Raw genomic sequence first — 129,615 nt, 5'->3', positions numbered from 1 at the left:
TTTCCCGTAGCTCGCGTCGCCATTGGCCGCCGGCGCGGCGCCGCCCGCTGCCATTGGCCGGTGCCGCCCCGCCTCCCCCGGCGGGCTGGCGGGCGGGCGGGGGCGCGAACGTGCGGCGCGGGCCGTTCCCGCGGGCGGGGGGCGCGCGCGGCGCCTCGTGGTGAACTGCACGTAGCCAGGGCGGGCAGGGCACGCGCCGTTCCCGCCAGCGCCGGGGGGGGGCGGGGAGGGGGCACGTCAGGAACGTGAGGGGCGGGAGGGGAGAGAGGGGAGATCATGGGGGACAGATCATGGGGGACAGATTATGGGGGACAGATTATGGGGGAGATGAGGGCTGTCCATCTTTGTGAGGGGAGATCATGGAGGAGGAGATGAGGGGTGTCCGTGAGGGTAGATCATGGAGGACATGAGGAGTGTCCATGTTTGTGAGGGGAGGTCATGGTGGAGGAGATGAGGGGTGTCCATGTTTGTGTGGGGAGACCATGGAGGAGAGATCAGGGATGTCCATATTTGTCAGGGGAGACCATGGAGGAAATGAAGGGTGTCCATGTTTGTGAGGGGACACCATGGAGGAGATGAGGGGTGTCCATGTTTGTGAGGAGCAGCTATGAGGGGAGATCATGGAAATGAGGGGTGTCCATGAGGGGAGATCATGGAGGACATGAGGGGTGTCCATGTTTGTGAGGGGGGATCATGGAGGAGAGATCAGGAGTGTCCATGTTTGTGAGGGGAAGTCATGGAGGAGATGAGGGGTGTCCATGAGGGGACATCATGGGGCAGGATAAGGGGTGTCCATGTTTGTGAGGGGTGGTGTCCATGGAGGAGATGAGAGGTGTCCATGAGGGGAGACCATGGAGGAAATGAGGGGTGTCCATGTTTGTGAGGGGAAGTCATGGAGGAGATGAGGGGTGTCCATGAGGGGAGATCATGGAGGACATGAGGGGTGTCCACATTTGTGAGGGGGGATCATGGAGGAGAGATGAGGGGTGTCCATGTTTGTGAAGGGACATTGTGGGGGTGTCCATGTTTGTGAGGGGAGATCATGAGGAAGATGAAAGAAGATCATTGTGGACATGAGGCGCCTCCGTGGTTGTGAGGGGCAGCCATGAGGGAGGATCATGGGTGAGATGAGGGAGATCATGGAGGAAGATGAGGGGCGGCCATGGGGGGAGATCATGGAGGAAGATGAGGGGCGGCCATGAGGAAAGATCATGGAGGGAGATGAGGGGCGGCCATGAGGAGAGATCATGGAGGAAGATGAGGGGCGGCCATGAGGAAAGATCATGGAAGGAGATGAGGGGCGGCCATGAGGGGAGATCATGGAGGAAGATGGGGCGGCCATGAGGGGAGATCATGGAAGAAGGTGAGGGGCGGCCATGAGGGGAGATCATGGAGGAAGATGAGGGGCGGCCATGGGGGGAGATCATGGAGGGAGATGAGGGGCAGTCATGAGGGGAGATCATGGAAGGAGATGAGGGGCGGCCATGAGGGGAGATCATGGAGGAAGATGGGGCGGCCATGAGGGGAGATCATGGAGGAAGGTGAGGGGCGGCCGTGGGGGGAGATCATGGAGGGAGATGAGGGGCGGCCATGAGGGGAGATCATGGAGGGAGATGAGGGGCGGCCATGGGACCTGAGGGGCAGCCCTGAAGGGAGATCTTAGAGGAAGGTGAGGAGCAGCCCATCCTCCTATTTTGGAATATTTTTCCTCAGGTGTGGCAGCAGAACCAGCTGCCTCCCAAGGTGAGATCCCAAGGCAATGGATTTCACAGGCCCCTCCTCTGCATACATAATAACTCACTTTTCATTTTAATTTTCATTTCAGCTGACTGAGAAACCCAAGCCTGAGAAGCCTGGGAGGAAATTTAAGAGCATTTCTGGAAATAGAAGATTTTGGCTCCTGCTCGGATGCATTGGAGAAAGTATTTGGTTTTAGAAATTAAAAAATACAGATATTTTGTTGGGACATCCCATCGAGTTCCATGTTTTATATCACTGCTGGGTGAAAACCCTTTCCTGTCCCAGCATTTTACTTCAGACAACGGTAGTAAAACCCCACCTGGGTTGTGTAAATTCCTTGGTGGTAAAAATAAACATTTTTAGAGGCTGGCACAAGCCCAGTGTTTGTACAGCAGCTCTGCCTTAACACGCTATAAAGGGACAAACACCAAAATTAGGGATTTTTGTCATGGCGACAAAAAGATGAAGGGTTTGAAGGGAGGGGAAAAGCAATGGCCCAAAGTGAAATAAACCCCAAAAGCAGAAAAATAAATAGAGAAGGGTGATGGGGAGCCCAAATCCTTGGGATGGGATAAAGGGGGAGCCCAAATCCCTTTGGGAATGGGGTCAAGGGGGAGCCCAAATCCCTTTGGGAATGGGGTAAAAGGGGGAGCCCAAATCCTTGGGAATGGGGTCAAGGGGGAGCCCAAATCCTTGGGAATGGGGTAAAAGGGGGAGCACAAATCCTTGGGAATGGGGTCAAGGGGGAGCCCAAATCCTTGGGAATGGGGTAAAAGGGGGAGCACAAATCCTTGGGAATGGGGTCAAGGGGGAGCCCAAATCCCTTGGGAATGGGGTAAAGGGAGAGCCCAAATCCTTGGGAATGGGGTCAAGGGGGAGCCCAAATCCTTGGGAAAGGGGTGCAGGAAGATCCCATTTCCTTGGGAATGGGATCATGGTGAAGATCCCAAATCCTTGGAAATCAGGTGCAGGAAGATCCCATTTCCTTGGGAAAGGGGTGACAGGGACCCCAATCCCTTGGGAATGGGGTAAAGGGGGAGCCCCATTCCTTGGGAATGGGATCACAGGGACCCCAATCCTGTGGGAAGGGGGTGCAGGAAGATCCCAGTTCCTTGGAAAGGGGTGTGGAGGGGAGTCCCAACCCCACACAGGCAAAAAAGCTTGGAGGGCCCAAACTTAAACCATCGCTAAACCCGAGCTTTTTAAAGCTCAAACCAACCCAGGAAGCAACAAAAAAGCGAGCAGGGAGCCCTGGGTGTAAACAACAGAGCCCAAAGAGCAGAGCCCAAAGAGTGGAGCCCAAACAGCGGAGCCCAAACAGCGGAGCTCAAACAGCGGAGCCCAAACAGCAGAGCTCAAATAGCGGAGCTCAAACAGCGGAGCCCAAACAGCGGAGCCCAAACAGCGGAGCTCAAACAGCGGAGCCCAAACAGCGGAGCTCAAACAGCGGAGCTCAAACAGCGGAGCCCAAACAGCGGAGCTCAAACAGCGGAGCCCAAACAGCGGAGCTCAAACAGCGGAGCTCAAACAGCGGAGCCCAAACAGCGGAGCTCAAACAGCGGAGCCCAAACAGCGGAGCCCAAACAGCGGAGCCCAAACAGCAGAGCTCAAATAGCGGAGGCCAAGCAGCGGAGCTCAAACAGCAGAGCCCAAACAGCGGAGCTCAAACAGCAGAGCTCAAACAGCGGAGCTCAAACAGCGGAGCTCAAACAGCAGAGCCCACAGGCTGCGGGGCCTCATCCCCCGGGCCGGCTGGGTGGGGAGAACCGGGAGAGAAATGGGGGAGAGCAGGGGGAGAGTGAGGGGGGAATGAGGGGGGGAATGGGAAGAGAAGCAAGGGGGGAACGAAGGGAGAACAAGGGGAGAGCAGGGGGAGAATGAGGGGAGAGTGAGGGGGAGAACTGGGAGGAGAAACGGGGAGAACTAGGGGGAGAATGAGGGGAGAGTGAGGGGGAGAACTGGGAGGAGAAACGGGGAGAACTAGGGGGAGAGTGAGGGGAAAGTGAGGGGGGAACATGGGGAGAATGAGGGGGGGAACGTGGGGAGAGTGAGGGGAGAACCGGGAGAAGCAGGGGGAGAGAATGAAGGGAGAGGGGGAAAAGAGGGAAGAGTGAGGGTGGAGCAAGGGGACAACGAGAGGGAGAATGAGGGGGGAATGAGAAGGGAATGAGGGGAGAGTGAGAGGAGAATGGGGGGAGAACGAGGGGAGAGTGAGGAGAGACCAGAGGGAGAACAAGGGGAGAGTGAGGGAGGAAGGGGAGGAATGAGGGGAGAGCAGGGGGACAGTGCAGGGGACAGCAGGGGAGAACGAGTGGGAGAACAGGAGAGAGGAGGGAGAGAAGGGAGAACGAGGGGGAGAACCAGGGAGAGAGGCTGGGGGAGAACGAGGGGAGAGTGAGGGGAGAATGAGGGGAGAGTGAGGGGAGAGTGAGGGGAGAACAAGGGGGAGAACCGGGAGGAGAAACGGGGAGAACCAAGGGAGAGTGAGGGGAGAGCAGGGGGAGAACGAGGGGAGAGAGAAGGGGGGGAAGGAGGGGAGAGCGAGGGAAGAGAGGCTGGGGGAGAACGAGGGGAGAGAGCGGGGGGAACGAGGGGAGAACGGGGGGGGGAGAACCAAGGGAGAGTGAGGGGAGAGTGAGGGAGGAACGAGGGAAGAGAAGCAGGGGGAGAACGAGGAGAGTGAGGAGAGGGCAGAACGAGGGCCCGCAGCCCCTCCCGGCTCCCCCTCCTCGCCCCGCGGCCATCCCGGGCCGGGCCGGCGGAGCCCGGCGGGGCCGGGGCCGGGCCGGGGCCGGCGGGGGCGTTGCACGGAGAGGCAGCGGCGGAGCCAATGCGCAGGAAGGGGCCGAGCATGTGGGGAGAGGTTGTTTACACCAGCCCGGCCCCGGGAGCTTTAACCCGGCCGGCGGCTCGGCGAGGCTCGGAGCGGGGCGCGGTGAGTGGCGGCGGGCTCGGCTTCCTCCCCTCATTCTCCTTCTTCTTCCTCCTCCTTCCCTTCCTGGCTGAGCGGGGAAGGGGGGGGGGGGGAAAGGAAAAAAAAAATTAGGGGAAAAAAAAATAATTAAAAAAAAAAAAACCCCGCGCGCGGGAGCGGCGGTTCCCGCCCGGCCGCGGCTCCGCCCCCGCCCCGCCCGGCCCGGCGCGGCTGCAGCCCGGGGCCGGCAACCGGGAGCGTTTCAAAACAGCCGCAGGTGAGCGGGGACCGAGCCGGGCCGGGCCGGGCCGGGGTGGGGTGGGGTGGGGGGCAGCCGGTTCTGCCGAGCCGGTCCTGCCGGTCCCGGTGAGCGCAGCGCCTTCCCCGGGTCCTGCTCGGGGCATCCTCGGGGGGCCTGCCCAGTGTCCATGTACCCCCCCCCCCCCTCCCGCCGGCATTCTCTGCCCGGTGTCCATGTACCCCCCCGGCATTCCTATCCCGGTGTCCGTGTCCCCCCCCGGCATTCCCTGCCCGGTGTCCATGTAACCCCCCCCGGCATTCCCTGCCCGGTGTCCATGTAACCCCCCCCGGCATTCCCTGCCCGGTGTCCGTGTCCCGCCCATCTCGGGGCATTCCCTGCCCGGTGTCCGTGTCCCCCCCCGGCATTCCCTGCCCGGTGTCCGTGTCCCCCGTCCTCCCTCCCGGCACTCCCTGCCTGCTGTCTGTCCCCTCCCGTCCCGCTGTTTGTCACCGAGTCCCGCTGTCTGTCTGTCCCCCCCCCCGTCCCGCTGTCTGTCCCCCCCACGTCCCGCTGTCCGTCCCCCCAGTCCCGCTGTCCGTCTGTCCCCCCCCCAATCCCGGTCCTCTCCTCGCTGTCCGTATTCCCTCCTCCCGTCCCATCCCAGCCCGGTCCCGGTCCGGCTCCGTGTCCCTCCCTCCGTCCGTCCGTCCGTCCGTCCGTGTCCCCCGCCCCGCGCACGTGCCCTGCCCGGTGCCGCCCTCCCTCCGCGCCAGGCCCGGGCGCTCTCCCGCTCCTCCTCCTCCTCTTCCTCCTCCTCCTCCTCTTCCTCCTCCTCCTCCTTTGCCGCCTTCCCCACGTGCCCCGCGGTCGGGAATACGCGCAATCCATGGAGCCGGGAATTCATGGAGCCAGGAACCCGGGAATTCACGGATCCAGGAATTCATGGATCCAGAAATCCAGGAATTCGGGAATGCACGGATCCACGAGTCCATGGATCCAGGAATTCATGGATCCAGGAATTCAGGAATTCACGGATCCAGGAATGCGCGCATCCACGAATCCATGGATCCAGGAATCTGGGAATCCACGGATCCAGGAATTCAGGAATCCATGGATCCAGGAATTCAGGAATTCACGGATCCAGGGATTCAGGAATCCACGGATCCAGGAATCCACAGATCCAGGAATCTGTGGGTCCAGAAATTCATGGATCCAGGAATTCAGGAATTCACGGATCCAAGAATTCAGGAATCCACTGATCCAGGAATTCAGGAATCCAGGGATCCAGGAATTCATGGATCCAGAAATCCAGGAATTCGGGAATGCACGGATCCACGAGTCCATGGATCCAGGAATCCAGGAATTCACGGATCCAGGAATTTATGGATCCAGGAATTCAGGAATTCACGGATCCAGGAATGCACGCATCCACGAATCCATGGATCCAGGAATCCGGGAATCCACGGATCCAGGAATTCAGGAATCCATGGATCCAGGAATTCACGGATCCAGGGATTCAGGAATCCACGGATCCAGGAATCCACAGATCCAGGAATCTGTGGGTCCAGAAATTCATGGATCCAGGAATTCAGGAATTCAGGAATCCACAGATCCAGGAATTCAGGAATCCAGGGATCCAGGAATTCATGGATCCAGAAATCCAGGAATTCGGGAATTCACGGATCCATGAGTCCATGGATCCAGGAATCCAGGAATTCATGAATCCAGGAATTTATGGATCCAGGAATTCACGGATCCAGGAATGCACGCATCCACGAATCCATGGATCCAGGAATCCGGGAATCCACGGATCCAGGAATTCAGGAATCCCTGGATCCAGGAATTCAGGAATTCACGGATCCAGGGATTCCGGAATCCACGGATCCAGGAATTCACAGATCCAAGAGTTCAGGAATCCACGGATCCAGGAATCCAGGAATCCACGGATCCAGGAATTCAGGAATTCACAGATCCAGGGATTCGGGAATCCACGGATCCAGGAATTCACGGATCCAGGAATCCACGGATCCAGGAATTCACGGATCCAGGGATTCACAGATCCAGGAATTCAGGAATCCACGGATCCAGGAATCCGGGAATCCACGGATCCAGGAATTCACGGATCCAGGAATCCAAGAATTCACGGATCCAGGAATTCAGGGATCCAGGAATTCAGGGATCCAGGAATTCAGGAATCCGGGGATCCAGGAATTCAGGGATCCATCCCGCCCTGACTCCGAGCTCTCTCTCCCTCTCCTTCCTCCGCCCTCGCCGGCTCCTCCTCCTCCTCCTCCAAAAAAAAAATCCCAGATTTTCTTCCCCCGACCTGGAATAATTTCACTCAGGGAGGGCAAAATCCAGGAGGAAACTTTCGGGATCTCCCGTTCCGGGAGCTTTGACTCGCGGGGAGTTCGGGTCGCTTTTGGGGTCTTTGAATTTTTGATTTAAAAAACCCCAAATTCCGCAAACCGGCGGAGCCCCCGCTCCCCGCTCACGTGTGTGGCTGGGGCCGGAGCGGGGAATTTTTTTGGGATTTTTTTAGGATATTTTGGGAAGCGTGAGAGGCAAAGTGGGTTTGTCCTCCTGCTCTGGGGTCTGTCACAGCCTGGAGTTTGTGGTTGTGCGGAGTGAGGCTGAAAAAAAGGAGAAAAACCGGGATTTTGGTATTTCCCAGAGTGGGATCGGTGCCAAAAAATTGGGTTTTATTCCCAAAATCCACCAGGACGTTCCCTCTCTCCATTCCTCATTTTCCAAACTCGCCTTTCCCAAACCTCCACGAGGTGCTGCCCTTTTTCTTTTCTTTTTTTTCGGTCCCAACCCCGCTCCCGGAATAATTTGGGATCCGATGGATTGGGAACAGCCGGGACGGGGCTCCGGGATTTTTGGGATATCGGGCGGGGATTTCTCGGCACGGCCATGCCGGGGATGGGATCCGGCCTCCAAAAATCCGCTGGAAACTCCGGGAATTTCCCTCGGGCCGGGGTTTTCCTTTTTTTCCTCCTTTCAAACCCTCTGGAATCTCCGGGAATTTGGCTCGGGGCAGGGTTTTCCTTTTTTCCTTTCTTTTTTCCTTTTTTTTCCCTTCTTTTTTCCCTTCTTTTTTTTCCTTTTTTCCTTTTTTCCTTTTTTTTCCTTTTTTTCCTTTTTTTTCCTTTTTCCCCGTTCCCCCCTTTTTTCCTTTTTTTCCTTTCCCCCTTTTTCCCCTTTTTTCCCCCCTTTTTCCCCTTTTTTCCTTTTTTTCCTTTTTTCTTTTTTTCCTTTTTTTCCCTTTTTCCCCTTTCCCCCCTTTTTTCCTTTTTTCCTTTTTTTCCTTTTTTTCCTTTTTTCCCTTTTTTTTCCTTGTTTCCTTGTTTTTTTCCTTTTCCTCCCTTTTCCCCCTTTTTTCCTTTTTCCCTTTTTTCCCTTTTTTCCTTTTTTCCTTTTTTCTTTTTTCTTTTTTTCCTTTTTTCCCTTTTTCCTCTTTTTCCCCCTTTTTCTCCTTTTTTCCCTTTTTTCCTTTTTTTTTTCCTTTTTTTCCTCCCCTCCAGCTGCCGGGGCCAGAGGGGGAAGGAAAGAGGGGAGGAGGGAAAATGAAATCCCAAAGTTTGGATCCCAAATCCTGGAATTCCCCAGTTTGGATCCCACATCCTGGGATATCCCAGAGTTTCTGTGCCCAGTGACAGCTCTGGATGCCACCCCCGTGTCCGTCTGTCTGTCCACACGTCCCCAGTGCCACCCCCGTGTCTGTCTGTCTGTCCCCACATCCCCAGTGCCAGCTCCGGGTGCCATCCCCATGTCCGTCTGTCTGTCCCCAGTGCCACCCCCGTGTCCGTCTGTCTGTCCCCACGTCCCCAATGCCATCCCCATGTCCATCTGTCTGTCCCCAATGCCACCTCAAAGTCTGTCCGTCTGTCCCCACGTCCCCAGTGCCACCCCGTGTGTGTCAGTCTGTCCCCCTGTCCCTGGTGCCAGCTCCGGGTGCCACCCCCATGTCTGTCTGTCTGTCCCCAGTGCCACCCCCGTGTCCGTCTGTCTGTCCCCACGCCCCCAATGCCACCCCCATGTCCATCTGTCTGTCCCCAATGCCACTCTTGTGTCTGTCTGTACCGCCCCTGTCCCCAATGCCCCCCCATGTCCGTCTGTTTGTCCCCACGCCCCCAATGGCCCCCCCATGTCCGTCTGTCCCCACGTCCCCAGTGCCGCCCCCGTGTCCGTCCGTCTGTCCCCCCGTCCGTCCGTCCGTCTGTCCCCCCCACCCGGTGCCAGCCGCGGGTGCCGCCCTCGCAGCGCGCGTGTGTCCGTCCGTCCGTCGGCAGGTCCGTCCGCCCGCCCGCCCGTCCCCGGCCATGGCCCCGGTGCTGCCGCGCCGCCTGGGGAAGCGCTCCCTGCTGGGCGCCCGCCTTCCGGAACCTTCCGCGCTCCCGCCCGGCTCCCCCGGAATCCCCGACCCCGGAATCCCCCGGCCCGGATCCCCCGACCCCGGATCCCTGCGGGGGCAGCCACAGGTACCCTCGGGGAGACAAAATCCCATTGGGGATTTCCCCCAAAATCCCATTGGGGATTTCCCCCAAAATCCCATTGGGGATTTCCCCCAAAATCCCAATGGGGATTTCCCCCTAAAATCCCAGGGATTTCCCCCCAAAATCCCATTGGGGATTTTCCCCCAAAATCCCATTGGGGATTTCCCCCAAATCCGCGGGGATCTGCGGCTCTCGGGGGTTTTTGGTGGAATCCTCAAATCCATTTCTTTCCAAGGAATCCCAAATTCCAGGGAAAAGCGGGGGTTCGGGGGTTTTTGTCCGGGAAAAGGGTCCAAAGTGTGCGCTCGGGGCTGCGCCGCCACTGAGGGTGGTTTGGGAGCATCCAGGGGAATTCCCTGCCGGGAGGTGCTGCCGGGTTTGCATCCCAATCCCAAAGGAATCGAATCCCCCACATTCCAATCCCAAGGGAATCGAATCCCCCACATCCCAATCCCAAAGGAGTTAAAATTCCCACATCCCAATCCCAAAGGAATCAAATCCCCCACATCCCAATCCCAAAGGAATTAAAGTTCCCACATCCCAATCCCAAGTAATTCAGTCTCCCATTTCCAAAGGAATTCAGTCTCCTCCATTTCGACCCCAAAGGAATTCAAGCTCCCAATTCCAATCCCAAGGGAATGGAATCCCCCACGGTCTGATCCCAAAGGAATTAAAGTTCCCAATCCCAAAGGAACCAAATCCCCCAACTCCAGTCCCGAGGGAATTCAATCTCCCACATTCCAATCCTGAGAGAATTCAGTCTCCCAGTTTCAATCCCAAGGGAATTCAGTCTCCCAGTTCCAATCCCAAGGGAATCAGATTTCCCACATTCCAATCCCAAGGGAATCAAATCTCCCAATTCCAATCCCAAAGGAATCAAATCCTCCACATTCCAATCCCGGAGGAATTAAAGTTCCCACATTCCAATCCCAAGGGAATTCAGCCTCCCAATCCTGAGGGAATCAAATCCCCCACATTCCAATCCCAAGGAAATTCTGTCTCCCAATCCCAATCCCAAAGGAATTAAAGTTCCCACATTCCAATCCCAAGGGAATTCGATCTCCCAATCCCAATGGAGTTCAGTCTTCCAATCCCAAGGGAATCAAATCCCCCACGTTCCAATCCCGAAGAAATTCAATCTCCCAGTTCCAATCCCAAAGGAATTTAATCTGCTACATTTCAATCCCAAGGGAACCCAGTCTCCCAATTACAATCCCAAGGGAATAAAATCCCCCAATCCCAAAGGAATCAAATCCCCCACGTTTCAATCCCAAAGGTAATAAAGTTCCCACATTCCAATCCCGAGGGAATTCGATCTCCCAGTTCCAAGGGATTTCAGTCTCCCAGTCCTGAGGGAATGAAATCCCCCACGTTCCAATCCCATGGGAATTCAATCTCCCAATCCCGATGCAATTAAAGTTCCCACATTCCAGTCCCAAGGGAATTCAATCCCCCAGTCCCAATCCTAAGGGAATCAAATCCCCCGCATTCCAGTCCCAAAGGAATTCAAGATCCCAACCCTGGGGAAATTCGATCTCCCAGATCCAATCCCAAAGGAATTAAAGTTCCCACATTTCAACCCCGAGGGAATTGAATCTCCCAGTTCCAAGGGAACTCAATCTCCCAGTCCTGAGGGAATGAAATCCCCCACATTCCAATCCCAAAAGAATTCAGCCTCCCAATCCCAATCCCAAAGGAATCAAAGTTCCCACATTTCAACTCCGAGGGAGTTTGGTCTCCCAATTCCAATCCCGAAGAAATCAAATCTCCCAATCCCAAGGGAATTCAATCTGCCAGTTTCAATCCCGAGGGAATCAAATCCCCCACATTCCAATCCCAAAGGAATCCAATCCCCCAATCCCAGTCCCAAAGGAATTAGAGTCCTCACATTCCAATCCCAAAGGAATCAAACCTCCCACGTTCCAGTTGCAAAGGGAATTCAGTCTCCCAATCCCAAAGGAATTAGAGTCGCCACATCCCAATCCCAAGGGAATCCAATCCCCCAATTCCAATCCCAAAGGAATTCAAAGTTCCCACATTCCAACCCCGAGGGAATCAAATCTCCCAATCCCAATCCCAAAGGAATTCAAAGTTCCCACATTCCAATCCCGAGGGAATCAAACCTCCCAATCCCAAGGGAATTCAATCTCCCAGTTCCAATCCCAAGGGAATTCAGTCTCCCATTCCCAAACGAGAATCAGTGGGTTCCGGAAAAATTCACGGACGCGCCCCAAAAATCTGTGAATTTGCCATTCCAGTTGGATCCCGGGGCTGGGAATTGCTGGAGTTCCTGGGATTGTCCAACTTGGGAATCGCTGAGGGCGGAAACCCCTGGATCTGGGATTTCTGGGGGCGTGGGCAGAGCAGATTTTTTTGGGATCGCCCCGGTAGTGTGAAAGCCCAGCCCCGCAGGGCAGGAGGATCCCTGATCCCCGAGGAGGATCCCAAAGCCATCCCGGCCCTTTTCCAGGTGCTCCTGAGCCCCCTGGATGAGCAGATCCCGGCGTTCCCGGCGCGCTGGAGGGAGCGGGAGCCGCCCCAGGCCCCGGCCCCGCCCGGCTCCGGCGTTCCCGAGAGATCCAGGTCCTGCAGCATCGACGTTCCCAAAAGGTCCGTGCCTGTTCCCGGTCCCGGATCCTGGGATCCCCCCCAGTCTGGGTCACAAATCCTGGGATATCCCAGAGTTCCTGCGTCTGGGATTCCCCAGTATGGATCCCAAATCCTGGAATTCCCCAATTTGGATCCCAAATCCTGAGATATCCCAAAGTTTCTGTGCCTGAGAGTCCCCAGTTTGGGTCCCAAATCCTGGAATTCCCCAATTTGGATCCCAGATCCTGAGATATCCCAGAGTTTCTGCGTCTGGGATTCCCCAGTTTGGATCCCAAGTCCTGGAATTTCCCAATTTGGATCCCAAATCCTGGGATATCCCAGAGTTTCTGTGCCTGGGATTCCAAATTTAGATCCCGGATCCTGAGATATCCCTGCTTTGGATCCCAGATCCTGGAATTCCACAATCTGGATCCCAAATCCTGGGATATCCCAGAGTTTCTCCACCTGTGATTCCCAATTTGGATCCCAGGTCCTGAGACGTCCCTGTTTGGATCCCAAACCCTGGGATGCTCAAATTTGGATCCCAAATCCCGCAGTTCCCCAATTTGGATCCCAGATCCTGAGATTGCCCGGTTTGAATCCCAAACCCTGGGATTTCTCCATGTGGATCCCAAATCCTGGGATCCTCCAGTTTGGATCCCAAATTCTGGGATATCCCAAAGTTTCTGTGCCTGGAATTCCCCAGTTTGAATCCCAAATCCTGCAATTCCCCAATCTGGATCCCAAATCCAGGATTTCCTCAATTTGGATCCCAAATCCTGGGATTCTCCAGTTTGGATCTCAAATCTTGAGATTCCCTGATTTGAATCCCAAATCCTGAGATGTCCCAATTCGGATCCCAAATCCTGATATTCCCTGTTTGCATCCCAAATCCCGGGAGTGCCCAGTTTGAACCCCAAATCTTGAGATTCCCCAGTTTGGATCCCAAATCCTGGAATTCTCCAGTTTGGATCCCAAATCCTGGGATGTCCCAGAGTTTCTGTGGCTGGAATTCCCCAGTTTGGGTCCCAAATCCTGGGATATCCCAAAGTTTCTGTGCCTGGGATTCCAAATTTAGATCCCAGATCCTGAGATATCCCTGATTTGGATCCCAAATCCTGGAATTTCCCTATTTGGATCCCAGATCCTGGGATTCCCCAATTTTGATCACTGATCCTGGGATTCTCCAGTTTGGGTCCCAAATCCTGGGATATCCCAGAGTTTCTGTGCCTGAGAGTCCCCAGTTTGGATCCCAAATCCTGGAATTCTCCAGTTTGGATCCCAAATCCTGAAATTCCCCAATCTGGATCCCAGATCCTGGGATATCCCAGAGTTTCTCCACCTGTGATTCCCAATCTGGATCCCAGATCCCAAGATTTCCCAGTTTGGATCTCCCAAAACCTGGGATTCTCCAGTTTGGGTCCCAAATCCTGGAATTCCCCAGTTTGGATCCCAAATCTGGGATCCCCAATTTGAATCCTAAATTCTGGAGTTCCCCAATTTGGATCCCAAATCCTGAGATTCCCCATTTTGGATCCCAAATCCTGGAATTCCCCAATGTGCATCCAAAATCCTGGGATTGCTCAGTTTGAATCCCAGATCCTGGAATTCCCCAGTTGAGATCCGAAATCCTGGGATATCCCAGACTTTCTCCACCTGTGATTCCCCAGTTTGGATCCCAGATCCTGAGATGCCCAATTTGAATCCCAAATCCTGGGATATCCCAGATATCCATGTGAGATTCCCTGGATTGGATCCCAAATCCTGGAATTCCCCAGTTGAGATCCCAAATCCTGGGATATCCCAGACTTTCTCCACCTGTGATTCCCCAGTTTGGATCCCAAATCCTGGCATTCCCCAATTTCAATCTCAAATTCTGGGATATCCCCAGAGTTTCTGTGCTTGGGATTGCCCCGTTTGGATCCCAAATCCTGGCATTCCCCAATTTCAGTCTCAAATCCTGGGATTCCCCCTTTGAACCCCAAATCCTGCGATTCCCGATTTCAATCCAAAATCCCAGAATTCCCCAATTTCCGTCCCCAATCCCTGATCACCTCATGGACGGCTCCCCTTCCTGGGGCTCCCCTTCCTTCGGCCTCTTCCCCTCAGCAATTCCAGGATTTTCCCTTCCTTTTCCCACCCTCCTTCCCGGCGTGCGTTTTGGGGGGGACATTTTGGCTCTCCGGGGGTCGTTCCCGAGGTTTTTCCCGATGTTTTTCCGGGACCAGGAGGCCGGAGGCGGCCGTGGAGATGGACGAGATGGTGGCGGCGCTGGTGCTGACCAGCCTGTCCTGCAGCCCCGCCCTGCAGCCCCGCAGCCCCCGTGAGTCACTCCCCGAAATTCCCAAAAAATCCCATCCCGGAACGGCCCGGGAATGCCGGGGATCGGGGGGTGGGAGGCGCCGGGGCTGTGGGATATGGGAACGGCACGGGGCGGGGAAATGGGAGTGGGATTTGGGATTCTGCTGGGAGCGGGGAGGGAATTTGTTCCCAAAATCCAACCTGGAAAAAAAATATTTGGGAGAAATCCCAATTCCTCCTGTCTGGGAATTGCAGATCCGTGTCCCCAAGTGCCACTTCCACAGGGGATTGGGAATTCCTCTGGGAATGGGGATTCCAAACCTCCCTGGGAAAACTTTTCTGTAAAGGAATTCCCAAAATCCAGCCTGAACTTCTCCTGGAAGAGCTTCTGGCTGTTCCCCAGGAGAAATCCCAGTGCCAGGGAATTCCAGATCCCTGTCCCCAGGTGCCACCTCCGCAGGGATTGGGAATTCCTCAGGAGTGGGGCAAAAATTATTCCCGAAATCCAGCCTGGAACAATCTGGGACAAATCCCAATCCCCCCTGGCTGCGCCCTGATCCCAGGGAATTCCAGAGGGGACAAAGCTGGGGGGTGACACAGGGGGGACAAAGCTGGGGGTGACACAGGGGGGACAAAGCTGGGGGGTGACACAGGGGGGACAAAGCTGGGGGGTGACACAGAGGGGACAAAGCTGGGGGTGGCACAGAGGGGACGAACCTGGGGGTGGCACCGAGGGGGGACAAAGCTGGGGGTGACACAGGGGGGACAAAGCTGGGGGTGGCACCGAGGGGGACAAAGCTGGGGGTGACACAGGGGGGACAAACCCGGGGGTGACACAGGGGGGACAAACCTGGGGGTGGCACCGAGGGGACAAAGCTGGGGGTGACACAGGGGGGACAAACCCGGGGGTGACACAGGGGGGACAAACCTGGGGGTGGCACCAAGGGGACAAAGCTGGGGGTGACACAGAGTGACAAACCTGGAGGTGGCACCGAGGGGACAAAGCTGGGGGGTGACACAGAGGGGACAAAGCTGGGGGTGGCACCGAGGGGACAAAGCTGGGGGTGGCACCAAGGGGACAAAGTTCTGGGCGGAGCTGGGTTCCGGAAGAAGGACGTTGTCCCTGAGGTGACTGGCACTGTGTCCCCAAGGTGACAATGGCACCGTGTCCCTGAGGTGACAGTGGCACTGTGTCCCCAAGGTGACAATGGCACCGTGTCCCTGAGGTGACAGTGGCACTGTGTCCCCAAGAGGTGACAATGGCGCCGTGTCCCTGAGGTGACAGTGGCACTGTGCCCCCAAGGTGACAATGGCGCCGTGTCCCTGAGGTGACAGTGGCAGTGTCCCCTTAAGGCTTTGGCTGTCCCCAGGAGGTGACAATGTCACCATGTCCCTGAGGTGACAGTGGCACCGTGTCCCCAAGAGGTGACAATGGCGCCATGTCCTTGAGGTGACAGTGGCAGTGTCCCCCCAGGGGTTTGGCTGTCCCCAGGAGGTGACAATGGCGCCGTGTCCCTGAGGTGACAGTGGCACTGTGTCCCCAGGAGGTGACAATGGCACCGTGTCCCTGAGGTGACAGTGGCAGTGTCCCCCCAGGGGTTTGGCTGTCCCCAGGAGGTGACAATGGCGCCGTGTCCCCTCTGGAGTTCTGCTGTCCCTCTGTCCCCGAGGTGACAGTGGCCCTGTATCCCTGCAGGGTCTTAGCGGCCCAGTGTCCCCTCAGGGGTTCAGATGTCCCCATGTCCCCTCAGTGACAATGGCACCGTGTCCCCATGGGAGTTCAGCTGTCCCTGAGGTGACAGAGGCAGTGTCCCCTCAGGGACTCGGTTGTCCCCAGGGTGACAATGGCACCGTGTCCCCTCTCTCAGCCTCGCAGGTGGCCGGTGACCCCTGGAGGGACAGCGGGGACATCTCGGACAGCAGCAGCAGCACCAGCGGCCACTGGAGCAGCGCTGGCAGTGCCACCGCGTCCCCTCCCCGCTGTCCCAGCAGTGTCACCCCCTCCCCTCCTTACTACCCTGATGCTGCCACCCTGTCCCCTCCTCACCATGGTGGCAGTGCCACCGCGTCCCCTCTCCACTGTGGTGGCAGTGTCACCGCGTCCCCTCCGTACTACCCTGGCAGTGCCACTGTGTCCCCTCCTCATTGTCCCGATGCTGCCACCATGTCTCCTCCTCACTGTCCCAGTGGTGACACCATGTCCCCTCCTCATTGTCCTGGCAGTGCCACCGCGTCCCCTCCTCATTGTCCCGGCAGTGCCACCGTGTCCCCTTTTTACTACCCTGGCAGTGCCACCATGTCCCCCCCTCACTGTCCCAGCAGTGCCACCGTGTCCCCTCCTCACTCCACTGGCAGTGCCACCGTGTCCCCTCCCCACGGCCCTGGCAGTGCCACCATCACATCCCCATCTCACTGTGCTGGCGCTGTCACCGTGTCCCCTCCCCACCGCGCTGGCACTGCCACCACGTCCCCTCCTCATTGTCCCAGCAGTGTCACCGTGTCCCCTTTTTACTACCCTGGCACTGCCACCACGTCCCCTCCTCATTGTCCCAGCAGTGCCACCGTGTCCCCTCCCCACTGCGCTGGCACTGTCCCCGTGTCCCCTCCCCGCCACGCTGGCGCTGTCCCCATGTCCCCTCCGAGCGATGGCGGCTGCGACACCGACCCCGAGCCCTCGGTGCCGGACGAGCGCGCGCCGCGACGGAGGAAGGTGGGTGCCGGCGTCACGGTGTCCCCGGGCGGGGTGACGGTGTCCCCATGCCGTGTGACGTTGCTGTTGTCCCCAGGGCCCGTGGCGGGTGCTGTTCCAGTGCCTGTGGCCCGGCTGTGGCCGCGTGCTGCGCTCCGGGGTCGGCATCCGGCGCCACGTGCGCTCCCAGCACCTGCGGTGAGGCACCGGCGGCGTCCCGGGATCCACAACATTCCCGACATTCCCACAATCCCCAACATTCCCAGTATTCCCACAATTCCCACAATTCCCCATCCCAGAATTCCCAACATCCCCACAATTCCCAGTCCCACAATTCCCAACATTCCCACAATTCCCCATCCCAGAACTCCCAACATTCCCACAATTCCCCATCCCAGAATTTCCAACATTCCTACAATTCCCCGTCCCAGAATTCCCTACGTCCCCACAATTCCCCATCCCAGAATTCCCACAATTCCCACAATTCCCCATCCCAGAACTCCCAACATTCCCACAATTCCCCATCCCAGAATTCCCAACATTCCCACAATTCCCACAATTCCCCATCCCAGAATTCCCAACATTCCCACAATTCCCCGTCCCAGAATTCCATACGTCCCCACAATTCCCCATCCCAGAATTCCTGACATTCCCAACATTCCCAACATCCCCACAATTCCCCGTCCCAAAGATGCTCCCACAGATAATTCCCCAAATCCGTGGGATTTGTCCCTCTGGAATTCCCAGTTCCTGCGGGAAATGGGCACTTCCCTGTCACTGATGCCATCACCTCTCTCTTGTCATCTGTGTCCTTTGTTGTCACCCGTGTCCCTCTGTGGTTGTTCCCCATGTCCCTGTGTCCCTGTGTTGTTGTCACCCGTGTCCCTCTGTTGCTGTTACCTGTGTCCCTGTGTTGTCACCGGTGTCTCTTTGTCACCCACGTCCCTCTGTTGTTGTCACCATGTCCCTTTGCTGTCACCTCTGTCCCTGTATTGTCACCCGTGTCCCTCTGTTGTCATCTCCCATGTCCCTGTGTCTCTGTGTTGCTGTCCCCATGTCCTTCTGTTGCTGTCCCCATGTCCCCATGTCCTTCTGTTGCTGTCCCCGTGTCCCTTTGTCCCTGTGTTGGTGTCCCCGTGTCCCTCTGTTGCTGTCCCCATGTCCTTCTGTTGCTGTCCCCGTGTCCCTGTGTCCCTGTGTTGCTGTCCCCATGTCCCTGTGTCCCTCTGTTGCTGTCCCCATGTCCTTCTGTGGCTGTCCCCGTGTCCCTGTGTCCCTGTGTTGGTGTCCCTGTGTCCCTCTGTTGCTATCCTCATGTCCTTCTATTGCTGTCCCCATGTCCCCGTGTCCCTATGTTGGTGTCCCCGTGTCCCGGTGTCCCTCTGTTGTTGTCCCCGTGTTGTCCCCGTGTTGTCCCCTGTCCCCAGCAGGGCTGGCTCGGAGCGTGAGGAGGATTTCTATTTCACGGAGCTGCGCCTGCCCGAGGAGGAGCCACCGCCCCCGGAGCTGCCACCGCCCGCTGTCCCCAGCGTTGTCCCCGGTGCTGTCCCCACGGCTGTCCCCACGGCTGTCCCCGGGGCTGTCCCCGGGGCTGTCCCCGGGGCTGTCCCCAGCGCCAGCGGGGCCGTGTCCTGCTGTGTCCCCGTGCTCACCCAGCCCGGCCCCGGCCAGCCCGGCCTGAGCCACTCGGCCCCGCCCGGCTCCTTCTGGCACATCCAGGCCGACCACGCCTACCAGGTGACAGCACGGGGACACCTGGGGACAGCGCTGGGACATGGGGGGATACGGCTGGGGACAGCGCTGGGACATTGGGGGATATGGCTGGGGACAGCGCTGGGACATTGGGGGATACAGCTGGGGACAGCGCTGGGACATGGGGGGATATGGCTGGGGACAGTGCTGGGACATGAGGGGATATGGCTGGGGACAGCGCTGGGACATTGGGGGATATGGCTGGGGACAGCGCTGGGACATTGGGAGATACGGCTGGGGACAGGGCTGGGACATTGGGGGATACAGCTGGGGACAGTGCTGGGACATGAGGGGATATGGCTGGGGACAGGGCTGGGACATTGGGGGATATGGCTGGGGACAGGGCTGGGACATTGGGGGATACAGCTGGGGACAGTGCTGGGACATGAGGGGATATGGCTGGGGACAGGGCTGGGACATTGGGGGATATGGCTGGGGACAGGGCTGGGACATTGGGGGATATGGCTGGGGACAGGGCTGGGACATTGGGGACATTCCTGGAGACAGGGCTGGGGACAGAGCTGAGGATAGAGCCAGGGATTGAGCTGGGACATGGCTGGGGACAGAGCTGGGGACAGCATGGAGACATGGCTGGGGATAGAGCTGGGACATGGCTGGGGACACCCATGGGGACAGAGCTGGGGACAGCATGGGGACATGGCTGGGGATTGAGCTGGGACATGGCTGGGGACATCCATGGGGTCATCTGTGGGGACATGGCTGGGGACAGAGCTGGGACACAGCTGGGGATGTCCATGGGGACACGGCTGGGGACAGAGCTGGGGACATCTGTGGGGACATCACAGGAACGTCCATGGGGACGTGGCTGGGGTCAGAGCTGGGGACATCCATGGGGACATCACAGGAACGTCCGTGGGGACATGGCTGGGGATAGAGATGGGGACATGGCTGGGGATGTCCCTGGGGACATTCCAGGATTTGTGTCCCTGTCCCTGTCCCCAGCTCAGGGATTTCCATCCCTGCCCCCTGGTGTCCCAAACTCAGGGATTTGCGTCCCTGTCCCTGTCCCTGTCCCTGTCCCTAACTCAAGGAATGGGGGATTCCTGGGAATGGGGGATTCCCACAGGAATGGGGGATTCCTACAGTAACTGGGGGATTCCTACAGTAACTGGGGATTCTCAGGGAAGGGGGGATTCCTGTGGGGGATTTCCAGGGAATGGGGAATTCCCGAAGGTATGGGGGGATTCCTGGGAATGGGGCATTTCCATGGAATGGGGGATTCCTGGGAATGGGGCATTTCCATGGAATGGGGGGTTCCAATGGAATGGGAGATTCCCATGAGGGATTTGCATGGAATGGGGCATTTCCAGGGAATGGGGGAATTCCCATGGAAATGGGGGATTCCCAGGGAATGGAGGATTTCTAGGGAATGGGAGATTCCCACAGGAATGGGAGATTCCCACAGGAATGGGGCATTCCCAGAGCTGAGCCTGTCCCCGTTCCTGCCCCCAGGCTCTGCCCTCCATCCAGATCCCGGTGTCCCCCCACATCTTCACCAGCATCAGCTGGGCCACTGCCACCTGCCCCCTGCCACCGGTGAGTGCCACCTCCCTGAGTGCCACCTCCCTGAGTGCCACCTGCCCCTCCCTCAGTGCCACCTGCCCCCTGCCACCGGTGAGTGCCACCTCCCTCTCCCTGAGTGCCACCTCCCTGAGTGCCACCTCCCTGAGTGCCACCTCCCTGAGTGCCACCTCCCTCTCCCTGAGTGCCACCTGCCCCCTGCCACCGGTGAGTGCCACCTCCCTCTCCCTGAGTGCCACCTCCCTGAGTGCCACCTCCCTCTCCCTGAGTGCCACCTGCCCCCTGCCACCGGTGAGTGCCACCTCCCTCAGTGCCACCTCCCTGAGTGCCACCTCCCTCTCCCTGAGTGCCACCTGCCCCCTGCCACCGGTGAGTGCCACCTCCCTCAGTGCCACCTCCCTGAGTGCCACCTCCCTCTCCCTGAGTGCCACCTGCCCCTCCCTGAGTGCCACCTCCCTCAGTGCCACCTCCCTCAGTAACACCTCCCTCAGTGCCACCTGCCCCTCCCTCAGTGCCACCTCCCTGAGTGCCACCTCCCTGAGTGCCACTGTCCCTGTCACCAGTGAGTGCCACCTCCCCCCTGTCCTCCTTGTCACCGGTGAGTGCCACCTGTGCCAGCTCTGCCCTGCATAAGCCAGTGCCTCCTTTTTCCTCTTTTTCCCTCCTTTTCCTCTCCTTTTCCCTCCTTTCCCCTTCTTTTTCCTCTCCTTTTCTCCTTTTTCCCTCAATTCCCCCCTTTTCCCCTCTTTCTTCCCTTCCTCTTTTCCTTTTCTTCCTCCCTTTTTCCATCCCCTCCCCCCCTTTTTCTTGTTTTCTCAATCCTTTTTCCCTTCCTTTTCCCCTCCTTTCCTCTCCTTTTTTTCCTCTGTTTTTCCCTCATTTTCTCTTCATTTTCCCCTTTTCCGCCTTTTTTCTCTCCCTTTTTCCATCCCTTTCCCCTTTTTTCCTTCTTTTCTCTGTTCTTTTTCCCTTTTTTCCTCATTTTCTCCTCAATTTCCCCTATTTTTTCTCCTCCTTCTTTCCCTTCTTTCTCCCTCATTTTTCCATCCCTTCTACCCTTTTTTCCTTGTTTCTCAGTCCTTTTTCCTTGCTTTTTTCCTCATTTTTCCCTTTTTTCCTCCTTTTCCCCCTCCCTTCCTCCTCTTTTTTTTTCCCTCAATTTCCCTCCTTTTTTCCACCCCTTCCCCTGTTTCTTCCTAGTTTTCTCAGTCCTATTTCCCTCTTTTTTTCCTTCCTTCTTCCTCTCCTTTTCCCTCTCCTTTTCCCTTATTTTTTCCTCTTTTTTCCATCCCTTCCCCCATTTTTTCTTAGTTTTCTCCGTCCTTTTTCCTTCATATTTCCTCTCCTTTTCCCTTCCTTTTCCCCTCTCTTTTCCTTCCCTTTTCCCTCATTTTTTTCCTTTTCCCCTCCTTTTTTCCTTCCTTTTTCCTCTCCTTTTCCTTTCACTTTTCCTTCCCTTTTCCCTCATTTTTCCCTTTTTTCCTTCTTTTTCCTCCTTTTTCCTCCCTTCCCGCTCTTTTTTTCCCGCCCTTTTTCCCCCCCCTTCCCCCCCTTTCCAGCCAAGCACCCTTTTGCATACACCCCTCAAAACCCCTCACCTCGACCTTTTTTCCCCTTTTAATCCCCTTTTAATCCCCTTTTCCCCCTTTTTATCCCTTTTCCCCCCTTTTTCTCCCCTTTTTTGCCCTTTTTGCCCCTTTCCCCCCCTCAGGCTCGAAGCCGCTCCCTCAGCCTCAGCGACCCTCAGCCCCCTCAGCCGCCGCCATTGCTGCAGCCCCAGCTCCCCGTGGCCTCCCCGCCCCGCGCCTCCCTCGCCACCAGGTAAGACCCCAAAAAACCCCCAAATCCCCCAAAATCCTTCAACCCACCGGCAAGAAAACCCCCAAAATTTCCCCTTTTCCCAGAAAAATCCGCAGCGAAGCCAAGAAATGCCGCAAGGTTTACGGCATCGAGCACCGGGAGCAGTGGTGCACGGCGTGCCGCTGGAAAAAGGCCTGCCAGCGCTTCCTGGACTGAATTCCCACCTGCATTCCCCTTTGCCCACCTGGAATTCCCTCAGGAACTTGGGAATTTCCTCAGGAATCTGAGAGTTCCCTCAGAAATCTGGGAATTCCCTCAGGAATTTGGGAATCTCCCCATTGCTGCAAGCGGGGACTGAATTTCGCTGCCATATTCCCCTTTTCTCGCCTGAATTCCCTCAGGAACTTGGGAATTCCCTCAGAAATTTGGGAGTTCCCTCAGAAATCGGAGAATTTCCTCATGGATTTGGGAATTTCCTCAGAAATTTGGGAATTTTCACGTTGTTGCGAGCGGGGACTGAATTTCGCTGCCATATTCCCCTTTTCCCACCTGTAATTCCCTCAGAAACCCAGGAATTCCTTCAGGAGTTTGGGAATTTCGTCAGGAAATTTGGGAATCCCCTCAGAAAATCTGGAAATTCCCTCAGAAATTTGGGAGTTCCCTCAGAAATCGGAGAATTTCCTCATGGATTTGGGAATTTCCTCAGAAATTTGGGAATTTTCACGTTGTTGCGAGCGGGGACTGAATTTTGCTGCCATATTCCCCTTTCCCCACCTCTAATTCCCTCAGAAATCCAGGAATTCCTTCAGGAGTTTGGGAATTTCATCAGGAAATTTGGGAATCCCCTCAGAAAATCTGGAAATTCGCTCAGAAATTTGGGAGTTCCCTCAGAAATCAAGAAAATCTCCTCAGAAATCCAGGAATCCCTCATTGTTGCAAGCAGGGACTGAATTCCGCCCCCATATTCCCCTTTTCCCACCTGGAATTTCCTCAGAAATCCAGAACTTCCCTCAGAAATCCAGGAATTCCTTCAGGAATTTGGGAATTTCGTCAGGAAATTTGGAATCCCCTCAGAAAATCTGGGAATTCCCTCAGAAATTTGGGAGTTCCCTCAGAAATCCAGAAATTCCCTCAGAAATTTCAGGAATCCCTCATTGCTGCAAGCGGGGACTGAATTCCACCCCCATATTCCCCTTTTCTCACCTGAATTCCCTCAGGAACTTGGGAATTCCCTCAGAAATTTGGGAGTTCCCTCAGAAATCGGAGAATTTCCTCATGAATTTGGGAATTTCCTCGGAAATTTGGGAATTTTCACATTGTTGCGAGCGGGGACTGAATTTCGCTGCCATATTCCCCTTTCCCCACCTCTAATTCCCTCAGAAATCCAGGAATTCCTTCAGGAATTTGGGAATTTCCTGAAGAAATTTGGGAATCCTCTAAGAAAATCTGGAAATTCCCTCAGAAATTTGGGAGTTCCCTCAAAAATCCAGAAATTCCCTCAGAAATTTCAGGAATCCCTCATTGTTGCAAGCAGGGACTGAATTCCACCCCCATATTCCCCTTTTCCCACTTGGAATTCCTTCAGAAATTTGGGAATTTCCTCAGAAATTTGAGACTTCTCTCAGAAATCTGGGAATTCCCTCAGGAATTTGGGAATCTCCCCATTGCTGCAAGCAGGGACTGAATTTCGCTGCCATATTCCCCTTTCCCCACCTGGAATTCCCTCAGGAACTTGGGAATTCCCTCAGGAATTTGGGAAGTCCTTCAGAAATCCAGGAATCCCTCATTGCTGCAAGCAGGGACTGAATTTTGCCCCCATATTCCCCTTTTCCCACCTGAATTCCCTCAGAAATCCAAGAATTCCCTCAGGAATTAGGGAATTTCCTCAGGAATTTGGGAATCTCTCATTGCTGCAAGCAGGGACTGAATTTCGCCTCCATATTTCCCTTTTCCCACCTGGAATTCCCTCAGAAATCTGAAAATTCCCTCAGAAATCCAGGAATTCCCTCAGAAATCCAGGAATTTCCTCATTGCTACGAGTGGGGACTGAATTTTGCCACTAGATTCTCCTTTTCACACCTGAATTCCTTCAGGAATTTGGGAATTCCCTCAGAGAAATGGAAATTTCCCTCAGAAATTTGGGAATTCCTTCAGAAATCAAGAAAATCTCTCAGAAATCCAGGAATCCCTCATTGCTGCAAGCAGGGACTGAATTCCAACCCCACATTCCCCTTTTCCCACCCAAATTCCCTCAGAAATCCAAAAATTCCCTCAGGAATTTGGGAATTTTCTCAGAAGTCTGGGAATTACCTCACAAATCCAGGAATTTCCTCAGAAATCTGGGAATTCCCTCAGAAATCCAGAAATTCCTTCAGAAATCCAGGAATCCCTCATTGCTGCAAGCAGGGACTGAATTCCACCCCCATATTTCCCCTTTTCCCACCTGGAATTCCCTCAGAAATCCAAGAATCCCCTCAGAAATTCTGGGAATTCTCTTGGAAATTTGGAGATCCCTCAGAAATCCAGGAATTCCCTCAGGAATCCAGAAATCCCCTCGGAAATCCAGGAATCCCTCATTGCTGCAAGCAGGGACTGAATTCCACCCCCATATTCCCCTTTTCCCACCTGGAATTCCCTCAGGAACTTGGGAATTCCCTCAGAAATTCTGGGAGTTCCCTCAGAAAATCTGCGTATTTCCTCAGGAATCTGGGGAATTCCCTCAGGAAAATCTGGAAATTCCCGCAGAATTTCCCTCAGGAATCTGGGAATTCCCTCAGGAAATCTGGGAATTCCCTCAGAAATCTGGGAATTCCCTCAGAAATCTCCCCCTCAATTCCCACTCATTCCCGAGGAGTTCTCCCTCCCTTTCCCACCTGCTCTCCTCAGTCTTCCAAACATTATTTTTATGGATAAAAACCAAACAAAATCCAATTTAAAAACCGAGGTAAGAGGTGTCCATTTTTTACAGCAGCCAGAGAAGTGCTGGGATCTATTTTTAAGGAAATAAAGGAATTTTCTCTGACCCCTCCTGGCTCTGGGGCTCATTCTGGGCGGGTGGGGACGGGAGGGGCTCTGGGTGCCCTGGTTCCTTTTTGGCCTCGTTTTCCCTTCCTTTTTTCCTCCTTTTCCCCCTCCTTTTTCCTTCTTTTTTTTTCTTTTTTTTTTCTTATTTTTCTTTTTTTTTCCTTATTTTTCCTTTTTTTCCTTCTTTTTTTCCTTCTTTTTTTCTCCTTTTTTCCTTCTTTTTTTCTCCTTTTCTCCCTCATCTTTCTTCTTTTTTTCCCACCTTTCCCCTCCTTTTTTCTGTCCCTTATTCTTTCTTTTTTCCTTCCTTTCCCCCTCCCTTTTCCCTCTTTTTTTCCCTTCTTTTTCCCTTCTTTTCCCTCCTTATTTTTCTCCTTTTTTCCTTCCTTTCCCCCTTTGCTTCCTTCCCTCCTTTTTTCCCTCTTTTTTCCTTCTTTTCCCCTTTTTTCCCCACCTTTCCCCTCCTTTTTTTCTGTCCTTTTTCCTTCTTTTTTCCTTCCTTTCCCCCTCCTTTTTCCCTCTTTTTTTCCCTCCTTTTTCCCTTTTTTTTTCTCCTTTTCCCTCCTTATTTTTCTCCTTTTCTTCCTTTCCCCTCATTTTTCCTTCCTTTTCCTCCTTATTTTTTTCTTCCTTCCCCCCTTTTTCCCCTCTTTTTTCCTTCTTTTTCCCCTTTTCCCCCCACCTTTTTCCTCCTTCTTCCCTCTTTTTTTCCTTCCTTTCCCCCTCTTTTTTCTCTTCTTTCTCCCTCATTTTTAAATTTTTTTCTCCTTTTTCCCTCTTTTTTCTCCCTCATCTTTCTTCCTTTTTTCCACCTTTCCCCTCCTTTTTTTCTGTCCCTTATTCTTTCTTTTTTCCTTCCTTTCCCCCTCCCTTTTCCCTCTTTTTTTCCCTTCTTTTTCCCTCCTTTTCCCTCCTTATTTTTCTCCTTTTTTCCTTCCTTTCCCCTCCCTTTTCCTTCCTTTTTCCCTTTTCTTCCTTCCCCCCTTTTTCCCTCTTTTTTCCTTCTTTTTCCCTCTTTTCTCCCCACCTTTTTCCTCCTTCTTCCCTCTTTTTTTCCTTCCTTTCCTCCTTTTTTTTCTCTTCTTTCTCCCTCATTTTTAATATTTTTTCTCCTTTTTTCCTCTTTTTTCTCCCTCATCTTTCTTCTTTTTTCCCACCTTTCCCCTCCTCTGTCCCTTTTTCCTTCTTTTTTCCTTCCTTTCCCCCTCCTTTTTCCCTCTTTTTTTCCCTTCTTTTTCCCTCCTTTTCCCTCCTTATTTTTCTCCTTTTTTCCTTCCTTTCCCCTCATTTTTCCTTCCTTTTCCTCCTTATTTTTTTCTTCCTTTCCCCCCTTTTTCCTTCTTTTTCCCTCTTTTCTCCCCACCTTTTTCCTCCTCCTTCCCTCTTTTTTCCTTCCTTTCCCCCCTCTTTTTTCTCTTCTTTCTCCCTCATTTTTAATTTTTTTTCTCCTTTTTTCCTCTTTTTCTCCTTTTTCCCCTCCTTTTTTCTCCTTCCTTTTTTTCCTACTTTTTTCCTTATCATTTCCTCCTTTTCCCCATTTTCCTCCTTTTTTCCCTTCCCTTTCCCTTCCTTTTCCCTTCTTTCCCCCTTTTCCCCTCTTTTTTCCTTCCTGTTTTCCTCCTTTTTCTTTCTCCTTTTCCCTCCTTGTTTCCTCATTTTCCCTCCTTTTTTCCTTCCTTATTTCCTCATTTTTTCCTTGTTTTCCTCCCTTTTTTCTCTTCCCTCATTTCCCCTCCTAATTTCCTCCTTTCTTCATCTTTTTTCCTCCTTTTTCCTAAGAACTTTCTCCTTTTCTCCTCTTTTTTCCTTCCTTTTCCCCCAATTTTCCTCCTTCTTTCATCCTTTTTTCCTCTCTCCTTTCCCCCTCCCTTTTCCCTCCTAATCCCCCGGCTTTTCCTCCCTCCTTTCCCCCTTTTTTTCTTCATTTCCCCCTATTTTTTCCCTCCTTTTCCCTTCCCTTTCCCCCTCTTTTCCCTCCCTTCTTTCCCTCCGTACTTTTCCCTTCCCTTTCCCCCCCTTCTTTTTCCCATATTTTTCCTTTTTTATCTGCCTGTTTCCCCTCCTTTTCCCTCATTTTCTCCCTCCTTTCCTCATTTTTTCCTCTTTTCCCTTCCTTTCCCCTTCTTTTCCCTCCCTTTTCTCCTGTTTTCCCCTCCTTTTCCCCTCATTTTCTCTTTCTGTTTTCCCCTTGTTTCCTCTTCTTTTCCCCTCCCTTTCCCCCTTTTTTCCCTTTTTTCCCCCCTCTTTTCCTCCCTCTTTTCCCCCCTTTTTCCCTCTTTTCCCCCTCCCTTTTCCCCCCTCTTTTCCCCCTCCCTTTTCCCCCCTCTTTTCCCCCCTCTTTTCCCTCTTTTCCCCTCCCTTTCCCCCCTTTTTTCCCTCTCTTCCCCTCCTTTTCCCTCCCTTTTCTCCTCCTGTTTTCCCCTCCTTTCTTTCTTCCTCCTTTCCCCCCCTTTCCCCCCCCTTTCCCCCTTTTTCCTCCCCCTTTTCCCCCCCTTTTTTCCCTCATTTTCCCCCCATTTTTCCCCTTTTTCCCCCCTTTGGGAATTCCGCTGTCACCGCCAGGCTGCAGCGCCCGCCCGCTGCTGCCACCGCCGCTCCGTCCGTCCGTCTGTCCGTCCGTCTGTCCCTCCCTCCCTCCCTCCCTCCCTCCGCCCCTTCCCGCCCTTTCCCCAAAAAAAAAACCCCAAATCCACCCAATCCTAACCGGGAATCCCACAATTATTGGGGTCGGGAGGGAACTGAATTCCCCAAATCCGCCCCAAATCCGAGGCCGTTCCCGCTCATCCCATGGGAAAATCCCGACCCGGCTCCTGGCAGGGAATTCCAGGGAGGAAAATTCCCGGTTTTTTTCCAGGCTCAGCTCCTCCAGCTCCGGGGCCTTTCCCGGGTTTCCATCCTGGAGAATTCCATGGGATTTGGGGGACAAAAATCCGGGATTTTCCATTCTGGAGAATTCCATGGGATTTGGGGGACAAAAATCCGGGATTTGGCCTTGGAAATGTCGCATTGCTGAGCTCATCCTGTGGGTCTGAGCTGTCCTGATCCCTCTGGAATTCCCAAATCCCACAGACCCAACCTATCCCAATCCCTCTGGAATTCCCAAATCCCATGGATCCAACACATCCTGATCCCTCTGGAATTCCCAAATCCCATGGATTAGACCTGTCCCAATCCCTCTGGAATTCCCAAATCCCTTGGATCCAACCCGTCCCGATCCCTCAAAATTCCCAAATCCCACCAGAATTCCCAAATCCCACAGATCCAACCCGTCCTGATCCCTCTGGAATTCCCAAATCCCATGGATCCAACCTGTCCCGATCCCTCTAAAATTCCCAAATCCCATGGTTCCAACCTGTCCCAATCCCCCTGAAGATCCCAAATCCATGGATCCAACCGATCCAATCCCAATCCCATAGATCCAACCTGTCCCAATCCCTCCGAAATTCCCAAATCCCACAGATCCAACCTGTCCCAATTCCTCTGGAATTCCCAAATCCCACAAATCCAACCTCTCCCGATCCCTCTGAAATTCCCAAATCCCACAGATCCGACCTGAGCTCATCCCATGGATCCGAGTGGTTCTGATAGCACAGATCCAACCTGTCCCAATCCCTCCGAAATTCCCAAATCCCACGGATCCAACCCATCCCAATCCCTCCAGAATTCCCAAATCCCATGGATCCAGCCTGTCCCAATCCTATGGATCTGACCTGTCCTGATCCCACAGATCTGACATGTCCTGGTCCCTCCGGAATTCCCAAATCCCATGGGGTCAAGAAGGAACTAACCTGGGTCTAACCTGTCCCAATTCCATGGATCCGACCTGTCCCAATCCCTCTGGAATTCCCAAATCCATGGATCCGACCTGTCCCAAATCCCACAGATCCAACCTGTCCCGATCCCTCCTAAATTCCCAAATCCCCTGGATCTGACCCGTCCCAATCCCTCTGGAGATCCCAAATCCCATGGATCCAATCTGAGCTCATTGACCTGTCCCAAACCCCTTGGGAATTCCCAAATCCCACAGATCTGACCTGTCCCAATCCCTCTGAAATTCCCAAATCCCACAAATCCAACCTGTTCTGCTCCCTCTGGAATTCCCAAATCCCCCAGATCCAACCTGAGCTCATCCCATGGATCCGAGTGGTTCTGATCCCACAGATCCAACCTGTCCCAATCCCTCTGAAATTCCCAAATCCCACGGATCTGACCTGTCCCAATCCCCCCGAAGATCCCAAATCCCATGGATCCAACCAATCCAATCCCAATCCCACAGATCCAACCTGTCCCAATCCCTCTGGAATGCCCAGATCCCACAGATCCAACCTGTCCCGATCCCTCCTAAATTCCCAAATCCCACAGATCCAACCTTCCCCAATCCCCCTGAAGATCCCAAATCCCACAGATCCAACCTGAGCTCATCCCATGGATCCAACCAATCCAATCCCAATCCCAATCCCAATCCCAATCCCATTCCCACAAATCCAACCTGTCCCAATCCCCCCGAAGATCCCAAATCCCATGGATCCAACCAATCCAATCCCAATCCCACAGATCCAACCTGTCCTGATCCCTCTGGAATTCCCAAATCCCCTGGATCTGACCTATCCCAATCCCTCTGAAATTCCCAAATCCCACGGATCCAACCTGTCCCAATCCCTCTGGAATTCCCAAATCCCACAGATCCAACCTGTCCCAATCCCCCTGAAGATCCCAAATCCCGTGGATCCAACCAATCCAATCCCAATCCCACAAATCCAATGCGTCCCAATCCCTCTGAAGATCCCATATCCATGGATCAAACCTGTCCCAATCCCACAGATCCAAACTGTCCCAATCCCTTGGGAATTCCCAAATCCCGCAGATCCAACCTGGGCTCATCCCATGGATCTGAGTGGTTCTGATCCCACAGATCCAACCTGTCCCAAATCACTCCGGAATTCCCAAATCCCGCAGATCCAACCTGTCCCAAATCCCTCTGGAATTCCCAAATCCCACAGATCCAACCTGTCCCAATCCCCCTGAAGATCCCAAATCCCATGGATCCAACCAATCCAATCCCAATCCCAAATCCCACAAATCCAACGTGTCCCAATCCCTCTGAAATTCCCAAATCCCACAAATTGGCCCCGTCCCGATGCCTCAGAATTCCCAAATCCGCAGATTTCCCCCGGCACGAGTGGCAATCAGCTCATAGAAACCATAAATGGATTTATTTTGGATTTTTTTGCTCTGTACAACTTTAATGAGAAATCTCAGAAACAACAAAAAAATCAAAATTTCGGGCTCATCCTGGAATTTCCCTTTTTTTTTTTTTTTTTTTACATTTTCCCATCGGAATTATCAAAATATTCTCATTTTTTTGGGATTTTGGGGGGATTTTTGGGGGATTTCTTTGGGGTTTTTTGTGATTTTTTTTTTTTGGAATCGGCTCGGGAACGGCTCCGAGGGTTTGGAATTTTTATTTTTGGTTTCAAAAAATTCAAGTGGAATGAAAAGAAATGAAAATTTCCAGAATTTTGGGGGAAAATTTGGGAAATTTGATTTTTTTTGGCCTTTTTTGGGCAAAATCTCCACTTTTTTTGGGTGAAAATTCAATTTTTGGGAGGGAAAAATTCCTCTTTTTTTAGGTGAAAATTTAATTTTTCATTGGCAAAAATTCCTATTTTTTTCCAAAAAATCCTCTTTTTGGCCAAAAATTCCTCTTTTTTTTGGCAAAAATGAATTTTTTGAAGGGGGGCAAAATTTCCTATTTTCTTTACAAAATTCAAATTTTCATTGGCAAAAATTCCTCCTTTTTTGGGCAAAAATTCTCTTTTTTTGGCAAAAATTCAAATTTTTTGGCATAAAATTCCTTTCTCTGGGCAAAAATTCAAAATATTTTTGCAAAAGTTCTTTTTTTTCTGACAAAAATTCCTTTATTTCCACAAAAGTTCCATTTTTTTGGAGCAAAAATTCAATTTTTTTTTTGTAGCGAAAATTAAATATTTTTGGCAAAATTTTCTCCTTTTTAGGCAAGAATTCAAATATTTTTTACAAAAATTCCACATTTTTCTGCCAAAAATTCGATTTTTTGGGCCAAAAATTCCTTTTTTTTTCAGCAAAAATTCCTGGGCTTTTTATGCAGAAATTCCCCTTTTCTGGGTAAAATTTCAATTTGGGGGGAGGCAAAAATTCAAATTTTGTCTGCAAAAATTCCTAATTTTTTTCGGTCAAAAATCCAATTTTCCTGGGGCAAACATTCAAAATTTTTCCACAAAATCCCAATTTTTTTTTGTCCAAAAACCTTATTTTTCGGGGGAAAAAATTCAAATTTTCCCCACAAAAATCCCAATTTTGGGGGGCAAAATTCCCGTTTTTCCCCTCGCGTTCGGCCTCGGTTCCGCGCGGATCCTCCCGCCCTCACCGCGGCCTCGGGAACTCTCGGGAACTCTCGGAAACCTTCGGGAACTCTCGGGGGAGCCCTCGGAAACCCTCGGGAACTCTCGGGGGAGCCCTCGGAAACCCTCGGGAACCATCGGGGGAGCCCTCGGAAACCTTCGGGAACTCTCGGGGGAGCCCTCGGAAACCCTCGGGAACCATCGGGGGAGCCCTCGGAAACCCTCGGGAACGCTCGGGAGCCGACGGGAACCATCGGGGGAGCCCTCGGAAACCGTCGGAAGAGCCCTCAGGGGCCGGCGGGAACCGGCGGGGGAACCCTTGGGAACCGTCAGGAACCGGCGGGGGAGCCCTCGGGAACCGGCGGGAGCCCTCAGGAGCCCTCGGGAACCGGCGGGACGGGATCTGGCGGAAACTGGCGGGGGAGCGCTCGGGAACCGGCGGGGGAGCCCTCGGGGACCGTCGGAAACCGTCGGGAGAGCCCTCGGGGACCGTCGGAAACCGTCGGAAGAGCCCTCAGGAGCCCTCGGGAATCGGTGAGGGAGCCCTCGGGAACCGTCAGGAACCGGCGGGGGAGGGCTCGGTAATCGGCGGGAGCCCTCGGGAACCGTCGGGGGAGCGCTCGTTAACCGGAGGGTAAGCCCTCGGGAACCGGTGGGGGAGCCCTCAGGAACCGGTGGGGGAGCCCTCGGGAACCGTCAGGGGAGTGTTCGGAAACCGTCGAGAGCCCTCGGGAACCGTGGGGATGTGGCGGGAACCGGCGGGGGAGCCCTCGGCAGCCGGCAGAAACTGTCTGGGGAGCCCTCGGGAAACGTCGGGAGAGCCCGGGAAACGTCAGGAGAGCCCTCGGGTGCGCTCGGGAACCGTCGGGGGAGCCCTCGGGAACCCTCGGGAGCCTTCGGGAGCCGTCGGGGGAGCCCTCGGGAGCCTTCGGGAACCCTCGGGAGCCTTCGGGAGCGCTCGGGAGCCGTCGGCTCGGGGCAGGCGGAGCTTTGGCGGCCTCGGGGCTCCGGAGCCGAAGCGCTTCGGGTCCCGCCGGGAGCTCGCGCGGCCGGGCCCGAGCCGGGGTTGGGTTAATTGGGCCTCGGCCGGGCCGGGAGGCGGTGCCGGAACGCTACAGAAAATATAAAATAACGGGGGGAAAAGAAAGGGGAAAAGGAAAAAAAAATATAAAATGAAATAGGGAAAAGGAAGGGGAAAATAAAATAAAATTAAAAAAAGGAGATAAGGGGAAATGGGGAAAAGGAAGGGGGAAAGAAAACAAAATGAAATTAAATAGAGGAAAGAAAGGGGGAAAATACAAGATAAAATGGGGAAAAGGAAGAGGAAAATTAAAATAAAATGAAATAAAATGAAATAAAATAAAATAAGGAAAAGGAAGGGAAAATAAAAAAGGGCGGAGTGAAATGGGAGAAAGAGAGGGGGAAAATAAAAAAAATAAAATGGGGAAAAGGAAGGGGAAAAAATACAAAATAAAATGTGGAAAAGATAGGGGGAAAATTATTAAAAAATAAAATTTAATAGGGAAAAGAAAGAGGGGAAAATACAAAATAAAATGAAGAAGTGAAAAGGAAAAAATAGGAAATGAAATGGGGGAAAGGAAGGGGAAAAGAATAAAAACCACCAAAATAAAATGGGGAAAAGGAAAGGAAAATAAAATGAGATTAAATAGAGGAAAGAAAGGGGGAAAAGGAAAATAAAGAGAAAAAAGTTTAAAGAGTGGGGGAAAAGGGAAATAAAGGGAAAATGTAAAAAGCGGGGAAAAAAGAGAAAAAAATAATTTGAAAAGTGGTGGAAAATGGGAAATAAAGAGGGGGAAAAGGGGAAAAATAGAGGAAAAATTAAAAGGGGGAAAAAAGGGAAAAAAGAGAAAAAAATTTTAAAAGTTGGGAATAAAAGAGGGAAAAGAGAAAAAAAATGTAAAAAATGGGGGGGAAATGGTAAAAAAAGAAGGAAAGGCCAAAGCAGCTGAGCCAAGAGCAGGGGAGGGGAATTTTGGAATTTCAGAATTTTTGAATTTTAGAATTTTGGAATTCCTCTCCCGGAATTTTGGGAGATTCCAGCCAGGGAGGGGTAAAATAGGAAAAAAATTTAATTTAAAAAAGTGGAAAAATGTGAAAATTCTCCCAAATTTGGGATTTTTTTGGGAATTGCAGCATGGGACTGGAGAGTTCTGGGCAGGAATTGGTTAATTTGAAATGGGGTTCTACTTGGATTTATTTTAATTTTTTAAAAATTCATTTTGTTTAATTTATTTTTATTTATATTTCTTTATATTTTTATTTAATTTTAATTTAATTTCATTTTTCTTCATTTTATTTTTCTTGGGTTTTTTTATTTCTTTAATTTTTATAAATTTATTTTAATTTTTTCTAGATATTTCTTTTTATTTAATTGAATTTAATTCAAATTTTATTCACCTTTAAAATTTATTTTAAATGCTTTTCTTCCATTTACTTTAAATATTTAAACTCATTTTTTAAACTTCTTTTAAATAATTTTGACCAATCTTTTATTTATTTTAAATAATTCCATTTCATTGTTTATTGCTTTTAAATATTTTTAAAATTTTTTAAATTTTTATCTCTTTATCTCTTCAGAATATTTTTGAAATCTCTTTTTTATTCCTTTTTGAAAATATTTTTGAAATTTGTCCTTTATTTCTTCACAATATCTTTGAAATTTATCCTCTATTTCTTTTAAAGTTTTTTGAAACTTTTGATTTCTTTTAAATATTTTCCATTTATCCTGAAATGATTTGATTGTCACGTCTTGAAATTTGAAATTTTCTTCTTTATTTAACATTATTTCAAAATTCTATTTCAAATCTCCATGGAATTTTAAAATTTTAAATTAAATTACATTTTTTAATTTTTCAATTTCATTTACAAAAAAAAACTCCTTTTTTTTTTAACATTTCCCGTATTTATTTGGATTTTTGATTATTTTTTCCCAATTTTTTATTGGGGGGAACCGACCCCTGCCGGACCTGGAGCAGCAGCCCCGGCAGGGGACACCGAGGGGGACACCGAGGGTGACACTGAGGGGGACACCAGAGGGTGACCCTGAGGGCAACCTAGGGGTGACCCAAAAGTGACCTTGAAGGTGACCCCAAAAGTGGCCCCAAAGTGACGCTGAAGGTGACCCCAAAGGTGACACCGGAGGTGACCCTGAGGGCAGCCTGGGGATGACCCAAAGGTGACCCTGAGGGTGACCCCAGTGGTGACCCCGACCCTGAAGGTGACCCCAAAGGTGACCTCAAAGGTGACACCGAAGGTGACCCCAAAGGCCACCCTGAGGGCAGCCCTGGGAACGTCCCAAAGGTGACCCTGAGGGTGACCTCAAAGGTGACACCGAAGGTGACCCCAAAGGCCACCCTGAGGGCAGCCCTGGGAATGACCCAAAGGTGACCCTGAGGGTGACCTCAAAGGTGACACCGAAGGTGACCCCAAAGGTGACCCTGAGGGCAGCCCTGGGAACGTCCCAAAGGTGACCCTGAGGGTGGCTCCAGGGGTGACCCTGAGGGTGACCTGGGGACAACCCAAAGGTAACCTTGAAGGTGACCCTGAGGGTGACCCCAAAGGTGACCCTGAGGGTGACCCCGACCCTGGAGGTGACCCTGAGGGCAACGCTGAGGGTGACCCCAGTGGTGACCTGGGAGGTGACACCAAAGGTGACCCCAAAGGTGACCTCAAAGGGGGGGTGACCCCAAAGGTGACCGTGAGGGTGGGCCTGAAGGTGCCCCCAAAGGTGCCCCTGGAGGTGATCTTGAAGGTGAGGTCACCCCAGAGGTGACCCTGAGGGTGACCCCAAAGGTGACTCCACAGGTGAGCCCAAAAGCGACCTCAAAGGTGCTCCCAAAGGTGACCTTGAAGGGGGGGTGACCCCAAAGGTGACCATGAGGGTGACCATGGAGGTGACGCCAAGGTGCCCCCAAAGGTGCCCCCAAAGGTGACCTCAAAGGTGCCCAAAGGCAACCACAAAGGTGACCCCAAAGGTGACCCTGAGGGCAACCCCAAAGATGACCCTGAAGGTGCCCCCGAAGGTGACCATGAAAGCAGCCCCGAGGGTGACCATGAAGGTGACCACGAAAGTGACCACAAGGGTGACCTTGAAGGTGACCCTGAGGGTGACCCCAGAGGTGACCATGAATGTGACCACAACAGTGACCCCAAAGGTGACCCCAAAGGTGACCCCAACGGTGACCATAAAGTCATGGAGTGGCCATGAACCCAAGGGTGACCACAAGGGCAACCCCAAAGATGACTTTAAAGGCAACTCTGGCGGTCACCCCGATGGTGACCCCAAAGGTGCCTCAAAGGTGACCCTGAGGGTGACATTAAAGGTGCCCCCAAGGTGACCCTGAGGGTGACCTGAAGGTCACCTCAAAAGCAGCCCCAAGGTGCCCCAAAGTTGCCCTCAAGATGACCCTGAAGGTGCCCCAAAGGTGCCCCCAAAGTGACCCCTAGGGTGACCTGAAGGTGACTCGAAGGTGCCCCAAAGCTGCCCCCAAAGGTGACCCTGAGGGTGACCCCAAAGTTGCCCCCAAGATAACCCTGAAGGTGCCCCAAAGGTGCCCCCAAAGGTGACCCTGAGGGTGACCTGAAGGTGCCCCCAAGGTGACCCCAAAGGGGATCTCAGGGTGCCCGAAAGGTGCCCCCAAAGTGATCTCTAGGGTGACCTGAAGGTGCCCCCAAAGTGACCCCTAGGGTGACCTGAAGGTGACTCGAAGGTGCCCCCAAGGTGATCCCTAGGGTGACCTGAAGGTGCCCCCAAAGGTGACCCCAAAGGGGATCTCAGGGTGCCCGAAAGGTGCCCCCTAAGGTGACCCTGAGGATGACCTGAAGGTGCCCCCAAGGTGACCCCGAGGGTGCCCCCAAAGTGATCCCTAGGGTGACCTGAAGGTGCCCCCAAGGTGACCCCGAGGGTGCCCCCAAGGGTGACCCAAGGGCGCCCCAAATCTGCCCCCAAGGTCCCTCCCGCCGTGTCCCTCCCTGTGGCGGCGCCGGCGTTTCCGAGCCGTGTTTCCGAATGGGATTTTTTCTCTTGGTGATGGCCCCCTTGTAGGATGGCACCCATGGGATGTGGCGGGCGGGGTGTGGAGGGTTGGATGCCATGCTTGGATCCCACGCTTGGATCCCGTTTAGATCTCGTTGGCGTCGCCGGCGCCGCCGCGGCCGTACTCACTGGAGCGCGGCGCCATGCCCAGGTACTGCTTCAGGAACTCGCTAAACCTCTTCTGGTTGTTCCACTTCCGCGCCGACTTGCGCACCCCGATGAAGCCCCCGTACCTCTTCTGCACCCCCTTGGCCGCCCGGTCCGCGCCCGGCCGCCGGGAAATGTCCTCCTGCTCTTCCTCCTCCTCCTCCTCGTGCTGGGGCTGGGCCCAGGGGGACGTGCCCGAGGGCCAGGGCCGGCCGGAGAGGCGGCGGGGCCGCGGTGACCCTCGGATGGTGGCAGCGCACAGCTCCCAGGTGGCGCGGGGCACGGCTTGGCCTTCGCACTCCAGGATGCAGATCTGAGGGGACAAGGGGGACAGGGTCAGGGGCTGGTGACCCTCGGGTGGTGGCAGTGCACAGCTCCTGGGTGGCAAGGGGCACGGCTTGGATGCAGATCTGAGGGGACAAGGGGGACAGGGACAGGGAGCCGTGGTGACCCTCGGGTGGTGGCAGTGCACAGCTCCTGGGTGGCACGGGGCACAGCTTGGATGCAGATCTGAGGGGACAAGGGGGACAAGGACAGGGTCAGGGGGCTGTGGTGACCCTCGGATGGTGGCAGTGCACAGCTCCTGGGTGATGTGGGGCACAGCTTGGATGCAGATCTGAGGGGACAAGGGGGGACAGGGTCAGGGGCTGGTGACCCTCAGGTGGTGGCAGTGCACAGCTCCTGGGTGACACGGGGCACAGCTTGGATGCAGATCTGAGGGGACAAGGGGGACAAGGACAGGGTCAGGGGGCTGTGGTGACCCTCAGGTGGTGGCAGTGCAGAGCTCCCGGGTGGCACAGGGCACGGCTTGGATGCAGATCTGAGGGGACAAGGGGGACAGGGTCAGGGGCTGGTGACCCTCAGGTGGTGGCAGTGCACAGCTCCTGGGTGGCACAGGGCACGGCTTGGATGCAGATCTGAGGGGACAAGGGGGACAAGGACAGGGTCAGGGGGCTGTGGTGACCCTCGGATGGTGGCAGTGCACAGCTCCCAGGTGGCATGGGGCACGGCTTGGATGCAGATCTGAGGGGACAAGGGGGACAGGGTCAGGGAGCCGTGGTGACCCTCGGATGGTGGCAGTGCACAGCTCCTGGGTGGCACGGGGCACGGCTTGGATGCAGATCTGAGGGGACAAGGGGGACAGGGTCGGAGGGGTGGTGCCAGGGGGTAGGATCTGAGGGGTTGGGGGAATGGTGGTGTCACCGCGATGCTGGAGCATCCCCAGCATCCAACCTGACACCCAACCTGACACCAACACCCAACACTGACACCGACACCCAACACTGACACCCATCCCGACACTGACACCCATTCCAACACCAATCCCAACACCTGTCCTGACACCCATCCCAACACCAGCACCCATCCCAACACCAGCACCCATCCCAACACCCATCCTGACACCCAGCCCAACACCCAGCCCAACACCAGCACCCATCCCGACACCCATCCCATTGGAATTGCCCTCGGGAAGGTGCTGGCAGCTCCTCAGAGGTGCCTCCTGCCCAAGCCCCTGCTGGGCTCCCAGAGGGCTGGAAGGTGCTGGAGATGCTCAACTCCTTTTTTTGATGTCACCAACCCCACCATGGTTGGGTCTCGTTCCTTTCCAAGCTTGACAGGACATGCAAAGTCCTTTGTGGTGCCACCAACCCCACCAGGGTTGTGTCTCATCCCTTTCCAGGCCAGACAGGACATGGAAATTCCTTTCTTGGTGCCACCAACCCCACCATGGTTGTGTCTCATCCCTTTCCAGGCCGTGAACATGGCCCTGTCCCTGCCGTGGGGTTTTGGTGCCACCAACCCCACCAGGGTTGGGTCTCATCCCTTTCCAGGCCAGACAGGACATGGAAATTCCTTTTTTGGTGCCACCAAACCCACCATGGTTGTGTCTCAACTCTTTCCAGGCCAGACAGGACATGGAAATTCCTTTCTTGGTGCCACCAAACCCACCATGGTTGTGTCTCATCCCTTTCCAAGCTTGACAGGACATGCAAAGTCCTTTTTTGGTGTCACCAACCCCACCATGGTTGTGTCTCATCCCTTTCCAGGCCAGACAGGACATGGGAATTCCTTTTTGTGGTGCCACCAAGCCACCACGGTTGGGTCTCGTTCCTTTCCAAGCTTACAGGATGTGAAAAGTCCTTTGTGGTGCCACCAACCCCACCAGGGTTGGGTCTCGTCCCTTTCGAGCTGAGATGGGACATGCAAAGTCCTTTTTTGGTGTCACCAAACCCACCATGGTTGTGTCTTGTTCCTTTCCAGGCCATGAACATGGCCCTGTCCCTGCTGTGGGGTTTTGGTGCCACCAAACCCACCATGGTTGTGTCTCGACCCTTTCCAGGCCAGACAGGACATGGAAACTCCTTTGTGGTGCCACCAAACCCACCAGGGTTGTGTCTCGTTCCTTTCCAGGCCAGAATGGACAAGGAAATTCCTTTTCCGGTGTCACCAGGGGGAACCATCCAGGAGCAAATCGTGGAAGAGCCAAACTCGGCGAGCTCCGGGAGGAACCGTGGGTGGACGGCCCGGGAGGGAAGGGTTGTCCTCATCTCCATCCCAACGTCTCCATCGTGGTGGGACCCTTCAGACTGGGTTCACCCGAGCCAGGTGGGGATTCCCATCCTCTCCTCAAACCCTCAGATCCATTTCTGATCCTTTTTCCCCTCAATCCACCCCTCGCTCCGTCCCGCTCCTCACAGCAGGTCCATCCTTCCCATGGTTCCTCCACCCAAGAACAAATTCGGGATTTATTCCTGGAAATTCACCAAAACCTCCTTTTTTTTTTGTGCCCCATAAACCCGAGGAATTCCCATGGGATGGGACAACGGGGACCTGCTCACACCCAGAGGAGCCGGGGAACATCTGGGGGGGCTCTCATGGCCCCAGACCTCTGCAGGACCTCTCTCCACCTTGGCACCACCACCCTGGTGCCGCAGCTCCCGCCGTGGTCACTCAGGGCTGGAGCTCCGCCGGCTCCTCCCAGCCTCTGCTGAGGGCTCCCCCCAAAATCCCAAAAGAGGGAGAATTGTCCCCAAACCAGGCGGTGGCGGGGGTCTTGTGGGATGGCGCCTTGGGGAGACACCGAGGGTGTCCTCTCCTGGCATCTCCAGGGCTTTGGGAGGGTCTGGGTGTCCTCTCCTGGCATCTCCAAGGATTTGGAAGGGTCTGAGGTCCTCTCCTGGCATCTCCCAGGCTTTGGGAGGGTCTGAGCTGCATCTCCAGGGCTTTGGAAGGGTCTGAGGTCCTCTCCTGGCATCTCCAAGGCTTTGGAAAGGTCTGGGTGTCCTCTCCTGGCATCTCCCAGGCTTTGGGAGGGTCTGAGGTCCTCTCCTGGCATCTCCAAGGCTTTGGAAAGGTCTGGGTGTCCTCTCCTGGCATCTCCAAGGCTTTGGAAGGGTCTGAGGTCCTCTCCTGGCATCTCCAAGGCTTTGGGAGGCCCTGAGCTGCTGGAGGTGATGGATCCCACAGAGGTGACAGCTCCAAGGTCCTGGCAGGGACATCCCGGGCTCCTGGGCCACCAGGCTGAGGTGACAATTCTCCTGGAAGTGGCTCCTGTCCCCACCTTGGAGCGGGCCGGGAATCCTCAGGGAAGAACGTCCAGAACCACCCAGGGAGGCTCCTTCAAACCTCAGGAGATCCCAAATCCCACCAGGAGGCTCCTTCCAGCCCCAGGAGATCCCAAATCCCACCAGGAGACTCCTTCCAGCCCCAGGAGATCCCAAATCCCACCAGGAGGCTCCTTCCAGCCCCAGGAGATCCCAAATCCCACCAGGAGGCTCCTTCAAACCTCAGGAGATCCCAAATCCCACCAGGAGGCTCCTTCAAACCTCAGGAGACCCCAAATCCCACCAGGAGGCTCCTTCCAGCCCCAGGAGATCCCAAATCCCACCAGGAGGCTCCTTCAAACCTCAGGAGAACCCAAATCCCACCAGGAGGCTCCTTCCAGCCCCAGCTGAGCCCATCCTGGTTTGGGATCTTCACCTTCCCTCGGGACCATCCCAGTGCCCACCCAGGAGTGACAGTGACAGTGGCACAGTGACAGTGACACAGTGACAGTGACAGTGACACAGTGACACAGTGACAGTGACAGTGACAGTGGCAGTGACAGTGGCACAGTGACAGTGAAACAGTGACAGTGACACAGTGGCAGTGACAGTGACAGTGACACAGTGACAGTGACAATGACAGTGACACAATGACAATGACAGTGACAGTGACAGTGACACAGTGACAATGACAGTGACAGTGACAGTGACACAGTGACAGTGGCAGTGGCAATGACAGTGACAGTGACAGTGACAATGACAGTGACAGTGACAGTGACACAGTGACACAGTGACAGTGACACAGTGACATGGCAGTGGCAATGACAGTGACACAGTGACAGCGACAATGACAGTGACTGGCATAGTGACACAAGTGACACAGTGACAGTGACAATGACAGTGACACAGTGACAGTGACAGTGGCAGTGACACAGTGACAATGACACAGTGACAGTGACACAGTGACAGTGACAGTGACACAGTGACAGTGACACAATGACAGTGACAATGACAGTGACACAGTGACAGTGACAGTGACAATGACAGTGACAGTGACAATGACACAGTGACAGTAGCAATGACTGACAGTGACACAGTGACAAGTGACACAGTGACAGTGACACAGTGACAATGACAGTGACACAGTGACAATGACAGTGACAATGACACAGTGACAGTGGCAGTGACACAGTGACAGTGACAATGACAGTGGCAGTGACACAGTGACAGTGACAATGACAATGACAAGGACAGTGGCAATGACAGTGACACAGTGACAGTGACACAGTGACACAGTGACAGTGACAGTGACAGTGACACAGAGACAATGACACAGTGACACAATGACAATGACACAGTGGCAGTGACAGTGACAGCAGGTGGCACCTTCCCCTCAAACCCCAAATGCCCCCACATTCCCCAGCAGAAGGAAAAGGGCACCCAGACCTCCTGTGCACGGTGCCAGGTGACACTGGTGTCCCTCAGGGTGTCCCCAGCCCCCCAGGTGACACTGGTGTCACTCAGGATGTCCCCAGCAGGTGACACTGGTGTCACTCAGGGTGTCCCCAGCCCCCCAGGTGACACTGGTGTCACCCTGAGGATGTCCCCAGCCCCCCCAGGTGACCCAGGTGTCCCTGAGGATGTCCCCAGGGTGACAGGGGTGTCACTCACGAGGCGCTCGCAGTGCAGGCAGTCCCTGCAGTGTCACTCGGAATGTCCCCAGCCCCCCCAGGTGACACTGGTGTCACCCTGAGGATGTCCCCAGCCCCCCCAGGTGACCCAGGTGTCCCTGAGGATGTCCCCAGCAGGTGACAGGGGTGTCACTCACGAGCAGGTCGAGGCGGTGGCGGTGCGGCAGGCGCTCGCAGTGCAGGCAGTCCCCCCGGCAGTCCCCGCGCGCGCGGGCGCAGAGCCACAGCAGCAGCAGCAGCAGGTCCCAGAGCACGGCCCGCATGGTGACACCGCCTGCGGGGACACACGGGGACATCAGAACCACTAAAATCATAAAATAACCCTGAAATGCCCCAAAACGTCCCAGAGCACGGCCCGCATGGTGACACCGCCTGCGGGGACACACGGGGACATCAGAACCACTAAAATCATAAAATAACCCTGAAATGCCCCAAAACGTCCCAGAGCACGGCCCGCATGGTGACAGCACCGCCCTGCGGGGACACACGGGGACATCAGGACACTGAAAATCATAAAATAACCCTGAAATGCCCCAAAAAGTCCCAGAGCATGGCCCGCATGGTGACAGCAACAACCCTGCAGGGACACACGGGGACATCAGCACCACCAAAAATCCAAAAGAGACCCGCGAGATCCCAAAAAATCCTGTGAAATTAAAAAAATCCCATAGCAAGGCCCTCATGGTGACAGCACCGCCCTGCAGGGACATGGGGACATCAGGACACCAAAACATCACAAAGAGACCCAAGAAATCCCAAAAAATCCCCGAGCACGGCCCTCATGGTGACAGCACCGCACCTGTGGGGACACGTGGGGACATCAGGACACCAAAACATCACAAAATATCCCAGGAAGCTCCCCAAAACCCCGTGAAATTATAAAGATCCCAGAGCACGGCCCTCATGGTGACACTGCCCGCCTGCGGGGACACGGGGACATCGGGACACCAAAAATCCAAAAGAGACCCAAGAAATCCCAAAACATCCCGGAGCACGGCCCTCATGGTGACAGCAACGCCTGCGGGGACACATGGGGACATCAGAACACAAAAAATCATAAAATAACCCAGCAATGCCCCAAAACGTCCCAGAGCACGGCCCTCATGTTGACAGCACCACCTGTGGGGACTCGGCTGTCAAAAATCCCACAAAAAAATCACAAAATACCTCAGGAAGCCCAAAAAAAAAAAAAATCCCCCCCCAAAAAATCCCGCGAAATCCCATAAAAAAATGAATTCCAGAAAATCAAAAAAATGCCATGAAATCTCCCAAAAAGATCCCACAGAATCTCAAAAAAATCCCCTAAAAATCCTGTGGAATCCCAAAAAATGCTGTAAAATTAAAAAAAATCCTGCAAAACCATGCAAAATTCTGGGAAATCCCAAAAAATCCCGGGAAATCCCAAAAAATCCCAGGAAATCCTAAGAAATCCCAAAAAACCCCGCAAAATTCCATAAAATACTGGGAAATCCCAAAAAATCCTGCAAAATCTGAAAAAATCCTGCGAAATTAAAAAAATCCTTAAAAACCCCAGGAAGCCCAAAAAAATCTCAGGAAATTGAAAAAAAAAATCCCACAGAATCCCAAAAAAAAAAAGCCCCAAAAAATCCCCCAAAAAATCCTGTGAAATCCCCCAAAAATCCTGCAAAACCCTACAAAATCCAAAAACATGCTGCAAAATCCCAAAAAATGCTGCAAAATCCCAAAGACATCCCCCAAACCCCCTCAAAATCCAAAAAACCCTGCAGAATCCTCAAAAATCCTGTGAAATCCCAAAAAAATCCCCAAACCGGTTGCGAAATCCCAAAAAATCCCATGAAATCCCAAAAATTCCCGCAAAATCCCCCCCCCCAAAAAATCTGAAAAAATCCCCAAAATAAAAAAAATCCTGCGTAATCCCCACAAAATCCCCAAAAAATCCCCCAAAAGTTTCATAAAATCCCAAAAAATCCCCAAAAATCCCACAAAATGCCCCAAAAAATGCGCAAAACCCCACAAAATCCTGTCAGACCCCACAAATCCCTGTGAAATCCTGCAAAATCCAAAAAAATCCTGCAAAATCCCATGAAATCCTACAAAATCCTACCAAACCACAGAAAATGCCATGAAACCCTGTAAAACCCTGCAAAGCCATGCAAAAATCCCACAAAACCCTGCAAAATCCCATGAAATCCCACAAAATCCCACAAAACCCTGCAAAATCCCACTAAACTCCACTTAATCCCACAAAACCCCACAAAACACCAAAAAAATCCCACAAACCCCGAAGGGCCCCGTAGGCAGAGGAGCCGATCCCAAAAGGCTGAGGGTGCCCCGGGTCAAACCCCACAAAACTCTGCAAAAAACCCCAAAAACCCACGAAACCCCCCAAAAAAACCCCTCAAAACCCTGTGAAATCCCACAAAACCCCCACAAAACCCTGTGAAATCCCACAAAAACCCCACAAAACCCTGTGAAATCCCACAAAACCCCACAAAACCCTGTGAAATCCCACAAAACTCCCCAAAACCCCCCAAAAATCCTGCAAAAACCCCACAAAAAAAACCCCACAAAAAACCTGGCAAAACCCTGTGAAATCCCACAAACCCCCACAAAACCCCACAATACCCAAAAATAACCCCACAAAACCTCACAAAAACCCCACAAAATCCGAAAAAAGGCCACAAACCCCGAACAGTCCCGCAGGGAGAGGAGCCGATCCCGGGCCGGCTCCGGGCTCTCCCTGTCCCGGTCCCTGTCCCGGTCCCTGTCCCGGGCCGGCTCCGGGCTCTCCCAGTCCCTGTCCCTGTCCCTGTCCCGGCTCTCCCGGTCCCTGTCCCAGGCCGGCTCCGGGCTCTCCCTGTCCCTGTCCCCGTCCCTGTCCCGGCTGTCCCGGTCCCTTTCCGGGCTCTCCCGGTCCTGTTCCCGGGATGGCTCCAGGTGGTCCCGGTCCCTTTCCTGGTCCCTTTCCCGGCTGTCCCGGTCCCGATCCCGGGCCGGCTCCGGGCTGTCCCGGTCCCTGTCCCTTTCCCGGTCCCTGTCCCTTTCCCGGTCCCTGTCCCTTTCCGGGCTGTCTCGGTCCCTGTCCCTGTCCCTTTCCTGGTCCCTGTCCCTTTCCCGGTCCCTGTCCCTTTCCTGGTCCCTGTCCCTTTCACGGTCCCTGTCCCTTTCCTGGGCTGTCCCGGTCCCTTTCCGGGCTGTCCCGGTCCCTGTCCCTTTCCCAGTCCCTGGCCCTTTCCCAGTCCCTGGCCCTTTCTGGGCTGTCCCGGTCCCTGGCCCTTTCCCGGTTCCTGTCCCTTTCACGGTCCCTGGCCCTTTCCCGGTCCTTGGCCCTTTCCCGGTCCCTGTCCCTTTCCCAGTCCCTGTCCCGGTCCCTGGCCCTGGCCCTTTCCCAGTCCCTGTCCCGGTCCCGGTCCCTGGCCCTTTCCCGGGCTATCCCTGTCCCTTTCCCGGTTCCTGTCCCTGGCCCTGGCCCTTTCCCGGCTGTCCCTGTCCCGGGCTGTCCCGGTCCCTGGCCCTTTCCCAGTCCCTGTCCCTTTCCCGGTTCCTGTCCCTGTCCCTTTCCCGGCTGTCCCTGTTCCTTTCCCGGTCCCGGTCCCTTTCCCGGTTCCTGTCCCTGTCCCTGTCCCTTTCCCGGCTGTCCCTGTTCCTTTCCCGGTCCCGGTCCCTTTCCCGGTTCCTGTCCCTGTCCCTTTCCCTGTTCCTTTCCCGGTCCCGGTCCCTTTCCCGGTTCCTGTCCCTGTCCCTTTCCCGGCTGTCCCGGTCCCGTTCCCGGGCTGTCCCCGGGGTTATTTGAGCCGGGACTGGCAGCGCATTCCCAGCTGTTCCCACACGGGGACAATTCCCAGTCCCTGCTCCGGGCTGGCTCTGGGGACGTGCCAGCCCTGTCCCTGTCCCTGTCACTGTCCCTGTCACTGTCCCTGTCCCTGTCCTGGGAGGGTCCAGCAGGGATTGCTGGAACGGGAGCGTGAGGCCCGGAGAATTCCCACGGAATTCCCACAGAATTCCGTGTCCCAGCTGGCTTGGCCAACAGGTTTAGGGGACAATTCAGGGACGGGACAGAGGTGACAGAGATGGGGATGTGGCACCGGGTGTAGGGGACAATGAGGGGACCAGGCAGAGGTGACAGAGATGGGGATGTGGCACCGGGTGTAGGGGACAATGAGGGGACCAGAGAGGTGACAAGGGACGGGGATGTGACACCGAGTTTAGGGGACAATCCACCGTCCAGGCAGAGGTGATGGGGATGTGGCACCGGGTGTAGGGGACAATTCAGGGACAACCCAGAGGTGACAGAGACGGGGAAGTGGCACTGGGTATAGGGGACAATCAGGGGACCAGAGAGAGGGGACAGACAGGGACAACAGAGGAAGATGTGGCACCGGGTTTAGGGGACAATCCAGGGATCAGACAGAGGTGACAGAGAGGGACAGACATGGGGACATGGCACTGGATTGAGGGGACAATTCATGGTCCTAGAGATGGGTTTGTGGCACTGGGTGTAGGGGACAATGAGGGGACCAGAGAGAGGTGACAGAGAGGTGACAGGATGGGGATGTGGCCACAGGTTTAGGGACAATTCAGGGATCAGACAGAGGTGACAGAGAGGGACAACAGAGGGAGATGTGGCACCAGGGAAGGGGACAATCCAGGGATGAGACAGAGGTGACACAGATGGGGATGTGGTACCGAGTTTAGGGGACAATAAAAGGACCAGGGAGAGGTGACAGGATGGGGATGTGGCACTGGGTTTAGGGACAATTCAGGGACCACACAGAGCTGACACAGAGGGACAACAGAGGGAGATGTGGCACCAGGGAAGTGACAGTGAAGGCACCAGGCAGAGGTGACAGAGACAGACAGGATGGGGATGTGGCACCAGGTTTAGGGGACAATTCATGGTCCAGTCAGAGGTGACAGAGATGGGGATGTGGCACCAGGGGAAGGGACAATTAAAGGACCAGTCAGAGGTGACAGAGATGGGGACGTGGCACTGGGTTTAGGGGATAATTCAGGGACCACACAGAGGTGACAGAGAGGGACAGGATGGGGATGTGGCACCAGGGACGGGGAAAAATTAGGGACCAGAGAGAGGTGACAGAGATGGGGACGTGGCACCAGGGGAGGGGACAATGAGGGCACCAGAGAGAGGTGACGGAGAGGGACAACAGGGGGAGATGTGGCACCAGGGAAGGGGAAAATGAAGGGACCAGAGAGAGGTGACAGAGAGCGGCAGACAGGGACAGAGAGGTGACAGAGATGGGGACATGGCACCAGGTTTAGCGGACGATTCAGGGACAGCAGTGACAGAGATGAGGATGTGGCACCAGGGAAGGGGACAATGAGGGCACCAGAGAGGTGACACAGATGGGGATGTGACACTGGGTGTAGGGGACAGTTCACGGTCGAGGCAGAGGTGACAGGATGGAGACGTGGCACCAGGGGAGGGGACAATCCAGGGACCAGAGAGAGGTGACAGAGATGACGCAGATGGGGATGGCACACCAGGTTGAGGGGACAATTCACGGTCCAGGCAGGGGTGACAGAGGTGGGGATGTGGCACTGGGGGAGGGACAGTGAGGGGACCAGAGAGAAGGGGCAGGAGGGGGATGTGGCAGCAGGGACCAGAGAGAGGGGACATGGCGCTGGGTGTAGGGGACAATGCAGGGACCACACAGAGGGGACACAGAGGGACAACAGAGGGAGATGTGGCACCGGGTTTAGGAGACCATGGGGGGACCGGAGAGAGGTGACAGAAGGGACAGGATGGGGATGTGGCACCGGGTTTAGGGGACAATTCAGGGGCCACAGAGAGGTCACAGAGATGGGGATGTGGCACCGGGTTTAGGGGACGATGAGGGGACCAGAGGGAGGTGACAGAGATGGGGATGTGGCACCGGGTGTAGGGGACAATGAGGGGACCAGACAGATGGGACAGAGATGGGGATGTGGCACCAGGGGAGGGGACAATTAAAGGACCACACAGAGGTGACAGAGAGGGACAGGGTGGGGATGTGGCACCGGGTTTAGGGGACAAGGAGGGGACCAGAGAGAGGTGACAGACAGGGACAGGGTGGGGATGTGGCACTGGGTTTAGGGGTGAATTCAGGCACCAGACGGAGGGGACAAGGATGGGGATGTGGCACCAAATTTAGGGGACAATGAGGGGACCACAGAGAGGTGACAAGAGATGGTGGTGCCGGGTGTAGGGGACAATGAGGGGAGCAGGCAGAGGTGACAGAGATGGGGATGTGGCACCAGGGGAGGGGACAATTCTGGGACCAGAGAGAGGGGACAGGGGGGACAGAGATGGGCATGTGGCACCGGGTTTAGGAAACCATGAGGGGACAGAATGAGGATGTGGCGCCGGGTTTAGGGGACAATGCAGGGACCACACAGAGGTGACAGAGAGGGACAACAGAGGGAGATGTGGCACCGGGTTTAGGAGACCATGGGGGGACCGGAGAGAGGTGACAGAGGTGACAGAGATGGAGACATGGCACCAGGGGAGGGGACAATCCAGGGACCAGAGAGAGGTGACAGAGAAGGACAGGGTGGGGATGTGGCACCGGGCTTAGGGACAATTCAGGGACCACACAGAGGCGACAGAGAGGGACAACAGAGGGAGATGTGGCACCAGGGGAGGGGACAATGAGGGGACCAGAGAGAGGTGACAGAGAGGGACAGGATGGGGATGTAACACAGGGAAGGGGACAATTAAAGGACAGAGCAGTGACAGAGGTGGGGATGTGGCACCGGGTTCAGGGGACAATGAGGGGACAGGAAGGGACAGAGAGGGACAACAGAGGGAGATGTGGCACCGGGTTTGGGCAGCCATGGGGGGACCAGAGAGAGGTGACAGAGAGGGACAGAGGAGGGGACGCGGCACCGGGTGTAAGGGACAATTCGGGGGCCAGGCAGAGGTGACAGTGGCGCCAGGTTCAGGGGACAATGGGGAGACCAGACAGAGGGGACAGAGAGGTGACAGGACGGGGATGTGACAACAGGTTTGGGGGACAATGAGGGGACCAGAGTGAGAGGACAGGCAGGGACAGAGCTGGGGACGTGGCACCGGCTTTAGGGACAATTAAAGGACCAGAGTGAGGGGACAGAGCTGGGGACGTGGCACCGGCTTTAGGGACAATTAAAGGACCAGAGAGAGGGGACAGAGCTGGGGACGTGGCACCGGCTTTAGGGACAATTAAAGGACCAGGCAGAGGTGACAGCGGTGGGGATGTGGCACCGGCTTTAGCAGACAATTAAAGGACCAGGCAGAGGTGACAGCGGTGGGGATGTGACAGCGGCTTTGGGGACAATTAAAGGACCAGGCAGAGGTGACAGCGGTGGGGATGTGACAGCGGCTTTGGGGACAATTAAAGGACCAGGCAGAGGTGACAGCGGTGGGGACGTGGCACCGGCTTTAGGGACAATTAAAGGACCAGAGAGAGGGGACAGCGGTGGGGATGTGACAGCGGCTTTAGAGGATCCCGAATCCCCCCTTGCCAGGGGTCCCTGCCGGCCGTGACGGTCACCTCGGTCCCCTTTTGTCCCCGCGGGCGGGCGGTGACGGTGGCGGCTGTCACCCTCCGGAGGGCCCGGGGACGCTGATAAGGAGCCGGAACGGAGCTCGAATCTCGGGTGAGTCACAGCTCCCGGGAGAGGCCAAAACCCCGAAAAACCCCGGGACGCTGCCACCGCCTGTCCCCGCGGCTCTGTCCCCGTGTCCCCAAGAGGCTCCGAGCGCGGGAGATCCGGGATCGGGATGGGGCAGGGGGGGAAAACCGGGAGCGGATCCCGCTCTGTGCAGCCCCCGCCCCGAAATTCAACCTGGGCGCTTTGAGGGCTTTTTTAGGGATTTTTTAGGGATGTTTTTGGGGGTGGTGGTGACGTCTCCAAGCCCCTTCCAGAGTTTCCCGGCCATAAATCCATAAAAAAAAAAGGGATGTGTTTTTCCTCATTTCCCCCTGTATTTGTTTTCCCTATTTTTTCCCATTTCTCCACGGTTTTTTTTCCTCATTCTTTGCCTTTTCCCCTTCATTTTTTCTCTCATTCTTTCCCTTTTCCCCCTCGTTTTTATCTCATTCTTTCCTAATTTCTCCCCATTTCTTTCTCATTCTTTCCCATTTTCCCAATATTTTTTCTCTCATTCTTTCCCTTTTCCCCCCACCTTCTTTCTCTCATTCTTTCCCTTATTCCTCACCTTTTTTCTCTCATTTTCTCCCATTTTCCCACCTTTTTTCTCTCATTTTTTCCCCATTTTCCCACCTTTTTTTCTCTCATTCTTTCCCCATTTTCCCACCCTTTTTCTCTCATTTTTTCCCATTTCTCCCCCTTTTTTCTCTCATTTTTCCCCTTTTCTCCCACATTTCTTTCTCACTCCTTCCCCTTTTCCCCCACGTTTTTTCTCTCATTCTTTCCCTTTCTCCCTCGTTTTTTTTCTCTTATTCTTTCCCATTTCCCACCTTTTTCTTTCATTCTTCCCCTTCTCCCACATTTTCTCTCATTCTTTCCCTTTTCTTCCCATTTCTTTCCCCTTTTCCCCCACATTTTTTTCTCTCATTCTTTCCCCATTTCCCCCCCTCATTCTTTCCCATTTTCCCACCTTTCCCCCCTCATTCTTTCCCCATTTCCCCCCCTCATTCTTTCCCATTTTTCCCACCTTTTCCCCCCCTCATTCTTTCCCATTTTCCCACCTTTTCCCCCCCTCATTCTTTCCCATTTCCCCCACATTTTTTCCTCATTCTTTTCCCTTTTTTTCCCCTCTGTGAAGCCCAACCCGGGCCCTCTTTCCCGCAGGATCCTCGGGCCGGTCCCACTCCCCTGCTGCCGTCACAGCCACCCCCACGCCTCCTCCCGGACCCAAAATCTTCCTTTTCCTCCCCAAAAACACCCAACCCCATCCACCCCGAGGCTGAAAATCCGAGGTTTTTTGGTTGGTTTTTTTTTTTTCCCCATGCGGTTGGAATTACCCTCATTCATTTCGGTGGAGAATAATAAATAAATAAAATCAAAAAATAAATGAGTTCGGGTTGGGTTTTTTTTTTTTTTTTCTGTCGTTTTTTCAGATGGAAATCCAGCTCGGGGCGGGTTTATCCATCAGGACGAGCGGTTTTTATGGGATGAGGTGGGAAAATCCATTGTGGGAGCCGCGGGAACGGGAATGAAACGGCGGGAGAGGCGCTGGAAGGGGCAGCAGGTGCTGCCTCAGATGGGATTTTATCCGCTCCATTTGAGGCCATCCCCAGCCCCTCTTCCCGTGGGATTATCCCGCATTTGGGATGGCCCCGAACACCCCAAAAAGCAGCTCCGTTTCGGGATCATCCCGCAGCAAAAACATCCCAAAATCCCCTTTTTTTTTTTCCCTTATTTTTTCCAGCCAAGGCCTGATCCAGAGGTGGCCGGGAAGAATCCGTGGGAAGGAGGAAAAGCTTTTCCCAATTAAAGAAAAAAAATCAAAAATCAAATTATTGTCCAAGAGCGTCCCCCCGCCAGCACCGCTAAACCCCTGCCCGGCTCCCCCAGATCCCGGCGGATTTTTTGGGGGGAGATTTCATGGAAAATTCGGAGGGATTTGGGAATGATGGAGAGGAGGGGGGGGAGGTTGGCGGTTCCAGATTTTTTTTCCTCGGCGGAAAAATCAGCGCTGCCTTTTCGCGGTGCCCCTCAATCAGGTAATTGGCCATAATTGGCCAAAATGAGGCGCCGCGGTGTGACTGGAAAGGCAGATGGGAGCCGGGAAAAGGCTGCTCGGAGGCGGAAAAAAAAAATCGGGAATAACAATTTTTTTTTTCCCCCCCAGTCCTCATCTCCTCATCCTCAGCCGCTCCTTTGCTGCTTTTTGGGGGGCTCTAAACCGAACAAAGCACCGAAAAATAATTTTAAAAAAAGGAAATTAAAAAAAACCCCACACGCTCGTCCTTTTTTGTTGTGATTTTTGGGGGTGGCTCAGCCGGGAATATCCCGAGGAAGTCGCGACTGGAAGGGAAAGGAGCGGGAATTCGGGATGGGCAAAATCGTGGCGGGGCTGCTCCCCCTAAAAAAAAAAAAAATAAAAAATCCCCCCAAAAAATAAAAATTTTCCCGCTGATGCCGGAGGAGCCCCCGGCTCCGGGCAGGCCCCGCCGCCTCTTGTTGCGCCCCCGCGGCTCCACGCGCTGAATTTTGGGGCTGGAGAGCGAAACTTTTGCTCCGCCGGGAGAGCGGCACCGGCTCCGTCCGGGGGCAGAGCTCGGGGGGACCCTCGTGGATGAAAGGGGGGAAAAAAAGAGGCAGGAAAAGCTGGGAAAATTGAAAAATAAAAATCAAAGGGTTGGGAAAAGCAAGGCGGGGAGGGGAGGGATTCCTACCTGCGCTGCGCTGCGCTGAGCTGCGCTGAGCCGGCGGCGGCTCCGCTCCCTCCGCTCCCAGCCTGGCCCGGCCCCGGCGGAGCCGCTCGCGGTTTTATGGCCGGGATCGCACCCCCGCCCCGGCCACGTGCGCGGCTGAGCCCACCCCCGGCGCTGGGACAGACAGACAGACAGACAGACAGACAGACAGACCGGGCTGAGCCCACCCCCGGCGCTGGGAGAGACGGACCCACAGACAGACAGACAGACAGACAGACCGGGCTGAGCCCACCCCCGGCGCTGGGACAGACAGACAGACAGACAGACAGACAGACAGACCGGGCTGAGCCCACCCCCGGCGCTGGGAGAGACGGACCCACAGACAGACAGACAGACAGACAGACCGGGCTGAGCCCACCCCCGGCGCTGGGAGAGACAGACCTACGGACAGACGGACAGAGAGACCGGGCTGAGCCCACCCCCGGCGCTGGGAGAGACGGACCCACAGACAGACAGACAGACAGACCGGGCTGAGCCCACCCCCGGCGCTGGGAGAGACAGACAGACCGACAGACAGACAGACAGACCGACCGGGCTGAGCCCACCCCCGGCGCTGGGAGAGACCGACAGACAGACAGACAGACCGACCGACCGGGCTGAGCCCACCCCCGGCGCTGGGAGAGACCGACAGACAGACAGACCGACCGACCGGGCTGAGCCCACCCCCGGGGCGGGAGGGGGGAACCGGCCGGGCTGCGCCCATCCCCGCGCCCCGCACGTTCCCCGCATCCCGAATTCTGCATCCTGCATCTTCCGACATCGCGCACCCCGAATCCCTCACGCTGCCTCTTCCCCACATCCCGCATCCCTCACCCTTCATCCTTCATCCTTCATCCCTCACCTTGCATCCCGCATCCCTCACCTTGCATCCCGCATCCCTCACCCTTCATCCCGCACTCTGCATCTTCTCCACGCCCCGCATCCCACGCCCTCCCCATGCCCCGCACCCCGCACCCCTCATCCCTCACTGTGCACCCCACATCTTCCCCGCATCCCGCATCCTTCACCCTTCATCCTTCATCCTTCATCCCTCACCCTGCATCCCTCACCCTTCATCCCGCATCCCTCACCCTTCATCCCGCATCCCTCGCCCTGCATCCCGCATCCCTCACCCTTCATCCTTCATCCCTCACCCTTCATCCCGCATCCCTCGCCCTGCATCCCGCATCCCTCACCCTTCATCCTTCATCCCTCACCCTTCATCCCGCATCCCTCGCCCTGCATCCCGCATCCCTCACCCTTCATCCTTCATCCCTCACCCTTCATCCCGCATCCCTCGCCCTGCATCCCGCATCCCTCGCCCTGCATCCCGCACTCTGCATCTTCTCCACGCCCCGCATCCCCCGCCCTCCCCATGCCCCACACCCCTCATCCCTCATCCCTCATCCCGCATCCCTCACTGTGCACCCCACATCTTCCCCGCACCCCGCAGCCTCCCCACACCCCGCACCCCTCATCCCTCATCCCGCATCTCACGTCCCTCACCCCGCATCCTGCACCCCGCATCTTCCCCATGCGCCGCGTCCTTCACCCCGCATCCCTCATCCTTCATCCCATATCCTGCACCCCGCATCTTCCCCGCATCCGTATCCCTCATCCCTCATCCTGCATTCTTCATCCCACACACTCTGCACCCCGCATCTTCCCCACATCCCGCATCTCTCATCCCTTATCCCATATCTCACATCCCACATCCTCCCTGTCCCGCACCCTCCCCACATCCCGCACCCCGCGTTCCTCCTCCCTCAGCCTTCATCCCACATCCTGCACCCCACATCCTGCACCCCACATCCACCCTGCATCCTCCCCTCATCCCTCATCCCACATCTTCCCCACACCCCTCATCCCTCATCCTTCATCCCACATCCTGCACCCCTCATCCTCCCCACATCCCGCACCCTTCCCATGCCCCAGATCCCACATCCCGCACCCCACACCCCGCATCCCTCACCCTTCATCCTTCACCCCCATCCTCCCTGCATCCCGCACCCTTCCCATGCCCCACATCCCGCATCCCACATCCCTCTCTGCATCCCTCTCTTCATCCTTCTCGGCATCCAGCATCCCACATCTTCCCTGTATCCCACATCCTTCCCATGCCTGTACCCCGCATCCTCCCCACATCCTGCATCCCACATCCCACACCCCGCATCCTCCTCGCATCCCATATCCCAAATCCCACATCCCGCATCCTCCTTGCATCCCATATCCCAAATCCCAAAACCGGCATCCTCCTCGCATCCCATATCCCAAATCCCACACCCCGCATCCTCCCCACATCCTGCATCCCACATCCCACACCCCGCATCCTCCTCGCATCCCATGTCCCAAATCCCACATCCCGCATCCTCCTCGCATCCCTCATCCCTCATCCCTCATCCCAAACCCCACATCCTGCATCCTCCTCACATCCCTCATCCCAAACCCCACATCCCTCATCCCATATCCCTCATCCCAAACCCCACATCCCAAATCCCGCATCCCTCATCCCAAATCCCACATCCCGCATCCTCCCCGCATCCCGAACCCCTTGGAGCTGCTTCCCGCCGTGTCCTGGATGTGGAGCAGCCGGGATCAATCCCAAACTCTTCCCAAAGGGAATTTTCCCACCCCAGACCCCACAAATCCCACTCCTGAGCATCAGGGTGGGAATCAGGGATTTGGGATTTGCTGGAGGAGCAGAAAATTCCGGCCTGGGAATTCCAGGGATGAGGGAAACGCCCGGCATGAGGAGGAAACCGGGATCTGCCCACTCTGGCTCCGGGAATTGGGAGTTGGGAATTGGGAACTGGGAATAGGGAATAGGGAATTGGGAATAGGGAATTGGGAATTGGGGTTTGGGAATTGGGAATAAGGAATTGGGAATGGGGAACTGCGAACCAGGAATAGGGAATAGGGAATCAGGAATTGAGAATTAGAAATTGGGAATCGGGAATTGGGAATTGGGAATCGGGAATTGAGAATTAGAAACTGGGAATTGGGAATTGGGAATTGGGTATCAGGAATTGGGAATTAGAAACTGGGAATTGGGAATTGGGAATCGGGAATCAGGGATTGGGAATTAGAAACTGGGAATTGGGAACTGGGAATTGGGAATAGGGAATAGGGAATTGGGATTTGGGAATGGGGAAATTGGGAACTGGGAATAGGGAAATAGAGAACTGGGAACGGGGAACTGGGAATTGGGATTTGGGATCTGGGAATGGGGAAATTGGGAATTGGGAATTGGGAATAAGGAAGAGGGAACAGGGAATTGGGAATAGGGAATTGAGACTTGGGAATTGGGAATATGAAAATGGGAATGGGGAATTGGGAATTGGGAATTGGAAATTGAGAATTGGGAATGTGGAATTAGGAAACTGGGAACTGGGGATGGGGAACGGGGAATGGGGAATGGGGAATTGGGAATGTGGAATTAGGAATCGGGAATAAGGAATTGGGAACTGCAAATTGGGAAAAAGGAGTCGGGAATTGGGAATAGGGAATCAGGAATAGAGAATTGGGAACTGGGAATTGGGAATGGTCCCACGGGTTTGGATCGCCCTGGGATGGGAATGGGATGGGATTGAAGGTCCATGGATCCCATCCCAAACCATCCCGGGATTCTGGGATCCAGCACACTCGGGATCCATCCCGAGGGTTTTTTATGGAATTCAGGGATGGAAAAGGGAAGGGAGACCCTTCCTGGAGTCCTGAATTCCCAGGGAATTCCCAAAATTCCTTCCCAGAGAGGAGTCAGGGGTGGGAATGGGATGGGATGGAAGCTCCATGAGTCCCATCCCAAACCATTCCAGGATTCTGGGATCCCCTGGAGCTCCAGGCTGGGATTTCCCAGCACACGAATCCCGTGGGATTCAGCTCCAAAGGGTCCCGGGATCCATCCTTGAATCCCTCTGGGATTACACCGGGAAGAAGAGCCGGGATTTTAAGGAAAGGCTTCCAGCAATCCATAAAAAACAAGAAAAAAAAAATAATAATTGAAAAATTCCCCCAAATCGGAGCTTTTTGGTGCTTTGTGAGAAGAAAAATTTTAGCCTGATTGAATGATCATTTAAATTTATAATTTGAGCCAAATTAATTAGCATTTTAATCTGAACGAATTCTTATTTTTACCCGAACTGGGGATTATTTTAGCCCTGAGAGGGGAGGGGGTCCAAGGGTGGTGTTGGAGGCGCCAACAAAAAAATCCGGGAATGATTGCGAATGGAATATCAGAAAATTGCTCCAATTTCTGGGAAAATTAAAATTAAAAATTTGGGGCATTTGTTGATTTTTGCAGGTGTGGTGGGGACCCTGCTTCTTTCCTGGATACAAAATTTTGGGAAATAGGAAACTGTGTGGGAAAAAAAAATCACATTTCCCCTGCCCCAAAGCCCTGGGAATTAGGAAAAGAGCTGGAAATTCCCCAGGGCTGGAAATGAGGGGGGGTCCCGAATTTTGGGATCATGGAAAGTGCTGGGGTTGGAATGAGATGGACTTTAACTCCTTCCCAAGCCCAAACACCCCAAAATTCCAGGGTTTTTTTGATTTTTTTCCAGGTGTTTGATGTCTCCGCGCCTCAGGGGGCTGCTGGGTTATCTGCCAGAATTATATTAATTTAGAAATAGGAATTTATATTTATATTTATATTATTTATATTTATTTTTATATTATTTATCTTTATCCTTATATTTATCCTTATATTTATATAGATACACATATTTATATTTATAGGTATATTTATAATTATATTTATATCTATATTTATATTAGTTATATTTATGTATACATTTATTTTAAATTTTTTTTTAATAAACCGACGCTGCAGAGCCAAGGCAGGGAAGAGGCTGCATTCCCCTGCCTTGTCCATTCGGGTCGCCGGACAAGAGGACAGAGGGACAGACGGACGGACAGACGCAGAAATCACAGACCAGCTCTCCCGCGCACCCGCGTTTTGCCGAGATTTGTCCTCAGCGCGCATCCGCCGCCGGCCGCAGAGGCTGCTGGGAGTTGTAGTTTTCCCCACTTAGCATAACCATTGCGCACGCGCAACACTGCCCCTCGCCGGAGCGGGAAGGAGGAGGCGTTCGCTGATTGGCTGAGAGGCGGGAGGTGGGCGGGGTTAGAGGCCGTGGCGGGAATTGCGGCGGTCGGAGCGTTCGGCGCGAGCGGCACCGGTGAGAGGGGTTGGGGCAACGCCTGAGAGGAACCAGAGTGAGCGGGACCGGCCCGGACTGAGGAGAAACGGAGTGAGCGGGACCGGCCCGAGGGCAACCGGAGTGAGCGGAACCGGCCCGAGGGCAACCGGAGTGAGAGGAACCGGCCCGAGGGCAACCGGAGTGAGCGGAACTGGCCCAGGGCAACCGGAGTGAGCGGAACCGGCCCCGGCCCAGGGCAACCGGAGTGAGCGGAACCGGCCCCGGCCTGGCCCGAGGGGAATTGGAGTGACCGGAACCGGCCCGAGCGGCTGCCAGGCCAGCGGCTGTGAGTGCTGGGACTGAGGGGAACGGGGCTTCGGGCAAGCGGCTGCGAGTGCTGGGGCTGAGGGCAACCGGCCTGAGGGGAACCGGCCTGGCCCTAGCGGCTGTGACTGCCGGGGCTGAGGGGAACCGGACTGAGGGGAACCGGGCTGAGGGGAACTGGCCTGGGCTGAGGGGAACCGGGCTGAGGGGAACCGGACTGAGGGGAACTGGCCCGGGCCGAGCGGCTGTGAGTGCTGGGGCTGAGGGGAACCGGCCCGAGGGGAACGGGGCTGAGGCGAACCGGCCCGGGCCGAGCGGCTGTGAGTGCCAGGACTGAGGGGAACCGGCCCGAGGGGAACCGGGCTGAGGCGAACCGGCCCGGGCCGAGCGGCTGTGAGTGCCGGGACTGAGGGGAACCGGGCTGAGGCGAACCGGCCCGGGCCGAGCGGCTGTGAGTGCCGGGGCTGAGGGGAACCGGCCCGAGGGGAACCGGGCTGAGGCGAACCGGCCCGGGCCGAGCGGCTGTGAGTGCCGGGGCTGAGGGCACGGTGGGGCTGCGGAAGGGGCTGAGGCGGCCGAGCCGCTCCGCTCTGCCTGAGGGTGTGGAGAAGGCTCCGAGGCGGGCAGCCTTAGGCAAGAGGCAGGGAAAAGCTGGGAGTGAGGGAATGGTGGAAGGGAGCCGGGGTAGGGGTGGGAAAAGGGGCTGAGATGGGAAAGCGGACGGGGATTTAGGTGAGATCCTGGGGGAACCGGGCCTGAGGGGCTGCTGGAGATGGGGAAAGGGGCTGAGATGGGGAAGGGGATGGGGGCTTGGCTGGGCAGGGGGTTTGGGTGAGATCCTGGGGGGAGCTGAGTCTGAGGGGCTGCTGGACCTGGGAAAAGGGGCTGAGATGGGGGCTTGGCTGAGCAGGGGTTTTGGGTGAGATTCTGGGAAGATCTGGGCCTGAGGGGCTGCTGGAGAAATACGAAATTTCCTGTTTGGAAATAGGAATTGTTTCCAAATAATAGGGAAAAGGGGCTGAGATGGGGAAGGGGAAGGGGGGCTTGGCTGGGGAGGGGATTTAGGTGAGATCCTGGAAAGGAGTGAGGGGCTGAGAGCTGGGAAATCAGCTGGGAGAGGGCTGAGTGGAAAAAATGGGATTTGGGAAAGGAGCTTTGGGGAGGGAAAGGGGGATTTGGGAATGGGGGCTTTGAAGGCAGCAACAGCAGCAGGTGGGGTAGGAAGTTTAAGAGGGGGAAGGATTGAGGGATTGGGGAAGGAATAAATGGGGTTTTGGGGATAAATTTGGGACGGGGCCGAGGAGCACAGGGAGAAGGGGAATGAGGGCCGAGAAGGAAGCAGGGAGGGAGCGATTGTAGTGGATAATGGAAAGAGTTTAAGAGGGGAAGGATTGATGGATTGGGGAAGGAATAAATGGGGTTTTGGGGATCAATTTGGGACGGGGCTGAGGAGCACAGGGAGAAGGGGAATGAGGGCTGAGAAGGAAGCGGGGAAGGGGGGATTGCAGTGGATAATGGAGAGAGGAATAACCTGGAACGAGGGGGTCTGGGAGCAGGACGGGGAGCTTGAGATGAAGGTTGGGGTCAGCTTGTGAAGGGCTGGGGAGAGGGATGAGGAGCAGGAAAGTGGAGCTGGAAGTGCAGGGCTGTGACACAGCCATTGCTGGCCAAGACAGTTCAGAGCAGGGAAAGCTGCAGAGCCCAGGCAGCACTCGTGGCTGTGAAAAACGCCCATCGCTTGTTTTTAATTTTTAAAAGTTTCATAGTAATAAAATGGTTATTTAAAAATAGTAATGCAATCAGAGTAATAACAATTTGGACAATTTGAATTAGGACAATATGAGACAATAGAGACAAAGAGTTATGGATGTCTGGGTACCTTTTTCTGGGCAAAATAAGCCCGAAAAAGGACACACATTAACAAAGGATTAACCCTTAAAAACAACAGCCTGTTGCATATTCATACACCTCATCCATGATGCATAAATTCCATTCAAACACAGGATTCTGTCTGGTCATCCTCAGCTTCTTCCTCTGAATCCTGACAGTGCCTTCGAGGTGGGAAGAAGTTCGTTTCTTCTGATAATGGGGCAATAAATTTATTTTCTCTGAAAGATTCAGGTGTCCTGGGGCTGCTATTTCACTGTGAGTCCTTTCTTTAAAAAAAGTATCCTACATAGCATAGTTTCTATTTGAACATATTTTTATAACCTAAAACTGTATTTACCACGCTCCTTAAGAGAATGAACCCAGCATTACTTTCTCACACAACACACACAATATTCATCTGAATATCTGCCAAAAGCCAGCCATAAAACACGCGCATTTTTCACGCGGCCAGGTCGGTTGATTGAAAAGTCGATTCTGGTGGCCCAGGGGGTCTGGCCTTGCCCCTGCCCCCCGTGGAGGGCACAGAGCAGGAACGTGCCCGCACAGCTCTGCTCCCTGCTCGCGCGGCTCCGCGCCCGGGGCCGGATCGATGGCGCTTCCCGGGATCCCGCCGAGCGGCCCCATGGAGTTACCATGGATATGGCTGTGGCTGCCTCTCCTCAGGAAACCGGCTGGGGTCGGGGCTCAGGGCAGCCCTCAGGGTGTCCAGAGCTGCCGGGGGCTCAGAGACCCTGGCACGCGGCCCAGAACACCCGTGGGGCAAATGACCGGCTTTGTACGAGGAGCTGAAGGGCACAGAAGCCTAAGCAGTGATAAAATGATCACTAGGTGAAAAGGCAGGTTTGGGGGTTTTTAGAATGGGGGCTTAGGGGACAAGATGGAGGGGCTTGGGTGGGCTTCTTTTCTTCTTCTTTTCTTCTTCTTCTTCTTTTCTTCTTCTTCCTCTTCTTCCTCTTCTTCCTCTTCTTCCTCCTTTTCTTCTTCTCCTCTTCTTCTCCTCTTCTTCTCCTCTTCTTCTCCTCTTCTTCTTTTCTTCTTCTTTTCTCCCTTTCTTCTTCTTCTTCTCCTTCTCCTTTTCTTCTCCTTTTCTTCTCCTTTTCTTCTTCTTCTTTTCTTCTTCTTCTTCCTCTTCTTCTTCTTCTTCCCCTTCTTCCTCTTCCTCCTCTTCTTTTCTTCTTCTTCTTTTCTTCTTCTTTTCTTCTTCTCTTCCTCTTCTTTTCTTCTTCTCTTCCTCTTCTTTTCTTCTTCTTCTCTTCTTCTTCTCCTCTTCTTCTCCTCTTCTTCTCTTCTCCTTTTCTTCTTCTCTTCTTCTTTTCTTCTTCTTTTCTTCTTCTTCTTTTCTTCTTTTCTTCTTCTTTTCTTCTTCTTTTCTTCTTCTTTTCTTCTTCTTCTTTTCTTCTTCTCTTCTTCTTCTTTTCTTCTTTTCTTCTTCTTCTTTTCTTCTTCTTCTTTTCTTCTTCTCTTCTTCTTCTTTTCTTCTTTTCTTCTTCTTTTCTTCTTCTTCTTTTCTTCTTCTTTTCTTCTTCTTCTTCTTCTTCTCCTTTTCTTCTCCTTCTCCTTCTCTCCCTCCATCTTCTGCTGTGATGTTGGCACTTTGGGATTGGTTTAGAGCAGAAGCTCACTGTCTCACACAGGTGATAGGTATTGGGAAGTGATTGTAAACATTGTACAGGTGGTTTTTAGTATAAAGAGATAACACCACCCTGGGGGCAGGCAGAGTGCCCGGAACTGTCCTGCTGGACGGACCTCAGCAGGACAGGAGAAAGAATTTTTATAGATAAGATATAATAAGATCTAGACATATATAAGATATAAACAACTCTGAGACTGAGAACTGAAGAACTCCAACTCATTCCTGGAACGTGCGGGCCCAAACAGAGACTTTCCACGTGTCTTGGGGCTGCAATAAACTGCAGCCTCCCGAGAGTCTGGAAGGAGAGTTTGAGTTTGGGCTTGGTTTGGAAAGACAGGAGTCTGCTAAGGAAGGCAGGAGCCTCTTTTGAAGTGGAGAATGTAAATTCTCCCCACCCCTCCGAATTGCTATAAATTCTAAATTAAGGGGCTCTCAGACAGAAATATGGGATCAGGAAATAACAGTTCTTTAATAGGGAAGGGAAAAAAATAAAAGGATAAAATAAACAATGCAGTAAACTAAAACAGCACTGCCAGAGTCAGAACCCAGCCTGGCACCGTGTGGGGTGTTGGTGGCAGCAGTGCCATTGGAATTGTGGCTCAGCCCTCCTGCAGTGTCAGGGCTGGCTCTGCTGGAGCAGGGATCCTGTAGAGAGGGATGCATTCATTCTTCCTCTGAAGATCCCCTGGAAGGAGAGGCAGCTGCTGCTCCTCTGGGGAATCCTGTGGAGAAGCCATGCTGGTGTCTCAAAACCCTCTGGATTATATCCAGGTAGGAATGCTTGGCTCCTCCCCCTGGGCTCACATCTCCCAATGGGATGCTGTAGCTCTTATCAGCCCTGCAGTGACATCCAACAGCTGTTATCAGCAGATGTCCCTCCTGAGGGAGGAGTGATTGTGATCACTCAGAGAGAGAGATAAGGCAAGCTGCTGCTTGATAAAAGAAAATCTGCCTTACAGATGGTGACAGAACACATCTTGCATTGCAATCTTCAGCACCAAGAACTGAAGAACTCCGAGAAACTCGAGAGACTCCGAAACAGAGACCGCAATAAACTGCAGCCTCCCGCGAGTCTGGAAGGAGAGTTGGAGTTTCAAAGCTGATTTTCTTTTTGTCCTCTGCCAGGTTTTGCTGCCATGAATCCCAGCCAGCCGTGATTCCTGGGATATAGTAGAGGAAATGTATTTAAATATGTGTAAAGAGGCTTTGCCCCAGAGGTCCCGGTTGCCCTTGATGGGCTGCAGCTGTGACCAATGAAGATGACTGGGATAAAAGGGGGCGGGTAAGCCAGTCAGGGAGAGCCTTGGAGGAGCCCTGGCCTGAGAGAGAACAGCGTGCAGCAGAAGGAGTCAGTGAAGATCTGCGGCCATGAGAATACGCCAAAGAGGTATGGACTCTAGAAATCTAATAACAACAATATGGGACTCAAAAGAAATAATAGAAGAACTACAAGTGGTGACCCCGACGTGATAGTTAGCAGAAGATAAGACAGCCGAGAGCTGTGGCGGCCAAGAGCTGCCATGGAACATAGCCTTTGGGTCAGGGAGCTGTGAAAGAGTATGGCCTCTGAGCAAGGAGCTATGTGTGTTGTACATGGCCTGTGAGTCATGGAGAAATGTACGCGTTGTAATTGAACATCTGTACAACTGTTAACTCATGTAAAAGAAAAGGGGGAAATAGAGTAGAGGAAATGTATTTAAATATGTGTAAAGAGGCTTTGCCCCAGAGGTCCCGGTTGCCCTTGATGGGCTGCAGCTGTGATGTCCTCAATTGGGCTGCAGCTGTGACCAATGAACATGACTGGGATAAAAGGGGGCGGGTAAGCCAGTCAGGGAGAGCCTTGGAGGAGCCCTGGCCTGAGAGAGAACAGCGTGCAGCAGAAGGAGTCAGTGAAGATCTGCGGCCATGAGAATACGCCAAAGAGGTGTGGACTCTAGAAATCTAATAACAACAATATGGGACTCTAAAGAAATAATAGAAGAACTACACTGGGATGGCTGAGGAGGGAGCCAGGTACAGCATCCTGCGCGAGGTGGGGCGCGGCAGCTACGGCGTGGTCTACGAGGCCGTCGCCGACCGCACCGGGCGCCACGTGGCCGTCAAGAGGATGCCCTGCAACGTCCCCGAGCACGTGGAGCTGGCCCTGCAGGAGCTCTGGGCCCTGCAGAGCGTCCAGTGCCAGCACCAGCACGTGCTCCAGCTGCAGGAGCGCGTCCTGCAGCGCGGCCGCCTCTTCCAGCCCCTGGAGAAGCGCGGCTCTGGCGGGCACCGGCTGCTGGTGGAGACGGGCCTGAAGGGCCGGAGCTGCGCGGTGGGGCCACGGCGCCGGGGCTGCTCGCTGTGGTTCGTCACCGAGCTCTGCGAGGGCGGCACCATGAACGAGCTTCGTGCGGCGGCTCAGCGGCACCCTGGCCTTCCTGCGCCGTCGGCGCGTCGTGCACCGCGACCTCACCGCCGACAACGTCCTGGTGGCGCACGGCCCCGCCGGGCCCCTGGTCAAGGTGGGTGGGATGGGGTCAGGGGGGTGGCGGTGGGAGGGGTGGGCTCAGGGCGTGGGGGTGTCCGGCTTGGACAAGGGAAGGATCCAGGATCCCCTCAGAGCCCTTTTCAGGGGCTGGGAATGTTCACCTGGAGAAGGGAAGGATCCAGGATCCCCTCAGAGCCCTTCAGGGGCTGGGAGTGTTCACCTGGAGAAGGGAAGGATCCAGGATCCCCTCAGATCCCTTCCAGGAGAAGGAAGAGCTCTCCAGCCTGGAGAAGGGAACAATCCAGGAACTCCTCAGAGCTCCACACAGCTCATCCCTTAGAATCCCAATAACTCCACCCAGCTCATTCCCAACTCAGAATCCCAAGACTCCTCCCCAGCTCCTCCCTTGGACTCCCACGAACTCCACAATTCCTGCGCTCGCACCTCCCCATTCCACGCGCGACCCCATTTCCCACCCCATCCCCATCCCCATTCCCATTCCCTTCATTCCCATTTCCCACCCCCATTCCCAATTCCCATTCCCATTTCCCCCCTCCATCCCCATTCCCATTCCCTCCATTCCCATTTCCCACCCCCATTCCCAATTCCCACCCCCATTCCCAATTCCCATTCCCTCCATTCCCATTCCCTCCATCCCCATTCCCATTTCCTGCCCCCATTCCCATTTCCTGCCTCCATTCCCATTTCCCACCCCCATTCCCAATTCCCATTCCCATTTCCTGTCTCCATCCCCATTCCCATTCCCTCCATTCCCGTTCCCATTTCCTGCCACCATTCCCATTCCCTCCATTCCCATTTCCTGCCTCCATCCCCATTCCCATTCCCTCCATTCCCATTCCCATTTCCTGCCACCATTCCCATTCCCTCCATTCCCATTTCCTGCCTCCATCCCCATTCCCATTCCCTCCATTCCCATTCCCATTTCCTGTCTCCATCCCCATTCCCATTCCCTCCATTCCCGTTCCCATTTCCTGCCACCATTCCCATTCCCTCCATTCCCATTTCCTGCCTCCATCCCCATTCCCATTCCCTCCATTCCCATTCCCATTTCCTGCCTCCATCCCCATTCCCATTCCCTCCATCCCCATTCCCATTCCCTCCATTCCCCTAAAAATGGGATTTATACCCCCTAAAAATGGGATTAAACCCCCTAAAAAATTGCATTTAAACCCCCTAAAAAATTGCATTTAAACCCCCTAAAAATGGGATTTATACCCCCTAAAAATGGGATTAAACCCCACTCAAATGGGTTTAAAACCTCTTAAAAATGAGATTTAAACCCTCTAAAAATGAGATTTAAACGCCCTAAAAATGGGATTAAAACCCCCTAAAAATGGGATTAAAACGCCCTAAAAATGGGATTAAAACCCCCTAAAAATGGGATTTATACCCCCTAAAAATGGGATTAAAACCCCCCTAAAAATTGGATTAAGCCATCCTAAAATGGGATTAAAACCCCCTAAAAATGGGATTAAAACCCCCTAAAAATGGAATTTATGCCCCCTAAAAATTGGATTAAAACCCCCTAAAAATTGAATTTATGCCCCCTAAAAATGGGATTAAAACCCAGTAAAATGGGATTAAAACCTCTTAAAAATAGGATTTAAACCTCCTAAAAATGACATTTAATCCTCCTAAAAATTGGATTAAAATCCCCCTAAAAATTGGATTAAACCATCCTAAAATGGGATTAAAACCCCCTAAAAATGGGATTTATACCCCCTAAAAATGGGATTTTTCCACGAATTTAAACCCCAGGATTTGGCTAAAAAAATGGAATTTTTCCCTGGCCTCTTCCCTCAATTTCCATGGGATAACAAATATGAAATTTTAGATTTTCCCAAAAAATAATTTTATTTCTTTTTCCTCTGCAGGGATTGAATCCCACCAGGATCTGGAATTTTCTCCAGCCTCTCCTGGAATTTTCCAGAGATTTTTCCATCTGGAAAATCCGATTATTTTGTTCTTATTTCATGGACAAAACTTTTATTTATTATTCCCAAAACAACCCAAAAAAATCGGATTTTCCCCCAATTTTGGGTGGGTTTTGTTTCTGTTCCTTTCCTGAAATTCCATTTTTTGGACAAAAAAAATTCCCTGGAAATGGAATTTCCTGCCCTGGAATTGCCCTGGGATGGGGGTGTTAAATTGGAATTTTTTGGGGTTTATTGAAGGTTTTTGAGGTGTTTATTCTGAATTTTATTTGGTGTTTAATGGGGATTTTTCAGTGTTTAATTGGAGTTTTTTGGAATTTTTAATTGGAGTTTTTTGGTATTTTTAATTGGAATTTTTCGGTGTTTAATTGGAATTTTTTTGGTATTTAATTGGAGATATTTCAATGTTAAATTTGAGTTTTTCTGTGTTTAATTGGAATTTTTCGGTGATTAATTGGAGTTTTTTCGGTGATTAATTGGAGTTTTTTGGTATTTTTAATTGGAGTTTTTTTGGTGTATAATTGGAATTTTTTTGGGGTTTAATTGGAATTTTTTGGTGTTTAATTGGAGTTTTTTGGTATTTTTAATTGGATTTTTTTGGTGTTTAATTGGAGTTTTTTTGGTAATTTTAATCAGAATTTTTTGGTATTTTTAATTGGAGTTTTTCTGTGTTTAATTGGAGTTTTTTTGGGGTTTAATTGGAGATATTTTGGTGTTTAATGGGAATTTCTTTTGGTGTTTAATTGGAGTTTTTCTGTGTTTAATTGGAGTTTTTTTTGGTATTTAATTGGAGTTTTTTTGGGGTTTAATTGGAGATATTTCAGTGCTTAATTGGAGTTTTTTTGGTATTTTTAATTGGAGTTGTTTTGGGGTTTAATTGGAATTTTTTGGTGTTTAATTGGAATTTTTGGGTATTTAATTGGAGATATTTTGATTTTTAATCAGATTTTTTTTCAGTGTTTAATTGGAATTTTTTGGTCTTTAATTGGAGTTTTTTGGTATTTTTAATTGGAATTTTTTTGGTATTTAATTGGAATTTTTTGGTGTTTAATTGGAATTTTTTCAGTATTTAATTGGATTTTTTTGGTGTTGAATTGGAGTTTCTTTTGGTGTTTAATTGGAGTTTTTTGGTATTTTTAATTGGAATTTTCCAGTGTTTAATTGAAGTTTTTTTGATGTTTAATTGGAATTTTTTTGGTATTTTTAATTGGAGTTTTTTCGGTGTTTAATTGGAGGTTTTTTGGTGCTTAATCAGAATTTTTCAGTGTTTAATTGGAATTTTTCAGTGTTTAATTGGAGATTTTTTGGTGTTTTATTGGAGTTTTTTTTGGTATTTTTAATTGGAATTTTTTGGTGTTTAATTGGAGATTTTTTGGTGTTTTATTGGAATTTTTCGGTGTTTCCTTGGAGTTTAATTGGAGTTTGTTTGGTGTTTAATTGGAATTTTTTTTGGTATTTAATTGGAGATATTTTGGTGTTTAATCAGAATTTTCCAGTGTTTAATTGGAATTTTTTTGGTATTTAATCTGATTTTTTTCACTGTTTAATTGGAGATATTTTGGTGTTTAATTGGAATTTTTGGGTGTCTAACTGGAGTTTTTTGGTATTTTTAATTGGAGTTTTTTGGTATTTTTAATTGGAGTTTTTTTGGTGTTTAATTGGAATTTTCCACCATTTTTTGGTGTTTAATTTGAGATATTTTGGTGTTTAATTGGAATTTCTTTTGGTGTTTAATTGGAATTTTTTGGTGATTAATTGGAGTTTTTTTGGTGTTTAATTGGAGGTTTTTTGGTGTTTAATTGGAGTTTTTTTGGTATTTTTAATTGGAATTTTTTGGTGTTTAATTGGAGATATTTTGATGTTTAATTAGATTTTTTTTCAGTGTTTAATAGGAATTTTTTGGTATTTTTAATTGGAATTTTTTGGTGTTTAATTGGAATTTTCCACTGTTTAATTGGAGATATTTTGGTGTTTAATCAGAATATTTTTTGGTATTTAATTGGAGTTTTTTTGGTGTTTAATTGGAATTTTCCAGTGTTTAATTGGAGTTTTTTTGGTCTTTAATCTGAATTTTATTTGATGTTTAATGGGAATTTTTCTGTGTTTAATTGGAGTTTTTCTGATATTTTTAATTGGAGTTTTTCGGTGTTTTAATTGGAGTTTTTTTTGGTGTTTAATTGGAATTTTTTGGGGTTTAATTGGAGTTTTTTGGTGTTTCCTTGGAGTTTTTGGTATTTAATTGGAGATATTTTGGTGTTTAATCAGATTTCTTTTCAGTGTTTAATAGGAATTTTTTGGTGTTTAATTGGAATTTTTCAGTGTTTAATTGGAGATTTTTTGGTGTTTTATTGGAATTTTTCGGTGTTTCCTTGGAGTTTAATTGGAGTTTGTTTGGTGTTTAATTGGAATTTTTTTTGGTATTTAATTGGAGATATTTTGGTGTTTAATCAGAATTTTCCAGGGGGTAATTGGAATTTTTTTGCTATTTAATATGATTTCTTTCACTGTTTAATTGGAGATATTTTGGTGTTTAATTGGAATTTTTGGGTGTCTAACTGGAGTTTTTTGGTATTTTTAATTGGAGTTTTTTTGGTGTTTAATTGGAATTTTCCACCATTTTTTGGTGTTTAATTGGAGATATTTTGGTGTTTAATTGGAATTTCTTTTGGTGTTTAATTGGAATTTTTTGGTGATTAATTGGAGTTTTTTGGTGTTTTTAATTGGAGTTTTTTTGGTGTTTAATTGGAGTTTTTTTTGGTGTTTAATTGGAGGTTTTTTGGTGTTTAATTGGAGTTTTTTTGGTATTTTTAATTGGAATTTTTTGGTGTTTAATTGGAGGTTTTTTGGTGTTTAATTGGAGATATTTTGATGTTTAATCAGATTTTTTTTCAGTGTTTAATAGGAATTTTTTGGTATTTTTAATTGGAATTTTTTGGTGTTTAATTGGAATTTTCCACTGTTTAATTGGAGATATTTTGGTGTTTAATCAGAATATTTTTTGGTGTTTAATTGGAGTTTTTTTGGTGTTTAATTGGAATTTTCCAGTGTTTAATTGGAGTTTTTTTGGTATTTAATCTGAATTTTTTTCAGTGTTTAATTGCAGTTTTTTTGGTCTTTAATCTGAATTTATTTGTTGTTTAATGGGAATTTTTCTGTGTTTAATTGGAGTTTTTCTGATATTTTTAATTGGAGTTTTTCGGTGTTTTAATTGGAGTTTTTTTTGGTGTTTAATTGGAGATTTTTTGGTGTTTAATTGGAATTTTTCAGTGTTTAATTGAAGGTTTTTTACTGTTTTATTGGAATTTTTGGTGTTTAATTGGAGTTTAATTGGAGTTTCTTTGGTGTTTAATTGGAATTTCTTTTGGTGTTTAATTGGAATATTTCAGTGTTTAATTGGCGTTTTTTTGGTGTTGAATCAGAATTTTTTTTGGTGTTTAATTGGAATTTTTGGTGTTTCCTTGGAGTTTTTTTGGTGTTTAACTGGAAATTTTTTTGGTGTTTAATTTGAATTTTCCAGTTTTTAACTGGAGGTTTTCTGGTGGTTAATTGGGGTTTTTTTGGTGTTTATTAAGAATTTTTTTAAGCGTTTAAAGGGAATTTTTTCAGTGTTTAATTGGATTTTTTTGGTGTTTAATTTGAGTTTTTTGGTGTTTTATTGGAATTTTTCAGTGTTTAATTGGAGATATTTTTTGTGTTTAATTGGAATTTCTTTTGGGGTTTAATTGGAATTTTCCAGTGTTTAATTGGAGTTTTTTGGTATTTAATCTGATTTTTTTTTCAGTGTTTAATTGGAGTTTTTTTGGTGTTTATTGGAATTTTTTGGTGTTTAATTGGAATTTTTTGGTGTTTAATTTGAGATATTTTTGTGTTTAATTTGAGTTTTTTGGTGTTTAATTGGAATTTTTGGGGTGTTTTCTTCAGAATTTAATTGGACTTTTTTTGCTCTTTAACCAAAGTTTTTTCCCTGTTTACCTGCAGTTTTTGGTGATTATTTTTGCTGTTTAGCTGCAATTTATTTGATGTTTAGCTGCAGGTTTTTGGCATTTCTTTGGCATTTTTGGTGTTTATTGGAGTATTTTTGGTGTTTATTGGAGGCTTTTTTGGTTTTTGATTTTTGATGGATTTTTGGATGGATTTTTAATGGAATTTTAATGGGTTTTGGATGGATTTTTAATGGAATTTTAATGGAATTTTAATGGATTTTGGATGGATTATTCATGGATTTTTTGATGGATTTTGGGATGGATTTTTGGACGAATTCTGGATGAATTTTGGATGGATTTTTTATGCATTTGGGTGGATTTTTGATGGATTTTTAATGGATTTTTGGATGGATTTTGGATGGACTTTGGATGGATTTTGGGAGGATTTTTGGATGGAATTTTGGGTGGATTTTGGATGGATTTGGGGTGGATTTTGGATGGATTTGGGTGGAGTTTTGGATGGATTTTTGTATGAATTTTGGATGGATTTTTTACGCATTTTGATGGATTTTGGATGGATTTTTGGATGGATTTTGGATGGATTTGAGGTGGATTTTTGGATGGATTTTTGGACGGATTTGGGGTGGATTTTGGATGGATTTTTGGATGGAAATGTGTTCAATTTTTGATGGATTATTCCTGGATTTTTGGATGGAATTTTTGGATGGAATTTTGGATGGAATTTTGGATGGAATTCTGGATGGATTCTGGATGGATTCTGGATGGATTCTGGATGGATTTTGGATGGATTTTGGATGGATTTTTAATGTATTTTGGATGGATTTTTGGATGGATTTTGGATGGATTTTTGGATGGATTCTGGATGAATTTTGGATGGATTTTTTAGGCATTTTGATAGGTTTTGGATGGGTTTTGGATGGACTTTTGGATGGGTTTTGGATGGATTTTTGATGAATTTTAGATGGATTTGGATGGATTTTGAATGGATTTTTTGAGAGATTTTGGATGAATTTTGGATGGATTTTGGGTGGATTTGGGGTGGATTTTTGGATGGATTTGGATGGATTTTTGGACGGATTCTGGACGAATTTTGGATGCATTTTTTATGCATTTTGATGGGTTTTGGATGGGTTTTGGATGGATTTTTGATGAATTTTAGATGGATTTGGATGGATTTTTGGATGGAATTTGGATGGATTTTGGATGGATTTGGGGTGGATTTTTGGGTGGATTTTTGGATGGACTTGAGGTGGATTTTTGATGGATTATTAATGGATTTTTTAATGAATTTTTGGATGGATTTGGGTGGATTTTTGGGTGGATTTTGGATGGATTTTTGGATGGATTCTGGACGAATTTTGGATGGATTTTTTACGCATTTGGATGGATTTTGGATGGGTTTTGGATGGATTTTGGGTGGATTTTTGGATGGATTTTTGATGGATTTGTGGATGGATTTTGGATGGATTTTTGATGGAAATGGGTTGAATTTTTGATGGATTATTAATGGATTTTTTTAATGAATTTTTGCATGGATTTGGGTGGATTTTTGGATGGATTTTTGTATGAATTTTGGATGGATTTTTTATGCATTTGGATGGGTTTTGGATGGGTTTTGGATGGATTTTTGGATGGATTTGAGGTGGATTTTGGATGGATTTGGATGGATTTGGGGTGGATTTTTGGATGGAATTTTGGGTGGATTTTGGATGGATTTTTAATGGATTTTGGATGGATTTTTAATGAATTTTGGATGGATTTTTAATGGATTTTTGGATGGATTTGGGGTGGATTTTTAATGGATTTTTGATGGATTTTTGGATGGATTCTGGATGGATTTTGGATGGGTTTTGGATGGATTTTTGGATGGATTCTGGATGGATTTTGGATGGATTTTTTATGCATTTTTTGAGAGATTTTTGATGGATTTTAGATGGATTTGTGGATGGATTTTTGATGGATTTTTGGATGGATTTTGGATGGACTTTGGATGGATTTTGGGAGGATTTTTGGATGGAATTTTGGGTGGATTTTGGATGGATTTTTGGATGGATTTTGGATGGATTTGAGGTGGATTTTTGGATGGATTTTTGGACGGATTTGGGGTGGATTTTGGATGGATTTTTGGATGGAAATGTGTTCAATTTTTGATGGATTATTCCTGGATTTTGAAATGAATTTTTGGATGGAATTTTGGATGGAATTTTGGATGGATTTGGGGTGGATTTTGGATGGATTTTTGGATGGATTTTTGGATGGATTCTGGATGGATTTTGGATGGATTTTGGATGGATTTTGGATGGATTTTTAATGTATTTTGGATGGATTTTTGGATGGATTTTGGATGGATTTTTGGATGGATTTTGGATGGATTTTTGGATGGATTCTGGATGAATTTTGGATGGATTTTTTAGGCATTTTGATAGGTTTTGGATGGGTTTTGGATGGACTTTTGGATGGGGTGGATTTTGGATGGATTTTTGGATGGATTTTTGGATGGATTCTGGATGGATTTTGGATGGATTTTGGATGGATTTTGGATGGATTTTTAATGTATTTTGGATGGATTTTTGGATGGATTTTGGATGGATTTTTGGATGGATTTTGGATGGATTTTTGGATGGATTCTGGATGAATTTTGGATGGATTTTTTAGGCATTTTGATAGGTTTTGGATGGGTTTTGGATGGACTTTTGGATGGGTTTTGGATGGATTTTTGATGAATTTTAGATGGATTTGGATGGATTTTGAATGGATTTTTTGAGAGATTTTGGATGAATTTTGCATGGATTTTGGGTGGATTTGGCGTGGATTTTTGGATGGATTTGGATGGATTCTGGATGGATTTTTGGACGGATTCTGGACGAATTTTGGATGCATTTTTTATGCATTTTGATGGGTTTTGGATGGATTTTTGATGAATTTTAGATGGATTTGGATGGACTTTGGATGGATTTGTGGTGGATTTTTAATGGATTTTTGATGGATTTGGGGTGGATTTTGGATGGAAATGGGTTGGATTTTTGATAGGTTATTCATGGATTTTTAAATGAATTTTTGGATGGATTTGGATGGATTTTTGGATGGATTCTGGATGAACTTTGGATGGATTTTTTATGCATTTGGATGGGTTTTGGATGGGTTTTGGATTGATTTTTGATGAATTTTAGATGGATTTGGGTGGATTTTAGATGGATTTGGGGTGGATTTTTGGATGGATTTTGGATGGATTTTTGGATGGATTCTGGACGAATTTTGAATGGATTTTTTACGCATTTTGATGGGTTTTGGATGGGTTTTGGATGGATTTTTGATGAATTTTAGATGGATTTGGATGGATTTTGAATGGATTTTTTGAGAGAATTTGGATGGATTTGGATGGATTTTGGATGGTTTTGGATGGTTTTGGATGGATTTTTGGATGGATTTTGGATGGTTTTTGGATGGTTTTTGGATGGTTTTGGATGGATTTTTGGATGGATTTTGGATGGATTTTGGATGGATTTGGGGTGGATTTTTGGATGGATTTGGGGTGGATTTTTGGATGGATTTTTGGATGGATTTTTTACGCATTTTAGTGAGTTTTGGATGGGTTTTGGATGGATTTTTGATGAATTTTAGATGGATTTGTATGGATTTGGGATGGATTTTTGGATGGATTTTGGATGGAATTTTGGGTGGATTTTCGGATGGACTTGGATGGATTTTGGATGGATTTGTATGGATTTGGGATGGATTTTTGGATGGATTTTGGATGGATTTTGGATGGAATTTTGGGTGGATTTTTGGATGGATTTGGGATGGATTTTTGGATGGATATTGGACGGATTTTTGGGTGTATTTCTAATGGATTGTGGATGGATTTGGGGTGGATTTCTAATGGATTCTGGATGGATTTTGGGTGGGTTTGGTTTCCCTGGAAGGCAGGCTCTGAAGGGGCTCAGATTTCTGGAGGGCAGGGAGGAGCTGCTCCCCCGCATTCCCTGCAGAGGGCAGGGATGGGGAGCCTCGGTTGGAAATTTGGGTTTTTCCCCCCCTGCTGCAGCCTCTGGGTGAAGCAGTGGGGCACAAATCCATGGGGAGGATTTCCCATTTCCTTTCCCACCATTTCCCTTTCCCATTTCCTTTCCCACCATTTTCCTTTCCCACCATTTTCCTTTCCCACCATTTTCCTTTCCCACCATTTTCCTTTCCCATTTTCCTTTCCCATTTTCCTTTCCCATTTTCCTTTCCCATTTTCCTTTCCCATTTTCCTTTCCCATTTCCTTTCCCACCATTTTCCTTTCCCATTTCCCTTTCCCATTTCCTTTCCCACCATTTCCCTTTCCCATTTTCCTTTCCCACCATTTTCCTTTCCCATTTTCCTTTCCCATTTTCCTTTCCCAGTTTCCTTTCCCAGTTTCCTTTCCCAGTTTCCTTTCCTTTCCCATTTTCCTTTCCCACCATTTTCCTTTCCCACCATTTTCCTTTCCCATTTCCCTTTCCCATTTTCCTTTCCCATTTTCCTTTCCCACCATTTTCCTTTCCCGTTTTCCTTTCCCGTTTTCCTTTCCCAGTTTCCTTTCCCATTTTCCTTTCCCAGTTTCCTTTCCCGTTTTCCTTTCCCAGTTTCCTTTCCTTTCCCAGTTTCCTTTCCCAGTTTCCTTTCCCAGTTTCCTTTCCCAGTTTCCTTTCCCAGTTTCCTTTCCTTTCCCACCATTTTCCTTTCCCACCATTTTCCTTTCCCACCATTTTCTTTTTCCATTTTCCTTTTCCATTTTCCTTTTCCATTTCCCTTTCCCATTTCCCTTTCCCATTTCCCTTTCCCATTTCCCTTTCCCATTTCCTTTCCCACCATTTTCCTTTCCCATTTTCCTTTCCCATTTTCCTTTCCCATTTTCCTTTCCCATTTTCCTTTCCCATTTTCCTTTCCCATTTTCCTTTCCTTTCCTTTCCTTTCCTTTCCTTTCCTTTCCTTTCCTTTCCTTTCCTTTCCTTTCCTTTCCTTTCCTTTCCTTTCCTTTCCTTTCCTTTCCTTTCCTTTCCTTTCCTTTCCTTTCCTTTCCTTTCCTTTCCTTTCCTTTCCTTTCCTTTCCTTTCCTTTCCTTGAAATTCCCCTCCCTTTCCTTTTTCCCATTTTCATTTCCCATTTCCCATTTTTTTCCTCCTTTTTCCCATTTCCCACCTCCCAAACCACCTCACGTTTCAAGAGTTGTGGGAGGTTTTGTGTGAAAATTTGACTTTTTTCCATCACAAAGGGAGGGAGGAGGGGCTGGAATTCGGCTCTCGGCAGCTCCAGGCTGACGTTCCTGGATCGATGGAAATTCCCAACCATAAAACCCATAAATAATCACCCAAAATTCCTGCAAAAACACCAGATTCCCTTGGATCATCCCAATTCATCCCTGGATATTTTGGTGTCTCTCGATGCCCCTGACAGGACCAGGAATGTTCCGGAATGTTCCACCCATTTTTCCAGAGGGTGGAAAAATCCTGCTCTGACAATTCCAGGCCTGACAAGATCCAGTTTTAAATCCCACACGGGTTTAAACCCCCATTTTTTGGATTTTTTTTGATTTTTCCCTCCCCACAGGACGCCAGATTCCCTTGGATCATCCCAATTCATCCCTGGATATTTTGTTGTTCTCTTGGTGCCCCTGACAGGACCAGGAATGTTCTGGAAGGTTCCACCCATTCCTGGCAGGAATTTCATCTCCTCCCAGCCCTGTTACGGTGTCAAAGCCAAGCGTGGCTCTTTCTCCAGAAGAGAATTTAATTGGAGGCTTTGGGTGTTTCCTTGAAAATTAATTGGTGTTTTCTTGGAGTATTTTTGGTGTTTAACTGGTGTTTTCTTGGTGGAAAAATCCCACTCTGAAAATTCCAGGCCCGACAAGATCCAGTTTTAAATCCCACATGGGTTTAAACCTCCCCACAGGACACCAGATTCCCTTGGATCATCCCAATTTATCCCTGGATATTTTGTTGTTCTCTTGATGCCCCTGACAGGACCAGGAATGTTCCGGAAGGTTCCACCCATTTTTCCAGAGGGTAGAAAAATCCCGCTCTGACAAATCCAGGCCTGACAAGATCTGGATTCAAATCCCACATGGGTTTAAACCCCCATTTTTTTGATTTTTTTGATTTTTCCCTCCCCACAGGACACCAGATTCCCTTGGACCATCCCAATTTATCCCTGGATATTTTGGTGTCTCTTGGTGCCTGGATCGCCGAGAGCCTTCCTCATGGAATTCCTCCTCCTCCTCCTCCTCCTGCTGCTGATCCCGGTTTTCCCGGCGTGTCCGAGCCCTCGCTGCTGGCACAGCTTCCCGACCGAGTCGTTCCTCACAGAATCAGCACCGGCCCCGCTGGGTTTCCAGGTTGGTTTGGATTGAAATCCCATCAAAAAGAGGCGGAAAAGGTCGGAGCTCCGGGCGCTCGCTCCAGGATGGAGGCCAGGCGTGGGAATTATTGTGGAATTGTGGAATTGTGGAATTGTGGAGGTCAGAGGGCACCCACCCACCCTGGGCTGGGCAGGGTCGGGGAGGTGCTGAGAGGGTTTTCCTGGATAATTCCCGGTGGGAAAGGCAATTCCAGCCCATCTCCGAGGAGATCCGCGAGGAGAACCTGAGGAATCCCAGGATCCGCCGTCCCCTCCCCACAGCCCTGAATCCCACCCCAATTCCAGTCCCACCATCCCAGGCTGCTCCAGCTTCTCCTTGGACACTCCCAGGGACTCTCTGGGAATTCTCTCCCACTCTCCTGTTCCCAAATCCCACCCCAAGCTCCCTTCCCCAGGGAATTCCCTCCATTCCCAGCTCTCCCAGCCTGGCGTTGGATCCATCCCCATCCCGACTCCTCTCCCGGAAGGAATTTTGGGAATTCCCTGGGAATTCGGGACTCCAGGAAGGGTCTCCCTTCCCTTTTCCACCCCTGAATCCCATAAAAATCCCTGGGGATGGATCCTGAGTGTGCTGGATCCCAGAATCCTGGAATGGTTTGGGATGGGATCCATGGAGCTTCAATCCCATCCCCTTTTTGTGTTCCCAAGGGGAAGAAGAACGGGATAATGTGGGAAGCAGGGGGACCATTTGGGTCCTGACCTCAATTCCTCCTCCTGGGAAAGGCCCAAATTTGGGAATTGCTGGGGATGGACAGAAGGTGCCAGAACAGCCCCAATTCCCGCTGGGATGAGATGATGGTGACATCCCTGGAGATCCTCCGGGATCCCCATCCCAACCCAACGGGATCCACCTGGATTGGGGAGCTCGTGTCACCTCACAGGGACAGTTCGGGTCCTGACCTCAGTTCCTCCTCCTGGGAAAGGCCCAAATTTGGGAATTGCCGGGGATGGACAGAAGCGGCCGAGCCCGGTGTAAATAAAATAAACGCGGAATTTATTCCCGGCCAGGAAAACAAGCCCGGGTTTGACGCAGAACCAGGAAAAGCTGAAAAACAAACAAAACTAAAAGGCATTCTTCCCACCAGGCCACCCCAAATCCTGGAATTTCATCATCCTGAGGATGCAGCAGGTGATGAGACACCTGGAATGTCCCCGGCCTCTCCGGGGAAAAGGGGATGATCCCAGGGCTGCTCTTCCCAGAGGAGATGATGCCCTGTCGCCAAAAATCATGGAATTGGGAGGGACCACCAGGATCACCAAGTCCCACTCTGATTCTTGCAGCCGTGGGCTTTGGCTTAAAGCAAGTCCTGGGCTTTATTCCGGGCATGAGCGTTATTCCCAGGATGAGGATGTCCAGGATCATCAATCATTCCAGCCATTTCACCAGGATGAGCTTCTCCAGGATCATCATTCCAACCATTTCACCAGGATGAGCGTGGTGTCCCTCCAGGATGAGCATCTCCAGGATCACCATTCCAGCCATTTCACCAGGATGAGCATCTCCAGGATCACCATTCCAGCCATTTCACCAGGATGAGCATCTCCAGGATCATCATTCCAACCATTTCACCAGGATGAGCTTCTCCAGGATCATCATTCCAGCCATTTCACCAGGATGAGGGTTATTCCCAGGATGAGCATCTCCAGGATCATCATTCCAACCATTTCACCAGGATGAGGGTTATTCCCAGGATGAGCATCTCCAGGATCATCATTCCAGCCATTTCACCATGTAGGGCCCTTCCAGCTCGTAGCCAATCTTCCTGTAGTAATTCCTGGTGCCGACACCTGCCAGGAGGAGAAAAACGAGGTTTAGTTAACGAGGTTTAGTTAACGAGGTTTAATTAACGAGGTTTAATTAACGAGGTTTAATTAAATTCCCAGGGGACAGAGCTGGAAAAGCCAGGCCTGGCCAGCAAAATTACCCCAAAAATTGGTAATTTTTTTCCATGGAGGGAAAAACTCCCAACCCTCTATGAGGATTTACAAGGCACCAAAGTCTAAGTAGAATAACAGTGAATTTATCACGGGCTGAAAAATTGATTTTTGGGGTTTTGCAATGGGGCCTCGGGGTCCCAAGATGGAGGAATCTGGGGGTGCCTTGTGCTTTCTCCTTCTTCTTCTCGGCCTCCATCTGCTGCTGTGATGGTGGCACTTTGGGATTGGAGAAAGAATTTTATAGATAAGGAACAATGAACACCCTTGAGACCCAGAAATGAAGAGCTCTGACTCATTCTTCAAATACTCGGGCTGGGAAAAGAGATTTTAACATCTCTGGGGGTCACAGCGACCCCAAAGAGTCAGAAAAATGAAAATCTCTTTTCCCAACCGTGGCGGGGCTTGGGCCTGGAGGGGCTTTAAGGTCCCTTCCACCCCAGCCACTCCTGGATTCATCCCACCAAGGAGGAGTCAGGGCTCCTCATTTCTCAGTCTCAAGGTTTTTGTTGTTTCTTGTCTATAAAATTCTTTCTCTGGCCTGCCGAGGTCTGTCTGGCAAGTCAGACACAGGCACTCTGCTCACCTTGGTGTTATCTCTTTATACTAAAAACCACCTGTACAATGTTTACAATCACTTCCCAATCCCCATCACCTGTGTGAGACAGTGAGCTTCTGCCCTAAACCAATCCCAAAGTGCCACCACCACCACAGCAGAAGATGGAGGGAGAGAAGAAGAAGAAGGAGAAAGGCTGGACATGCCCAGATCCCTCCATCTTGGACCTTGAGCCCCCATTCTAAAAACCCCAAAAATCAATTTTTCACCCTATGATAAGTTCACTGTCATTCTAAAACATTCATGGCTTGCAGATCTTCATATAGAGTTGGGTCAAGCTCAAAGGCGCAGGGTTCCTGGGCTCTGTACCGAGCTCTCTGAGCCCCCGGGCGCGGGTCTGAGCCCTCCAGGGCAGCCAGAGGAACGTCCTGGGTTCCAGCAGGTCCCGGCTGTGGGATCAGCACCAGGAGCTGAAGGGCCCTACAGCCCCCGGAGCTGCTCCAGGGCTCAGGAATGAGCTCAGCTCCACTCCAGGGCTCAGGAATGAGCTCAGCTCCAGCCCTACAGCCCCGGAGCTGCTCCAGGGCTCAGGAACGAGCTCAGCTCCAGCCCTACAGCCCCAGAGCTGCTCCAGGGCTCAGGAATGAGCTCAGCTCCAGCCCTACAGCCCCCAGAGCTGCTCCAGGGCTCAGGAATGAGCTCAGCTCCAGCCCTACAGCCCCAGAGCTGTTCCAGGGCTCAGGAATGAGCTCAGCTCCACTCCAGCCCCCGGAGCTGCTCCAGGGCTCAGGAATGAGCTCAGCTCCACTCCAGGGCTCTGGAATGAGCTCAGCTCCACTCAAGGGCTCAGGAATGAGCTCAGCTCTGCTCCAGGTGCTCGAGTGGGCACAATCCCATTTCCTCCTCGAGCAGGACAGCTCCCAGTTTTCTCCAGAGCCCCTTCCCTGCCCTTCCTCTCCTGCCCAGGGAAGCTTTTCCCACGGCAACAGCAGCTCTGTGTCCTCCCACCTCAGCTAATTACTCCCAGGTGCACTAATTACTCATCAGGGAGGGAGGAGGGATTGGGCATCATCGGCGGCACAGGACGGGGAGGACTCCAGCGGCTCCTCTTCCCTCTCATCCCTCCGCAGCCTTCCTGGAAACTCCAGGGCTTTCCTGGAATCGCTGGAACGGGCAGGGAATGACGGCCCTGGTAACCCTTTCCTGCCCACGGTGATGCCCTGTGGCTGCCCAGATGGGATTGGTTAAGAAATTCCCATCCAGCATCCCCATGGTCCTGCCCATGGCGGGGCTTGGACCTGGAGGGGCTTTACGGTCCCTTCCAGCCCCAAGCACTCCTGGATTCATCCCACCATTCCAAATCTAAGGTGTGGAAAAGGCAGCCGAAGCCCAGAGCTGAAATGTCCCCATTCCAGCCCCAGCCTGGGGAACAGCTGAGCAAATTCCCCTCCCAGCAGCGGCAAAGCCCCTGTGCTGTCACAGCAGGGAACAAGAACACCTGGAGGGACCCGAATTCCCTCTGCTTTTGGAGCCTGAAACCAAGGAAAAGCCCCCAGAAGAGCAAACACATCCATTCCCCTCCGCCTGGAAGGGCTGGGACCTCTGGCTTGGAGGAAACCACGACCTTAACCAACATCTTGCCCAAAAAAACATCAGCGGAGCAGCTGGGCTACAAAACATGAGGTTTGGCTCTGAAAGATCATCCACAACCCCAAATGATTTGGACAAAGGGTGAGCAGCACCTCAAACTGAAAGAAAACCAAATAATTCAGCAGATGGTTTAAAACCACGTCCACCAGAGCTCTGAAACAATTCCCATTTTTCCTTTGTTCCTTGGAAAAGGTGAGGGCTCTGAGGGCAGCGTCTCGGGGTGTCCCATGGACCCCAGGGCTCTCTGGGCCAGGCCATCGATGACACCGAGGTGTCCCCAACGTCCCCATTGTCACCCCAGCCCCGCCCAGGGCAGGAGCTTCTCCCACAAAATGTCCCTCAGAGTTTCCCTGGAGATCCTGAAGGAGGCCGAGACCCTGTGGGAAGCCTGGGCTGGAGCAGGGTCCTGTGTCCCCATGGAGAGAGCAACTCCAGAGGTGGAGAAATCCTTGGAATGCCCAGCACTCCTGGAAGGGCTCCATGGCACAGGGATCTCTTCCCAAAGCTTTTCTGCTCTGATTTACCCCAAACACGCCCCAGAGCCAGCAGGATCTGTCCAGGCAGAGCCCTTCCTGTGTGTTCCATGGAAAGGAAACCCTCCAGGAAATATCCCAAAAGAACTCTCCTGAAGGATTGGAAGAGCAAGACCAAAAATGTGGCTTTCCGAGGCAGAGCTGGCCAAACTCCTCACCCTGCAGCTTCAGGAGAGGGATTGAACATTAAATATTGTTAAATATTTCTTATCCAGCCTCGGCAGAGCGGGATTCATCCAGACCCAGATCCAGATCCAGCAGTGGGAAGAGGCTCCAATCCCACCTGCCTGGATGGGAGCCCACAGCCAGGAGCACTCCTGGAAGGGCTCCATGGCACAGGGATCTCTTCCCAAAGCTTTTCTGCTCTGATTTACCCCAAACACCCCAGAGCCAGCAGGACCTGTCCAGGCAGAGCCTCGGAGCTTCCCACTGCTCCAAGCTGGACTCATGTGTTCCATGGAAAGGAAACCTGCCAGGAAATATCCCAAAAGAACTCTCCTGAAGGATTGGAACACCAAAAACGTGGCTTTCCGAGGCAGAGCTGGCCAAACTCCTCACCCTGCAGCTTCAGGAGAGGGACTGAACAATAAATATTGTTAAATATTCCTTATCCAGCCTCGGCAGAGCTTGGCAGAGCGGGATTCATCCTGACCCAGACCCAGACCCAGATCCAGCAGCGGGACAGGGGCTCTGATCCCACAGCCAGGAGCCGGGGGCGGCTCTTTGGCAGCGTCCCCATCCCTCAGCCTCGGCAGTGACACATCCTGTGACAACAGCGAATTCAGTCATCACCAGGAGCAATCATCCCAAAAATCCCTGTGCCAATCCCCTCGGGGAGCGCCGGAATCGCAGCAAAAGCTGCTGATTAAAAACCCCCAAAACCTGGAATCTGCATCCCGAAAATTAATGAAATCCATTTGGGAAGCCTGCCTGGAGCAGGGGACTGAGGGAAGCGGCTCAAGCCCCAGGGATAAACACGGGACACGGGCACGGGCCCGCGGCAGAACCAGCCCGTAAATCCACAAATCCATAAACCCACAAATCCATAAATCCACAAATCCATAAATCCACAAATCCACAAATCTCTGACTCAGCCTGAGCATCCTCCAGGATCCCTCGGGCTGGGAATGAGGATTCTCTCGGCACCATTAACGGCCTGCTGGGAGCCCAGCAAACCCCGGCGCTCCAGGGGCTCCATGCCCACGTTTTTCCTGGAATCTTCTCCCGGGATGCGGAGTCCGGGCAGGTCCCGGCTCGTGGATTCCTCCCCTCTCTAAATGTCCCAGGGATAACCTGAGCTGGGCGAGCTTGGCTGATGTTTCACCCCACGGAGGTGGGAGCTGCGGTTTTCCAGGGTTTTTTTTGGGAATGACCACCTGGATGGGGTGGGAAAGGGAGCCTGGACATCCCAGGTGCACACCTGGATGATCTGTGGGATCTCGGGTGAGTAAGGCTGCTCCCTCAAGGGTCCCGGGAAAAAAGGGTCAGCCAACAGGACAGGAAACGGAATTTCCAGAGGATCTCTGGAATTCTGGAGACATTTCCAGGAATTCTCATCCCTGGGAATGTCCCGGGCCAGGCCGGACAGGGCTTGGAGAACGCTGGGATGGTGGGAGGTGTCCCTGATGGTGGAACTGGGTGGGATTTCAGGACCTCTCCCACCCAAACCATCCGGGAACTCTGCGGAAGAACCGTTCACCAAAATTCCACGGATTTCACCCAGAACGAGCAGCGAGTCTCATGCCAGACACGGGGATTTGGGATGGCCACGGGGATTTGGGAACTCTATGGGAATTTGGGATGGCTAGAGGGATTTGGGATGGGCACAGGGATTTGGGATGGCCACGGGGATTTGGGATGGCCCAGGAATTTGGGATGGCCCAGGAATTTGGGATGGCCAGAGGGATTTGGGATCTCTATGGGAATTTGGGATGGGCACAGGGATTTGGGATGGCCCAGTAATTTGGGATGGCCCAGGAGATTTGGGATGGCCATGGGGATTTGGGATCTCTATGGGAATTTGGGATGGCCAGAGGGATTTGGGATGGGCACAGGAATTTGGGATGGCAACAGGGATTTGGGATCTCTATGGGGATTTGGGATGGGCAAGGAGATTTGGGATCTCTATGGGAATTTGGGATGGGCACAGGGAATTGGGATGGCCATGGGGATTTGGGATGGGCACAGAGATTTGGGATGGGCATAGGAATTTGGGATGGCCATGGGGATTTGAGATGGCCATGGGGATTTAGGATGGCCATGGGGGTTTGGGATCTCTATGGGGATTTGGGATGGCCACGAGGACACTTTCACTCCACGGAAATGTCGGAAAATAGGAAAAGGGAGGATTCTTTTCCTTTCTGTTTTGTTCTGGACGCTGCTGGAAAACCCACGGGTTTGGGAATCGGAGCTGGGAACGCTCAGCAGCTCCACCCACGATTTCCTCCGAGTTTCCTTCGGCATTTCTGCTTCCCACCAGGCTGGGATTTGTCTCCAGGGAAAACACGAGGCTGCTCCATGCGAATCCCAGCAAATCCCGCGCCGGGAGCGGGAGCAGCAGCGGGAACAAGCAAAAGATCGGAGATAACCACAGCCGGCCTTATCAGCACCGAGGAAACGGGGAAAATCCCGGTTTTTGGCACCTCGGAGAAATCCTGGAGAAGTTCAGAATTCAGGGAACCAAAGAGTGATTCCCACAGGAAAGATTTTTGTTTTAAATCAGAGAATTGGCAATGCCTTTTCCGGAAGTTCCTGGAGATACTGAGGAGGTAAAAATCCTTGGAAGATGCGGGGATTTCGGGAATGTTCCTCGGTATCCCGGGATGTAACCAAAACCTGCCTTATCAGCACCGAGGAAACGGGGGAAAATCCCACTTTTTAGCACATTGGAGAAATCCTGGAAAAGTCCTGAATTTAAGGAATGATCCTTACAGCAAAGATTTTTGTTTTAAGTCGGAGAATTGGAAATGCGTTTCCTGGAAGTTCCTGGAGATACTGAGGAGGTAAAAATCCTTGGAAAATGCGGGGATTTTGGGAACGCTCCCCATTATCCCGGGATGGTTTGGGTTGGGATGGACCTCGAAGCTCATCCAGTTCCATCCGTGGGCAGGGACACCTCCCACTGTCCCAGGATTTTCCAAGCTGGCCTTGGACACTTCCAGGGATCCCCAAAATCCGGGAAGCCTCTGCCAGGGCCTCGTTCCCTCCGAGAGAACAGGAATTATTCATTTAAAATATAATTAAAAACCCCATTTAATATCGCAGAATCTGCTTTGAATCAGAGCTCTGGGAGTGAATTTTGACGTTTTTTCCTAACCTGGGGTCTGCAGCTGCTCCCTGCAGGAGGAATCCGCCCCCAGATCCGCCGGTTTTTAATGGAAAATGCAAGTTGGGATTTGTTCGGGTGTTTTTTTTTTTTCCCCTCCCTTTTTTCCTGCCAGGAATGCTTCCTGGAGATTCTAAATTGGTGTTTTCACAGCCCCTGTGTCTGGCTCTGTCACGGCACGGCCCCGAGCAGCCACGATCCCGCAGACGGGGTAATTTAAAACACAGATTGGGGAGAAAAAAGGAGATTTTGGGAGTCGTTCGTCAGCTCAGAAACTGCAAAAACATTGGAGGCCCCGGAGATCCGGGATGGGATCGGTGCTGAGCCCCGATCCATGGGGAGAACAACTGGGATGGACCCCGGAATCGCCCTCCAGCATCCCAAAAATCCCTGCTCCAATTAAATCCAGAGGGGGTTTGGTGGGAATGTGGGGATGCAGAACATTCTGGATGGGGCTGGATTTGGTGGGAATGTGGGGATGCAGAACATTCCTGACGGGGCTGGATTTGATGGGAATGTGGGGATGCAGAACATTCCCAATGGGGCCGGATTTGATGGGAATGTGGAGATGCAGAACATTCCCGATGGGGCTGGATTTGATGGGAATGTGGGGATGCAGAACATTCCGGATGGGGCTGGATTTGATGGGAATGTGGGGATGCAGAACATTCCTGATGGGGCTGGATTTGATGGGAATGTGGGGATGCAGAACATTCCTGATGGGGCTGGATTTGATGGGAATGTGGAGATGCAGAACATTCCTGATGGGGCTGGATTTGGGAATGTGGGGATGCAGAACATTCCCCATGGGGCCGGATTTGGGAATGTGGGGATGCAGAACATTCCTGATGGGCTGGATTTGATGGGAATGTGGGGATGCAGAACATTCTGGATGGGGCTGGATTTGGGAATGTGGGGATGCAGAACATTCCTGACGGGGCTGGATTTGGGAATGTGGAGATGCAGAACATTCCTGACGGGGCTGGATTTGGGAATGTGGAGATGCAGAACATTCCCGATGGGGCTGGATTTGGGAATGTGGGGATGCAGAACATTCCTGATGGGCTGGATTTGGGAATGTGGGGATGCAGAACATTCCCGATGGGGCTGGATTTGGGAATGTGGAGATGCAGAACATTCCTGATGGGGCTGGATTTGATGGGAATGTGGAGATGCAGAACATTCCTGACGGGGCTGGATTTGGGAATGTGGAGATGCAGAACATTCCCCATGGGGCTGGATTTGGGAATGTGGAGATGCAGAACATTCCTGATGGGCTGGATTTGGGAATGTGGGGATGCAGAACATTCCGGATGGGGCTGGATTTGATGGGAATGTGGGGATGCAGAACATTCCTGATGGGGCTGGATTTGGGAATGTGGGGATGCAGAACATTCCTGATGGGCTGGATTTGATGGGAATGTGGGGATGCAGAACATTCCCGACGGGGCTGATCCCACTTCCCAGCCAGAGAAATAAAATCCAGGGAAGCAGCCACAGCCCCTGAACAGCATTTTGGGGAAAAACCCAACGAAATAAGGCAAGGCAGAATTCCAGAACTGATTTTTGGAGCTCAGATGTGGAGGCGAGGCCCATCCCAGAGATTCCAGATGGGGAGATCCCATCTCGTGGATCCCTTCATGATGGAATCATCATCTCCCTGCTGCCCACACAGCCCTGGCCCAGCACCCCCGAACCCAGGGAAAGGCAGAGCTGGGGGATCTCCGCCTCCAATCCCAGCAAAATGAAATATTTAGGAGATAATTCCGTAACTTCTGCCAGGGTTTATGGAATTGCTGCCCTCTGTGGGCATCAGCAGTGATGGGGACAGGGCCAAGTGTCGGCTCCTCGCCCCCAAACCTGCCCCAGTTCCAGCGTGTGGGAGGTCCGGAGGCTGCTCCAGAGGTGGTGGTTGGAATTCCCGGGCAGGGAGACGGATTTGGGATGAGGCATCCATGATCCGTCCCGTCCCCGTGCGCTCCGGGATGACGGACGGAGAGCCCGCCCAGCTCCTGCAGCTGGGAATCCCGGGCTGGGCAGGACCTTGGAATGTGCTCATCCATGGGCAGGGACACCCGCGCTGCCCCAGGCTGCGCCGGCCTGGACCCGGCCCCTTCCGGGATGGGGCAGCGCCAAATCCTCTGGGAGCTGGAGCTCCTGGCACCGCCCGGAATGCACAGAACCGAAACGAATCAATCCCAGCTCTTCCACACTGCTGTTCTGGCGGGGAGCACCTCAACCCTGGATGGTTTTCCCCAGCCCCTGGATGTTTTTCCCCAGCCCCTGGGTATTTTTTCCCATTCCCTGGATGTTTTTCCCCAGCCCCTGGGTATTTTTTCCCATTCCCTGGGTATTTTTTTCCCCATTCCCTGGGTATTTCTTCCCATTCCCTGGATGTTTTTTCCCCATTCCCTGGATATTTTTTTCTCCATCCCCTGGATGCTTTTTCCCATTCCCTGGATGTTTTTTCCCATTCCCTGGATGTTTTTCCCCAGCCCCTGGGTATTTTTTTCCCCAGCTCCTGGATGTTTTTCCCCAGCTCCTGGATGTTTTTCCCATCCCTTGGATGTTTTTTCCCATTCCCTGGATATTTTTTCCCCAGCTCCTGAATGTTTTTTTCCCTATCTCCCAGGGTGATCCCAAGCTGGAGCTCCTGACACCACCAGGAATTCACACAATTAAAATAAATCAACCCCAGCTCTTCCAAATTTCTGTTCTGAGCAGAGCAGGTGGGGAGCACCCCAACCCTGGAGATTTTTTCCCCATTCCCTGGATGTTTTTTCCCATTCCCTGGGTACTTTTCCCCAGCTCCTGGATGGTTTTCCCCAGCTCCTGGGTATTTTTTCCCATCCCCTGGCTGGTTTTTCCCCATCCCCTGGATATTTTTTTCCCCAACTCCTGGATATTTTTTTCCCCAGCCCCTGGATGTTCTTTCCCCAGCTCCTGGCTGTTTTTTTCCCCAGTTTCTGGATATTTTTTCCCCAGCTCCTGGCTGGTTTTTTCCCATCCCCTGGCTGGTTTTCCCCCAGTTTCTGGATGTTTTTTTCCCCAGCCCTTGGATGTTTTTTCCCCATCCCCTGGCTGTTTTTTCCCCAGCTCCTGGCTGGTTTTTCCCCAGTTTCTGGATATTTTTTCCCCATCCCCTGGCTGGTTTTTCCCCATTCCCTGTCTGTTTTTTTTCCCCATCCCCTGGCAGGTTTTTCCCCAGTTTCTGGCTGTTTTTTTCCCCATCCCCTGGCTGTTTTTTTTCCCCAGTTTCTGGCTGTTTTTTTCCCATCTCCTGGGTGTTTTTCCCGGCTCCCGGGCTGATCCCGAGCTGCCTCCCACCGAGGATTCCCCCCTGCTCCATCCCTGGCCCGGGGCCGGTTCCATTCCCCCGGGCATGGAAATGAGCTCCAGCCGCGCATTCCGGGGATGAGAGGAGGGGAACGCGCTCCAGGCCCTGGTGCGGGAGATGAGGACACGGGGCTGGCGCGGGGCTGAGCAACAGCCGGGGCGCGCGGATAACGCGGGCCGACGGACACGGACGGACGGACGGACACGGATGGACAGACGGACGGAGCGCGGCCCCGAGCCCGGCCCGGGATTCACTGAGCGGGGTCGGTGCTGGAGGAAGAACCGGCAGCCCTGGGACAGGGAGGAGCCCCGGGAGCTCATCCCGCGGGATCCCAGTGTGGATTCCCTGGATCCCAGTCTGGAGTCGCTGAATTCCAGTCTGGATTCCCTGGATCCCAGTTTGGATTCACTGAATTCCAGTTTGGATTCGCTGAATCCCAGTCTGGATTTGCTGAATCCCAGTCTGGATTCACTGAATCCCAGTTTGGATTCTCTGAATCCCAGTTTGGATTCGCTGAATCCCAGTTTGGATTCTCTGAATCCCAGTCTGGATTTGCTGAATCCCAGTGTGGATTTCAGAATCCCAGTTTGGATTCCCTGAATCTCAGTTTGGATTTGCTGAATCCCAGTTTGGAATCACTGAATTCCAGTATGGATTTGCCAAATTCCAGTTCGGGTTTCCCGAATCCTACTTTGGATTCGCTGAATCCCAGTTTAGATTTGCTGAATCCCAGTCTGGAGCCACTGAATTCCAGTCTGGATTCACTGAATTCCAGTCTGGATTTGCAGAATCCCAGTATGGAGTTGCTGCATTCCGTTTTGGACTTGCTGAATCCCAGTCTGGATTTGCAGAATTCCAGTTTGGGTTTCCTAAATCCCAGTTTGGATTCACTGAATCCCAGTTTGGATTTGCTGAATTCCAGTCTGGATTTGCAGAATTCCAGTTTGGATTCCCTGAATCCCAGTGTGGATTTGCTGAATCCCAGTTTGGATTCCCTGAATCCCAGTTTGGATTCCCTGAATCCCAGTTTGGATTTGCTGAATCCCAGTTTGGATTCCCTGAATCCCAGTTTGGATTTGCTGAATCCCAGTGTGGATTTGCTGAATCCCAGTTTGGATTTGCTGAATCCCAGTTTGGATTCGCTGAATCCCAGTGTGGATTTGCTGAATTCCAGTTTGGATTTGCTGAAATCCATTCTGGATTCGCAAATGTTCACAGCTCTGATCCAGCCCCGCTTCCAACGCTGGGAATTTCAGATCCTCGGGAAAGAAATGATTTAATCTGATTTCTAAATAATTCCCAAACCAACCTAAGTTCAGAAATTGTGGATTTCAGGGTTTTTGGGAGGGAAGGGAAAGGAAATTTCAAGGAAAGGAAAGGAAATGTCAAGGTAATTTCATGGAAAGGAAAGGAAATGTCAAGGAAAGGAAATTTCAAGGAAAGGAAAGGAAATTTCAAGGAAAGGAAAGGAAATTTCAAGGAAAGGAAATTTCAAGGAAAGGAAATTTCAAGGAAAGGAAATTTCAAGGAAAGGAAATTTCAAGGAAAGGAAATTTCAAGGAAAGGAAAGGAAAGGAAAGGAAAGGAAAGGAAAGGAAAGGAAAGGAAAGGAAAGGAAAGGAAAGGAAAGGAAAGGAAAGGAAAGGAAAGGAAAGGAAAGGAAAGGAAAGGAAAGGAAAGGAAAGGAAAGGAAAGGAAAGGAAAGGAAAGGAAAGGAAAGGAAATTTCAAGGAAAGGAAAGGAAAGGAAAGGAAAGGAAAGGAAAGGAAAGGAAAGGAAAGGAAAGGAAAGGAAAGGAAAGGAAAGGAAAGGAAGAAGTGGCAGAAGGAAGGAAAAAAGGAAGGAAAAAGGAAAAAAGGAAAGAAGGAATTCTCCATATTCCACAAGGATTCCCCACATTCCTTGTATTTCCAGCCCCTCGTGGACACCAGGGAGCAAATTCTGGAATTGTTTCCCTGAGGTTTGGGAGGGGTTTTGGAAAGGGCAAAAGAGAAGCAAATTCGGAGACGATAAAACCGAGAGCCCAAAACATCCCCAAAAACCACCCCAAAAAAAACCCCCGGCAGAAGGCGGAGCAAGGCGGCGGCGATTCCTGGGAAATGGGAAAGCCGGGATTGCAGAGCTGGATAACGCAGGGAGGCCCCCAGGGCGCTCCCGGCTGGAATGCCGAGCAGCACAACGGCGCCGCCGGAGCAGAAAATGACCAGAAACGGGCAAAGAGATGAACAAAAATGGACATTTCTGAGAGGGGAGGGGCAGCTCCCGACTGCCGCTGGAAGGGCTCGGAATGCCGGGAAAAGGGGAAATCCTTGCTGGGAATGTTCATGCCCAGGGGGCCGGGGTAGGGTCTGGGTGTGCTTTGGGGCAAGGATGGACATGAAGGGGTTAAAAATGATCCAGGGAAAAACAGCCAGGGATAGCGGGATCCAGGGATAAACAGCCAGGGATAAACAGCCAGGGATAGCGGGATCCAGGGATAAACAGCCAGGGATAAACAGCCAGGGATAGCGGGATCCAGGGATAAACAGCCAGGGATAACGGGATCCAGGGATAACAAAATCCAGGGATAACGGGATCCAGGGATAAACAGCCAGGGATAAACAGCCAGGGATAACGGGATCCAGGGATAACAAAATCCAGGGATATCAGCATCCAGGGATAATGGGATCCAGGGATAAACAGCCAGGGATAAACAGCCAGGGATAAACAGCCAGGGATAACGGGATCCAGGGATAACGGGATCCAGGGAAAACATCCAAGGATAACGGGATCCAGGGATAATGGGATCCTGGGATAATGGGATACAGGGACATCAGCATCCAGAGATAATTGGATCCAGGGAAAACAACATCCAGGGATAATGGGATCCAGGGATAACAGGATCCAGGGATAATGGGATCCAGGGATAATGGGATCCAGGGACATCAGCATCCAGGGAAAACAAAACCCGGGGATAATGGGATCCAGGGAAAACAAAATCCACAGGTAATGGGATCCAGGGAAAATGGGATCCAGGGATATCAACATCCAGGGGAAAAACATTCAGGGATAATAGTATCCAGGAATATAAGCATCCAGGGAAAATGGTATCCAGGGAAAACAACATCCATGGATAATGGGATCCAGGGATATCAGAAACCAGGGAAAATGGGATCCATGGATAACGGGATCCAGGGATAACGGGATCCATGGATAATGGGATCCAGGGATATCAGCATCCAGGGAATATGGGATCCAGGGATAACGGGATCCAGGAATAACAGCATCCAGGGAAAATCACTCCCTGTCTGTTCAGACTGACACCAAACAGGAATAGGAAAACCACTGGGAGACGGAATCGTGGAATTTCAGAATCCAGGCGGAATTCCCAGTTCAGACTGACGCCAAACACGAACTGGAACAGGGAAACCACTGGGAGAGGGAATCCTGGAATTCCGGAAGGGACCTTAAATCCCATCCCATTCCAGCCCCGGCACCTCCCACCATTCCCGGTTACTCCAGACGTTCCCCGGACACTCCCAAGGACGGAGCCGCCGCAGCTGCCCTGGGAACAAGCAGCAAGCGGAGCCCGGAAAATCCAGAACATTCCGTGGAGCGCCCGGCTCCTCCTGCCCGCTGCTCCCACCCTCCCTCCAACCCTCAGCCAGCATCCAGGACAATCCCAGGAATTCGGATCTGACCAGCAGCACGGATCCAAGCTGCGGATTTCTGCTTTTTGGGGTTTTTTTTTTTTTTTTTGGGGGGATTTTTTTTGGTGGGGCAGCAGAAAATGAGGAATTTTTTTCCCAAAAACTCCTCTGGATCAGAACTCTGCTGTTAAATCCCCTAAAATTCTTATGGCAAAAAGAACGATATAATTAATTATAATTTATAAGTTATTATAATTTATATATTATAATTTATAAATAAATTCTTGATATAAATAATAATTATTATATAATATAAACAATATATTATACAATATAATAATTATATGATCATTATATAATATAATGTATAATAATTAATATAATTTATAAATAAGTTATCAATTATTAAATATAATAATATATAATATATAATATATAATATATAATATATAATAATACAATGTTATATATATTATGTATTATATATTATATATTATATATTATTTATTATATTAAATATATAATATATATAAAATATAATAATATAAATTCTTTATTAAATAAGTTATTAATTATAATTGATATTAAATTATTGTATTCCAGAGGGTGAAACAGCTCCCCAGGGAATTGCCACATTCCCAAGGTTCCAGCAGGGATTCCTGGACATTCAACATTTCCATCCACATGGAAAAGCTTCCTCAGGCTCCCAAAAACCCCAATTTTGGATCCAATCTCAATTCTGACCCAAATCTCCCAGGGAAAGGAGGAAAAGCTCCAGGTTTTTCTCCCAGCTCCTTTCTCTGGGACAATTCCGGATTAATCCTCCCTGACCCGAGGAACGCTCCCAGCCCTGGAGTTATTTTCGGATTAAGATGAAAATATCCCCCCAAAATCCCCCAGAACCCCCGGGAAGAGCAGGAATACCTGAAATCACGGCGATTTTCCGGGCCCCGTGCTCCTCCCTGGCGATCCGCTCCGCCTCCTCCATCAGCAGCATCCCAAACCCCTGGAACGGCGGGAAAAAAAAAAAAAGGGGAAAAAAAAGGGAATTTCCGTCAAAACAGAAGCCACGAGGAGCAAGGTCAGGACGTGGAGACGGGCTCCAAAAAAAAAAATTCCGGATTTTTGGAATGATGGTGGACATTGCAGGAGGATGGAGATAAACAAGGAATTCCTCCTCGTGGTGGAATTTTCTTCACTGGAATTTCTGACGGGATCTCCATGGCAGGAGCGGGATGGGGGGAAAATCCCCTGATGGAAAACGACCCTGGAATTTTACACTGGAAATCCCCAGGGCCAGAGGGCAAGGATAGGTGGGATACGGGGGAGGAATTCCTGGCTGGAATTCCCTCCTATCTGGGAATTTCTTCCCAAGATCCCATCCCAAATTCCTCTCCATTCCCAGCTCTCCCAGCCTGGCATTGGATCCATCCCCATCCCAGCTCCTCTCCGGGATGGAATTTTGGGAATTCCCTGGGAATTCGGGACTCCAGGAAGGGTCTCCCTTCCCTTTTCCATCCCCAAATCCCATAAAAATCCCCCGGGGATGGATCCTGAGTGTCCTGGATCCCAGAATCCCGGAATGGTTTGGGATGGGATCCATGGATCTTCAGTCCCATCCCATTCCCACCCCGACACATCCCAGGGTGCTCCAACCTTTCCTGGGACACTCCCCGGGATCCAGTGGCAATTCCTGGGAATTCTGATCCAGCAGGAAGAACCCATCCCACAAAATTCCCTTTGGAGGAACCCCAGGGAGCACCAAACCCAACCTCCCCTTCCCGGAGGGAATTGCTGCGGGTTCCAGGAAATTCCAATGGAATTCCTCCAATCAGCAGGAATTAATTAACAAAGGAGATCCAAAGGCTCCTGAGGGCTGGGAATGAAACAGCTCCAGGAGCATCCAAAAGGGAATTTTTTTTAAAATTTAAAATCCAGGAAGGAAATTTTTTAAAATCGGAAGGAATTTTGTTCGACCTCAGAGCTCCTGCAATGGCTGGAACGTGATCCCATTGGGAAAAAAAAACCCCAAAACACTGGGAAGCAGCAGAATTCCAGCAAAAAGGAGCTCAAATCCCACCCTGGTTCGATCCCAACTCAGAGCAAACGAGCGGAATTAAATAAAACTCCAATTTATGACTGGAATGTGATCCCATTGGGAAAAAAAAACCCCAAAAACTGGGAAGCAGCAGAATTCCAGCAAAAAGGAGCTCAAATCCCACCCTGGTTCGATCCCAGCTCGGAGCAAACGAGCGGAATTAAATAAAACTCCAATTTTTTTTTTTCCCCGTGAGGGAAGGAGATGGAATGGTGGCAGGAGGTGGGGGCAGAGGGAAATCTGGGAATGCTGGGAGTACCTGGTGCTGGAATTTGGAGGGATCCTGGCTGCTGAACACGATCCCATTGGGAAAAAAACCCCAAAAAACTGGGAAGCAACAGAATTCCAGGAAAAAGGAGCTCAAATCCCACCCTGGTTTGATCCCAGCTCGGAGCAAACGAGCGGAATTAAATAAAACTCCAATTTTTTTGTGAGGGAAGGAGATGGAATGAGGATGGAATGGTGGAACGAGGTGGGGGCAGAGGGAAATCTGGGAATGCCGGGAGTACCTGGTGCTGGAATTTGGAGGGATCCCGGCTGCTGAACGTGATCCCATTGGGAAAAAAAACCCAAAAAACTGGGACGCAGCAGAATTCCAGCAAAAAGGAGCTCAAATCCCACCCTGGTTTGATCCCAACTCGGAGCAAACGAGCAGAATGAAATAAAACTCCAATTTTATGATTGGAACGTGATCCCATTGGGGAAAAAAAACCCAGAAAACTGGGAAGCAAGAGAATTCCAGGAAAAAGGAGCTCAAATCCCACCCTGGTTCGATCCCAGCTCGGAGCAAACGAGTGGAATCAAATAAAACTCCAATTTTTTTTCCGTGAGGGAAGGAGATGGAATGGTGGAAGGAGGTGAGACCAAAGAGAAATCTGGGCCTGCCGGGAGTACCTGGTGCTGGAATTTGGAGGGATCTGCTGAACACGATCCCATTGGGAAAAAAACCCCCAAAACACTGGGAAGCAGCAGAATTCCAGCAAAAAGGAGCTCAAATCCCACCCTGGTTCGATCCCAGCTCGGAGCAAACGAGCGGAATTAAATAAAACTCCAATTTTATGGTTGGAACGTGATCGCATTGGGAAAAACCCCAAAACACTGGGAAGCAGCAGAATTCCAGCAAAAAGGAGATGGAATCCCATCCTGGTTTGATCCCAGCTCGGAGCAAACGAGCGGAATTAAATAAAACTCCAATTTTTTTTTTTCCCCGTGAGGGAAGGAGATGGAATGGTGGAAGGAGGTGAGACCAAAGAGAAATCTGGGACTGCCGGGAGTACCTGGTGCTGGAATTTGGAGGGATCTGCTGAACACGATCCCATTGGGAAAAAACCCCAAAACACTGGGAAGCAGCAGGATTCCAGCAAAAAGGAGCTCGAATCCCAGCCTGGCTCCATCCCAGCTCGTACCTGGTGCTGGAATTTGGCGGGGTCCCGGCTGCTGACGGGCACCACGCTGCCGTAGACGTGCAGCTCCCGGACGACGGAGGCGCCGGCGCGGAGCTCGGGGCGGAAGGACTGCGGGGAGCTCTTGCGGAGGCGCAGCAGCCCCACCAGGATGTCCTGCTCCGGGTCCTCGTAGGACAGGAACGTCTCCCAGCCCCCGTTGGCCACGTAATCCCGGCGGATCAGCTCCAGCTGGAGGAGGAGGGAAAAGGGAGATGTGAGACGGAGGCTGGTTCTGTGCCGGGTTCGTAAATGTGAGCAAATAGGAATGGATTCCAGTGGATTCCAGTGGAACTTGGAATTGTGGAGCAAATAGGAATGGATTCCAGTGGAATCCAGTGGAACTTGGAATTGTGGAGCAAATAGGAACGGATTCCATGGAGCCAGTGTGATTCCAGATGGGAACTTGGAATTGGCCGCGCAATCCCGGCGGATCAGCTCCACCTGGGCCGGGAATAGGATGGACAAGGAGGAAAAGGAGGGAAAAAAGGAAAATGTGTGGGGAGACTGAAGCTGATCCCATGGATTCACAAAACAAACAGGAGGGGATTCCCCCAAGCCAGTTTGATTCCAGATGGGAGTTTGGAATTGGCCACGCGATCCCTATGGATCAGCTCCACCTGATCCAGGAGCGGGATGCACAAGGAGGGAAAAAGGAAAATGTGGGAGTGATTCCATGGATCCACAAATATGGCTCAGAGCAAACAGGAAGGGATTCTCCAAAGCCAGTGTGATTCCAGAGGGGAATTTGGAACTGGCCACGTATTCCCAGCGGATCAGCTCCAACTGATCTGGGAGGAGGATGGATGAGGAGGGAAAGGAGGGAAAAAGGAAAATGTGAGAGTGAAGCCAATTCCATGGATCCATAAATATGAGCAGACAGGAAGGGATTCCCCAAAGCCAGTGTGATTCCAGATGGGAATTTGGAATTGGCCACGCGATCCCAATGGGACAAGGAGGGGAAGGAGGGAAAATGGAAAATGAGAGAGTGAGGCCGGTTCTGTGGATCCACAAATACGGCTCAGAGCAAACAGGAAGGGATTCCCCCAAGCCAGTGTGATTCCAGATGGGAATTTGGAACTGGCCACGTAATCCTGATGGATCAACCCCACCTGGTCCGGGCGCGGGACAAACGAGGAGGAAAAGGAGGAAGAAAGGAAAATGTGAGAGCGAAGCCAATTCCATGGATCCATAAATACGAGCAAAGAGGAGGGGATTCCCCCAAGCCAGTGTGATTCCAGATGGGAATTTGGAATTGGCCACGTGATCCCGACGGATCAGCTCCACCTGGGCTGGGAGTGGGATGGACGAGGAGGGAAAATGGAAAATGTGAGAGTGAAGCCGATTCCATGGATCCACAAATATGGCTCAGAGCAAACAGGAAGGGATTCCCCAAAGCCAGTTTGATTCCAGATGGGAATTTGGAACTGGCCACGTGATCCCGACGGATCAGCTCCACTTGGTCCAGAAGTGGGATGGATGAGGAGGGAAAAAGGAAAATGTGAGCGCGAAGCCAATTCCATGGATCCATAAATACGAGCAAAGAGGAGGGGATTCCCCCAAGCCAGTGTGATTCCAGATGGGAATTTGGAACTGGCCACGTGATCCCGATGGATCAGCTCCACCTGGGCCGGGAGTGGGATGGATGAGGAGGGAAAGGAGGGAAAAAAGGAAAATGTGTGGGGAGCCCAAAGCTGATCCCATGGATTCGTTGATATTCTTCCCAGCAAACAGGAAGAACTTCCCTAAATCCAGTTTAATTCCAGATGGGAATCCCACCTCTGGCACAGAATCCTGGAATGGTTTGGGACATTCTCAGGACACCTTCTGCCATCCCAGGGTGCTCCGGCCTTTCCTTGGACACTGCCAGGGATTCTCTGGGAATGCCAGCCCAGCCAGGAATCCCCTCCCAAATCCCACCCCAAGCTCCCCTTTCCCAGGGAATTCCCTCCATTCCCAGCTCTCCCAGCCTGGCATTGGATCCATCCCCATCCCAGCTCCTCTCTGGGAAGGAATTTTGGGATACAGGGGCTTCCCTGGGAACTGGGGACTCCAGGAAGGGTCTCCCTTCCCTTTTCCATCCCTGAATTCCATAAGGAATCCCCTCAGGATGGATCCTGAGTGTCCTTGATCCCAGACTCTGGAATGGTTTGGGATGGGATCCATGGACCTTCAATCCCATCCCATTCCCAGCCCTGATCCCAGACTGCTCCAAACCCTTTCCAGGCCGTCCCTCAACACTTCAGGGACAATTCCCTGTCCCCCAAACCTTCCCTTTTCCCTGTGAAATCCCATTAAATATCTGGAACTTGTCTGGGCCCACACCAGCCCCAAAATGTGCTTTGTTTATTTATTCCTCGTTATCCCCAGAGGATCCCTCTGTTTTCCAGGAGCTGGGATCGGACCCCTCTTGGATCCGTCACTCCGAGGTCTCCTCGCAGCAGCAATTTCATCCTTCAGCCTTCCCAGCCCCTCCTGACAGCTCCATAAAAACCCAGGCGTGGAAAAACCACCCCAAAATTCAGGTTTCTGTCACAGAACCCCGCCCCCCCCGGAGCCGTTCAATTAGAGACGGCGATTAATTAATTAATTAATGGATTGATTAACCCGAGCCAGGATCCCTCTCCCATCAGGGGGACGATGTTGGTTGTTCACAGAGCGCCCCAAACATCCACGGAAAAAACGCTTTTCCCGGGATTCCTGCTCCTGCCCGTCACTCGCCCACCCGAACAAAGGGAATTTTCCGCTTGGAAAAGCGCGGGATGAGCTCCCCCTCCCCAGATTTGCAATTCAAATGAGATCCGGCAGAAACGCGGGAAAAAAAATCCCCGATTCCCGGGAGCCGGGGCGGCCTCGGATCCCCGCGGGAATCCGGGAAAAACGGGGAGATTTATTGGGATTTTTGATTTGAGTATTTCACTCATCATAAAGGAAAAATAATAAAAAAAATAAAAAAAAAAAGGGAATAAAATTCCCTGGAATCTCTGACTGGAAAAAAATCTTCTGAACTCGGGGATTGTTCTCCAAACTCCTCGAAGCCTGAGGAATCTGTGGGATTCCAAAGCAGGAATGAAGAGGAAATTCAGGAATTTGTGGCTCAGCTTGGGAATTGGGATGGGGAGGAGGGTTTGGAAGTGGATTCCTGATCCAGCTTTTCCCAGCACCCCGACAATTCCAGATGGAATTGAATTTATTGGAAGTAAAATCCAGAATCACTCGGGGCCTTCCTGAACGTCAGCAGAGGAACGGGAAGAGGGAATTCCTGGGATATGGGAATTTCCGGGATATGGGAATTTCCAGGATATGGGAATTTCCAGGGTGTGAGAATTCCCAGGATATGGAAACTTCCAGGATATGGGAATTTCCAGGACATGGATATTCCTGGGATATGGGAATTTCCAGGACATGGATATTCCTAGGACATGGAAATTCTCAGGATATGGAATTCCATGGATATGGAAATTTCCAGGACATGGATATTCCCAGGCTATGGGAATTCCCAGGATATAGACATTCTCAGGATATGGAGATTAACAGGATATGGGAATTCCTAGGATGTGGACATTCCCAGGATATGGGAATTCCTGGGATATGAATAATCCCAGGATATGGAAATTCCCTGCACATGGAAATTCCCAGGACATGGACATTTCCAGGATATGGGAACTCCCTGGATATGGGAATTTCCAGGATATGGGAATTCCCTGGATATGGGAACTCCCAGGATGTGGGAATTCCCAGGACGATCCCGTTCCAGCCCAAGGCATTCCAGGATTCTGGAATTTCCTGACAGGGAAGCTTCGATCCCGCAGTGCAGGTTTTCCTTTCTCTCCCACGAGCCAAACCCTCCTCCTATGGATCATTTTAGGATTTTGGGGCTGGTGGGCACCCCCAAAGGTGTGAGCAGAATCAATGCGCTCACAGGAAAATGCAGGTTTAAACAAAAATCAGTGTTTACACTTACAAATACGCTTTTATATATCTATATAAAATATATAATAAATATAAACATTTATATTTGTATTTATTATATATTTTATATATATAAAAGTATATATATACTTCATATTTTTATATATTATAGATATTTTTCTTATATATTTTTTATATATAACAGTATATATTTCTAAATAATATATTAAAATATATATATATTATATAGTATATAATTTGTATATAATATATAATATATAATATATAATATATAATATATAATATATTATATATAATATATAATATATTATATATATTTATATATAAATATATACAATATATTTATATTTTGTTTATATTTGGGATAGGATATATAAATATATATAAAATATGTATTATATATAATATATATCATATACACAACACATTTTTATACATTATCTATATATTATCTATATATTATCTATATATTATGTGCACATATATTGCATACATTGTATACAACACTATATATAACATTATATACATTATATATAACACTATATATAATATATATATATAAAATATAACATTATATATAATTATATTATATATAATACATATATATTATATACAACATATAATATATATGTTATATAAATATATAATATATAAAATGCATATAATAGAAATACAAAATGTATATTTATTTATAGTTATATTTATAGTTACATTTACATTTACATTTACATTTATATAAATGCATTTTATTACACATTTTTTCACATTTAAATCCATGTTTAAATCTCCACTGTTTGCCTAAAAACCATGGAAATTCCCCCAAAAAAGCTCTAAATTCACTCGTCCTTACTCCCAACAGACACAGGGTGCCATTGGATTTCCCAAATTCCCAAAATTCCGATTTTTACAGGGAGAAAAAGGGGAGCTGTGAGTGTTCTATGGAATACACCCCACTCCCAGGGCAGGTTCACAGCTCCATGAATTTCCTCAGGAACCGATAAAAATTGGGATTTTTACCTGGTAGGGCCTCACTTTGTGGTGGATCTCCTGAATTCCGACCTCCCGAGTCCGCACGTCGCGGCACTGGGAAAACAGGAGGGGAAGGAAGGAAAAGCCCTGAGCACGGAAAATTCCAGAAAATTCCAGAAATTCCCTGGTTCCAGACCCCTCGGGATGGATCCTGAGTGTCCTGGATCCCAGAATCCCGGAATGGTTTGGGATGGGATCCATGGAGCTTCAATCCCACCCCGCAATTCCGGGATTTTCCAGCCTTTCCTTGGACACTGCCAGGGATTCTCTGGGAATTCCAGCCCAAATCCCTCCCAGATTTGAAGGGTTTTTTTTGGGATTTTGGGGAATTTTTTGGGGATTGACCTTTTCTGCAAGATTTGGGAATTTTTGTATTTTCTTGGGGATTTGGGGTTTTTTTTTCATGGATTTGGGGTTTTTTGGGATAACCCAGGAGTTCCTTCCCAAATCCCATTTTTCCCTTCCCCAGGGAATTCCCTCCATTCCCAGCCTGGCGTTGGATCCATCCCCATCCCAGCTCCTCTCTGGGAAGGAATTTTGGGAATTCCCTGGGAACTGGGGACTCCAGGAAGGGTCTCCCTTCCCTTTTCCATCCCCAAATCCCATAAAAATCCCCGGGGATGGATCCTGAGTGTCCTGGATCCCAGAATCCCGGAATGGTTTGGGATGGGGCTCAGATGTCAGAGTTTCCCTCCAGCTCTTCCCTCAGGTGGGAAAGAGAAAGGAAGAGAATTTCAAAAGGAATTTTTTCCCCTCTTTTTCCTCTGATTTCAGGGCTCCAATTCTGGTCCAAACAATGGGGGAAAAAAAAGGGAAAAAATAGGAAAAATGGAGAAAAATGGGGGGGGGGGATGGGGGGAAAAATGGGGAAAAAAAAGGAGAAAATGGGATTTCAACTCCCACTTTCCATGTGCATTCAGGAGAGGGGTGGAAAGGGAAAACTGAATTCTTCCCAAAAAAAGCAGCTTTTCAGTGAGGTGCTTTTTACTAATTTTGGGTTTTTTGGTTGTTTTTTTTTTTTTTTTTTTTTTAGAGCCTTTTAAGCCAAATTTGGCTGTTTTGGGTTTTTTTTTTTAATGCCAAATCTGGTTCTTTTGGGATTTTTTTTTAATGCCAAATCTGGTTCTTTTGGGATTTTTTTAAGCCAAATCTGATTCTTTTCGTTTTTTTTTTTAAAGCCAAATCTGGTTATTTTGTTTTTTTTTTTTTTTTTTTAATGCCAAATCTGGTTATTTTGGGTTTCTTTAAGCCAAATCTGGTTCTTTTGGGGTTTTTTAAGGCAAAATCTGGTTCTTTTAGTTTTTTTTAAAGCCAAATCTGATTATTTTGGTTGTTTTTTAAAGCCAAATTTGATTATTTTGGTTTTTGGTGTCTTTTTTTAAGCCAAATCTGATTCTTTAGGTTGATTTTTTTTTAAGCCAGATTTGGTCCTTTTGTTTTTTTTTTTTAAGCCAAATCTGAATTTTTTTTTAACCAAATCTGATTCTTTGGTTTTTTTTAAAAAGCCAAATCTGTTTTTTTTTTTTTTTTAATGCCAAATCTACTTTTTTTTGTTTTTTTTTAAGCCAAATCTGGTTCTTTTGGGTTTTTCATCTCCTGATTTGGGTGGAGCCATCAAATCTCCTTCAACACAACCGGAGAGGATTTTTCTTCATTATTTATTATTTTAAAAAACAAATAAACATTTTATTATATTTCATTACAGATAAATAGAAATTATTTATAAAACACTTATCAAATATTTTAAATAATTATTAATTTTATTTTTTTATTTTAAATTTACCTGTGTGCCAAGGTCCTTCATCCTGGCCAGGGTGAGCTCCCTCAGGTTCCCGTGCTCCACCCCGGAACTCACCAGAGGCATTGGGATATCCCTGCAGCAAAAATAAAAATAAAGGAGGAAAATCCAAATTTAGAACAGCTCCATCAGCGGAGAATTCACCAAAAAAACTCCATCGGCCGAAATCCCGAATCGCTGAACTCCCGAATTTGCTGAATTCCTTTTTGGTTTCAAGGCTTTGGTTGAGTTGGAAATAAAAAAAAACCCAAATAAAAAACCCCAAATAAAAAAAACCCAAATAAAAAAAAACCCAAATGAAAGCAGGAGGAAAATGAAGGGAAAAGTAAAAATGGGAAATGAAGAAAAATGCAAAGAAGTAGTCAGAGATTTTTTTTAAGAGGAAAAAAATCTGAATATAAATCTTTAACAATCCTAAAAATGGGGTTTTGCTCTCAGTTCTTCAATTAATTGGGAATCTGGGGGGAAAAAAAAAAAGGGATCATCCATGTGTTCTTCATCAGCTGCTGCTGGAGAGCAGAAATTGGGAAATTCGGGGAAAATCCACCAGAATCACAACAGCTCCGTGGTGGGGTTTGGGTATTTCACTTAAAACGGTCACTGGTCACCAAAATCCCTCAGATTTACACCCAAATTCCACCTGTTCACCCAAAATTCCATCTGTTCACCCAAAATCCCTCAGATTTCCACCAAAATCCCTCAGATTTCCATTAAAATCCCTCAGATTACCACCAAAATTCCACCTGTTCACCCAAAATTCCACAAAAATTCCATCTGTTCACCCCAAATCCCTCAGATTTCCTCCAAAATCCCTCAGATTTCCATCAAAATTCCATCTGTTCACCCAAAATTTATCATTTCAACCACAATTCCACCTGTTCATTCAAAATTCCGCGGATTTCCATCAAAATCCCTCAGATTTCCACCCAAATTCCACCTGTTCATCCCAAAATCCCTCAGATTTCTGCCAAAATCCCTCAGATTTCCACCAAAATCCCTCAGATTTCCATTAAAATTCCATCTGTTCACCCAAAATTTCTCATTTCCACCAAAATTCCATCTGTTCATCCCAAAATCCCTCAGATTTCCACCAAAATCCCTGATTTGCACCAAAATTCCACCTGTTCACCAAAATTCCACGAAAATTCCACCTGTTCACCCCAAATCCCTCAGATTTCCACCCAAAATCCCTCAGATTTCCACCAGAATTCCACCTGTTAATCCAAAATTTCTCATTTCAACCAGAATTCCACCTGTTCAACCAAAATCCCTAATTTACACCCAAATTCCACCTGTTCACCCAAAATTCCACCAAAATTCCACCTGTTCACCCCAAATCCCTCAGATTTCCACCAAAATCCCTCAGATTTCCACCAAAATCCCTCAGATTTCCATCAAAATTCCACCTGTTCACCCAAAATTTCTCATTTCAATCAAAATCCCACCTGTTCACCCAAAATCCCTCAGATTTCCACCAAAATCCCTCAGATTTCCTCCAAAATCCCTCAGATTTCCACCCAAATTCCACCTGTTCACCCAAAATTCCACAAAAATTCCATCTGTTCACCCCAAATCCCTCAGATTTCCTCCAAAATCCCTCAGATTTCCACCAAAATTCCACCTGTTCAACCAAAATCCCTGATTTGCACCAAAATTCCATCTGCTCACCTAAAATTCCATGAAAATTCCACCTGTTCACCCAAAATCCCTCAGATTTCCACCAAAATCCCTCAGATTTCCATTAAAATTCCACTTATTCACCCAAAATTTCTCATTTCCACCAAAATTCCACCTGTACATCCTAAATCCCTCAGATTTCCACCAAAATCCCTCAGATTTCCACCAGAATTCCACATGTTCACAAAAATCCCTGATTTCCACCCAAATTCCACCTATTCATCCCAAAATCCCTCAGATTTCTGCCGAAATCCCTCAGATTTCCATGAAAATTCCACCTGTTCACCCGAAATTTCTCATTTCCACCAAAATTCCATCTGTTCATCCCAAAATCCCTCAGATTTCCACCAAAATCCCTGATTTGCACCAAAATTCCACCTGTTCACCAAAATTCCACGAAAATTCCACCTGTTCACCCAAAATTCCACGAAAATTCCACCTGTTCACCCCAAATCCCTCAGATTTCCACCCAAAATCCCTCAGATTTCCACCAGAATTCCACCTGTTAATCCAAAATTTCTCATTTCAACCAGAATTCCACCTGTTCATCCCAAAATTCCGCGGATTTCCATCAAAATCCCTCAGATTTCCACCAAAATTCCACCTGTTCAACCAAAATCCCTGATTTGCACCAAAATTCCATCTGCTCACCTAAAATTCCATGAAAATTCCACCTGTTCACCCAAAATCCCTCAGATTTCCACCAAAATCCCTCAGATTTCCATCAAAATCCCTCAGATTTCCATCAAAATCCCTCAGATTTCCACTAAAATTCCACCTGTTAATCCAAAATTTCTCATTTCAACCAGAATTCCACATGTTCAGCCCAAATCCCTCAGATTTCCACCAAAATCCCTGATTTGCACCAAAATTCCACCTGTTCACCAAAATTCCACGAAAATTCCACCTGTTCACAAAAATCCCTGATTTCCCCCAGAATTCCATCTGTTCACCCAAAATTCCACGAAAATTCCACCTGTTCGCCCAAAATCCCTCAGATTTCCACCAAAATTCCACATGTTCACAAAAATCCCTCAGATTTCCACCAAAATTCCACCTATTCATCCCAAAATCCCTCAGATTTCCATCAAAATCCCTCAAAATTCCACCTGTCCACACCAAATCCCTCAGATTTCCACCAAAATTCCATCTGTTCATCCAAAATTTCTCATTTCCACCAAAATTCCACCTGTTCAGCCCAAATCCCTCAGATTTCCACCCAAAATTCCATGTGTTCACAAAAATCCCCGATTTCCACCAAAATCCCTCAGATTTCCATGAAAATTCCACCTGTTCATCCCAAATCCCTGATTTCCACCAAAATTCCACTTGTTCACCCAAAATTCCACGAAAATTCCACCTGTTCACCCAAATCCCTCAGATTTCCACCAGAATTCCACCTGTTCATCCCAAAATTTCTCATTTCAACCAGAATTCCACCTGTTCAACCCAAATCCCTCTGATTTCCACCAAAATCCCTCAGATTTCCACCAGAATTCCACCTGTTCATCCCAAAATCCCTCAGATTTCCACCAGAATCCCTCAGATTTCCACCAAAATTCCACCTGTTCATCCAAAATTTCTCATTTCCACCAGAATTCCACATGTTCACCCAAAATCCCTCAGATTTCCACCAAAATCCCTGATTTGCACCAAAATTCCACCTGTTCACCAAAATTCCATCTGTTCATCCCCAAATCCCTCAGATTTCCACCCAAAATCCCTCAGATTTCCATCAAAATCCCATCTGTTCACCCAAAATTTCTCATTTCCACCAGAATTCCACCTGTCCACCCCAAATCCCTCAGATTTCCACCAAAATCCCTCAGATTTCCATTAAAATTCCACTTGTTCACCCAAAATTTCTCATTTCTACCAAAATTACATCTGTTCATCCCAAAATCCCTCATATTTCCACCCAAAATCCCTCAGATTTCTGCCAAAATTCCACCTGTTCATCCCAAAATCCCTCAGATTTCTGCCGAAATCCCTCAGATTTCCACCAAAATCCCTCAGATTTCCATGAAAATTCCACCTGTTCACCCGAAATTTCTCATTTCCACCAAAATTCCATCTGTTCATCCCAAAATCCCTCAGATTTCCACCAAAATCCCTCAGATTTCCACCCAAATTCCATCTTTTCACCCCAAATCCCTCAGATTTCCAGGGAAATCAGGAACAGGAATTCAGTTTGCACCAGGCTGGTCCCAAATGTTCCTGGCTGAGTTTTCCTTCTTTTTTCTCAGCTGAATATCCCAAAAACTGATTAATAAATTAATAAATGAATAAATTAATAAATTAATAAATGAATTAATCCAGGCTGCTTTTCCATCCCTCTCCACCCGGCAGATCCATGGAATGAATTCCTGGTGGATTTTCCTGGATAATTCCGTGGTTTGGCAGGAACTGGGTAAAAAAATCAAGGAATTTAAAAAAGTCCTGAACTTGGGAAAAGGGGGAAAAAACCCCAAATTTATTTTATTTTATAGAACAAAAACGAAAGGGCTGGAAAGGACCTAAAACCCCATCCCAACCCCAACCTGGAATTATTCCAGGGATGGGCATTCCCAAAAATTCCTTCCCAAAATTCCCCACATCCCATTCCCTGCCCCTCCAAGCTTTCTCTGGGAAAAGGAAAAAAATTTTTGCTTTTTTCCTATAAATCCACAAAATTATTTGTTTTTTTTTCCTATAAATCCACAAAAAAAATTTTTTCCTATAAATCCACAAAATAATTTGGGTGTTTTTCCTATAAATCCACAAATTATTTGGGTTTTTTTCCTATAAATCCACAAAATTTTTTGGTATTTTCCAATAAATCCACAAAATTATTTGGTTTTATCCTATAAATCCACAAATGATTTGGTTTTTTCCTATAAGTCCACAATTTTTTTTTTTCCTATAAATCCACAAAATTATTTGGCTTTTTCCTATAAATCCAAAAAATTATTTGGGTTTTTTCCTATAAATCCACAAAAAATTTTTTTTCCTACAAATCCACAAAATTATTTGGTTTTTTTTCCTATAAATCCATAAATTATTTGTTATTTTCCTGTAAATCCACAAAATTATTTGGTTTTTTTTCCTATAAACCCACAAAATTTTTTTTTTCTATAAATCCAAAAATTATTTGGTTTTTTTTTTCCTATAAATCCACAAATTATTTGGTTTTTTTTCCAAAAATCCAAAAATTATTTGGTTTTTTTTTCCTATAAATCCAGAAAATTTTTTTTTCTTATAAATCAAAAAAATTATTTGGTTTTTTCCTATAAATCCACAATTTTTTTTCTTTTTTCCTACAAATCCACAAAATTCTTTGGCTTTTTCCTATAAATCCAAAAATTATTTGGTTTTTTTCCTATAAATCCACAAAATAATTTGGTTTTTTTTCCTATAAATCCACAAAATTATTTGGTTTTTTTTCCTATAAATCCATAAATTATTTGTTATTTTCCTGTAAATCCACAAAATTATTTGGTTTTTTTTTCCTATAAACCCACAAAATTATTTGGGTTTTTTTTTCTATAAATCCAAAAATTATTTGGTTTTTTTCCTATCAATCCACAAAATTATTTGGTTTTTTTCCCTATAAATCCACAAAATAATTTGGTTTTTTCCCTATCCATCCCGGCTGGGTGGATTTTCCCTCCAGGAACAGAGACTGAAGAATCCTGACCGGAGTTTTTAGCTCAAACCCAGGGAATTGTAACCAAAATCCCAATTATTAAAATTATTAAACCTGATTCAAATGAAGGCCCAGGTTCATTGCACCAGGGAATTGTAACAATTATTAAAATTATTAAAATTATTAAAATTATTAAACCTGATTCAAATGAAGGCCCAGGTTCATTGCACCTCCTGTTCTCCCAAAATTCGGGAAATGGTTCCCGATATTCCCATTCCTTGGCTTTCCTCGGATCGGGACTTGCAGGGAAATTCTGGATCCGGCTCTCAGCTCCGCCCCGTTCCCAGGGAAAGATTTGGATTTGCTCCTTTTTCCACCTCCCCAGCCGCAGAGTGAGAGGGAAAATCCAGGAAAACACCGGAATCCAAGGAAAACCAGAACCCCTGGAGGTGGGAGATGCTGCTCCCGTGAGAGGGAAATCCAGGAAAACACCGGAATCCAAGGAAAACCAGAACCCCTGGAGGTGGGAGATGCTGCTCCCGTGCTCTTCCACCTCCTCAGCGCCTCCGAGGATTCCCTCTCATCCCAGCTCTCATTCCGGATCTCAAACTCCCTGGAATTCCCTCCCATTCCAGATGTCAGATTTCCCAAAATTCCCTCTCATTCCAGATGCTGAAACTCCCTGGAATTCCCTCTCATTCCAGATGTCAAATTTCCCAAAATTCCCTCTCATCCCATCTCTCATTCCAGATGCTGAAACTCCCTGGAATTCCCTCTCATTCCAGATGTCAAATTTCCCTGGATTCCCTCTCATCCCAACTCTCATTCCAGATCTCAAACTCCCTGGAATTCCCTCTCATTCTGGATCTCAAACTTCCCTGGATTCCCTCTCATCCCAACTCTCATTCCAGATCTCAAACATCCAGGGAAGTTGGATGTTGGATGTTCCAGACTCCCTGGAATTCCCTCTCATTCCAGATGTTAAATTTCCCGAGATTTCCTGTCATTCTGGATCTTGAACTTCCTGGATTTCCTCCCATTCCAGATGTCAAATTTCCCAAAATTCCCTCTTCTTCCAGATCTCGAACTTCCCTAGATTTCCTGTCATTCTGGATCTCAAATTTCCCCAAATTCCCTCTCATTCTGGATCTCAAACTTCCCTGGATTCCCTCTCCTTCCAGATGTCAAATTTCACTGGATTCCCTCTCATCCCAACTCTCATTCCAGATGTTGAAACTCCCTGGAATTCCCTCTCATTCCAGATGTTAAATTTCCCTGGATTTCCTGTCATTCTGGATCTCAAATTTCCTGGAATTCCCTCCCATTCCAGATGTCAAACTTCCTGGAATTCCCTCTCACTCTGGATCTCGAACTTCCCTGGATTCCCTCTCCTTCCAGATGTCAAATTTCCCAAAATTCCCTCTCATTCAGGATCTCAAATTTCCCTGGAATCCCTCTCACCCCATCTCTCCTTCCAGATGTCAAACTTCCTGGAATTCCCTCTCATTCCAGATGTCAAATTCCCAAAAATTCCCTCTCATTCTGGATCTCCAACTTCCCTGGATTTCCTCTCATTCTGGATTTCAAACTTCCTGGAATTCTCTCCCATTCCAGATGCCAAATTTTCCAAAATTCCCTCTCATTCCAGATGCCAGACTTCCCTGGATTCCCTTCCATTCCAGATCTCCAACTTCCCTGGATTCCCTTTCATTCTGGATTTCAAACTTCCCTGGATTCCCTTTCATTCTGGATCTCAAACTTCCCTGGATTCCCTCTCATTCCGGATCTCAAATTTCCCTGGACTCCCTCTCATCCCATCTCCCATTCTCTCTCCCTTCCTCTTTCCCAGCGATGCTTCCCAACCCTTTCACTTTCCCTGTCCTTGAAAATCAACAGAATTTTGAGCAAAAATTCATTTTTTAATAATTTCGAAGCTCCGCTTTTCCCTAAATCCTGATTTATTTTTTTTTTCCGAAGCCCCCGGTGTTTCCTGCCTTCAGCTGTCTCCCCCTGTATCAATTCCCTCTGCTCATCCCCACCCTGCCACAATTCCAGGGAAAAATCAGGGAAAAGAGTCCAGGCAGGTGAGGAATCCTGGGAGAGGATCATTAAATCCACCCAATTATCCATCACGGAATCCAGCCCATTAATTACCCATCATGGGATCAACCCAATTAATTACCTGTCATGGGATCCACCCAATTAATTATCCACCACAGGATCCATCCATTATCCAGCATGGGATCCATCCAATTAATTATCCCATATTATTATGGGATCCATCCCATTATCCATCATGGGATCCACCCAATTATCCGTCATTGGACCCATCCAATTAATTATCCATCATGGGATCCATCCCAATCAATTATCCACCATGGGATCCACCGCAATTAATTATCCATCATGGAATCTATCCCATTATCCACCATGGGATCCATCCCAATTAATCATCCACCACAGAATCAATCCAATTAATTATCATAGGATTTAATTATCCATCATTGGATCCATCCAATTAATTACCCATCACAGGATCCACCCAATTAATTATCCACCACAGGATCCACCCAATTATCCATCACGGGATCCACCCCAATTAATTATCCATCATGGGATCCATCCCATTATCCACCATGGGATCCATCCAATTAATTATCCATCACAGGATCCACCCAATTATCCATCACGGGATCCATCCAATTAATTATCCATCACGGGATCCATCCCACTATGCTTCATGGGATCCACCCAATTATCCATCATGGGATCCATCCCGTTAATTATCAATCACAAGATCCATCCCCTTATCCATCATGGGATCCACCCCAATTAATTATCCATCATGGGATCCATCCCATTATCCACCATGGGATCCATCCCATTAATTATCCATCATGGAATCTATCCCATTATCCACCATGGGATCCATACAATTAATCATCCACCACAGAATCAATCCAATTAATTATCATAGGATTTAATTATCCATCATTGGATCCATCCAATTAATTACCCATCATAGGATCCATCCCATTAATTATCCATCACGGGATCCATCCCATTATCCATCATGGGATCCATCCAATTAATCATCCATCACAGGATCCAGCCAATTAATTATCCATAATGCGATCCATCCCACTAGGCACCATGGGATCCAGCCCATTATCCATCATAGGATCCATCCCATTATCCATCATAGGATCCATCCCATTATCCATGACAGTATCCATCCAATTAATTATCCATCCAATTAATTATCCATAATGCGATCCATCCCACTATGCACCATGGGATCCATCCAATTAATTACCCATAATGGGATCTACCCATTATCCATCATGGAATCCACTCATTATCCATCACGGGATCCATCCCATTATCCATCACAGGATCCACCCAATTATCCATCACGGGATCCATCCAATTAATTATCCATCATGGGATCCATCCCACTATGCTTCATGGGATCCACCCAATTATCCATCATGGGATCCATCCCATTAATTATCAATCACAAGATCCATCCCCTTATCCATCATGGGATCCATGCAATTATCCACCATGGGATCCATCCAATTATCCACCACAGGATCCATCCAATTAATTACCCATAATGGGATCCATCCAATTAGTTATCCATCAAGGGTCCAGCCAATCAATTATCCATCATGGGATCCACCCCATTAATTATCCACCACGGGATCCATCCCATTAATTATCCACCATGGGATCCACCATTATCCACCACAGGCTCCACCCCATTATCCCTCAGGATCCTCCCAGCCCTGGCTGCTGCCCCCGGTCAGCGGCGCCTCCGGAATTTTCCGCGCATTTCCCAACTTCCACCTCCCCATCCCACCTGCCTGGCCTTTCCCACCTGCACAGAGAGGGACCAGCTCTACGATCTTTGCTTAATTAGCAATTAAAGCTGTGAGATAATGAAGGCCGAGTCAGTTGGGGCCGTAATTCACGGATCGAGGCGGGAATCCCTCCCGGAGCAGCACGGAGACCGCTCCAGTTGGGAATTACCTCTGGACACGTCTGGGGCTGGGAAGCTCAGGGGGCCAGCAGAGCTGCTGGGAGAGCTGGGAATGGTCACCTGGAGAAGGATCCAGGGAGATCTTGGAGCCCTTCCAGGGCCTAAAGGAGCTCCAGGAGAGCTGGAGAGGGACAAGGGATGGAGGGAGAGGACACAGGGAATGGCTTCCCGCTGGGAAAAGGGAGATTTAGATGGGATCTTGGACAGGAATTCCTGCCTGTGAGGGTGGGAGGGGCTGGGCTGGAATTCACAGAGAATCCCTGGCAGTGTCCAAGGAAAGGCTGGAGCAATCTTGGATCAAGGTTGGAATGGGATGGGATTGAAGGTCCATGGATCCCATCCCAAACCATTCCGGGATTCTGGGATCCAGGACACTCAGGATCCATCCCGGGGGATTTTTATGGAATTTGGGGATGGAAAAGGGAAGGGAGACCCTTCCTGGAGTCCCCAGTTCCCAGTGAAGCCTCTTGATCCCGAAATTCCTTCCCAGAGAAGAGTTGGGATGGGGATGGATCCAATGCAGGGCTGGGAGAGCTGGGAATGGAGGGAATTCCCTGGGAAAGGGGAGCTTGGGGTGGGATTTGGGAAGGGATTCCTGGCTGGGCTGGCATTCCCCGAGAATCCCTGGCAGTGTCCAAGGAAATCTTGGAGCACCCTGGGCGGTAACGAAGGCCCAGTCGGATCTGGGGCTGTAACGAACGGATCGAGGCCGGAATCGCTGCCGGCGCAGCGCGGGGGCGACTCCAGCTGGGAATTACCTCTGGACGCGGTAGACGCGCGTCCAGGGCGGCACCAGGGCCAGGATCCGGGCCACCAGGTCCACCAGGGTGCTGGGGGGGTAACTCCGGTACCTCCCCGTTTTCCAGAGCTCGTAGAGCCCCGTGCCGCGGATCACCAGCGTGGGGTACAGCTTCAGCCCGTCGGGACGGAACGCCGGGTTCTCAAAAAACTCCTGGGAAAACAACAAAAATAAAGAGTTGGTGTGGGAGAGCCGCGGGGTGGGGTGGTGGGGATGGGTGGAGAGGAGAGATCTCTGAAGGCAGGGGTGGAATTTGGGGTTTGTTGCGAGGATGAGAGGGCAAGAGAGTAAGAGAGTGAGGTTCCCGTTACAAGACCATAAATCTGCCTCTGTGTTGAACATTCTGATTCTCACTAACCCGACCTAGGACACAAATCCTGTGGCATTTACACACAGCCTGTAAGAATCATCACATTACCACACTGTGTTACATTTTAAACCCTAAAGGTAAAGGGGATGAGAGGGTGAGAGAGCAAGGCTCCTGTTACAATACCATAAATCTTCTGTGTTGAATATCATAATTCTCACTAGCCAATCCAGTACAAGATACAAATCCTGTGGCATTTACACACAGCCCGTAAGAATCATTACATCACCTCACCGTGTTACATTTTAAACCCTAAAGGTAAAGAGGATGACAGGATAAGAGGGTGAGAGATCAAGGTTCCCATTCCAATACCATAAATCATCTTCTGTGTTGAATATCATAATTCTCACTAACCAGTCTAGTACAATACACAAATCCTGTGGCATTTACATACAGCCTGTAAGAATCATCACATCACCATCCTGTGTTACATTTTAAACCCTAAAGGTAAAGAGGAAGAGAGGACGAGAGGGTAAGAGGTTCCCATTACAATACAACAAATCTTCTTCTGTGTTGAATATCATAATTTTCACTAATCAATCTAGCACAAGATACAAATCCTATGGCATTTACACACAGCCTGTAAGAATCATTACATTACCATCATTCCATTACCATCCTGTGTTACATTTTAAACCCTACAAACTCCTCTCTGGGCCCTTCTGCCGAGCTGGCAGGGTCTGCTCTGCCCCGTGGGCCTGTCTGCAAGCAGAGGGTGTTGTTCCATCAAAAGGGGATCGCCTTCAGTGGCCACATCATTGTTTGCCAGATGTTCAGTGACTGAGGGATCTCAAAGCTTTCATTTCAATCTCACTTCGAGTTTCTATATTCTCAAAATCTTTTGCCAGGGAATCATATTGATAAACTTTCCCGTTTCACCTTCCCCATCAGGGAAGGATGGAGGGGAGAGATCTCTGAAGGCAGGGGTGGAATTTGGGGTTTATTGCAAAGGGCCAAGTGCAGGGACCTGCGGGGAGCTGCCAGCCACAGCTGGAGCAGAAATGAGGAGAAAAGAGAGTGGGAAAGAGAGAGAGAGAAATAAAGAGAGTGGGAAAGAGAGAGAGAGAAGTAAAGAGAGTGGGAAAGAGAGAGAGAGAAATAAAGAGAGAGGAAAAGAGAGATAGAGAAGCAAAGAGAGTGGGAAAGAGAGAGAGAGAGAGAGAGAAGTAAAGAGAGTGGGGAAAAGAGAGAGAATGAGAGTGTAAGAGTATATTCTTTTAGTATAGATTTAATATAATATGTTATTAATAGAAATAATAAATAATATAAAGCTTGACTTTCATTTCAGTCTCGCTTCTAGTTTCCATATTCTCAAAATTTTCTGCCAGGAAATCATATTTATAATATGATATAATTATATCATAATAATATAATTACAACAGAATAATAGAACTATATAATAATAATGTAATCATAACAATATATTCATATAATTATATTAATAATACATAAAATATATGTATAAAATATATTAATCATATTTATAATACATTAATTATATATAATATAATTAGATTTATAATAGATTTATATAATAGATTTATATATTTATTATATATTATAACTACATATTATAAATAAATTTATATAATAGATGTATATAATTATACGAATTATAATATATTATTATATTATAATTATATAATAATATAATTATATAATTATTATATCATAATAATACACTAATTATAATATCTTTATCATCTCCCCCAACAAGTTGGATCAAAAAGAGGCAAAAAAAAAGAAAAAGGGCAAAGCGACCGTTCCCTGGGGTTGGGAACTTTGGTTGGACTCATTTCCAGAGGGGTTTTGTGGTTGGAAATATGGGAATTACTGAGAATTCCTGGCTTAGGCTGAGCTGTGAGTATTTATGGGTCTATGGCATTTTTAGAAATGAAAAATCTGTTCTAGATTTGAAGAGGAAGCCACAGGAGGAACACAGACCCACACAACACCAGAACGAGTCAAATCTGTGCTTTCCTTGTATTTTCCAGGGTGAATTCCATGGATATTGCACCATTTATTGTCCCAGACCCTGGAATTAGAACAATAGGGATGAGATCAATCAACGTCTCTGGCCCACAGCACTGGAATAGCAACGGAGAAAAACAGATTTATTCTGGTTTTCTGTGTTTAATAAATCTGTTTAAAACAGATTTATTCTGTTTTTCTGTGTTATTCCCCACTCTGAGCAAGCCCTGAGAACAGCAGGGTGAAGTCTGGCTCTGATTTCCCTGCCTGAATCCCACATGGAGCACCCAGGTTGGGTTTTTTCCCAGATTAAATTTTGGGATTGATAATTACAATGAAATAATTTCAACAAAGGAAAAGCGAAATCAGGAGCCAGGCAAGGCACCCTGAAACCAAGAAAGGATTAAAATGATTTAAAGGAAAAGTGAAATCAGGAGCCAGGCAAGGATTAAAGTGATTTAAAGGAAAAGTGGAATCAGGAGCCAGGCAAGGATTAAAGTGATTTAAAGGAAAAGTAAAATTAGGACCCAGGCAAGGATTAAACTGATTTAAAGGAAAAGTGAAATCAGGAGCAAGGCAAGGATTAAAGTGATTTAAAGGAAAAGTGAAATCAGGAGCCAGGCAGGGCACCCTGAGCCAAGCAAGGATTAAAATGATTTAAAGGAAAAGTGGAATCAGGAGCCAGGCAAGGATTAAAGTGATTTAAAGGAAAAGTGGAATCAGGAGCCAGGCAAGGATTAAACTGATTTAAAGGAAAAGCGGAATCAGGAGCCAGGCAGGGCACCAAGCAAGGATTAATCAGGATAAAACCCCCAGAATGGACCAGCTCAGCTCCAAGGCACACCAGACCCAGTACCAGGATGGGAAGCTCAGGAATTGCAATAATCCAGGTTTTTCCTTTTCCTAAACCAGGCCTGGATCCAGCCCGGGGCATGCAGGGAAACAAGAGGTGGAAAATCTGATTTTCCAGGCAGCTCAGCCCTCAGCACAGCCTGGGAGACGAAACAAGGTCTGGAGCCAGGACAATGGTGGGATCAGAGTGCTTGGGGTGGGAAGGGATCTCAGCTCATCCCATGCCAGCCCCAGCACCGCCCACCATCCATCCCAGGCTGCTCCAGCCTTCCCTGGCACCTCCAGGGATCTTCTCCAAGACCTCCAAGGCTTCATGGATCAATCCAACTCCTTCAAATCCAACGCCCAAAGGGCCTGGAGAACGATCCTGGCTGTCCTCAGCCAAGCCCAAGTGGGCTGAATTCCACTTTTTGTGGGTGGTCGATGGAAAATGAGGAGAAGGAAGGAGATGGGAGCGGGCTGAGTGTCCTGGCAGGGGAGGATGGAGCAGTTCAGGTGAGGATGGGGCCAATGGGCCACTCCAGGCAGGGCCTGGGTGAATATTCCCCATCATCCCAAAGCGGGAATTGTGAAAAATGCACGTATTTTATGACTGACTTTTCACAAGTATTCAAATGAGTATTACACGTATTGTGTTAGAAAGTAACGTTATAAACAAAACTCTGCCGATTTTTTTTGTGGGGGAAAAAAGTTACAGAACCAGTCAGACCAGAGTTGGTGCTACAGCGCTGCCTGTTTGTTATGATAATCACAAATTAATGGTTCTTTTTGTGCCGGTAAAGGGCCTGGCTTGGGCTCAGTCAATGGCTCCTGTCCCCAGACAGTGAGGGGAAGGGATGAGACAATGGGAGGAGGGGGCATCAGAAGATGCAAAACAATAACTTCGGGACCTGCATGCCACGGGAAGTGCCAAACTTCCCGAAAAGACCCCAAAACCAAGGAGCCGATGCAGAATTCAGAAATCAGAGCGATGCCTGGGCGTGAGGGACGGAATGCGGAGCCTGCAGAGGTGCTGGGAACCCTCGGTGCCCCTCGGCCTGAGCAGGAAATCATCTTAAAGCAACACCTGGAGGTGGAAGGAGCGGGAAGGCGAGATGGGGGCGATGCCCAAAAGGCTCCCACGAGGCCTGGACCCCCAGCTCTGCCCCAGGAGGGGACGAAGCTGCACCTTCCTCCTCCTCCTCCTCCTCCTCCTCCTCCTCCTCTGCATCACCCTGGAGAGGAGACTGAGGACCCCTTGGGCTTCACCATCTTGAGCTGATCACCTTTAATAAAAGCATCAAAAGGAGAAAAAGTCTCCTGCCCTGTTTCTTCAAATAATGCTGGATTCATTCTCTTAAGTGGTGCGGTAAATAGAGTTTTAGGTTGTTAAAAAATGTTAAAGTAGGAACTAAATAATAAAATTAACTAATAACTAATAACTGAAATAGAAAGTGATGATAAAAACTAAGCAATAGAAACTAACGAATAAAATGTAAGATAATTCTTTTAAAGAAAGGACTTGCAGCAATACAGCAGCCACAGGACACCTGAATCTTTCAGAGAAAATGAATTTATTGCCCCATTATCAGAAGAAATGAACTTCTTCCCACCTGAAGGCGCTGTCAGGATTCAGAGGAAGAAGCTGAGGATGACCAGACAGAATCCTGTGTTTGAATGGAATTTATGCATCATGGATGAGGTGTATGAATATGCAATAGATTATCGTTTTTAAGGGTTAATCCTCTGTTAATGTGTGTCCTTTTTCGGGCTTATTTTGCCCAGAAAAGGTACCCGGACGTCCGTAACTCTTTGTCTCCATTGTCTCATATTGTCCTAATTCAAATTGTCCAAATTGTTATTACTCTGATTGCATTTCTATTTTTATGACCATTTTATTACCGTGAAACTTTGAACATTTTAAAGCCGAGTGAGTGGCGTTTTTCACAGCAATGATTCACCACCATTCCTGGATTTTGCACGCAGCCAGCAAAGCCCGGCTCACCCTGAATTCTGTCCCTTCACTCCTCTGCGCCTCTGACGTCCGAGCATGAATAATAACAATAATAATGATAATGATAATAATTCTGATAATTCTGCTCCCCAGTGGCTTTTAAAAACACACAGATTTCCCTGCTAATTCCTCAAAACTCTCCCGAGCTGATTCCCCAAGTAATTAATTTCAAACGAGATAAGGGAGCGGCTCCTCCCCAGCCCCTTTTCCCTGTAAATCCCAATATTTAAAGGTTCAACCTTTCCCCATTCACAAACTGCTTTTGATTAAGTTTCCCCTGAAACAAAGGGAGTAGAAAATGCCAATACGTGCCAAGATTTAAGAGGAATTGTAGCCTTTTCTTGTGTGTTTATTTTATTTTTTTTTTAATTAGACACCTTAAAAGGTGTCTGGGGCTGATAAAAACCCTCCGGAGCTGTTTCCTGCCAAGACAAATTGAATCCTGAAAATATTTGTTCCAGAGGCCACCATCCATGGCAGCTCTGGAGGTTTTCCATCAGCTCCAGGCTGAGTCAGGGCTAATCCACGTCTGCTCCGCGGGGAGAGGCGAAAGATGACCCAGGGAGGTCATCTTTATATTGGAATTATTGTTATATATTTATTTATAGGAATATTAGTACTTTATTAACATAATTGTTAGAATATAATAATATAATTAATAGGTATAATAGGCAATATATTGTGTTATATATATGTAATATGTCATATAATGATATTATTAATATTATATAATATCAATATATAATATAATTAATAGATATAATAGACAATATATTGTGTTATATATGTAATATGTCATATAATAATATTACTAATATTATATAATAATATATAATAATATAATTAATATAGTATATTAATTATATAACAATATTATATTAATGTTATATTATAGATTAATATTACATAACGTTAATATATAATATTATTAGTAGATAGATAATATATTGTAATATAATATAATATAATATAATATAATATAATATAATATAATATAATATAATATAATATGACAAATATGTAAAATATAATATAATAATATAATTAATATTAACATTATTATTATTATATTATTAACACAATTATGTATTGCTTTATATATCGGAACATTTCTGAGACTATTCCAAATGGAAGCACCACCAACCTCAAAGCCAAACCAATCCTCCTCGAGGTTTTCTCCCGTCAGGTATTTAACAGGTTTTAGATAATTAAGATTTACTGAAGGTAAATGTAAATTTGGGGGCGTGGCCAATGGGCAAGGCATGAGGGATTATTGCAGCAATTTAATGGAAGTAAAAATTCAAATTTAAATTTAATTAAAGTTAATAAAGGTCAGCTCTGATCAGCTGGAACAAACCTAGAGGTTCATATGGATTCCTCCATACCTTAAAATATCATTTCCCTGTAACATCATTCCTCAATTTATGGGATATTAAAGAAAACCGAGGATTTTTTCACAGTAAATAATAACTGTGAATTATTTTTTTTCCCAAACTCTCACCAAAAGCTTTCAGTGACATTGAAACCGTTGCCCAGGAAAATTGGGATTCCAGGAAACCAAAAGCCAGTGTCTGTTAGATCAGAATATAACCCCAGAATCGTGGAACAGCTGGATTTGGGCAAGATCCTCTCATTCCAAGGAGGGAGCAGGAGATGGAATCGGGAGGGAACACCCTCAATTTCAATATTTTCCCCTCCTTGTGCTCTCGCAAAAACCCTTTTAAATCAGAAAACCCCTGACCCAACAGGGAAAGGTTTGAGGATTTGGGATCCTCACGGGCCCCCATCCCCAAATTCAGCATCAGCCAAAATTCCGAGATTCCACCTGGAGGTTTTAATCGGATTTTCCTGACCACACTCAGCACGCAATGAATGAGAAACCAGCTTCAAAAAAAAACCAAAAAAAGCCCAAAAGGAGAAAACCAAGGCGAATTTCACGGGATTCCACTCGAACATTTCACAGCCCCCAAGATTCACCGGCCACCTTTAATCTCCTCGCCCTCCAGGTGCCCGACTGCTGCAGGAGATAGGACACAAAGAGGGGATAAAAGCAGCAATTTCTCAAAGCGATTCACTCAAACGCCAGCATTTGCTCGGAGTAAAGGTCACCAAAAACCCATTTTTGAATGACCACAGAGATTGAAAATTCAACCAGTGGAGATGGGACTGCGCCCCTCAAACCCCGCTCCTCGAACGGGCTCCCCCCGCCTGAGAAGAGATGATTAAATTCAAATTGTGTGAATAAGACGAGCACTATCTGAGCTCTATTTTGGAATGACCAGAGAGATTCAAAATTCAGCCACTGGAGATGGACTGCGCCCCTCAAACGCCGCTCCTCGAACGGGCTCCTCCCGCCTGAAAGGAGCTGATTAAATTCAAACGGCGCGAGTCAGAGGAGCATTATCGGAGCTCTCCACGCTCCATCCCTTATCTCCATCAGCCGGATTATTTATAGCACTTGAAAGCTCCTGCCTTGAGTGACACCCGCAGCCCGGCGGGGAAGGAACAATCACTTAGCGCTTTAATTGCGTGCATTAACAGCAGCTCGCGCCTCCATTTTCCCCCGGCCTCATTTGCATTTCCCCCGTCAATGCCGGGCTAATTAAAAGCCCCTAACGATAGGATCTGCATTCAGCGCGGCAGACAATGGCCCAGTGACCGAGAAACGCGGATTCCAGGGTGCCTTTGCCGTGCCTTTGGAACACGCGGCGCCTGGGGCAGCGCACGGCACCTGCCGGGCTGGAAATGGACGTTTGAAATCGGGGAAATCAAAACATTTTAAAGTCACCCGGCCCCGGGATCCCGCAAGGATGTCACCTCCGACTCGCTGTTTTCGGAACGGAACAGCAGAGGATTTATCTGGCGGGTTTATGTGAAGGTGGGAGGTTGGTTTTGTAGCGTTTTGTTTTTATTTCCGTCCCCAAAGAGCTTCCTGTCCATTCCTGTGTTTCTGCTAAAATTCCCTCCAGGAGTGCGACACAAAAGGGGAAAAAGCCTCGAGCTACACGTGGGGAGGTTCAGGTTGGAAATGGGGAATAATTCCTGCTTGGAAAGGGTGTTCCAGCCCTGGGCAGGGGTGGAGTCCCCATCCCTGCAGGGATTCCACATCCATGTGGATCTGGGGGCTCCTGGATCCGGGATTTCAATCCATGTGGATCTGGGGGGATGTGGGCCTTGGTGGAGTCCCCATCCCTGGAGGGATTTAAATCCATGTGGATTTGGGGGTTCATGGATCCAGGATTTAAATCCAGGTGGATCTGGGGGCTCCTGGATCCAGGATTTAAATCCACATGGATCTGGGGGGATGTGGACCTTGGTGGAGTCCCCATCCCTGGAGGGATTTCAATCCATGTGGATCTGGGGGTTCATGGATCCAGGATTTAAATCCAGGTGGATCTGGGGGCTCCTGGATCCAGGATTTCAATCCACGTGGATCTGGGGGGATGTGGGCCTTGGTGGAGTCCCCGTCCCTGGAGGGATTTCAATCCATGGGGATTTGGGGGTTCATGGATCCAGGATTTAAATCCAGGTGGATCTGGGGGCTCCTGGATCCAGGATTTCAATCCACGTGGATCTGGGGGGATGTGGGCCTTGGTGGAGTCCCCGTCCCTGGAGGGATTTCAATCCATGGGGATTTGGGGGCTCATGGATCCATGGTGGAATCCCCATGGATCGAGAGGAACTGAAGTGCACGTGGATTTGGGGGCTCATGGATCTGTGGGGGAGTCCCCATCTCTGGAGGGATTTCACACCCATGTGGATTTGGGGGCTCATGGATCCGGGATTTAAATCCATGTGGATTTGGGGGCTCATGGATCCGGGATTTAAATCCATGTGGATTTGGGGGCTCGTGGATCTGGGATTTAAATCCATGTGGATTTGGGGGGACATGGATCTGTGGCGGAGTCCCCAACCCTGAAGGGATTGAAAACCCACGTGGATCTGGGGGGATGTAGATCTTGGTGGAGTCCCCATCCCTGGAGAAATTTCAAATCCACATGGATCTGGAGGGATGTGGATCCATGCTGGAGTCCCCATCCCTGAAGGGATCTAAATCCATGTGGATTTGGGGGGACACGGATCCAGGATTTAAATCCACATGGATCTGGGGGGAGTGGATCCATAGCAGAGTCCCAACCCTGAAGGGATTTCACATCCACGTGGATTTGGGGGCTTATGGATCCAGGATTTAAATACACGTGGATTTGGAGGGATGTGGACCTTGGTGGAGTCCCCATCCCTGAAGGGATCTAAATCCATGTGGATTTGGGGGAATATGGATCCAGGATTTAAATCCATGTGGATTTGGGGGCTCACGGATCCAGGATTTAAATCCATGTGGATTTGGGGGAATACGGATCCATGGTGGAGTCCCCATCCCTGGACAGATTTCAATCCATGTGGATTTGGGGGAATACGGATCCATGGTGGAGTCCCCATCCCTGGACAGATTTCAATCCATGTGGATTTGGGGGCTCCTGGATCTGTGGTGGAGTCCCCATCCCTGCAGGGATTTCCCATCCAGGTGGATTTGGGGGGACACGGATCCGGGATTTAAATCCACATGGATTTGAGGGGGTGTGGACCCGTGGTAGAGTCCCCAACCCTGAAGGGATTTCACATCCACGTGGATTTGGGGGCTTATGGATCCAGGATTTAAATCCATGTGGATTTGAGGGGACATGGATCTCCACCCCATGGAGTCTCCATCCCATGGAGTCTCCATCCCTGGAGGGATTTCAATCCAGGTGGATTTGGGGGCTCCTGGATCCAGGATTTAAATCCACATGGATTTGGAGGGATGTGGGCCTTGGTGGAGTCCCCATCCCTGGAGGGATTTCAATCCATGTGGATTTGGGGGAATATGGATCCAGGATCTAAATCCATGTGGATTTGGGGCTCATGGATCCAGGATTTAAATCCACATGGATTTGGGGGGATGTGGATCCATGGTGGAATCCCCATCCCTGGAGGGATTTCAATCCATGGATTCGTGGTGGCCTTGGCAGTGCTGGGAATGGTTGGATTCCATGATCTCCGGGAGTTTTTCCAACCTGAGCAATCCCAAATCGCTTCCTCTCAATGCCTGCGCTCACGGCAAAACCTCCCACGGATGGGACCGAGGGGAGAAACTCCCAAAGATCCAAAAATCCCCACCTCCTGTGAACTATTCCGTGACCAAGGCAGGGAGGGCAGCATTCCAGGGAATTGCTGCAGCTTTCCTGGCCATCCACAGCCAGACAGCAAAACCCTTCCAGGGCCTGGCATGGTCAAGCTGCCAAATTTCCCATTATGGAACCACCAAGCCAAGGAAGAAGTTACAGAAAAGGGTCACCAGCACCTGAAACACCTCAGATTGTTCCAGAATTTCCCATATTTTGGGTAGGAAAAGCGGATTCCCTGCTGTGTGAAGGACCTTGGAAACTTCTCCACCTCCTGCCTTCCCCCAAACCCTCAACCCCACAGGTCAGAGGGAGCTTTCCCAAGCTCCAAGGGGAATCCCCACCAGCTCCAGCTCCAGCTCCAGCTCCAGCAGGAACATTTTCCACATTAAACCCAGGAATCTCCCCACAGATCAGGAGAGAAGCTCCTGCCTCCCATCCCAGCCTTTCCATGGTCGGTTCCCCCCTGGCATATCGGGATCCAGCACTGCTGGGGAGTTCTTCTCTCCCAAACCAGGAGATCCCGGCCCTGCTGGGACACAGCCCAGGAGAGATGGAGATAAAAGAACCTGGAAAATTGCTGGAGTAGGATCAGGCTGACCTTGGAGGCCCGGACAGAGCGTCCAGATTGTGCTCGGTGGTGCAGGTGCTCCGAGCCTGCCTCCATCCATCCTGGAAAAACCCAGGAGAATTCCTCCATCAATCTGCTCTCAAGTTCCACCTTTGCTTTCATCTCCTGGTTTCTTTTTTTTCCCCCTTTCTAGGAGGGTCAGCGTTCCCCTGGGGCTCAGCACAGGAAATAAAGCATTTTTCATTGTCTCAAAAATGTGTGGATCACTTGAAAGTCTCCTCTCCCTAAAAAAATCCACAGCAATTCCATCCTGGTTTTGATTAAAACAACCCCAATCTCAAATTGGGGGTTGTTTTTATCAGATACTCACAGCAAAACCATTCTGCTTTTTGAATTCAGAAATAAAAATATAAACCCCTCCAAATGCTCACAGCAAAACCATTCTGCTTTTTGAATTCAGAAATAAAAATATAAACCCCTCCAAATGCTCACAGCAAAACCATTCTGCTTTTTGAATTCAAAAATAAAAATACAATCCCACACAAAACCAAAAATTAAGCCCTCAAAAAATCTAATTTGGCCCTCGTGGTTTCTTCACTCGGTAGTTGATGGTGATCTGCACTAAAATTGGTATTTTACTGAGTGATGCTGTCTTTGCCTGGAAAATTTGCACTCTCTATCCCTTTATTCCTTTATTTTTGCCTGCCTGTTCCCAGCCATATGTTCATTATTGACTTCAGCAGCAAGGGGCCTCAGTGAAAAAAAAAATACAAAACCAAAAAAAAAACCCCAGGAAATAATTTGTGAATGGAAAAAAAAAAAAGAGAGAGAAAGAAAAAGAAAGAAAAAAAAAATTCTGGCTTTTTCTGGTGTAAAAAGCCTCAGAACAGAGAGTGGCTGAATGAGCCTGAGCAACCCACGGGGCCTGGGGGCTGCAAAGCGCAGAAATCATCCCTGGTTCGGGTGGAAAAAGGGTCTGAACTGCTCCTTTTCAGCGAGCAGGAGCTTTTTGTGAATGGGAGGCTGCTGGCAGGCAGTGATTGGCATCATCCTAACGCTGATGGTTCCTGAGGGGAAAAAATCCCGATTTTCAGAGACAAAGGCAGCGATCTGAGAGCGGAATAAAGGCAGATTTCCCCACACAGCCACGGAGATTCTCCATCTCATGGAATGGTCTGGGTGGGAAGGGAATTTAAAGATGATCCCATTCCAACCCCAACACCTTTCCCAGGGTGCTCCAGCCTGGCCTTGGAAATTCCCAGGGATCCAGAGGCAGCCACAGCTTCTCTGGGAATTCCTCCCCAGTCCCTCGCAGTGAAGAATTCCTCCACAAGATCCCACCCAAAATTCCCCTTTGGAGCCATTCCCTGGGTCCTCCAGCCCCTTCCCAAATTCCAGCTCTCCTGGAGCCCCTCGAGGCTCTGGAAGCAGCTCCAAGGATTCCCTGGATCCTTCCATTCTCTAGGTGAACATTCCCAGCTCTCCCAGCCTGTTCTCCCCACAATATCCCGATTTTTTCTGTTTCTGTGCAACACACAAAGATCTCTCTGCTACTCATCCTTGGCCTCTCCTGATTGAAGCTCGACCCTGAAAGTTTCTGAGCCCACAATTCTGCAGAAGTGGGCACAGCCTGTGGGTGATTTACCCCCAGAAATATGAGAGTAATTAGGTGTGAAAAGAGTTTCCAGAAATAGCCCGTTCCTTACTACCACCGTCCTCATTACCATGAAAATTACCCCAGCTGTGGTCAGAGCTCACAGAACCATGAATGTTCCTGAATGGAGGCAGCTTTTGAGCAGGAATATTTCCTGAGATTCCAGGAGAAGCTTGAGGACTGAGCATTAAACACCCTCACATGGATGTGTCCATTAAAAAAAAGAAAAAGAAAAAGGGAAAAAGCCACATTTTCAGCCATAAAAGCACCTGCAAATCACAGCTTTTCAGAGCCCCTCGAGGCTCTGGAAGCAGCTCCAAGGATTCCCTGGATCCTTCCCTGATCCAGGTGAACATTCCCAGCTCTCCCAGCCTGTTCTCCCCACAATATCCCGATTTTTTCTGTTTCTGTGCAACACAAAAAGATCTCTCTGCTACTCATCCTTGGCCTCTCCTGATTGAAGCTCGACCCTGAAAGTTTCTGAGCCCACAATTCTGCAGAAGTGGGCGCAGCCTGTGGGTGATTTACCCCCAGAAATATGAGAGTAATTAGGTGTGAAAAGAGTTTCCAGAAATAGCCCGTTCCTTACTACCACCGTCCTCATTACCATGAAAATTACCCCAGCTGTGGTCAGAGCTCACAGAACCATGAATGTTCCTGAATGGAGGCAGCTTTTGAGCAGGAATATTTCCTGAGATTCCAGGAGAAGCTTGAGGACTGAGCATTAAACATCCCCTCATGGATGTGTCCATTAAAAAAAAAAAAAGAAAAAAAGAGAAAAAGCCACATTTTCAGCCATAAAAGCACCTGCAAATCACAGCTTTTCAGTGAGATGTTTAGAAGGAACTGAAAGGAAAATCGTTTACTTCACTAAACACTTTGGAGCTATATTTAAAAACACAGGGAACTGTCTCCCCAGAGGAGCAAAAATCAATGCAGATCAGCACTTTAACTGTCTTTTATTACAGTTATTAAAAGCTCCCGATAGAGGTGCAATATTTTAGTTTCATTATGGATTTCATCTCCTTGAGAACAACCAGAGCCCTCAGGAAAAGCAAGGCCGTATTTACAGCTGGAAATGTTTGGAGGTAGCGTCACCCACTTTGTAAAATGAAAGGACACTCAGATCATTTCACCCTCATTTTTCTTCTATTATTTCACCCTCATTTTCCCCTCCGATCATTTCACCCTCATTTTCCTCCTATTCTTTCATCCTCATTCATTCCACCCTCTTTTCCCCTCAGATTATTTCCCCCTCATTTTCCCTGAGATTATTTCCCCCTCAGATAATTTCTCCCTCAGTTACCCCTCAGAACATTTAATCATAATTATTCCCCCAGATTATTTCACCTTCAGATTATTTCACCTTCATTTTTCCCCTCAGATCATTTCACCCTCACTTTCTCCCTTAGATTATTTTCCCCTCATTTTCCCCTCAGATTATTTCACCCTGTTTTTTCTCCTCAGATTATTATATCTTCTTTTCCCCCTCAGATTATTTCCCCCTCAGATTATTCCACCCTCATTTTCCTACTCAGATCATTTCACCATAATTATTCCCTCCGATTATTTCACCACCATTTTTCTCCTCAAATAATTTTCCACCTCAGATTTCCACCCTCATTTTCCCCCTCAAATAATTTTACCATAATTATTCCCTCAGATTATTCCCTCAGATCATTTCCCCATCATTTCCCCCAGATAATTTCCTCCTCATTTTCTCCTCAGATTTTCCCCTCAGATTTCACCCTCATTTCCCCCTCAGATTATTTTACTCTTATTTTCCCCTCAGATTATTTTCCCCTCAGTTTCCCTCAGATTATTCCACCCCCATTTCCCCCCTCAGATCATTTCACCATAATTATTCCTTCAGATTATTTCACCAAAATTTCTCCCCTCAGATTATTTCTGTCTCATTTTCCCCCACAGATTATTTCATCCTCATTTCCTCTCAGATTATTTCAATTTATTTTTTACCCTCAGATTATTCCACCCTCATTTTCCCTCAGATGATTTCACCCTAATTTTCCCCATTTTTTTGAGATAATTTCAACATAATTATTCCCTCAGATGATTTCACCCTCAGATCATTTCACCATAATTATTCCCTCAGATTATTTCACCATCATTTCCCCCCTCAGTTTATTTCACCTTCATTTTTCCCTCAGATCATTTCACCATTATTATCCCCTCAGATTACCCCACTCTTATTTTCCTCTCAAATGATTTCACCACCATTTTTCTCCTTAAATCATTTCACTCCCATTTTCCCTCTCATATTATTCCACCTTCATTTTCCCCCTAACTAATTTCACCATAATTATTCCCTCAGATTATTTCATCCTCATTTTCCCCTTAGATAATTTCACCCTCACTTCTCCCCAGATAATTTCCCCCTCATTTTCCCTCAGACTATTTAATCCTCATTTCCCCCCCCTCAGATTATTTAATCCTCATTTTCCCCCTCAAAACATTTCACCATAATTATTCCCTCAGATTATTTCACCATAATTTCCCCATTTATTTCACCTTCATTTTTCCCCTCAGATCATTTCATCCTCATTCCCCCCTCAGATTATTCCATCCTCATTTTCCTCTCAAATTATTTCACCACCATTTTTCTCCTCAAATAATTTCACTGTCATTTCCCCCTCACATCATTTCACCATAATTATTCCCTCAGATCATTTCCTCCTCATTTTCCCTCAGATTATTTCACCCTCATTTCCCCTCTCAGATTATTTAATCCTCATTTCCCCCCTCAAATCATTTCACCATAATTATTCCCTTCAGATTATTTCACCCTCATTTTCCTCTCGAATTATTTCACCTTCATTTTTCCCCTCAGATTATTTCACCCTCATTTTTCCCCTCAGATTATTTCCCCCTCAGATTATTTCACCATCATTTTTTCTCTCAGATTATTTCACCCTCATTTTTCTCCTCATATTATTTTACCCTATTTTTCTCCCTCAGATTATTTCACCCTCAGATTATTTCACCATCATTTTTTCCCTCAGATAATTTCACCCTCAGATTATTTTACCCTATTTTCCCCCTCAGATTATTTAATGCTATTTTCCCCCTCAGATTATTTAATGCTATTTTCCCCCTCAGATTATTTAATGCTATTTTCCCCCTCAGATTATTTAATGCTATTTTTTCCCCACAGATTATTTAATGCTATTTTTTCCCCACAGATTATTTAATGCTATTTTCCCCACAGATTATTTTATGTTATTTTTTCTCCTCAGATCATTTTCCCTCTCATGTTCAACACAAGGAGGTTTCTGCATCACTCGGATCCCAGATGCATCAGGCCTGGCACTAAAATTAGCTCATTTCTGGGAAATCGCTTATTTTGCAATTCCTCCAGAAAATATATATATATATATATAAAAATCCCATCTTGACACATGACTAAGAGAAGGAATTTTCAGGCTGAACTCATTCAGTGATTGTGTTTTATTTAAAGAACACAGGAGTGGCTCTGCAGATGGGAATAAAAAAATCTCTTTAGCTCAATACTTGTCCCCATGAAATGGCCCTGCCTGTGGTTTTACCCTCATAATTTATTTTATTTTATTTTATTTTATTTTATTTTATTTTATTTTATTTTATTTTATTTTATTTTATATTGGACTATTTATTTAAATATTTCTTTCTATTATAAATATTATTTATTTTATTTTATTTTATTTTATTTTATTTTATTTTATTTTATTTTATTTTATTTTATTTTATATTGGACTATTTATTTAAATAGTTCTTTCTATTATAAATATTATTTATTTTATTTTATTTTAGTGAGATTTTAGATGGACACACACAGGATTTCCTCAAGAAAAAAAAGAACTTTTTTCCATCTGATGGTTCTGAGCAACATCCACCCTCCTGTGACACTCCAAACTCCCAATTTTCTGCCTCTCTTCCCTGTTTTTCCTTTTTCCCAAGATTTATTTCACCTCTGAGGGGTCTGTTTGAGGTGGGCTCAGTGCCAGGAGGAAGAGCACCAATAAACCACACAAGCAAATCCCATAAAAATAAAATAAAGCCAGGCACAGCAATATTCTCCCAATTAATAAATCTGTTATTTATAATGTATAAATATATATGAATGTACAAAATGTACCATAAATAACAGATATATACATATTTTTGAGCATTATTAGGAATATTCACCCCAGAGCAGCCAAATCTGTGATTCTCCAACTTCCACCAAGCGAGGAATTAACACCTCGGGAATTCTCCAGCCTCTCAAAACTTTTAAACTTAATTTAATTTAATTTAAATATTTTATTTTTTTAATTTTTTTTTATTTTATTTTTAAAAATTTTTTATTTTTTTGCTCCAATCCAGCATTCTGCTTGCCAAATGTGGGTCCTCTCCTCCCAGAGCAGCCAAATCTGTGATTCTTCAATTTCCACCGAGCGAGGAATTAACACCTCGGGAATTCTCCAGCCTCCCAAAACTTTTAATTTTAATTTAATTTAATTTAATTTAATTTAAATATTTTATTTTTAAAATTTTTATTTTATTTTTTGAAATTTTTTTTTCTCCAATCCAACATTCTGCTTGCCAAATGTAATTCATGGACTCTCCCAAGCATTTCCCCCCCAGAGCAGCCAAATCTGTGATTCTCCAATTTTGGGGTTTTTGGTTTTGTTCTTTTTTTTAATATTTTTTAAAATTTTTTTGCTCCAATCCAGCATTCTGCTTGCCAAATGTGATTCATGGATCCTCCCAAGCATTTCCCCCTCAGAGCAGCCAAATCTGTGATTCTCCAATTTTCACCGAGTGAGGAATTAACACCTCGGGAATTCTCCAGCCTCCCAAAACTTTTAAATTTAATTAATTTAATTTAATTTAATTTAAATATTTTATTTTAAAATTTTTTTTAAATTTTATTTTAAAATTTTTTTAAATTTTTTTGCTCCAATCCAGCATTCTGCTTGCCAAATGTGATTCACTGATCCTCCCAAGCATTTCCCCCCCCCCAGAGCAGCCAAATCTGTGGTTCTCCAATTTTTGGGGTTTTTTTAAATTTAATTTTTTAATTTTTTTCTCTCCAATCCAAAGTTCTGCTGGCCAAATGTGATTCATGGATCCTCCCAAGCATTTCCCCCTCAGAGCAGCCAAATCTGTGATTCTCCAATTTTGGTTTTTGGTTTTTTTTTGTTTGTTTGGTTTTGGTTTGGTTTTGTTAAAATTATTTTTTCTCTCCAATCCAAAGTTCTGCTGGCCAAATGTGATTCATGGATCCTCCCAAGCATTTCCTCCCCAGAGCAGCCAAATCTGTGATTCTCCAATTTTGGGTTTTTTGGTTTTGGTTTTTTTTATTTTAATTTTTTTTTTTTATTTTTTTTTAATTTAATTTTTTAATTTTTTTTTTGCTCCAATCCAACGTTCTGCTCGCCAAATGTGATTCATGGATCCTCCCAAGCATTTCCCCCCCGGAGCAGCCTCATCCCTGCCCGGGGTGGAGCCGGGATGAGGTGTCCGCTCCGGTGACAATTCCATTATTCCCGCTGAGTCCTTGATTTATCCTGCCCGTTTTTCTAATTATTTTCTCCACCACCTGCCTGGTGAGGCTCTGCTGGGCTCTGCCTGGCTTTGGGAAGGTTTTTTTTTTTTGGAGTGTTTGTGGTCAT

General features: G+C 48.9%; 4 protein-coding genes and 1 long non-coding RNA gene across 6 annotated transcripts in view; 3 read left to right on the top strand and 2 right to left on the bottom strand.

Annotated features, from left to right (window-relative positions):
• The first annotated feature begins 1,541 nt into the window (after positions 1–1,541).
• On the top strand, positions 1,542–1,966 carry LOC118685168 (uncharacterized). Its single transcript, XR_004979936.2, has 2 exons — positions 1,542–1,743; positions 1,826–1,966. It is a non-coding gene; the product is annotated as an uncharacterized LOC118685168 (long non-coding RNA).
• A 7,243-nt stretch (positions 1,967–9,209) lies between these two features.
• ZNF395 (zinc finger protein 395) lies at positions 9,210–22,349 on the top strand. Its single transcript, XM_054514454.1, has 9 exons — positions 9,210–9,379; positions 11,865–12,004; positions 14,212–14,306; positions 16,153–16,994; positions 17,071–17,171; positions 18,404–18,710; positions 20,199–20,282; positions 21,979–22,088; positions 22,172–22,349. The coding sequence occupies exons 1-9, from the start codon at positions 9,221–9,223 to the stop codon at positions 22,281–22,283; spliced, it is 1,950 nt and encodes a 649-aa protein (XP_054370429.1). The 5' UTR covers positions 9,210–9,220; the 3' UTR covers positions 22,284–22,349.
• Positions 22,350–30,282: 7,933 nt separating this feature from the next.
• PNOC (prepronociceptin) lies at positions 30,283–52,288 on the bottom strand. 2 transcript variants are annotated; one of them, XM_036381215.2, is made up of 4 exons: positions 52,236–52,288; positions 42,048–42,184; positions 36,657–36,987; positions 30,283–32,583 (listed from the first exon to the last, which is right to left on the bottom strand). In XM_036381215.2, exons 2-4 carry the CDS (start codon positions 42,171–42,173, stop codon positions 32,543–32,545), a joined length of 498 nt encoding a protein of 165 aa, XP_036237108.1. In that variant the 5' UTR covers positions 42,174–42,184; positions 52,236–52,288; the 3' UTR covers positions 30,283–32,542. The 2 variants fall into 2 exon arrangements, with proteins under 2 accessions (XP_036237108.1, XP_036237106.1); XM_036381213.2 differs by having other exon boundaries at positions 30,283–36,987.
• Positions 52,289–63,231: 10,943 nt separating this feature from the next.
• LOC118684735 (serine/threonine-protein kinase pdik1l-B-like) lies at positions 63,232–69,665 on the top strand. The gene is given in 3 exon segments (XM_036379803.1): positions 63,232–63,620; positions 63,622–63,739; positions 69,639–69,665. Coding segments are annotated over 3 exon segments (534 nt in total).
• A 7,291-nt stretch (positions 69,666–76,956) lies between these two features.
• The window catches only part of ELP3 (elongator acetyltransferase complex subunit 3), a 119,128-nt gene continuing 66,469 nt past the window's right edge, over positions 76,957–129,615 (bottom strand). Inside the window, exons 10-15 of the mRNA XM_036380310.1 lie at positions 111,354–111,547; positions 101,234–101,324; positions 99,439–99,504; positions 94,453–94,680; positions 91,873–91,954; positions 76,957–77,771 (exon numbers count right to left, since the gene is read on the bottom strand). Of these exons, the coding sequence (XP_036236203.1) occupies positions 77,695–77,771; positions 91,873–91,954; positions 94,453–94,680; positions 99,439–99,504; positions 101,234–101,324; positions 111,354–111,547 (738 nt within the window). The 3' untranslated portion in view covers positions 76,957–77,694. The remainder of the gene's footprint in view (positions 77,772–91,872; positions 91,955–94,452; positions 94,681–99,438; positions 99,505–101,233; positions 101,325–111,353; positions 111,548–129,615) is intronic.

Source organism: Molothrus ater, chromosome 3 (assembly GCF_012460135.2).
Source record: "Molothrus ater isolate BHLD 08-10-18 breed brown headed cowbird chromosome 3, BPBGC_Mater_1.1, whole genome shotgun sequence".
Classification (NCBI taxonomy): Eukaryota; Metazoa; Chordata; class Aves; order Passeriformes; family Icteridae; genus Molothrus; species Molothrus ater.
Note: the sequence above shows the minus strand (reverse complement) of the source record. Positions and strands in the feature narration are given on the sequence as shown.

Bases quoted from the DNA above. Each gene is read 5' to 3' on its own strand.
- ZNF395 (XM_054514454.1), top strand. From the start codon at position 9,221: ATGGCCCCGGTGCTGCCGCGCCGCCTGGGGAAGCGCTCCCTGCTGGGC. The intron at 12,005-14,211 runs GTCCGTGCCTGT...TTCCGGGACCAG, and splicing joins AGCATCGACGTTCCCAAAAG to GAGGCCGGAGGCGGCCGTGG. The intron at 20,283-21,978 runs GTGAGTGCCACC...TCCCCCCCTCAG, and splicing joins CCACCTGCCCCCTGCCACCG to GCTCGAAGCCGCTCCCTCAG.
- PNOC (XM_036381213.2), bottom strand. From the start codon at position 42,173: ATGCGGGCCGTGCTCTGGGACCTGCTGCTGCTGCTGCTGTGGCTCTGC. The intron at 36,988-42,047 runs GTGAGTGACACC...TTGTCCCCTCAG, and splicing joins GCCACCGCCTCGACCTGCTC to ATCTGCATCCTGGAGTGCGA.